Source organism: Bubalus kerabau, chromosome 17 (assembly GCF_029407905.1).
Source record: "Bubalus kerabau isolate K-KA32 ecotype Philippines breed swamp buffalo chromosome 17, PCC_UOA_SB_1v2, whole genome shotgun sequence".
NCBI lineage: Eukaryota > Metazoa > Chordata > Mammalia > Artiodactyla > Bovidae > Bubalus > Bubalus kerabau.
In genome coordinates, this window is record NC_073640.1 from 13970858 (window position 1) to 14086873 (window position 116016).

General features: G+C 47.3%; 2 protein-coding genes and 1 long non-coding RNA gene across 8 annotated transcripts; 2 read left to right on the forward strand and 1 right to left on the reverse strand.

The window, feature by feature from the left end:
• The first annotated feature begins 4563 nt into the window (after positions 1–4563).
• On the forward strand, positions 4564–20766 carry KLHL36 (kelch like family member 36). Of its 3 annotated transcripts, XR_008703883.1 has the most exons (6): positions 4564–4717; positions 7150–7228; positions 11881–12954; positions 14460–14617; positions 15501–16451; positions 16971–20766. XR_008703883.1 is itself a non-coding variant. In XM_055551868.1 (5 exons), exons 2-5 carry the CDS (start codon positions 7166–7168, stop codon positions 16054–16056), a joined length of 1851 nt encoding a protein of 616 aa, XP_055407843.1. In that variant the 5' UTR covers positions 4564–4717; positions 7150–7165; the 3' UTR covers positions 16057–20766. The 3 variants fall into 3 exon arrangements, 2 of the variants coding, with proteins under 2 accessions (XP_055407843.1, XP_055407844.1); XM_055551868.1 differs by having other exon boundaries at positions 15501–20766; XM_055551869.1 differs by lacking the exon at positions 4564–4717 and having other exon boundaries at positions 7176–7266; positions 15501–20766.
• A 6253-nt stretch (positions 20767–27019) lies between these two features.
• Positions 27020–30773, reverse strand: LOC129632075 (uncharacterized). Of its 4 annotated transcripts, XR_008704297.1 has the most exons (4): positions 29117–29174; positions 28606–28711; positions 27674–27829; positions 27020–27424 (listed from the first exon to the last, which is right to left on the reverse strand). It is a non-coding gene; the product is annotated as an uncharacterized LOC129632075 (long non-coding RNA). The 4 variants fall into 4 exon arrangements; XR_008704295.1 differs by lacking the exon at positions 29117–29174 and adding an exon at positions 30625–30773 and having other exon boundaries at positions 27020–27829; XR_008704296.1 differs by lacking the exon at positions 29117–29174 and adding an exon at positions 30625–30773 and having other exon boundaries at positions 27020–27829; positions 28606–28731.
• Positions 30774–37797: 7024 nt separating this feature from the next.
• Positions 37798–101323, forward strand: USP10 (ubiquitin specific peptidase 10). Its single transcript, XM_055553578.1, has 14 exons — positions 37798–38072; positions 67765–67833; positions 72466–72526; positions 76658–77704; positions 87424–87515; positions 88012–88121; positions 88620–88675; positions 88909–89012; positions 91367–91466; positions 92242–92419; positions 94712–94877; positions 96238–96382; positions 97608–97673; positions 100315–101323. The coding sequence occupies exons 1-14, from the start codon at positions 37881–37883 to the stop codon at positions 100500–100502; spliced, it is 2574 nt and encodes an 857-aa protein (XP_055409553.1). The 5' UTR covers positions 37798–37880; the 3' UTR covers positions 100503–101323.
• The last annotated feature ends 14693 nt before the right edge of the window (positions 101324–116016 follow it).

Here is a 116016-nt window from a genome sequence, read left to right on the forward strand (position 1 = left end):
CCCTTCCCTGGGGACCTAGTGTTCCTCCTCCCCTGGGTCCTGATGGCTGGGGGCCAGCCTCCACCCGCCCCTTATCTCACTATATTACAACTGCGAGTTCATGTGTCTCTCTCCCACTTTGGATGTTGGGTCCGGTTTCACTCAAACTTTTCTGGCCAGGACTGTTTGTCCACCTAGGGACAATCCACTTTTCTTGAATAAAGGAGACAAACGATATTCAAGACTGCAGAAGCCCTGGTGAGAACACGGCCAGACCCCACTCCAAGAAGCAGTGGAGCAAGGAGCCAGTTGCTGGCAGGAGGTCAAAGCAGGACCAGCTGCTTGGCTGACAAGGTATCAACCAGGCACTTGCTCTTTTCCCTAAGAAGAGTCAGGCTTGGGCCTGAAGTCTGAGCTTGAACTCTATAGACAGGAATTAAGGGGGCCTGCAGCTCATGGGGGAGCTTGGAAGAGATGTTGAAAAGGATGTGTCTGAGAGTGCTGCTCCGTGCTGTTCCTAGAATCCCATCAGTACCTCTGGGCTCAGTGGGAAAGTGCTGTGATCAATTGGCAATATCTGCCATGCGTACTCTACCACCAGACGTAGAGGTATGCATGCTCTCTGTTTACCATCAGGTGGCAGGGCTGTGGGAGAAGGGGCTGGGCAGATTAGTAGTCATAACAGAATGAACGTTTCTCAAGAACTTGGAATGTGCCCTGTTAAATGCTTTGCCTGTTCTATTTTATTTAATCCTCAAGATAACTCTCAGAGATAAGGGACTCTGGCCCCACCCCTATGGCAGCTCTATAAGAGTCACAATTTTACCTACTTGTATATTTTTTCATATTTATTTATTTATTTGGCCTCGCTAGGTCTTAGTTGTAGCACATGGGATCTTTAGTTGGGGCATACACACGCTTAGTTGTGGCATGTAGGATCTAGTTCCCTGACCAGGGATTGAACCCAGGCCTCCTGCATTGGGAGCGTGGAGTCTTGGTCACTGGACGACCAGGGAAGTCCCACCATTTTATTTATCTGTGTTTAGCGCTATATCCGCAGCACCTAAAAGAGTACCTGGCATATGGCTGGCACTCAATAAATATTTGCTATTGAGTAGATGAACTCCCATTTTGAATATGAGGAAACTGAGGCCCAGAGAGACAAGTAACTTACTCAAAGTCATACAGTTAATAAGAGGTCCTCTAGGGCAGCATCTCTGGAATGTTCTGAGAAGTGGCATTGTTCTATAATCTGTGCTATGCACTAGCTACAGGTGACTAGTCAGGACTCAACAGGGAGGTAAGGCAACTGAGAAAGTGCATTTTAAATTTCATGTAATTCTAACTAATTGAAATAGAAATGGCCCAGCACAGCTCTAGAGCTTGAGAGCTCAACCACCCTAGACCGATACCAAACACCAGGTCCAGGTTTTCCAAGTCAAATGAAAACACTGAGAGTTTTTTCAGTTATAATTCCATCAGGAAGGGCAGGAGGGTGTAGCAGTGAATGAATCACAAGTAATTGTATTACTTATGTGGCTCTCCTGGCCACACAGTGTTGCGAAGGCTTTTATCCACACGCTGGGTTTCACACGAGAGGCTTGAAGACTCCATGGGAGACGTGGCTAGTCAGGGTTACCTGCTGACCTTGGACCACAGCCAGCTGTGCAACCCTGAAATGCCAAGCATTTCATTTTCACAGCTGGCAAACAGGGAACCATGGCAAACAGAGTCAAGCTGTGGGCCAGGCCAGCTTCCTTAGAAACCTCAGCAGTAAGTGACCAGCAGTTCTGACCTGACAGGTCCCAAGACAGCATCAGCTCCAGGAGAAGCCGTGACATGCAGGAAGCTTCGTGTACATTTAGCGCCTCATATCTGCCTCCCCTCCCCTCTTCTCTCTACCCCTCTTAGGGGCTGGCCTCTTCCTTTCCCTCTAGTCATGAAACAACATTATCTTGAGAAAGCGCCTGAAGCTGATGAATGAATGCTAAGGTGTCAATGACTCATAGAATCCATTTTCAAATGATTTCTATTTTAACAGGAAACAAAGTCTCCAGCTAAGGAAGAGTTTTCTAACTGGTAGACAGGCATCATCAACAAAAGTTCAAATTTATGGAGCTTTGTTCATGGGGTTTTATGCTTCCCTGGTGGCTCAGATGGTAAAGAATCTGCCTGCAATGCAGAAGACCCGTGTTTGATCCCTGGGTTGGGAAAATCCCCTGGAGGAGGAAATGGCAATCCACTCCAGTATTCTTGCCTGGAAAATCCTGTGGACAGATGAGCCTGACCGGTTACAGTCCATGGGTCACAAAGAGTCAGACACAACTGAGTGACTAACATGCACGGGGCACTGATGGAAGTAGTCAGCATGTATTAATTCATTTATTATTCATTCATTCATCATATATTAATTTGTCAACACCACGAAAGGAACAAAGGCTACCCCATTTGGAGGTGGGAAACGGAGGCACATGGTGCAGCTGGTCCAGTTGGCACCAAGCCAGGGCCCAAATCCAGGCACAGCTGGGGAGGCAAGTTCTGCAGAGAAGGAAGCAGGAAGCAGAAATGCCAACTGGGGGGAAGAAAGTCTTTTCTCTTTTAATCTGAGATTAGGGACGACCAAGGCCTGGGCCAGCAAACCTCTGTGGCTTCACCCATTTACTGGTCTGTTGCTTCTTACCCTCCAATCTAAACAGTTACAAATTTACTGGAGGGACTGAGCCAAGAATTCCACTTGCAGACGTGATCCAGGGTGGCCCCCAGGCTGGCTCACTTATGCTGGGCTGCAATTTTTCTAGATTACTCAGCCTTTGGGAGGAAAGCTGGGCCAAGGACAAACCTCTGGTGAGAACAGAGTGTTTAGAGAGCCGCCTGCCTCCTCCTTCCCTCCTCCTCCAAGAGACTCAGGGACCTGGAGGCTCCCTGGGGAGCTAGGGCTGCAGCTGCAAGGAACAGTTTTCCTAGGCCTCACCCCATCCCCAACACTACCCCCCTCCCTATCCCTCCCACCCGCCCCCCACCCCAGGCCCAGCTGTTCCTGGGACAGGGCTGGCAGTTCACTGACACCTCTCCAAAGGGCCTGTACCACACAGCATCACGTGCATGCATCCGTGAACACAGGCATGCAAAAAACTCAGGGCTGCTCTACACTTAGGTACTGACAGCTGTTCTCCTCGGGTGGGTAATGTTTTCCCTTTTGTGCTTGTCCCTTTTGATACCGAGTACTTCCTTAGTTTTTATTTATTTTTTAAATTTTGTTTGTGTTCTGCGGCTTGTGGAATCTTAGCTCCCCAACCAAGAATCGAACCTGCTCCATGGCAATGAAAGTGCCATGTCCTAACCACTGGACCGCTGGGGAAATCCCAAATCCACCCTTTTTAACTGTACAATTCAGTGGGTTTTCATCTATTCAGAGTTGTGCAATCATCATTATGACCGAATTTCAGAACATTTTTATCACACTCCTGCCCCAAAACATCCCTTAACAGCCACACTATTTCCCTCAACATCCCAGCCCTGAGTAACCACTAATTTCCTTTCTGTCTCTATGGATTGGCCTGTTCTGGACATTTCATATAAATGGACTCATACAATTCCCGTTCTTCTGTGTCTTTCACTTAGAATAATGTTTCCAAGGTTCATTCAGGCTGTAGTGTAAGTTTGACAATGATAGATCTGTGGTGGTTAAAGCTCATTTATTCCTCAAACACGTAGTTAAGAGGCTACCAGGTGCCAGCCTTGGGGCTGGCAGCAAACCCTGCCCCGACGGGTTTCCAGTCAGGGAGAGAGAAGAGTAAGTCGAATGAACAAGGAATGATTGAGAAAAATTAGACGGAGGTAAGCACAGAGCTCGGAGAAGGCAATGGCAACCCACTCCAGTACTCTTGCCTGGCAAATCCCATGGACAGAGGAGCCTGGAAGGCTGTATGCAGTCCATGGGGTCGCTAGGAGTCGGACACAACTGTGCGACTTCACTTTCACTTTTCACTTTCATGCACTGGAGAAGGAAATGGCAACCCACTCCAGTGTTCTTGCCTGGAGAATCTCAGGGACGGGGAAGCCTGGTGGGCTGTCTATGGGGTCGCACAGAGTCGGACATGACTGAAGCGACTTAGCAGCAGCAAGCACAGAGCTGTTTGGTAGTGAAGAGAGGAATGGTGACTTTAACACAGGGGGCCAGCGAAGGCCTCGCTGTAAGTGAACGCAATGCGGCCGGCCGAACTAAGGCTGGAAGAGGGTGAAGGTGCGAAGGTGCCCCCGCGATGCCCCCTCCCAGCACTCAGGTCCCCCAGGCCCGGGACCTCGCCTGTCTGGTCCACGCCGTGTCCCTGCGCCTGGGACGGCGGTCGACACCCAGGAGGCGGTCGCGATGCTTGACTCTTGAGTGGCCCGCCGGGGCCGCGAGCGAGGCCCCCGGGTCGAGGGTGTGTGCAGGTCGAGGGGTGGGCGAGGACCCCACGCAGGCCCGGAACCCGCACAGGCCCGGACCCCGCACAAGCCCCGCCCCCGGAGCAGGCCCCGCCCCGCGAAGGCCCCGCCCCCGCGCCGCCTGCGCCCACCCGCTCCCGGCCGCCGCCATTGGCCGCGCGCGCCTCCGCCCTCGGCCTCGCACTTCCTGGCGGAGCCATGGCCGCGCTCCCGGCCGGCCCGCGGGCTCCGGCGCTCCGGCCCCGCCGCCCCGCCCGCTCGGCCCCGCCGCCGGGGGTCCCTGCGCCGCGCCAGTAGCGTGCCCTCCCAGGTGGGCCTCCGCGCGCGCCCCGCTCCTGCGCTGGCCGGGGCGGGAACCGCGCGCCGTCCGGGGGCCGGGGCGGGGGGCGGGCCTGCTTCGGGAGGGTCGCCGGCGCCGCGGTTCCGCCCGCGGGAGCCCTTTGTGCTCGGCGGAGCGCCGGTGAGGACCGCAGGGCTAGGGGCGGGCCCCGAGGCTCGGGGCTGGGGAGGGGGCCGCCGCCCCCGCAGGTGGGACAGGTACGGCCTGCGCGGCGGCGCGCGGCCCAGGTGGGCGAGCGTCCCCGCATCCCGCCGCCGGCGCCCTCCCCGCTCCGCGCCCTCCCCAGCCTCGCGGCCGGCGCGAGGCCGCCCGGGCGGCTGTTGTGCCGGCGGTTCCGCCTAGCGGTGCCGGGTCCGAGGAAGCCACGGCGGTATCCGCCGAGAGCCGGGACCGGTGAGTGCGTGCGGGCGTCCGGGTCCACCTCCACCTCCACGACGCGGTTTCCCCCACCTCCCGAGCGCCGCGGTCCGGCAGGTTTCAGGCCCGAAACGCGGGTCCCTGGGGACCCTGCCGGCCGCCCGGACGTGGCCTCTGTTCGTGTTTAGTAAAAAGACCTCTCAGCGCCTCACTGGGTATCGCCACAGTCCCTGCGGATGGCCTTGACCCCTCACCTGCTTGCAGAAAGCACAGAAGGCAGCTGACACCCACACTCCTGGAGCAGCTGGGCCCCCGAACCGCTTGCCCGCAGACAAAAGGGAGCCTCCTCACGGGGAAAACTCGCTCTAAAAACGTTGGCCTAGAAAACAAAGCTTTTAGCACTGAAGGCAGACCTGAGACCTGGCTGGCTGCCTCGGGTGGTGGAGACGGTCTGCTGCGGGTGACCTTGGGCGGGCCCCACGGCCACCTGAGCCTGGGCATCAGGAGCGGCGGTGACACCTGTTTCGGAGGGTGAAGGTGAAACAAGGAAGTCAGGGATGAAGAGTAGGATGGCTGCTGGTGTCCTTCCCTTCCGTCGCTGAGCCCCCAGCATCCTAGGGGCAGTCAGAAAGGATTGGGGGGAGGGCTACAGCTGGTCTTTGTCACAAAGTTGCTAATTTGCCGAGAGAAATCTACTTATCCCTTCCTTCCCCCCAGAAAACTGGCAGGGTCGACTGTACCGGGATCGCTTCCCCAACCCATTCCCCCACATCATTGGAGCCCCCTCTTGTTTTCCGTGATTATCTTAACAGAGCGCTGGACTCCTTACCGCACTGTTACTTATTAGCAAAAGCTGACTCTTCTCAACTCGGATAGCAGGGGATAGATCCCTCTGTAAACCCTCTGTCCCAGTATATGACTTGTGCCCATGTTGCTGGCTTAATCCTTCCTCCCTGTGTGCCCATCCTCCGAGGTCTCCCAGAGCCGGCTCTGTGCTCTTAGTGAGTTGCTTGACATTTCAAAAACTGGAAGAGGCCTGTCATGGTGTGGGTACACCAGCCCTTGCCATAGACTCCACCATGAAGTGTGTAGAAAGGTTAAATTGCTTGTTCAAGTTTATCGTGGATGTTCCAGGCAGGACATACCCCCATCCCCTCTCCCATTCTCTCACAGAGGTTTCCTGCCTGTGGGTGTTTGTTTAATGGCCAGGTGGAGTAGCCTAGGGCTTGAGAGCATGCAAGCCTCCTTACCTTGGAATCCTGACTCTGCTGCTCCTTCCTGAGTGTGAAGCTGAGCAAGTTCCTTCCCCTCGCTGCGACAGCTTCCTCCTCTGTAAACTGAGGGTAATAATAGTGCTGGCGTCCTGGTGATGTTGTGGGGCTTAAATCAGTGAGACAAAGAAAACAAGACTGCCTGTGTCCAGAGCATATTTTATACGTGGTAGTCGTCCCTGAACCGTATCCTGAACGTCACAGAATTTTACAAGGATCAGACTCAAAGCCTAGGCCCCATTCAAGTGCCCATGTCTGTCCAGTTTTGAAGCTGAACAGATTCAGGTTTGATTCCCAGCCATTCACTAGCTTTGTGTGACCTTGAGCTCAACATCTTCATCTGTGAAATGGGTTAAGTGACATCAGCTTGGTCAAGCCGGGTGGAAGTTTAATGTGATAGCAGGTGTCAGTCCCTTAACTTGGTCCCAGGGTCATAGTCTGGGTTCTGAAATGACAAGTGTTGATACTGTGGTCTTGATCTATTGCAAAGACGTCCTTCTGATCAAACATCCAAAGGTAGGTGTTTGTAGGCGAGCTTAGAGACAAGACGTGGTGGGACTTTAGGTGAGAAGGGAACGCTTACTACGTGTTCTGTCTGATTTTAACACCCGAATGTTTTCAGCCCTCAGCATGACAGAGTGCTTGGAAGTACAGTGTTCTCTCTCTCTCCCCTCCCTTCGCTCTTGCTGTCACTGACACCTGCCAGCAGAGCCTGCGATTTGTGAATGACCTCGAGTTATTACTACATGCTCAGAAACCCTGTTCTTGTCGTAGGGCTGCGATCTCGTTTATGATGGAGGGAAGCCGGCAGACGCGAGTGTCTCGGCCGTACAAGATCAGCGAGTCCTCAAAGGTCTGTGAACAGGTCACTGTGCCGGTTGCCCAAGAAGGGTGAGGGTTTTCTAACAAGCTCATTCTCATTGTACAGGCTGATTTTCTATTCTTGGCATTGGTGTTAATCTCCTTAACGATGACTAGAGGCGGCACAGGCAAGGAGTGGAAAAATCATAAAATCAGAGCGGGGGTTGAAGGGAGTAGTGGATGTTAGAAACACAACTGGACTCCTTTATCCTGCACCTCGACCCTGAGAGGTGTACAGGACAAGGTGGATGTCATGGGATTCCTGTTTCCACCTGAGGCTCCAAAGATGTCTGTCAAGAAGCCAGCCCCCAGCCTTATAGTGGGGGAGCACCTGGCATACCTGATGTGAAGGGCCAGAGCCTTTCCTGGTCGTGACCTTCTGGGAGCCTAGGAGTGAGTGAGGGTGGGCCCCCAGGGCGCTGCTACCTATCTGTGTCACACTGACTGCATCAGACTCGTCTTGGGAAGGGGGAGGGGGCAGGTGTCTCACTAGAAGTACATGTACCCAGCCCCACCCCAGACCTGCTAAATTAAAGTCTGGGAGCAGGATCTGGTAATCTGTAACCTTTAGTAGACTCCTCAGGTGACTTGGAGCGGCCCTTGTCCCCACAGCCGCTGTAGATAAGGTTCAGGGGACCAATTTGTGGGACAGTCCCCATTTATACCTGTCTCTTTATAAATATCAATAGCGTCCTTTTCTTTAAAAGTCTCCTTTTTTGACGATTAAATGTCATGGTTGGACTATATCATGCATTCTCCATGGGGCTGACATTGCTCACAAGGAACTGCAATGTGTTCTTGGGGATGTGGAAAGAATTTTACTCTTTCAAAGTACATATAATACATGCCCAGATATATAGACTGTATATTGTGTGTTTAAATGACACAGCAAGCTATTAGGGAAAAAATATCTTAAAAGCAGACAAATGAAGAAAGATGAAATACCATTTTAGATAAAGGGAGCTGCGAGCAACTTACAGATGAGGACAAAAAGAGGAGTGAGGTTCAACAGCTGTGTGAAAAAGAAAAATGGGGTGTAATTTTCAGGGGAGGCTGATCCCCCGAGAACTCTCCTATTTCCATTTGAGCCGACTGAGAAGGCTCTTGCCAAGCCCGGCTTTATCTGCTGTGAAAACCCAGAAAGGTCTCACTGCTGCCTCAAAGGGGCTTTGTTTCGGAGCTTGGCTGCCGAGACAGCGTAGCTTTCTAAGTTCGACAGCGCTAGAAACCTTTGTCCCTTCAAGCCAGATTCTGAGCCTGTTTCTCTTTGAATTGAAGCTTTCAGGAATAGGTTTCTCTATCCCTTGGTTTGTTGTATTTATGTTCCTAACATTTCATACTTAGCAAGTGCCCAAATCATAACGTGCCCTTGAATTTCTAGACATTCATCACACCCGTGTGGCCAAAACCTGGATAAGTTAAAAAGAACATCACCAGACCCCTCCGGGTCCCTGCAGTAGGGAGAGCCACTCTCCCAGCTTTCCGCAGTTTCACCTGCCCTTGAACTTGTATGAATGGAGTCGGGGGGTGGCTGTGTGCTGCTCCTTGCTCTCATTACCCTGCGTCGGAGGGTCACCCCGGTCACTGCTTGTGGTGGTACACCTTGCCTGTCTCGGATCAGTGGAGCCTTCCATGCTGTGGCTGCCGCTGCTCATTTATCCACTCTAAAATATGTCTATCCAATTTGATGCTGAATTCCTTATTCTTTAATGTTTATTTATTTTGGCTGTGCCATGTGGCTTGTAGGACCTTAGTCCCCCGACCAGAGATTGAACCCACACCCCATGCAGTGGAAGCGAGGAGTCCTAACCACTGGACCACCAGGGAAGTCCCTGAATTCATTTTTAGTATAAGGTGCCCCGTACCTCAGGTTCCCTGGTGGCTCAGCGGTAGAGAGTCCACCTGCCAATTCAGGAGACACAGGTTTGATCCCTGGGTTGGGAAGATCCCCTGGAGGAGGAAATGGCAACCTATTCTAGTATTCTTGCCTGGAAAATCCCATGGACAGAGGAGCCTGGCGGGCTACAGTCTATGGGGTTGCAGAGTCGGACACGACCTCACAACTAAACAACAACATCCCCATACATGCCCCTTTCTGCCCAGCATTAGACCCTGAGTACACGTGTTTCTTCCCCTTGCCTAGCCTTTGGTGAAGGTGCTAAAATAAGAAATGAAGGGATGAACAGGGTTGATGTCATGGGAGAAAGTCGAAGGTCAGAGTTTCTAAGTTATGTGAAGTGCTACAACTCAGTTACTGATGACCCTTTAAAGTCGGGAAGTCACGGTTGTCTGTTTTTAGTTGTTGTCTCTGCTGCTGCACTAAACATCTGGAAACAGGCTGTGGTGGAGACCCAGGTGCAGAACTAAACGAGCCCACCTAGCCTGGAGGCCCAGCTGTAGAAGTAGTGAAGCCGTCTCTGCCCTGCCTGCCTGCTGCAGATGGCCCCATGGAAACTCTCCTCCAGGGCTCTCCCTATCCTTGCCCCTCCTCAGGGTTATTTCCTTTTCACGCCGCAGCTAGGGGCCTGTGTACCCCTATTTAACTGTGATAGTTCCAGTGCCCCCGCCGGCTTGGAAGCAACCAGGAGACCAGGGTGGGCTCAGAGCCCACCTGAGGCCCCTCACTTGCTTCTCAAGGACACTAGCCTTCACTGTCACTCGGTAGCCCACTCCTGTGGTGCCTTTTTATTTCCTTCAGTCTGCACCCAAGAGGGGCCTCAGGCCAGCTTGTGCTGGAGCCCAGACCTTTCCTGCTCAATTATAGGCCAAAACCAGGCCAGCCCAGTGCTCTCTGGATAACCAGAATAGGCAGAAATATCCATGTGTGAACCTCCAAGAAGCCACCCTGTAATGTCAGGCAGGAGAGCCTGGCTCTGTGGACTTGAAAGAGAAGGGAGCTGTAGGGATTGGCTGCATGGTGTCCTCAGAATGTGAGGATGTTGCCTGAAACTCGTGTGGATGGAGCCATGGATGTTGGAACTGGCTGGATGGGAAGGACCACAGGGAAATAAAGTGGCCCGTTACTGGTGCATTGGAGGTGGTAGAGAACAGATTTGGAAGGGAAGAAAAAACCAAGGCCCAGCCACAGAACACACGTTGAGAAGTAACCTCTAGGGACCTGTGTGCAAGTCAGCCAGCTGCTTGCACCTGCCCAGCCTCACCACCCCCACCACGCACCAGACTTAATGCCCAGCCCTTTCTCCCAATCACCCTTGAATCGCCCTGCTGATGTTTCTGAATGGTCTGTTTTCTCATATGTTGAATCATCTTGTTGTTTTTATAGGGAGTAAATAGAGCAGTGTGAAATATCCTGATTATTCCGTCCAGGATTTAGAAACTGTTATCTAAAGTCTGAGTTTTCTTTGTATCTTTAAAAGCCCAGGGCAGGCAGACAACAGTCAGTCAATGTCCACCAACCTGAATGTATTGAATTAACTCCTATTAATTACTCCCATCAATTGATTTGTTAATTCCTGTGTAGCGTGGTGATTAAAGGTTTGGGCTCTGGAATCAGATCTAGTTTCAAATCCCAGCCCTGCCTCTCAGTCACTGTGGGATTTTGGACAGATTTTGCAGTCTTTCTGAGCCTGACTTTTCCTCATCTGGAAATATAATTGACACTCCCTTGGAGGGTTCCCATGATGCTCGAACAAGAGCATGCAGTCACGTGTACAGGGCGATGTGTAGCACAGTGTTCCTGCAATTTACATACATTTCTTTTAACCCTGGCCATGACTGCTGAAGCCGTGTTTCTGAAAGTAAGTTCCCCAGGCACATTAGTCTCTGGGTCCCGTGACCTTGTTGGATGGTCTCTGTAGCCTAAGTGTCGGCACTGTGCCTTCGTGGGGACTGAGGGGCCCAGCAGGTGACTCTGCTGCCGCTCCCCTGGGGCCAGCTCTGTGCCAGGGTCTGTCTCATGACCCCCACAAACCTGGGTGATAAACAGACTCAGCCTCACTTGTGAGACCAGGAACGGAAGCTCAGAGGCTGTTCGAGACTCAGAGGCTGCAGAGCTGGGGCTCCACCAACTCCCGTCCCACCAGAGAGGCTCCGCCCCACATAACTTCACCCTCCCCATGGGACAGTGTTTGCAAACCTCTGCCATGACACACGCTTGCTGAGAAGGAAACAGAGATGGGAAAGGAGGGAACGAAGAACACTTTGGGGAATTCTGTTTATAAAGGAGGAAGAGGGGGGAAAATGAAAGGAAAAAAGAAAGGTTGAGTAAATTTTATTTGTAAAGAAATGGAACTGAAAGTTGCTCAGTCATGTCTGACTCTTTGCGACCCCATGGACTGTAGCCCACCAGGTTCCTCTGCCCATGGGATTCTCCAGGCAAGAATACTGGAGTGGGTTGCCATGCCCTCCTCCAGGGGATCTTCCTGACCCAGAGATCAAACCCGGGTCTCATGCATTACAGGCAGATTGATTACCATCTCAGCCACCAGGGAAGCCCAATACAAGTACATAGCCACACACACACACACACACACACACACAGTGAAACACCCTTACTTTCTGCGAGGTATTCTGGCACTCTATTTCCCGTTCTCTCTCATTCTGCTGTATGCTAAATGCTGGTCGGGTGGCGCTAGGTGGGTCCGAGGCCCCCTCCCCTCCTGACAGGCGCTCTCGCCGCTGCAGGTGTACCGCTGGGCCGAGCACTCGGGCACAGTGCTGCAGCGGCTGAATGAGCAGCGCCTGCGCGGCCTCTTCTGCGACGTGGTCCTGGTGGCCGATGAGCAGCGCCTGCCGGCCCACCGCAACCTGCTGGCCGTGTGCAGCGACTACTTCAACTCCATGTTCACCCTGGGCATGCGCGAGGCCTTCCAGAAGGAGGTGGAGCTGATCGGCGCCTCCTACATCGGGCTCAAGGCCGTGGTGGACTTCCTGTACGGCGGAGAGCTGGTGCTGGACGGCGGCAACATCGACTACGTGCTGGAGACGGCCCACCTGCTGCAGATCTGGACTGCGGTGGACTTCTGCTGCGAGTACCTGGAGCAGGAGGTGAGCGAGGACAACTACCTGTACCTGCAGGAGCTGGCCTCCATCTACAGCCTCAAGCGGCTGGACGCCTTCATCGATGGCTTCATCCTCAGCCGCTTTGGCACGCTGTCCTTCACGCCCGCCTTCCTGCAGAACATCTCCATGCAGAAGCTGTGCGCCTACCTGGGCAGCAGCGAGGTGCAGCGGGAGTGCGAGCACGACCTGCTGCAGGCCGCCCTGCAGTGGCTGACGCAGCAGCCTGAGCGCGAAGCCCATGCCTATCAGGTGCTGGAGAACATCCACTTCCCGCTCATCCCCAAGAACGACCTGCTGCACCGCGTCAAGCCCGCCGTGTGTTCGCTGCTGCCGCGCGAGGCCAACTGCGAAGGCTTCATCGAGGAGGCCGTGCGCTACCACAACAGCCTGGCGGCCCAGCCCGTCATGCAGACCAAGCGCACGGCCCTCCGCACCACCCAGGAGTGCCTGCTCTTTGTGGGCGGCGAGGTCTCCGAGCGGTGTCTGGAGCTCAGCGACGACACCTGCTACCTGGACGCCCAGAGTGAGCAGTGGGTCAAGGAGACGCCCCTGCCAGCCCGGCGGAGCCACCACTGCGTCGCCGTGCTGGGGGGGTTCATCTTCATCGCCGGCGGCAGCTTCTCACGGGACAACGGAGGGGATGCGGCCTCCAATCTCCTTTATAGGTATGACCCCCGCTGTAAACAGTGGATCAAGGTGAGATTAAAGCCAGATTATTTCTTTACTCTTGAGGACTTTCGATCTTCTTAACCTTAGTCTTGACTGCCCCCTCACCCCCTTCTCTCAGGCCTGGACAGCCGTCCTGCTTCTGACCTAGGTGTGATGATAAGATGATGAGCCCCGTCACAGCCCCCTGCCTGGTTGGGGGCACTGAGGGCTGACTGGCCACCTTCTGCAGGGATGGGCCACGCCCAGGGCACCGCTGCCCCGTAGAACTCTGCACCCACAGAACAGTTCTGTGTCTGTGCCATCCAGCAGTAGCCACCGGCCACATGTGGCAGTTGAGGGCTTGAAGTGTGGCCCATGGGACCAAAGAACTGAGTTTTCAGTTTTATTTCATTGTCACGTGTTTAAACGTGAGTGTGAATGGCCGTGCGAGGCTAGTGGCTACCATCCTGGATGGCACTGGTCTGGAGACTTGACCCATACTTCTGAGAGCCTCCCCACATCTCGGAGTCTGCCAAGCTCCTCTTTGGGACAGGTTTGGAGGTGCTTCAGGGAGGCTGCGAAGGCTCATGCCTCATAGGAGCCATGGCCCCTTAGAAGGTGTGGTGGCTAATGCTGGGAAGGGCCTGGGTCTTGGTGTCAGACCCAGGTTCACGGCCCAGCTTGGCAAATTGTAGCTGAGAGTTTCAGGCTGGCTCCATGCCCGCTCTAAATCTCAGCTTCTCCCTCTGGAAGCGGGTGGGGGGATGTTGAACTCCCAGGGTTGTGGTTGTAGCTCACGTTGTTGGAGGTTGGGGTTGTGCTCCTTTCCTCCCCAGAACCACAGCGCCACCCACGAGAGTCTGTCCCAGTCTTTATACTCACCTCAGTCTCCTGACCTAACTTGGTGGTTTCCTGAGCTCAAGGTTCAGAAGGGACTCAGATGACTTTTCTATTTTATTCTCAAAAATCTAAAACCAACCACTGTGTAAGTCTTGCCACAAGAAGGAGGCTCCCAGCCTAGAAGGTTGGCCTCCATACCGTCATACCAGCGGCAGCCTAACCACGTAGTCTGCTGTGGGACCATGTTCATTCGAATGTCCTGCTTGTCTTTAAAAAGGAAAAAAGAAGCTTGGGTCTCCTGTTGCTAATTTCCTGCTGAGTGCTACTTTCTGCCCGCCAACACAGATGGCAATCAGTACTAATTTTTAAAATATCTGATTGTGGGGGGCAAGGGGAAAGGTGAATTTACATTTCAGGAAACCAATCCATCAGTGGCTGGGACCCATGTGTCCTGCAGAATTCTAGTCCACGTGTGGCCAGACAGGTTTGGGGAAGTGAATTCTCCATGCCCCTCGTAGGGATTCATGAGGTCTTGAGGGTCCCACCCAAAGAGCCCCCCTTTCTTCTTCCAGTTTGGCTCCCTTCCCCAGACTCAGGTGGCCACTGCCTCACCTGGGCTGTGTCTTCCATGGAGCATGCTGGGGACACAGTGCTGGGTGTTGATGCTGACCCAGGTTTGGGAATGGGGGAGTACAGGCGTGTCGCCTCCACAGGTGGCCTCCATGAACCAGCGCCGTGTGGATTTCTACCTGGCCTCCATCGAGGACATGCTGGTGGCCGTCGGCGGCCGAAATGAGAACGGAGCGCTCTCCTCGGTAGAGACCTACAGCCCAAAGACTGACTCCTGGTCCTACGTAGCCGGCCTGCCAAGGTGATTGGGGTTTGGGGGCAGACCTACAGACACCCAGGCTCTGGGGTGGCAGTTGAGCCCACCTGCCTTTCTGGGTATCTTGGCCTCCAATTCCAGGCAGAGTCTCCTGGCTTGTGAACAACAGCATGAGGAGCAGAGGGCTTAGTGGTGGCGTGTCAGGGCGCCTGTTGTGGGCTGCCCAAGTGCTCCGTTTGCAAGTCTCCTCACTGCCTGAGTTTCAGGGAGTGGGTACTGGGTTCAGGGGGTGAGAGATTCACTGAAAACCTCTCAGCTTTGGGCAGGAGGAGCTCAGGGGGTGGGGGTTGTCTGTGCTCCATCTGACTTGAGCAGGGGTCCCCACCCCGTGCTGTCTCTGCTGCTTCGTCTGTGAAGGGGGCGTGATGACTGTCCCACCCTTTTCAGATGTCCGTTTGCTGCGTTTATCGTCACGGGCTTAGCAGAGGGGACTTGTTTATCTGACCAGCCCCCTGCGATCGAACCTGCAAGTGCACCTTCTGAAGCAGGCTTGCTGTGGACACGTCTGAGTGTCTAGGGGACTTTGTCCCTGGAAGTTAGAAGAGGGTGTGGGGTGAGCGTCTGGGTGTGGATCCCAGCTCCTCCACTGAGCCACCAGGGAAGCCCTGCCTGGACACCTGTGAATAAGATGAGTAGACAGTCATGATAGTAGCTACAGATGACCGTGTGCCAGCCTGGGCCTCGTGCTTCACGTGATGAGTTGAGTCCCTTGATCCCAAAAATAACTAGCAGGGTGGATTGTAACCCATGTAGTTTATCACCCAGAACCAGATGACCGTAGATGAGGAAGCCGACCGATGAAATCTTGACCTTGTCCTAAGCCAGCCCTGGGCTTCCTCTCTCCCTCTGTCCGTCCGCCCATCCACAGGTTCACCTATGGCCACGCAGGCACCATCTACAAGGACTTTGTGTACATCTCGGGGGGCCACGACTACCAGATCGGCCCCTACCGCAAGAACCTGCTGTGCTACGACCACCGGACGGATGTGTGGGAGGAGCGGCGGCCCATGAGCACGGCGCGCGGCTGGCACAGCATGTGCAGCCTGGGGGACAGCATCTACTCCATTGGCGGCAGCGACGATAGCCTGGAGTCCATGGAGCGCTTCGATGTGCTGGGCGTGGAGGCCTACAGCCCACAGTGCAACCAGTGGACGCGCGTGGCGCCCCTGCTGCACGCCAACAGCGAGTCGGGCGTGGCCGTGTGGGAGGGCCGCATCTACATCCTGGGCGGCTACAGCTGGGAGAACACGGCCTTCTCCAAGACCGTGCAGGTCTACGACCGCGACAAGGACAAGTGGAGTGAGGGCACCGAGCTGCCCAAGGCCATCGCCGGCGTGTCAGCCTGCGTGTGCGCCCTGAAGCCGCGGCTGGAGGACAAGAAGAAGAAAGGCAAGGGCAAGAGGCCCCAGGACCGCGGCCAGTGACCCCCGGCGTGCCAACAGACCAGCAGCCACCGGGAGAACCCGGGCACCATTATGTACGACCTAGCAGCTTTTTTTTTTTTTATTTTTACTTTTATGATTCTTGGTATTTCTATGGTATCACAGTAACCGATTAAATATTCTATGTGACTTGACATACCATCTTGCTTGAGTAATTAACCCAGGGCCCAGGCAAGAGTGGTCCCTGCATCTGTGCGGGGCTACTTCCCAAGTCACCAACCCCTGTGGGTGCCCCCCACCCCCCGACCATCCCGCTGAGAGCAGCCAGGGCAAGAGTGACGCAGAAGTTTCTGTAGTGGAATGAAGGGCTCTGGTGCGACAGTGCAGGCCCCGTAGTCCATGCCTCCCCAAACCTGGCTGAGCTTTTCAAACACCAGGTTCCTGGGCCCCACCTCAGAATTAGCGATTCTGAAGGGGGCCGAGGGGGGCTGAAAACTACTGTCCTCGGAATGACTGAGCGCCAGCCACGCTTGGGAATCACTGGCGAGGTGGTTTTTTACAGGCAGGGCACAGAGGCTCCTGGAGAGTGACCGAGGGTCACCAGCAGCCCAGACAGTCAGGTGAGGAGTGGGACTTCTCACCAGGGAGGTTTCCCCACTGGGCTTTCTTCCTCAGGTGGCCATTTCTCCCGGTTAGTCATCGTCCCGAATTCCAAAAGGGAACGGGAGAAAGAAAAACAGGCACTAGGCTCTTGATAAGCGTTATTCTGTAATTTGTGCTTTGGTCTTTTTACTGTCTCTTCTGGAAGCCACTGTTTCTTAGATTACTGATGTACTGAGCCCCACCAATCTCCATTTATCACTCAGGAAAGAAGGGAGCAGGTGGAACGTGCCATTGTGTTCTATGACCCCTGCTCTGAGATGCCCCAGGAGGCTCCCACACGAGGGAGGGCCCAGGGACCCCGACCAGAGGAGGCTGTCGGAGCATCTCCCCAGCTCTGGCACCAGATCCTGTCCCGCCCGACTGTCGCCAGGTAGCCTGTGCTGGGGGCACACTCTTCAACAAGTCTTGAGCTGCTTCCCACCTCCTAAAGGACAGGTGAGATCCTGGCCAGGCCTCCTCCCAGGGGTTGAGGTCTCCCAGTCTGCATGAGCTGTGATGGTGGGTTCCGCACCTCCTCCTGAGATGCGTGACCACCCCCGCTGGTCCCACAGTTACCAGAACTGACAGCAGTAGCATGTGCCCTTTAAGGAGCGTTCGAGACTCCTGCCCAAGCCACCTGTCACACCAGGACAATGGGCGTGGAGCGGGTTTTAATCACCAGCCAACAGAGGCATTAGTGATCCGTGCCGTGGCAGAGATCTTACTGCAGAGATGAGAAGGCCTCATGATTATCGTTAATGTCGGCATTAGAATAAGAAGCTCAGTGAACTTCTTTCTCCTTTTCCTTTTTTCTGTCTCTTAATGGCACTTCCTTCCCCTTCTCTTGAAGGTTCACTGTGGTTTTGGTTGGCCTGTTTCCATAGTGACCAAGAGAGCTGAGAGCCAGCTGGGAGTTGAAAACTTGGTACTGAAAAGAATGCTGCCTCTCACGAGATGGGTGACCTGTCTGCATGTTTAGCCTATGGAAGTTGCTAAAGGCTTATAGACCCTTGAGAGGTTCTGCAAAGCATACAAATAATCAAACCAAAAAACTGCCCACCTTCTTGGAGCTCCTTAATACAACATTTCAGTGTATTAAAGGCTCTGAGAAGTCCTGTGTCACCTGTTAACTCTCCATCAACCCTGCACCTCCAAACTGCATTGAAGCGGCAATCCTTCTTTCATCTCAAACTTAATCCAGCCATCCCCGGAATCCATGTTACGGCACTCCTGCCAACTGTGGGAGAGCTTGCCTTCCTCCTGTTTCAAGGCAGGTTTCATTGTTCCCTGAGAGTCACAGAACCTGTGGTCTGTTCTCCCCAGCTCAGCCCAGGTCATGAGCAAAGAGGCGGTCATTCAACCAGAATCCAGGGCAGATTGGGCTGAGCACATAGAAAGACCGTGCTTGCTGTGAAGAGCAGGAAGGCTTTGACCTCGGGAGGAGGACTGCTGTGAATTTTTAGCCTAAGCTGGCTGTTGTGCTTTTGACAATAAGGTTGTGCTGCCGGCTTCTATTCAGATTTTCTCGTGCCTTGATGTCTGTCTTGCCGCTATGCTATGAAGGATGTTTATGATCTATGCACCTTAGAATCTGGTATGATTGAGGCGTGAGTGTTCTTTAAAAGGTAGGGTCGATGAGGACAATTTCTTCTTGTAGACCCACTTCAAATAGCTAGTGCTGGCTCCATTGTTCTAAGAAAGGATTTTCCAAGCTCTTTGGGGTCCATGGAGAGGGGCTTTGTGACCCGGGGACAGTGCCTGCATGGGTGCGGGAGAGCGCAGCGGTGGGACCATGGCGGGTTCCTGCTGTCTGCGCTTTTAAGGTGGAAGTCGGTGTGCTGTGCAATCCAACTAAGACTAGAGGGAAACTGTCTGTAACCCAGGTGGGCAGAACTTTGGGGCACCCTTAGCAGGCGGCCCTTTGAACTGCAGAATCACAATAATACGATTTCCAGCCGCAGTGAAAAAGGCTTGGGGTCTCCTGGCCACCACGTTGAGACAGAAACGGCAACTTTCCCCATCGTGTTGTCAGCGCTCCCAGCTGTTCGCTTTGAACTTTGACAACACCTTGATTGTCTTATTTTGATCTTTCAGAATGATGGGCTTTTATTCAGGTTCTGGTTTGTTTTTTTTTTTCTTTTTAAAGAACTAGAGTTTTAACTTCATATGAGTGGTAGGCTTTGAATTTGATCCTCGCCCAAGTTGGAACCCTGTTTGCTTAAGACATTAGTGTAATGACAGAAGGAAAGCAGAGTAGTAAAGCTGAAGAATCCTTGTTACTTACAGTGGTCTGTCTGCTGTTTAAAATATACAGATTATCTTAGCACCTTGCTTGTGTGTATGGCTCAATCTGTATTTCTAACGTTCTGCCGCTTTTAGAAATCTAGACTGCCAGGTGGTAGGTCTACGTCTTTCTAGGTCTTAATCTGAGCAGAAAACCTCATGTGTGTATTTCTATTCTAAATGCCCTTCCCTTTGCCCCTTAAATCATAAGTTGGCCTCATGGTGACTTAGTGGGAACTGGAGAAGTCAACCCTAAAGGGGGTTCAGTGTTGGATGGCAACCCAGATGCCCAAGGGAAGTGGTGTCCCTCGCAGGTCTAGGGTCCCACTCTTGAGTTCAGGTGAATTAAGGGCCTGGCCCCTAAGCCAGCAGGGACCTCTGGGTGACAGGCACCCATGTAGGAAGTGAAGGGCTCCCCGCACCCCTTGTAGACCTAGCAGCTTCCTCCTCCTCTTACCCTTTCCTCCATGGCATGCGCCTCGGCCAGCATCTCACTGAGCTTCTGGCTCTCAGGTCTTCTGGTTAGAATCTGAGACCCCTGTTCCCAAACCTGGACGGGCAGTTCCAGCCGTGTGGCATGGACATCCTTGCTGTCTCCATAGATTCTGAGCATCTTCAGAGGGGAAGGGGCCATGTCCCTGACCTCCAGGATAAACCTCTGAAATGTAGGGCCGCTCTCCAAGTGCTTGGAGAGTCCATCCCCTGTGTCCGCCGAGCCTGGCAGTTTTTAAAGTTTTTTGAAATGTTTTGATACTTTTTGATACCATTTGCTAATAACCATTTTGTAGTTGCCTGCCGGGGTTTTCATTTTCCATCTCCCCACCACCACCCCTCCCGAGGTCAGCTCCAGGGTCTTGTCATAGCGACCTCCCATGGCCATGACGCTCTGCCATGGCTGCGATCTGATCCATGCTTTTGAGTTGAGATGTCACACATGGCCCAGGAGTGTGACTGTCTTGGGCCTCCAGATGAGCAAAAGGGCAGTGGTGTGTGATGAGGACGCGCCAACGCCCTGAGACGTTGAACATTTCTTCCAAAGCTCCTACCGTAGCAGAGTGTGCAGAGTTGAAAAGATCCCTGAGGGCCGATCCATCTGTCACCTTTCCAGTATGGGTCATTTTTCAACCCAGGGCCTGGCTGGGTCTCGTCACTCTGGTTCGTCCACCCTTTCTTTTATAAAGATACATTAACTTGAAATCCAACAAAAGCTGTAACCTAAACCATCCTGTACTTTACAGAGTTTTGGAGATCGCTCATCTTTTTTTTTTTTTTTTTTTTCCTTTTTACACGGGTAGAATTTGTGGCTTTGCAGGGTGTTCGGTTTGGTGGTCTCAAGAAATTGTATTTTGGTTGCCTTAGAAGAATTAATGAATGTACAAATTTGGGGGAGGGGGGCCGGAGGAGAAACCTTCCTGTGTCAGTTTTCTTTGAGAAAAGGAACTCTACTTTTCCAAGTTACTTGGGCCGTCTTGACAGGTTTGCTTGTGATAGAAGAAAAAAGTCCTTTGGATCAACTGAAATCCATCATTACCTCCAGCTCCCTTGCAGAATTAGATCTTTGATGATTAAGTGTTGATAATTCACTGGGTATGTTCTGGCTGCTAATGTTACTGAAGCTGGTTATCACGTGTGTGCTATTTTTTTCATTTGTTGCTTTTGTATTGTAACTGTATGACACCCAAAGCTTTTCTGTTTCTTATCTCTTCTTAATTTCCTGCATGTTGAAGTTTTTTTTCCCCTTCTGTTTTTAACTCCATAAAGTATTCAATTCTCGAAACACATTAAAAATGATTTGCCTGCTAGGGTATGGCTTATTTTATAATTAAAGCCCTAGTCTTGTGTGGTTATTGTAGTAATCTTCAGTCCTATTTTCTCTGCCCAAATGAAAAAGAGCCCCTTTGCATGTTGAGCCCAAATATAATTTGGAAATTAACCAGACTGCCTTTCAGTGTCGTGGGAGGCAAGGGCATTCCCAGTCAGCTCTCACTATGCTCCTAATTACTGTATTTTACCAGAAGTTTGATTCAGTTTCTTGATGACAGCCCTAAGTCTTCTGACCTGAAATGAAACTATTTGCTTAAATTTGTGTCCGTTGGGATACTCTGATTAGAAAAGAAAAACAAAAAAAAAAAAAAAAAAAGAAAAGAAAAACAAGCAATGGGTTATCTTTATCAGAAAGATACAATAGCATTTCTGTAAGAACAGAGTCCCTTTACCACCCTTAGGGCCCAAGAAGAGGCAGATAGATAGCTCTGATGCCCTGCAGGGGTTTCAGAGCCTCCACCAGCAAGCAGACAAGCCCAGACACCGTGGTTGGGCGTCACTTCCCTGAGCCTTTGGTACTTCAGCTTTGGGAGAATGGTGGGAAGAACCTGCCTCAGATTTGCCTCTGAGCCACTGAGCTGCCCCAGATGGGATACCAACTAACAGATGGTAAATTCTCCTTGATTCTTTTACTTCCAGAAGAATCTTAGGTTAGAAACGAGACGCCTCCCATTTTCCAGATGAAGCACCCAAATCTCGGGCTAATTATATTACCCACATTGAACTACCTCACCTCCCCAGAAGGTCCACGTCCGTTTGGGTCCTCTTGAACAGAGAGAGAACCTTAGACAAGGACTTGGAGGCAGGTGGCTGACCTGGGGAGCTGGTCTCATGGCCCAGGAAGCCGAGCGAGACCAGGAAGGAGGAAAAGCTGCTCACAGGGAGCTTTATCTATGACTGAGTATTGAGTCACCCCAAGCTGTGGCTTAAAGCCATAGCAGTTATTTTTGGTGACGAATCTGAGGGTTGACTGGGCTGATGGAAATAGCACTCTCCTGGGTCTCACAGTCACAGCCAGATAGGAGCTCCCCAAGACTCACTACATGTCAGGGCCTGAGACAGCTGGGGCCCCTCCCCCCTCATTTTTTTCCCTCTGCTCTGCTTCCCCCATCCCACTGGTCTCTCTCCCCCAAAGTAGTCGGGTTAGTCGCTCTTCACAACTCCGTGGATTGTAGCCCACCAGGCTCCTCTGTCCATGGAATTTATCAGGCAAGAATCCTGGAATGGGTTGCCATTTCCTTCTCCACGGGATCTTCCCAACCCAGGGATCGAACCCATATCTCCTGCGTTGCAGGCAGATTCTTTACTATCTGAGCCACCAAGAATCTGCCTTCTCTGTCTCCAGGTCTTTCTTTACCAAGTTTCTTATCTGGAAGCCAAAGTCTCCCAGGGCGAGTGTCCCAGGCGTGACTAGCAACAGCCACGTGGCTGCCGTATCCTGCTCCTTGAGAGCATCACAAGCGACCACCACGGGCTTCCCTGGTAGTCCCATGGTTAAGACTCTGAACTCCCAGTTCTGGGGGCAAGGGTTTGATCCCTGGTCGGGGAATTAAGATCCTACATGGGGGCAAAAGCAAAGATGCCCTAGGTTGGAGGTTGAGGTGTGACAGAGATGCACCTTTTTCAAGGGGCATCAATGAACTGGAAAGCCACGCAGCAGCCCATGTGTCCTCACACATCTGCCCAAGGAAGGAGGGTAGGCGCTCCCAGAGGCCCTGGTGACGTCCATCCAGGGCTGCCCTGCTCACAGAGCCGGCTGTTCAGAGAGCTCCCTCCTTCCTTCCCTGGGGCAGAAAGAAGCCCCACGTGTGACGCAGGGGCATCCTGTCAGCGTGTGGCCAGCCTTGGAGCAGAATCAGAGGAGGGCAGAGGGTCCGTGTTGGACCCCAGAGGCACCTGCTTCTCCTGGAGCTGGATTTTAACCTAAGTTGGCCAGCTCACACCCAGCTCTTTTAATGGCTTGAAAATGGCCACCATGTACATTCCCTGCATGGAGTGTTACGCCCCCAGAAGGCACTGCTGGGGTGCAAATACCAGAGAATGGAATATCACTCAACGAACAGGAATGAAGCATGACACAGGTGACATGGATGAAGCCTCGAAAATACTATGCTGAGCTGAAGAAGCAGGCACAAAGGACACCATATTGTGCGATTCCATTTACAGGCAGTGGTCAGAACAGGCAAATTCAGAGACAGAAAGTGGGTTAGTGTTTGCTTAGGGCTAGGGGAGGGGTGTGATGAGAGAAGATAGGGGTGGAGGAGTTAAAGGATATGGGTTTCTTCTGTGGTGATGAAGATACCCTAAAATTGACAGGGTTTGTGGCTGCACATGTCTGTGACTGTATGAAAAGTCATTGAATTGAATGATGTATGAATTATATCTCAATACATTTGTTTAAAATATCAAAGCAATACTTTACCCCAGAGACTTTGCTGGCAATCCCGTGGCTAAGACTCTGAGCTCCTAATGCAGGTTCGATCCCTGGTCAGGGAACTACATCCCACAAGCTGCAACTAAGAGTTGACATGCTGCAACAAAGACCCAGTATGGCCAAATAAATAAATATTTTAATTAAAAAATGAAAATAGTAAGTAGTTCACCCCATTCTCTGAGTTTTGTGTATTGGTCTCCCAGATAACTACAGGTTGAGATTCAGCCTAGAAACCCCCCTCCTTGGGTTCTAAAATTGGGGTTCTAAAAAAGTGAGAATAGGACTTCCTTGGTCATCCAGTGGTTAAGTCTCCGAGCTCCCAGTGCAGGAGACACAGGTTCTGTCTCTGATCTGGGAGGATTCCACATGCCACAGGGCCACTAAGCCCGTGAGCCACAACTACTGAGCCTGGAAACCTTAGAGCCTGAGTTCTACTATGAGGAGCTGGAACACCACATCTGAGACTAGCTCCATGAACTAGAGAAAGCTTGTGCCGCAGCGAAGACCCAGTGCAGCGAGAAATAAATAAATAATATATTTTTTAAAGGGTAAGCATTCTTTTAAAAAGAATTTTTTTAAAAAAGGGTAGCATTTAAAAAAAAGTAGCCTTGATTTCAGGCCTGCCAAGGGAGCAATTCTGTGTGCAGACCTCGGGGTATCCTTTAGAGGGCGCTCTAGAGCAGCAGTCCTCAAACAGCCGTTCTTGGATCAGCAGCATCTGCATCCCAGGAAACTTGGGAACGCAGATTCTCAGGTCCCACCCCAGATCCACTGACTCAGCCACTCCTGGGGTGGAGCCCAGCAATGTGTGTTTTCATGAACCATCCTAGGAAGTCTAAGGGGCTTCCTTGTAGCTCAGTCAGTAAAGAATCTGCCTGTAGTGCAGGAGACCCGGGTTCGATCCCTGGATTGGGAAGATCCCCTGGGAGAAGGAAATGGCAACCCACTCCAGTATCCTTGCCTGGAAAATCTCATGGACAGAGGAGCCTGGTGGGCTGCAGTCCATGGGGTTGCAGAGTCAGGCACGACTGAGCAACTAACACTTACTTAGGGAGTCTAAGGCAAGCTCGACTGAGGATCACTGCTCTCTAGATGGTTCTGTCTCCTTTCTGCCCCCGCAGGCTTTCCTGAGCTATGAGTCTTGCCAGATCCCCAACAGCTGTGCCCGGTTTGCACTGACCAAACCTGAACTATGGGGCGTCCCTCTGGTTAAAGTCCAACTCAGCCTGGAGGTAGCCAAAGACTTGGGCTTGAGAAGGCTGGCGAGGTCTCCGAGCAAACCTCTGCAGGGCCACACACCTGCTGCATCCCAGGGAAAGTGAACCTACCTCCTCCGTGCACTTCCTGTTGATGGGAGGCAGGAAGTCCTAGGGTGTGGCCCGACCCTTTGAATCGTCTCCAGCATCCGCTGGTGCTGGGAGTTCATGCTTGGCTTAAGTGGAATCTTTTGACCAGGCGTGCCATAGCAGTGATTCATCTTCCCAGGGGTCACCTAAAGGCACTAAAAATATCACTCTTGTCTGCAGTTCTGAGTGCCTCAATGCTGCGGGCTTTCTTTTTTTGTTCCAGACTGAAATTCAAGAGACCAAGATTCCAGTCTGATCTTCCTAACTAATTAGCCTCAACCAAGGCTGTGCTTGGTGTCTCCTGCTTTTAGAACAGGGACTAGATCTCACCTCAGCCACATGGTTGGAGCGCAGGGCTGTGCTTCAGGAATGTGGTTTTTTGCTTTCACTCTGAAACACGCCACCTGGACAAGAGATTTTCTTTCTTAAGTCTCAGTTCCTTACACTGTGGATGAGATGTCCCTCAGAGTGTGACCTGCCTCACCCTTGTCTCCTATGCGGCTGCCCCAGAGGAGCTCTGGTCAGGAAATGTTTAGGGAACTCTGAAGTGAGAGCTTCCTCTTGGAGACTCACAGCAGGCTACACATTTGTATATTACAGCCTCTGAAAGTCCCATTAAAGACACCTACCTAACTTTAGTTAGGACCCTTCCCTGGTGGCTCAGATGGTAAAGAGTCTGCCTGCAATACAGGAGACCCAGGTTCCATCCCTGAGTCAGGAAGATCCCCTGGAGAAGAGCATGGTAACCCATTCCAGTATCCTTGCCTGGAGAATCCCATGGACAGAGGAGCCTGGCAGGCTATAGTCCATGGGGTTGCAAACGGTTAGACAGAACTGAGTAACTAACACAGCTTTGGTTAACCCAAGGTTTCTCAAGTTTGTTTCTGCCTGGGGCCCCCTCCTTGCTAATAACTATAGAGGGCTTCCCTGGTGACTCGGGGGTAACGAATCCACCTGCCAATGTAGAAGACATGGGTTCAATCCCTAATCTGGGAAGATCCCAGATGCCTTGGGGCAACAAAGCCCAAGTATCGTAACTATTGAGCCTGTGCTCTATAGCCCGGGAGCTCCAAGTACTGAACTCCACATACCCTAGAGCCTGTGCAACAAGAGAAGCCATCACAAATGAGAAGCCCATGCACCCCAAAGAAGAATAGCCCCTACTCACCACAACTAGAGAAAAGCCCATGTAGCAAAAAGACCCAGAACAGCCAAAATAAATAAAAATTTTAAAAAGTAAACAAAAGTAACTGTAGAGATTTTATGTCATCATAACACGTTTTAGGAAACAGGAAGCTAAAAGATTTCTGTGTCTCATCAACTCTGACAAAGATTTGGTGATATTCCCATCACCCGTTTGGAAAGATGTCACAGAGATGTCAAAGAATCCTCCATAGGATTCCTCATGGAGCACAGTGGCATGATATGGTTACTATGTTTTAAGGTCTGGCTCTCAGTTTTGTGTATCTAGAATCTTGGTGTGGTTAATGCATATGTGATGGTTAATTATATGTGTCAACTTGGCTGGGTAACAGTGCCCAGATATTTAGTCAAACATTACTCTGAGTGTTTCTGTGAAAGTGTTATGTGGATGACATGAACACTTAAATCGGTGAACTTTGGGTATAGCAGGAGGCTCTTCATCATGTGGGTGGGCCTTGAATGAGGTGAAGGCCTGTCTAGCACAGAGACCAACCTCCCCAGAGCAAGAGGGAATTTTGCCAGCAGGCAGTCTTCAGACCTGAACTGCATCACTGGCTCTTCTCAGGGTGTCCAGCCTGCCAGCCAATCCTGCGGATTTGGGGCTTGCCAGCCTCTGTAATTGTGTGAGCCAATTTCTTAAGATAAATGTCTCTCTCTATCTATATCCATATCGATATCTATATCTATATATATACACACACTTTCTATTCGCTCCATTCTCTACAGAAGGCTAACATAACAGCCCCAAGAAAACAGACTCAGGGAACTGACTACATAAGCCAAATTCTGAAAGAGTTCAGCCTAGGGTCCTGTGTGCACTGTCTATCCTTTCCCCTTTTAAAAAATCTTAATAGAAAATATTCAAGCCTACAGGTGGCCAGGGCTCTGCATGCAGAGCTTTCTTTACTCTTCAAACTTGCTTTGCTATCACCAGTAAAACGGCAGCGGTTTTGGAAAAGCAGCATTTTGTTTTCTTTTCTTTTTTGTCTGCGTGGCATAGCATATGGGAGGTCTTAGTTCCTCGACCAGGGATTGAACCCTTACCCCTGCAGTGGAAGTTCGGAGTCCCAGTCCCTGGACCTCCTGCAGTGGAGGCAATGTGTGGTCAGGTGCCCCTCTTCTTTCCTGGGAGGCTGCCCGCCCCAGAACCTGCACATGCTGTTAAATTAAAAATTATTGTATAACTAATACATCAATACTGCTAATAGCGGCAACACTAACTTATATGCAAAACACTTTTATTTAATCATAGAGCAAGCACAGCATAGTAATTACCTACCCAATGGTAATTACCCTTTTATTATTTTTTAAACTTCTGTGAAAAGAAAGCATCTTAAATTGGAAAGAAACAATCCATGTCACAAGCCAGTTAGTCAAAAAAATGTTTGTCTGTTTGGAGAACCCAGAATGATCATGGTAATTTCCACCCCTTATAAAGCACTTATCATGGACCAGGCATCATGCAGAGCCCTTGGGCTTTGTTGTGTCTTCACGGCCTTGATGGAGATGCATCTCATAAATCATAATTCAAGATGAAGAAACAGAGACAGAAAAATTCAATCTCTTGTTGAGGGCAGGTGCAGAACTGAAATTTAAGCCTTGGAGCATTTAACTCAGAAGTAGAGCAATGTAAGCCAGCATGTGGCCTAGTCAGTATGGGTGTGTTCTTCACAAAGCCCTGTTGATGGAAATGAAGAAAAAGATAAGGCACTGTGCCTCTGAATGAGGACTGTCACTCCCTTGGTTTGTGTTTTTCTCTCTCACCAGACTGAGCAACCAGAGAGGTTCTATTACCCAAGGCAAGTTCGTGCACCTGACACAGTGAGGTCAAACAAACCAAAATGTCAGAGTTTGAAGCAGAGAAAGATTAATTGTAGGGCCAAGCAAGGAGAATAAGTGGCTCATGCTCAGAGAAACCCAAACTCACTGATGGTTGTTAGGAGAATTCTCACAGGCAAAATTTAGGTGAGGGCTGCAGGAGGTGTGACTTTCTTCTGATTGGTTGGTGGTGAGGTAACAGGGTGATGCTCCAGGAATCTTGTGTTCAGCCTGAAGTTATCCACCTGGGTGGGGGCCTTTGTTTCTGCAGAAGAACCCAAAGATATTGTTTGAGGCGGAACCAGGACCCTACCCCAAGTCTACACTATTGTTTCTTGGCTGCTCCTTGCTTGTTTCTGCATCCCCTGGGCTTCCCTGGTGGCTCAGATCGTAAAGAATCTGCCTACAATGCAGGAGACCCAGGTTCAATCCCTGGGTCAGGAAGATCTCCTGGAGAAGGGAATGGCTACCCATTCCAGCATTCTTGCCTGGAGGATTCCATGAACAGAGGAGGCTGGCAACATACTTTCTTTCCCTTCCCTGATAGGCAACTATCTAAATCTGCCCTTTGGAACTCAGGGAAGGTTAAGAGGGCTGAATGAAGCCTATTTCTTACAAATAAGAAATGATACACACAGAAAGGATGTGTACCATGGAGGGCACCACTGGGTCCTAATCCAGTTCTAATTTTAGTTAAACACCTCATCTTAGACCGTTTTCTCTACCCATTAAAACAAATCAGAAATCTATATGGCATTAGGATAACATTGCCTCTCTTACCTTTGACATCAGCTAACAGGTTCCATCACATCAATGTCTTTCCATTATTTCCCCTGTTCACTAGCTCCTCTGTAGCATCCTGTTCAGGATGGCTTAATTGGGAAGGCTATGAACTTTTCCTAGCTTCAGGCATGGCTGTATCCAGGAGCTCACAAAGTGTCTCTGGCCTGGGATTCAGTTGAAGGCTCTTAACTAGTACCAAGCCCTCCTGTCTCTTTGTGCGCCTCCGACTTCACCACCTTCCCATCTCCAACAACTTACCTGCCAATACCTGAGATGTCTTTCTAAAGTGAAAACGTGGGGACTTCTTTGGTGGTTCACTGGTTGGGACTCTGCATTTCCACCGCAGGGGGCATGTGTTCAATCCCTGGTCAGAGAACCAAGATCCTGCATGTCACACGGAGCAGTCAAAAAAAAAAAAAAAGTTCCAGCATTCTTTCTTTCAATATCTATACAGACTCTTATCTTGCATGCTTCCTTGAATCCATCCCCCCACTCTGCTGCCTTCCTTATTAATAAGCTTAGTGAACCTCTGACATGGGTTCACTATTATATTTGAATGTCATGTTTTAACTTTATGAAAATGACACTTACATGCCAACAATATTAATGTATTTATGGCACTCGTTTGGTGGTAAGTAACAAAATTCCAGTCCAAGGTGGCAAAGGTTTGAAGGGGTTGGGGGACTCAGTTCATGTGGAAACCTGAGTTGTCTGCAGTTTCAAGCTGCTGTATCCAGGGGCTCAAGAAACATTGTCAGCTGTCTCTTACCTCTGTCTTTGTCTCTGTCTCTCCATCTCTCCATCTTTTATCTCTGCTGAAATCTGCTTTTTTTTTCATTGACGTGTAGTTGATTTACAATATTGTGTTAGTTTCAGGTGTACAACAACGCAATTCAGTTATACATATGTACACATTCTTTTTTATATTCCTTTGTATTATGGTTTATTGTAGGATGGGCTTCCCGGGTGGCTCAGTGGTAAAGAATCCACCTGCCAGTGCAGGAGATGCAGGAGACGAGAGTTCAATCTCTGGGTTGGGAAGATCCCCTGGAGGAGGAAATGGCAACCCACTCCAGTATTCTTGCCTGAAATAATCTCGTGGACAGAGGAGCCTGGCAGATTACAGTCCATGGGGCTGCAAAGAGTCAGACATGACTGAGCGACGGAGCACACGCTCTGTTATAGGATGTTGGTTATAGTCCCTGTTTGGCTTCTTCTAAAGCAAGGATTCTCATATGACCACAAGCTGCCCACCCATTAGAACCTTGGTGTGCCGTGTGTGGCTGCATTACAAGGCTGTCTTTCTCACTGGGCTGTGATCTATGTTGGTGTTACAGAGTCTAAGCTCATACTGCTTACCACACGACAGGTCAGTAATGAAGAGATGAGTTTTGGGGGCAAAGAATAGCAACTTTACTTGGAAAGATGGCAAACCAAGAAGAAGGTGGGCCCACCTGTGCACCAAAGAACCATTTTGCCTGAGTTAGAATTCAGACTTCTTTTACACTAAAAGGGGAGGGAATAAAGTCAGACACTTCCTGGTTCTGGGCTGCCTCTGGAGGGGTGTGTTAATTTCTTTCTTCCTGCAATCATTCACAGGTGGGCCTGATCAGGATGTTTCCTATGGGCTAAACAAAGGTTATTAAAAATATATATTTATGACATGCCTAATCTTTAGACTTGGCATGCAAATTTTTAGTTGAGGCATGTGGGATCTAAGTTTCCTGACCAGAGAGCGAACCCAGGCCCCCTGCATTGGAAGTGCAGAGTCTTAGCCACTGGACTACCAGGCAAGTCCCCCCAAAACTCTTGCATTACAGTAATCAATCTTCACTTGAGAGTAGAAAGGATACTTATTTTTCTAGGCTAAAGAAGACTGAAAGAAAGCTATCCTATCTCTCCTCCAACACCAGCTGTCTGTTTCGCAGAAAAAAAAATGTTAGGTGAATATCAATGAAAAATAAGAATTTCTTGGATGAACGGGAAAGGTTGGTAGGAGTGACTGGATCAAGAAACATGAAAGGGCATAAAATAGTGATGTCACCACTTTAACTCAGTGGTAACATGAACGCATGGCAGCTAATGGATTAGTCTATGTGATATAAGCTTCATTTCATCATGCCAGTCCACTTCAGTATCTATCCTGTGAGGCTGGCAGGAGACACTGGACTTTCCTCCTATATGAGAACTGAGTTATAGAAAATCAATGATTGCTTCAGAGATTCAGAGTGACTTGAGGCCAGAATCAATGCAATCCAGACCCTTGGTACTTCTTACCTTGGCTTACTCCTCTTCTTGAGCACTTTCCCCCTGGCCAAGGTCCTTTAAGATAGTGGCACCTGTTCTGTGGTCTGGAGACAGTGCCCAACCCTGGGTAGGGCAGAGATGAGGAAATAAGTACGACAGAGGAGAGAGGAAATACACTGTGTGGGTGTTCTGCTCCAGAAGAGACCTCAACTACATGAGTTCTACCACTCAGAATAAAAGGCCAAAAGGAGAAGAAGTAAATGCATGAACACGCCCTTGGGGAGCTGATATGAGAGGCAGCAACCTGCATTTCCTGGCCCATCTGCTCCCTTCCTTCCTAGGGCAGGTTGCTGGGCTGAATTGGATGTTGATGTTTAAAAATTAAACATACTTGAGATAACATGCCCTGCAGAGCAAGCCATGATTAGGGGTGCTCCGGGGGGACAACCTGAGGCTCCATTCTGCTCTGGGATGAAAAACCCCCAAAGGTGATTTTATTAAATGACACAGAGGGAAGAAGGCCACGTGACAACGCAGGCAGAGACTGGAGTGCTGAAGCGCTAGGCCAAGGATCACCGGCAGCACCAGAAGCTGCAGAGAGGCCTGAAATAGATGCTCCCTCAGAACATCTGCTGTCGCAGCAGCCTTAGGAAACTCATACCGCTACTAGGCAGGTTCTTTCCTTGCCTAGAACAGGAGAATGAGATTACTTGGATGCACAAATTTGGCTCAAGGGCTTTTACCCAGCCCTTCCCCACCCCCACTCCTGCCCAGGGGACAGCCCTGCCAGGCAACTGTCCAACTCTCTCCCCGCTGCCCCCAGCCCCTTCCCACTTTCCCGCTTGCTTCTCAGAGGACCTAACCAGATACTCTCACATCTTAGATTCAACGGTTCTCAAGATTTCATCTTGTTTGCTTCACTTACTCCTTTTTCCTCCCTGTTTTTTTTTTTTTTTTTTTTTTGCCTTAAATATTTTTCAAGCAAACCCCATACATCCTGTCATTTCACCTGGATATATTTCAGCACATGTTAGTCGCTCAGGTGTGTCCAAGTCTTTGTGACCACGTGGACTGTAGCCTGCCAGGCTCCTCTGTCCATGGAATTCTCCAGGCAAGAGTGCTGGAATGGGTAGCTATTCCTTTCTCCAGTGTATTTTCCTGACTCACGGATCAAACTCAGGTCTCCTGGAGTGCAGGCAGATTCTTTACCATCTGAGCCACCAGGGAAGCCCATATCTCAGCAACATCCCTTGAAACAGGAAGTGGGGTTTTCTAGAACAGCCCCAATTTCACTAGCACACCCAATACTTTTGTTGGTAATTAATTCCCTGGTCTCCAGGCCTTACCCACACTACTAGATTGTCTCAAAAATGTCTTTTTGTATGAAATAATGCCATTTTCAGCAACATGGATGGACCTACAGATGATCACACTAAGGGAAGTTAGAAAGGGAAACAAACATTATATAATATCGCTTTTATGTGGAATCTAAAATATGACACAAATCACCTTATCTATGAAACAGAAACAGACCCTCAGACACAGAGAACAGACTTGCGGTTGCCAAGGGGGTGGGGCAGGGAGGGGCAACTGGAGGCTTGGGGTAGGAGACACAAGCTGGTGTATAGAGGATCGATAAATAACGAGGCCCCACTATAGAGCACGGGGAGCTATATCCAGCATCCCGAATCAACCACAATGGGAAAGAATATGAAAAAAGAGTCAGCTATATGTATAGCGGAATCCCTTTGCTGTACAGCAGAAATTAACACAACATTTTAAATCAATTATACTTCAATACAATAAAATTTTTAAAAAGAGAGAGAGGGAAAAAAAGGATTTCCCTGGTGGTCTAGTGGTCAACTTTCCATACTACTGCTGCAAGGGGCACAGATTCAATCCCTGGTCAGGGAAGTTCTGTGTGCCACATAGTGGGACCAAAAAAAAAGAAAAAATGCAAGAGTGTCTTTTTATGGTTTGACTCAATTTCCAAATCAGTAGAAGTGGTGATTTGAAAAAAAAAAAGAAGTGGTGGTTTGGGCTTCCCTGGTGGTCCAGTGGTTAAGAATCTGCCTGCAAATGAAGAGACAAGGGTTTGATCCCTGGTCCAGAAAGATCTCATATGCCACGGAGCAACTAAGCCCATGTGACAACTACTGAGCCCGAAGGCTGTAGAGCCCTTTCACTGAAACGCAGAACAGCCCCCCTTGGCACAACTAGAGAACGTCTGCCCATAGCAAGGAAGACCCAGTGCAGCTATAAATATATCAATCTTAAAAAACAAAACTATAGTTCTATCTCATGAAAGTGGTGGCTTGACTTCTTTCAGCTTTCAATACTGGACTGAGTGGCCTATCCCTTCTCCAGTGGATCTTCCTGACCCAGGAATCAAACTGGGGTCTCATGCATTGCAGACGGATTCTTTACAACTGAGCTATCAGGGAAGCCCCTCTTTCAGCTTCCTCAGCCCCCAAATGGAGAAACCAATAATCTTCACCTCACTGGGCTTTGTGAGAATTAAAAATGGTCACTTGTTCATTCATTCATTCAAAAACTATCTATTGAAAGGCTGCCAAATATCTGGAAGGGTTACAGGTGTGTAAAAATATCAGGGAATAAAGGTAAGCTTCCTGGAGCTTAGAGTCTAGTGGAGGAGATGGATAATCCACACCTCAAATAAATATTCTGCACACTGTCGTTTAGTGAGAAGTGCTGTGGAGGGGAAAAACAAAAACAGCACAGGAGAGACCGTGGTTGGGCAGAGAAGAGGTCCTTTCAGAAAAGCCCTTTCGGAGCTGGTGGCCATCAGAACCAGAGATCTGAGGGAGTAAGGGGAAAGGAAGTTCCAGGCAGGCAGAGGGGCCCGTGAAAAGTGAAGTGGGGGACCTGCCTGGTGCCGAGTTGTCCTTCTCAAAACTCTTAGTTGGTTTTTTTTTGCTGCATTGGTTCTTCTCTGTTTTTCGAGGGCTTTCTCTCGTTGTAGTGAGCAGGGGCTACTCTTTGTCGAGGTGTGAAGCCTTCTTATTGTGGTGACTTCTCTTGTAGAGCACAGGCTCTAGGTAACTGGGCTTCAGTAGTTGCAGCACATGGGCTCAGTATCTGTGGCTCATGGGCTCTAGAGCAGAGGCTGGATACTGTGATGCCTGGGCTTAGTTTGCTCTGGATCATGTAGAATCTTCCTGAACCCAGGATTGAATCTGTGTTCCCCTGAATTGGCAGGCAGATTCTTATCCCCTGTGCCATTAGGGAAGTCCTCAGATTTCTCTTCATTTTACAAAATTATTGCTGATCCCCAAAACTTTTGTTTTTGTGAATTCTATCTTATTGCCATTTACCAGTTAGGAATGAAAACCGAAATATTTATAAAAATGTATGACAATTTATTTCTCATAAATTCATTGTGTATCAGTGTAAAAATAAAATATTTTTAAAGAAATATAACTTTTCAAAACAACAACAACAAAATGGTGTTGAGAAGAGTAACATTGTTTTGTATTTTGCAGCTGCATTCTCATACCTGCTTGTGACTTTACTTGGTTGTGATATGTTGCTTTGAATTGAAGTGTGAAGAAAATCCAGCCTCACACAGGGCATGCAGCTGGGAAGGCAGAGAGGAGTATTTTCCTAAAAAGTATAGTTCACAAAAAGGAATGGCCTTTTTTTTTTTTTAAGAAAAAAATTAGGAAGGGCCTTTTTCAGTAATTGTGTATATGTTTATTTGTTGCTTGTGAAAAGCAAATTTCTTAAAGGAAAACTGCAAAGTGGAATGTGAAATCATCTCAATAAACTTCTCAAACTCTGTTAGATTAAAATCCACTGATCTAGCTTAGTACTTTGAATGGATCTTTTATTCATGCGTGACTTTATAACATCCTACATGGGTCATTTGGAAAATACTGATTCAGTGAGTTATGCACACCTTCCAAATGTTGAAATGTTCCATTAGTATTAAAAAAAAAAAAAGCGACAACCCTCATTTGTTATTATCACCATTAATCTCGTCAGAAAAGTCTTTAAATGTTGGGAAGCTGCTCAGCTCACAATGGTGGATATGTCTCCCCAAATTCCAATTTTTCTTAGAAAGCTTGAATTTTATTATCGGCAATAACATCCTGTCAAATGCACTGAGCCCTTGCTAACATTATCTTCCTTTCAAAAAAGTCTGGATAATGATAATTTCCATCATTTATTGAGTTCTTGCTCTATGCTGAACATCTTATTAAGCAATTTACATATGTTTTCTTGTTATTGTATTCATTTCCACTACATTCCTGAAAGGTATCATCCCTCCTGTTTTACAGAGGAGGAAACAGAGGGTCCGGAGAGGTAGGTACTTGCCCCAGGTCACACAGCTACGGGTACTCTTCTATACTATCACAGCTCCAGAAAATAATTTTCCAGGTAGGATAGGTCTAACTGAAATAGTCTAACCCCTGGGACCCAAGAATTAACTCCTGCTTGTCAGACCATGTAGCCATTGGTTTAGATGGGAAAATATGGGGCCCCTCTCAAGATGTAGTTACCAAAGCTTAGCTCAAATGTTACCTCCTTGGAGAAAACTTATACCTTCCCTGGGATTTAATAAAAAGTCCCTTATCACTAATTGATTGGTAGTTAAAAAGTGCTAGGCACCATATTCCATGAGCTAAATACAGCAGTTTCCTCCTGGCAACATGCTTGCAAAGTAGATTGTATTATTCCTCTGTGTTAATTTCCTGTTGCTGCTGTAACAAGTGGCCACAAATTTACTGGTTTACAAATTATTTTGCAGTTCTGTAGGTCAGAAGATTCACTGGGCTGAAGACAAGTTGTAGGCAAGGCTGTCTTCTTTCTGGAGGCTTTAGGAGAAAATCTGTGTCTTTTCTAGCTTTTAGAACTGTATCCCTCCATCTTCAAAGCCAGCAGCCTAGCATCTTGAAATCTCTCTCACTCTCTCTGTCTTCCCTCCTCAGTTGTTAACTTCTCTGATTGTCTGACTCTCTGGCTTCCTCCCTCTTTCTTTTTTTAAGGATCTTCGTGTTTACATGGGTCCCACCCATTTAATCTCTTTATCTCAAAGTCTTCAATTTAACCCCATCTGCAAAGTCCCTTTTGGAGAAGGCAATGGCAACCCACTCCAGTACTCTTGCCTGGAAAATCCCATGGGTGGAGGAGCCTGGTAGGCTGAAGTCCATGGGGTTGCTAAGAGTTGGGCACGACTGGGTGACTTTACTTTCACTTTTCACTTTCATGCATTGGAGAAGGAAATGGCAACCCACTCCAGTACTCTTGCCTGGAGAATCCCAGGGACAGAGGAGCCTAGTGGGCTGCCGTCTCTGGGGTCGCACAGTGTCGGACACGACTGAAGCAATTTAGCAGCAGCAGCAGCAGCAGCAAAGTCCCTTTAGCAATGTAAAGTCACATCTGTACGGGTTCTGGGGATTGGAAAGTGGACATTTTGGGGATGGGATGACTCTGCTTACCACACCTCCTTTTACAAAAAATTCACAGAAAGTTTAAGAAAGTTTACCTGCTGAAATTCACGCAGCCCAGAGAGTGCGGGTGTTGGGATTTTATTTCAGGCTTTCTTTGGGGGGGCTGTGCTAGGACTTTGTTCCAGTGTGCCGGCTCCCTAGTTGTGGGATGAAGGCCCACAGCATGTGGGATCTTAGTTTCCCAACCAGGGATTGAACCTGTGTCCCTGCATTGGAAGGTGGCTTCTTAACCACTGGGCCACCAGGGAAGTCCCTTTCAGGTCTTTCTTGACTGTGCTTTCCTCCCCTGGCTCTCATTGCAAGTATAGTAGTGAAGGTAGTGAAGTCGCTCAGTCGTGTCTGACTCTTTGTGACCCCATGGACTGTAGCCTACCAGGCTCCTCAGTCCATGGAACTTTTCAGGCAAGAGTACTGGAGTGGGTTGCCATTTCCTTCTCCAGGGGATCTTCCCAACCCAGGGATTGAACCCAGATCTCCCGCACTGCAAAGAGTCGGACACGACTGAGCGACTGAACTGAACTCCCGCACTGCAGGCAGACACTTTACTGTCTGTGCCACCAGGGAAGGGCCTGCTAAGGACTGCAGGGCCTACAATGTGTTAGTCGCTCAGTCCTGTCTGACTCTGCAATCCCATGGACTGTAGCCCGCGAGGCTCCTTTGTCCATGGAGTTCTCCAGGCAAGAATACTGGAGTGAGTTGCCATTTCCTACTCCAGGGGATCTTCCCAACCCAGGGGTCGAACCTGGGTCTCTTGCATTGCAGGCAGATGCTTTACCATCTGAGCTACCAGGGAAGCCCAGGGCCCACAATGCTTGCTCATATTTCCCTTTTCACATGTGTCTCCTTGTATTGAAATCAAGTGGTGCCACCATTAAAACAAACAAAACATGCTGTTACAAACTAGATGTAAACCACTGTAAGTCATCAATGGGTTTTCATATCCCTCCTTGTCTTTATATATAGGTAGATTTTTTTCCCTGTGGTTTTAATATCAGCATGGGTACAATAGTATTGTTTCCCTAGCTTTTTAAAGTTTTTTTTAATTTTTTTGCCAGTGTGTTCACACTCATTTAATTTGCTCCTCACATAAATCTTATGAGTTAAGAAATTTAATTAACCTCATTCACGGGTGACGAACCCAAAGACTCAGCTGGAGGGGCCGAAGCAGGTGGTACCCTGCATGGTCAGGTGGGGCTCACTGTTTCTGGAACCAATGACCCGAAAACTGGTCTGTCTGCACACATGCATGTAGGTGTGTGATAGGTAACACTGGATGCTTATCATTTGCCAGGCCCCAATCCTAAACGCTTTACGGGTGCGTTTTTTTTTTTTTTTTTTAAATATTCTCCGATGCCTAGTTAAAGGCGTGGCACAGTGCAGGCGCTCAGTGTGTTTGTGGAATGAATGAAAAGTGAACAAATATGAATAGGTGGATGCGACCTCCATAAACGCGACTGCTCTGAGATCTTCAGCTCGCACTTCGGAGACCCCGGCCCAAGGGTTCGGCGGAGCGGGCCGACCTCAGGCCGCAGCTCCCGGCCCGGACTTCCCGAGTCCAGCGGGCCGACCTCAGGCCGCAGCTCCCGGCCCGGACTTCCCGAGTCCCGCCAAGCACCGCCCAGGTGGCCTCCGGGGTGGTGAGAAGCTCGGGCAGACGAGGCGCTCCGGCGTTATCACCTCCGTCCCCCGCGCTTTCCCTCGGGGCCCGGCAGCTCGGGTCTGCAGCGGGCGGGGCCGTATCCGCCTAGGGGCGCGGGCTCAGGGTCCACCCCGGGCCGGCTCCCGCCGCGCACGCCCACCTGTCGGCTGCGCATGCGCAGCGCAGGCCCGGCGCGCCCGGCCTCCCCACGCCCCGCGGCGCGCGGCCAGTGCGCAGGCGCGGCGGCCGATGCGAGTGTGTATGTGCGGGCGAGAAGATGGCGGCGGCGGGGGAAGCAGCGTGAGGAGCCGGACGATCCCCGAGGCTCATTGAAACGGGCCGCCATGGCCCTCCGCAGCCCGCAGGTAGCCGCCAGCCGGCGCCCTCGGCGGGAAGGGATCCCGGGCCGCGGGCGGGCGGGCGCCGGGGCGGACGGGCGGGCGGGCGCACCCCGGCTCTGAGCGAGCGTGTGGGAGTGGGGGAGGGCGCCGGGACACGCTGCCCGGGACTAGGCCCCGAGCCTCCCGCTGCCTCCGCGTCTCGGCCGCCCTCAGCCCGGTCAGGCCCGTGCCCGAGCCCGCCGGGCCCCACCTCGTGGGGGCGGCGGAGAGGGGGAGCTCGGGCCGGCCTGGAGAGGGTATGGGGGGGGGTGCGAAGGGGTTAACCTCAGGGCTGGACCGCGGGGCGAGCCGGCGGTAAGGATGGGGCCCTGGCCGTCCCGGGAGGCGGCCGAGGGGCTTCGGGAGGCCCGGGAGCGGCAGAGCCTTCCACGCCCTCCGGTTGCCTCTCTGCCCGCAGCGAACCACCAAGATTTGGGGGTGCACCGTTTTCTCCGTGGCACTAAAGGTTGCTTTCGCAGTTTGATTGACCCCGTTGCGGGGGTTGGGGTGGGGTGGGGTGGGGGTGGGTGAGATTGCTGGTTTTCTGGCTTTTAGATTCAAGTGACTGAGGAGCAGCTTAAGGTTACTGTTGCAAAGGGGACTCGAAATAACTCGCCAGGACTATACTTTTATTAATACCTGCCTTTGAGTGACATGCTTTGCATGAATCCGTTTCAGCCCGTCTGACACTATACTAACGCACGCTGTCAGAGCGGTCTCTCAGGCTTAGGGGCCACTTAAGATAATCCCTTAGTGGAAAGAAAGAGGAACGAGCACGCTTTTAGGGAGATAGTTTAGAGTTGAACTCAGTGCTCCCTACTCTCCCAAATACAGTTGCTCTGTTTGAAAATCAGCATGTGGTCTTATTTGTCGAGCTTGCTGTGTAGACCACTGATGTGTTGACTTCCAGTCCCCAGAAGTTGTTGCACTTTTTTGTATCAACTCCGTGTGCTGTAGTATTAACTTTGTATTAAATATAGGGAAATGGAACAAAGTAGCTATTGGAAAACTGGTGGCCGGTAAATCATAACTCTCTCTAGGCAGTAGGTTTTTGTTGCCCTTTTGGGAATGGAGTAGGTTTTAATAACTTGTAATTAACGCGTGTCGCGGAATTTAAGACGCGATAATTTAAAAAAAAATGAGATCTTACAGGAAGCTGCAATTTTGTTAAATTTTTGGCGCTTCAGTTTGCTCTACAATTTTCCGCCTTTAACTTTTTGTTCACTAGTACGTCTGTTTTTAAAAGTAACTCAGTAAAGTTCTATGGACAAAAGCTTAGTGGTTGAATAAGTTTTACAAGTGTGTAAGTCAAAGATTTCTTTTCTTAAGAAATTTAGTATTTGCCTTCTTCTCAACTTAAATTTTAAGATAAATAGCTACAAAATAGGTACAAGGTTCATTGTGAACGAATGGGTCATAGTCTTAGTGATTTTGAAATGAAAGAAGCATGTTTAGGCAAAATTCACTTCATTATCATAAGCACCCGTCGCAGGGCAAAATTGAAATGTTAATGAGCAGTGATAATATGTAAACGTGATTGTAATTTCGTTTGCTTTCCTTGTCCTAGTGTTTGTTTTATACAGCATTATTGCCTGCATGTTGTACATCTTTGGAAAATTAAGGTGGCAACAGTTAGCTGAACATAAATGTTAGCAACACTTTGGGCTTATTCTTTTAAAGTATGATTGAAATGCTTTTAAGTTCTAACATAGAGAAGGTAGGAAAGGAAATGGTATGATTTCTCATACTTTTCGTAATTTTCTTTTTAGAAGAGTAGTAATGAAAACAGGTAATGAAATCATGTATGTGACAGGATTTAATGGTTGGATCCTGCTTAAGTCAGGCCGAGCGTTTTAATAATTTGGTTTTATTCAGTTACCTCCTGTCCTAAGGGTACTGCCTTGGTCATTGCCATTCATGCAAATACTGATGGAGCGGTCACCCTGTGCTAAGCACGATGATGCATGTTACGTGTTTACTGTGGGGGTTAACAGCCACAGATTAGCAGTAGGGGCTCTATTTTATTTTATTTTTTTCTTAGGTTTTTTTAAGGGTCCTATTTTAAAATTGGATTTTTAAGGTTACAGTTTAAAAACATTTATAGACTATATCCTATTTCCATAGTATTGATTGAACCCTTTTCCCTGGATTGACCTGAAACTGAAAAACTTGGAAACGTTTCTAATGCGGATAGCTTTCGACACATTTTAACAAACCCAAATAATGAACTTTGACAATTGAGGTGAAAGTACATCTCTAATTAATATTTGTTGTCACGAGGGAACTGATAAAATGATTTGGGATAATTAATTTGAACTGACCAGTGCTGTCTTAAACCAGAAGCGTTTGTGATCGTTGCAGCTGTTCTTAGTGAAATCTCTACAGTAACGCTTCTTACATCCTATTTGAATATCATGTGGCTGCTCCTGTCCTGGTCCTCTGCAGCGGGCTCACCTCAATCTTTTCCTTACCTAGGATAAAATAATGTGGCCCCTTATTTTACACTGTGGGATTTCTTGGATCCAACTTACAGCATATGGTAGAGTGTTACTGAAGCATTTAATTTCTTTGTAACTGACAGCTGTGTTAGTAGTTCTCCAAAGAGAAGCATTTTTATTGGCGTTTCATAGTGAGCAGCTGAAGTAAATAAAATTATTTGAAGTATAGGGTATTTGGAGATACCAGTGTTCGTTTGTAGAGTGACAGCAAAATCTTGAAACAGGTCCTTGCACTAGATACGCTATTTAAAGTTTGAGTTGATGATCTCCTCCGTGGTTCCTGCAGACCAGCAATGGAGGTGAGAGCGCCATCCAGGGCCTCCCCTCACGCTCTGGAGCCCATCTTGTGGGGACCAAGTGATGAAGTGATGGCAAGTAATAAGTGGACCCGCCTCACTCTAAATTCCTCTCCAGAGCAAAAGTTAGGACGTTTATTTCAGATTTTTTTGAATGTAGAACTAACATGACTTGAATAGTGGGTCACATAGGAAAACTTAAGGAAGAAAAAGAATTCCGAAGCTTAATGATTATTTAATGTCAGGCCTAGTGGCACGTTTACTTTGTGCTGTGCTCAGACTATGATATTCAAGTAATTGAGAAAAGTTGTATCATTTCAACCTGAAGTAGTTACATCAAGATTGTTTGTTTGTTTGTTTGTGCTTTTATAAATGTCAGACACGCAAGTGCTTGCTGTTAAGAGGTCTGGCTTTTCAAGTGGCACATTGAAGGTGGTTGCTGAGGACACTTCTTACTGACAATACACTAAGTATGAAAACCAGTGGGAAGCGCTTGCTTTTGAATTTGTAATTACGCTGTCACAGTTCTCTTTACTGCCACACAGGCAAGAATCACTGTGGCACAAAACAGATAAATCTGTTTGCAGTGGAATTTCCTGGCCTTGGGCCATGGGATTACTGTCATTTGTCACTTTAGTGCTACTTCAGCAGTGTAGATGTTAAATTCCAAAGACTTGCATGTGCTTGGACTGCAGTTTTCCTGTTTTTTGACGTGATCTCCCAATAGGTCTTTCTGTGATCTTTTCTGTCAGTGCAGGCTGGACGAAGAACTGAGTGTAGGCAAAATAAAGATAGCCCTTGGGGTAGGTTTATAGTACTGTTTGTTTCAAGGATCAGGCATTGTAGGATCTGTCATAAGCCTCAAGGTGGAGTCTTCAGAGCGCAGACTTTTCATGAGGGGGCCACTTTCTGACTATTTGAAAGCTCCTCAGTCGTGACCCCATTTTCAGCAGAGGACCCGAGAAACCAATAGCTCCATGCTGCTCCCTGTCCGGAAAGACCCTGTGCTCCGGTTGCCGTCTCCCGGAATAGGCTTGCTGAGGTGTAGAGGTGGAAGTGTGGTTTGGGGTGGGCAGGACACAGCCAGTCTTCCTGGACATGCCCTCTCTGGCTGCCTTGAGAGCTAAGAGATGACGAGGTGCCCGGACCACGTGCTAGCCCAGGGCTGCTCCTCTGCCCTCCCTCTTCAGGCCTCTCCCTCCTGGGCTTTGTCTGCAGCTTTTTTTGGTTGTCATTCTTCAGGTCAGTTCTCACTTTATTTTTCTGATTATCATCTCAAGGACCATCTCACCATCTCATAAGCCTACACTCTCTGATTTAAGAGTCTCACAAGTAGTGCATTGAAAATAAAAATACCTCCTAGTAGAAAGACTGGTGCCCCACTCTTGTGCCTTTGGTATCCCAAGTGTTACACCTAGCTGCCTGCCTTTCTCTCTCTCTCTGATGGTAGTACAGTTTTGTTTCCCCACTTGTACTTGTTTTATGGAGAAATGCCGCTTTTTATCTGTGTGTATTACATGCACACAGTTGGCATACCAGTGCTCTTTTCTAGCAAAGTAGTCTTTAAAGTGTCAAAAGATCAGCATGATAGCTGCAAACTTATATTGTCATTGGAGCTACTGTGGAAAAAAAAAATTAAATGTAACTTGAATAATATTAGAGATTTCAAGCATGCCTTGCTGTAAGACACTGAATGTAGGAAAAAAACCTTGCATTTAAGACTGAACAAAATAGAGGGTTTCATGTTACAGACCTGTTATTGTGGACGAGCTGGCCGGGGAGGGAAGGGAGGAGTCCCATGAATAGCCCCCTCACCCCCCTATCCTCACCCCTCTCCTGAGCTGTAGTTCCATGAGAGCCATCGGATGCACTGGAAGTGGTAGGGATGGTTTTTTGGACCATTTTCTTAATTTACTTTCCTCACTGTTGAGGAAAATAGACGTTTATCATTATTGTGAGTACAAGTCAAAAGTATTCTGTGTTTTAAAATATGTTGACTAAAACTAGATCTCTGTATAAATTGTCTGCTGCAAGCCATGGGCCTTGTGAACTACATCCAGAACCGCCCAAGAACATTTAATACATGGCTGTGTGTGGAGAGTTTTGATTCGGCTTCTGGAGAAGGAAATGGCAGCCTACTCCAGAGTTCTTGCCTGGAGAATCCCAGGGACGGTGGAGCCTGGTAGGCTGCCGTCTATGGGGTCGCACAGAGTCGGACACGACTGAAGCGACTTAGCAGCAGCAGCAGCTGGGCTATGAGTTAGTCTGCATTGTTTAATTATTCTCACATAAAGATAGTATGCTTTTCTCTGGATATAAGTGATGCATTTTAAATTTTATTACACTCATTTAAATTTAGTTAGGGCCAACTTGTGAATTTATTTGGTATTCTGGTAACCGTCAAGAGCATTTCTAGTTTTCCTCCTCTTATGTGTGTCTCCTATTTTAGACAGTTTATAACTCCAGAGGAGTGAAGCAATGCCTCTTGAGAGACTTTCATCATTAAAGTATGTACTCTCTATTTTTTTCTGAAAATATCAGTCTTTTTACTTTAATAGGAGGATATAAAAGAGAATTTGAAAATGACGTTTAATTCTTGAGTTTTTGGAGATTCCTGCCTGATGTTGTAGAAAACTTCTGTCTCTTAATATTTAAGTGGTAATTCTCCTTGGATGGTTACCAAGATGTGTGTGTTTATTTGAGACCTGGAGAGTAGGCCTTCGGGGTAGATCTGCTGATTGGACAAAGAGGAGCATATTTATTATGAAATGAAACATTACAGTGATCAGCATGTGGAGTGGTTGTATAGTTTATAAGCTGCATGGTTTGTGAAGTGCTGTGGCTGGCATGATCCTTAAGCAACCCTGTAATGTATTCCTATTATCACCATTTTACAGATGGGTAAAGTGAGACTCAGAAGGTTGTGATTGAAGTCACGTGGCCGTGAAAGGCGCTATCAGGGACTTAAGAGCAGGTTTTGGACTTCTAGCCTCTGTCGTTTATACTTGGCCAGACTGATAAAGGCCTGCTGTTTCACAGTGCAATTTCCTCATGATAGTTCTCAGAGAAGGTTTATGGAATGACCGATTGAATGAAATAAAGGTTTACGTGTTTAAGTAATTATTTAGAGCTGGAAAAGGAAATGGCAACCCACTCCAGAATTCTTGCTTGGAAAACCCCGTGGACAGAAGAGCCTGGCAACCTACAGTCCACGGGGTCGCAAAGAGTTGGGCACAACTTAGCAACTAAACAGCAACAACCAGTCTGTTACTAATTATTAATTGCTAGATTCTGTGTAGAGTGCATTTTGGTAAATCTTGTTCATTGATTTTAAAATACAAAATAAAGACTTGAATTTCTTTTTTTTTTTTTTTTAAGACTTGAATTTCTGAAACAGACATGTTTAAAGTAAAAAGTCACTGCCCCCCTCCCTGATCTTGGTCCCATTGGTCTGCCTGGTGTGCCTTTCCTATTCAGACACTGTTTTTGTTCCCTTGTCTCATAATGCAGTCTTCTAACCAGATGGTCGGGCTTCCCTTGTGGCTCAGCTGGTAAAGAATCCACCTGCACTGTGGGAGACCTCGGTTTGATCCCTAGGTTGGGAAGGTCCCCTGGAGAAGGAACAGCTGCCCACTCCAGGATTCTGGCCTGGAGAAGTCCATGGACTGGATATGGGTAGCCCATGAGGTCTCAAAGAGTCGGATCCTGAGCGACACTGAGCGACTTTTGCAGGCACGCAACCAGATAGTCAGTGGGCTGGACTTTTTGGAGCACCTCTTGTTTCTAAAATTATTGAAGCTGTGTATTCAGGTAGAATAGACTTTTTCTTATTTTTATTGTCTTTTGCCAGGGGATGGAGCAGATGTTCTGGAGGTTAAAGTGGTTCTCTGTGACCCAGTATACTGAGAACTGTGGAAGTGCTGTAGAAATCTGTGACTATTAAAATGCCTGAACAAATTTTTTTTTTTTTTTTAAGAAATGGTATTTTGAACACATTCAACCCCATAATTATAGCAGTCATGGTGTCCAGTTTCTATATTGTAAAAAAAAAAAAGGTCTGATTCAGATTCACATTCTTATCTGTTGGTCAACTCTGCATTAAAGAAGACCCCTGAGAGGACAGACCTTTGGTTAGTTTGAGAGGTTAGTAGGTCATCAACCTTGGTGACTAGTGGGGAATTGGGTAATGAACCTGGGCTTTCTCCTGTCTTATCCAAAATCAGACTTTCCTCACTTGCCCACTTTGTTTCTTTCTTTCTTTCTTTCTTTTTCGCCACACTGCAATCTTAGTTCCCTGACCAGGGAGTAAACCTGTGCCCCCTGCAGTGACCTGTGGAGTCCTAACCAGTGGACCACCAGGAAATTCTCTAAAAGATGAAAATCTTTAATTCATTAGTTATTTGGAGGCAGAGTGGGAGATACATTTTGCTTAGTAACATTAAGAAAATAATTAGTGGTAAATTAAAACATGAAGTATTTTTATGTTAAAAAACTTAAAACTACATATTAATTTGATCAAAAAATAAGTTAGACTGTGAAATATGTGAAAAAGATTGAGAAAGATTTTTTTCATAAAATATCTGTCAATAAGGTGATTCATGTTTGGTCTCCCCTCTTTGTATTTATTGAAATACTGCAGTGGCAAGAAAAGAAAAACAAATCCTAAAGAACTGGCCCACTCCTCATGTCTGCTTCCTCTCCCCAGAAATCATATTCCACCACTTCTAATAAAATGCAAAGTCAGGTCTTCCAAGGGTAGTATTCTGTGTCTTTGGAATTAATTTGTAGTATACCAGGCACTTTTATTCAGAACTGCATATAAAGGACTTTATATCTTTTGTGATTGCTCAAACAAAGAATTTTGGTGGCCAGGCGTTAGCAGGATAGAGCTGAAAAGAGATCTGTGCTTTGGGAGTTGACAGCGTAGTAGGAGAGGGAAACAGGCTAATTGGTGAATCCCCTTTTTAGGGTGGTAATTCCTGTAACAGAATTGTGAACAATATAGTCAGAAACTTTGATTCATTCGTTCAGCAAGTAGTGATTGAGTGGCTGCTGTGTACCATGCACTGAGGATGGAGTGATAAGCAGAGATGGGCATTGTCCCTCTTACCAGGGAGCTTACTGTGGAGAGAGACACACACACTAGTCAGATAGTCGCAGGAATGCAGAGGGCCATTCCACACTGAAGACCGTGTCTGGAGGAAGGGCAGGGGAGGCAGGAGACTGGCTCCCAGAAGCAGGGCCTGGGCTGATACCCAGTCTGAGATGGCTCTGCGGCTGCAGGGCCTGGGGAGCCCCTGAGAACTCAGAACTGGGTGCCAAGGCGGTGGCGGTGGGGAGGCGGCCAGTCTTACCCCGGCGAGAGCGTGGAAGAGGGTGACGCATTCATGCTGCCTGCCCTGCAGAACCATCCTGCAGGCTCATGGCGGTCACAAGCTTGAGCTTGGGGAGGGTGTGGTGGAGGTGGGGGGAGTGGCAGTGCCATGTGGGTTGGAAAGTGGAGTGTCAGGGGAAGCTGAGAAGAAGCGTCAGGAGAAACTAGTCGACTCTCCTAGAAAGGCGACATTTGAGCAGAGAAGCTCAGGGATGGGGTTTTGTGGGGAGCACATGCAGAAGAGCAGAGTCTTTAGGCCTGCAGCCTGTTTGGGCACCTCTGCTTGGTGGGTGACTGCCTGGTGTATAGGGTGGGACGCTGGGACGGTGTGGGGGGATTGGGGGACGAAGGACTTTGGTACTTCAGCCTTGGTGGTGGTGTCTGTCTGAAAGCACAGGCTCTGTGAGGGTTGCTGACGGAGGTGGTTGTTCTAGGCCCGGTTGGGGTCCTCCCCAGGGTGGCAAAGGTGCCCTCTGCTGGCTCTCCTCTAGATCTCAGAATGTTCTCTCTGCTCACTTCAGCACCCTAAACCCTAAAACTTTGAGCAGGGAAAATGTAGGATGTTTGTTTGGGGATATCTGAGGCAGATTAGTGCAAGGCAAATAGCCCTTGAGTGTCCTCAGTGATAATTGGATAGAGTTGTTAGGGAAGTCATATGGGGACATGAGTTAGTTCAGTTCAGTTGCTCAGTCGTGTCCGACTCTTTGCGACCCCAAGGACTGCAGCACCCCAGGCTTTCCTGTTCATCACCAACTCCCAGAGCTTGCTCAGACTCATGTCCATCAAGTCGGTGATGCCATCCAACCATCTCATTCTCTGTCATCCCCTTTTCCTCCTGCCTTCAATCTTGCCCAGCATCAGAGTCTTTTCCAGTGAGTCCGTTCTTTGCATCAGGTGACCAAAGTATTGGGGTTTCAGCTTCAGCATCAGCCCTCCCAATGAATTTTCAGGACTGATTTCCTTTAGAATGGACTGGTTGGATCTCCTTGCAGTCCAAGGGACTCTCAAGTCTTCTCCAACACCACAGTTCAAAAGCATCAATTCTTCGGCCCTCAGCTTTCTTTATAGTGCAACTCTCACATCCGTACATGACTACTGGAAAAACCAAAGCTTTGACTAGACGGACCTTTGTTGGCAAAATAATGTCTCTGCTTTTTAATATGCTATCTAGGTTGGTCATAGCTTTTCTTCCAAGGAGCAAGCGTCTTTTAATTTCATGGCTGCATTCACCATCTGCAGTGATTTTTGGAACCCAGGAAAATAATGTCTCTCACTGTTTCCATTGTTTCTCCATCTGTTTGCCATGGAGTGATGGGACTGGATGCCATGGTCTTAGTTTTTTGAATGTTGAGTTTTAAGCCAACTTTTTCACTCTTTTCTTTCACCTTCATCAAGAGGCTCTTTAGTTTCTCTTCACTTTCTGCCCATATTCTCTTTAATTTTTTTGGGAGGGGGGCAACTTTAAAAACCAGCATTTATTCCTTGATTGTAAAGAAAATATATCACCCATATATCATGACTCTGAGATGACTTCTGTTAATATTTTTAAATGCTTCCCTTTAAATTTTAGACATTTGGGCTCATTTTACATAATGTGCTGTGCTGTGCTTTGCTTAGTCACTCAGTTGTGTCTGACTCTTTGCGACCCCATGGACTATACAGTCCATGGAATTCTCCAGGCCAGGATTCTTTACCAGCTGAGCCACAAGGGAAGCCCAAGAATGCTGGAGTGGGTAGCCTATCCCTTCTCCAGAGGATCTTCCCGACCCAGGAATTGAACCAGGGTCTCCTGCATTGCATGCGGATCTTTACCAGCGGAGCTATCAGGGAAGCCCCATTTTATATAGTAGTATTTCTAGTAGTATTTCTTAAGTCACGATCCTTGGTCGTGGTCTTCTCAGTCGAACCACCTGGCATCCTGGTGGCCATCCAGACCCACTGACCAGGGACCCCTGATTAGGCCCCCACTGTGTCTCAGCCCCCAGGGCCTCAGCCTGACACAGGTGTCAGAGCCTCTGCATGCTTTTGTTTGCCGCCTTTCCCCTTAAGCTGCCGAGGCCTTTCCCATGAATAGAATTAACTGAGTAATATTTTGGACATTTAAAAACATTTTCAGTCTAGGTTAGGTATGAACAACAACAAAAGACGCCAGTTTGTGGCCCTCTGCGAGGTAATGTTAGTAATTTTAGTCCTGAATCGAGTGACTTGTGGAAACAGAACCGACTGAGGAGCCTGACACGTTGCCACTTTAAAGACCTGCCACCCTGGGTCTTGAGCATGAGAGTTCAGTTTTGTTGGAAGTTCAGCAGCTAAACTGATGGACAAATTCCTCTCCACAAACATTTATCCAACTCTTGCTCTAAATTGTATTATATTCCCCAAAGCCATGAGAAACTGCTGGGTGCCATGTGGTGAGATAGGACTCTCGGTGTGGGGGCAGCTTGGGCTTCACCCCAACTCCGTTTAACTGTGACTGTCTGCCGTCTTTGAGGATTGGGGCTTAGCATTAAGCCAATTTGCCATTGGAAATTCTTGCAGCCTTTTTTTGTTGCTGTTGTTGCTGGTCATGGATTTGTCAGCTTAGAAGTTCTTGTTTCCAGTTTTTCACAAATTGGTGCTAAAGTAACACTCTTGGTTCCATCTTGGTTCTTACTGAATTCTTGGCTTTTCCATGCCACACTACACAGTGTGAGTTAAGTGCCAGGAGCACAAACTTTCTTTTTCATGTGTGACTGGAGTTCTATTCCATGAAAATGAGATAAAAGATTGCTTTGAAAAAAAAAATCTTGAGCAGTCTCTTTAGTTTTGGCTGGAAGCTTCTCTGGCTGTAACTTGAACTTCACTCACAATGACTCTGTAGCAATATCCTAGCCGTGACTGGTCTTGGACACAGAGTTGCCACAGCTCAGTTTGGAAAGACTTGGCCTCTCACCCCCTGACACATGTTGAACAAATGAGTTTCTTTTCTTTTTAAAATGGACAGAAAGTAAAATATGTTGCCATTTTGTTTCTTTGCCATTGATTTCTTTTTGGTTGAAAGCGTAGATCTGAGTTAGCTTCCTCCCTTCCCTGTGAAGAAGGGAAGGACTCCCAAGCCTGTCCTGCAAGGGAGCCTGGAGGGCCCTGTGGACTTTGGTGCTGGGGATGCCCTGTCCTTCTTCCCAGTCAGTCAGCTCTTCCTGGAGGCCTGCAGGCTGCCGGCCCTGGATGGGCCGAGTGCCCGAGTGGTGGAAGGAAGGCATGGCCCTGCCTGGCGGAGGAGGGCACAGCACACAGATGTCGTCTGGCAGAACATACTTCCAGTCCTGGGAGTGAAGGTCAGGACCACAGGGTGCAGGAACCACAAGGCACAGATTTGCCCTCCCTAGGCAATGGCACCCCACTCCAGTACTTTTGCCTGGAAAATCCCATGGATGGAGGGGCCTGGTAGGCTGCAGTCCATGGGGTCGCCAAGAGTTGGACACGACTGAGCGACTTCACTTTCACTTTTCACTTTCATGCTTTGGAGAAGGAAATGGCAACCCACTCCAGTGTTCTTGCCTGGAGAAACCCAGCGATGGGGGAGCCTGGTGGGCAGCCATCTGTGGGGTCGCACAGAGTCGGACACGACTGAAGTGACTTAGCAGCAGCAGCAGCAGTAGCAGCAGACATACCTTTATAGTAACGAGAGTTGCTGCAAAAGAGGTGGGCTGCTCCTGAGGTTTTCAGATGGATTTTAGTTCTTGCGTTAAGAATGCAGGTGACCTCTAGGCTTTCTTGAAGGGTTTCGTGACTCTCCGTATTCCTGTTGTATAGTTTCTTGAATCCAGGCGACTCATCTGTATATCAGCTAATCTGTTTTGTTTCATTCTTTGGGCTGTTTCTCAACAGGTTTAGCTGAGATCAGAGGACCGTTACTGATGCAATAAATAGCTTCATGGTAGCCATCCCCATAGTGGTCCAGAGCATTGATCCTTTGTTGAGCTGGTCTGAGCAAATGCCGTTATCTCCAAATTCCAGAGCCACAGAGCTGTCTACCTTTCCAGGTGGAGAGCCTGACTATGTCATTGGTGAATGTGGAAAGAGAGCTTTTCCATTGGCTTACTGCCTCAGTTATGTTTTGTGTTTCCTACCTTTGTCATCTTAGATATCTCAGCCAGTGTCATCGTTCGTCCACTGGTTATTTTTTTAACTCAGCTGTGTGCCAACAAAAATGAGCACAGATAAGTTGTCTCTACTGCAGCACGCTACCCCCTCTGTCCACGCGCTTGCTCCCTGGCCCTGGGCCACTTGGAGTGGGTGAGTCTTCTCAGGCAGGCCTGCCTCCGTGCCCTCTTTATTTATTTTAGTTTTTCAAAGTGGACAGCTTGGTTTATTTTGCATTTTTCCTAGGACCAGACCTTATAGATGGCATTGTTGTTGTTTACTTGCTAAGTTGTGTCTGACTCTTTTGTGAACCCTGGACTGATGGGGTACAAATGGTAATATTTTCAAGTTATTGTCTCTTTTGTATTGTGTATTATTTTTCAGTTGGCAGGATCATAATTGAAACTGAGAGTATGCTCTAAAATACCATACTTGGAAGTAATCTTAAAGTTGTTGTTCATTCACTAAATCATGTTCGACTTTTTTCCGGCCCATGGACTGCAGCACACCAGGCTCCCCCTGTCCTTCACTGTCTCCAGGAGTTGGCTAGAATTCATGTCCACTGAGTCAGTGAAGTTAAATTGTTTTATGTCTGACAATAGCAGATGACGTTCCACCATTTACTTCTGTTTATGTTCAGGGAAAAAGACTTTCTGACCTAATTGGAGATTTCCAGCTCTAATGCCTCCGTGAGTTAAGCTTCAGCTAATATAGTGAAAGAATAAAATGTTAGCTTCATTTTTGAATTTCTTTTCTTCCCTTTTTAAAATCGCAGCCTGCTGCACCCCCACCACCTTCTTACCTTGCTTTCTCTTCAGAGCACTTAACACCTTCTGATCCCCTTCATCTGATATCCTAGCAGCTATTTGGTTCATTTTCTCTCTCCCTTTATTAGAGTGGAAGATGAGTGAGGGGAAGGTGTTCTCTTGTTCACTGTTACATTCCCTGAGCCTGGAATGTAATAAGTGCGCAAAATATATTTATTGATGAATAATTTATGAAAGACATAACACAGTCTATACATTTAGGAAATCCCTGGTTGACTGTGGGAATGAGGCTGATCACCTGTTAAAATCCAGAGTAACTCAGGTTTGTTAGGAAAGTAATTTGCAAAGAGGAGACTCGAACTGAGTTCTGCAGTGTGAGAAGTCAGCTGGGCCAGCTGTGTTAGCTGCTGCTTGTAGCTGTGCAGGAAGGTACCTGAAGTGTTCTCACCCTGTGTAGGAGCAGGCGACTCAGCAGGTGACTAGGCATAGGAAACAGTTGGGGCAGGTTCTGAAATGTGCAGTGTGTTGAACTCTGCGGTGCACATGGCAGGTTCTGCAGGGGGAATTTAGGAGTGAGGGAGGTGGGTAACGAGTGGCCTTGAGAATGAATGGGATTTGGGCACATAGAGAGAAAGGAGGAGGGCATTTGATGTGGGCCGGTGCCTCCAGCTTGGGTGGTAAACGGTCACCCAGCCTGAGAGAGGAGTTGGGAGCCCTGCAGTAGTGTCCAGGATACAAGGCTCAGCTTGCCGTAAGGAGGACCCTGGGATGCTGTGCTGCATCCCCTGTTTCTCAGGCTGACGCTACGTTAAAAGTCAGTGGGGGATCCTGTTAATGGCATGTTTGGCTTCTGTAGGTCTGGGCTGGGGTCTGAGAGCAGCATAAACTCCCAGGTGTGTCTCTGCTGCTGGGCTGGGACCCACACTGTGAGTAGCAGGGTTGTATAGGACATGGGGAGCGTGAGAGCGTCTGCAAGTCCTGGAATCGTGTGCCAAAATGTGTGCGTATGCATCCTTGAGGTGGTGGGCCTCGTTTGCTTACATCACCTCCTCACAACCGCAAAAAAGGCTAAGGGAATCACTGTCTCATAGAAGTAATGTGCCGATTAAACAGGGTCCTAGCTCCCTGACCGGCATCACTTAATTGGGATGCTTCTTTTAATTCATGCAGTTGCTGCTGTTTTTACCAAATGAAATCTTTTGAGCATTTTGATGTTTTGATGAGATTGTCCCAGGAACTGGGGTATATATATATAATTCAAGATAATCTTCCAAGTTTCTCATCCAAGAGTTTGGAAAAACAATGAAGTTTGCTATTGGCATAAGTGCAAAACCTGGTTTTGAGGAAATAGTGGGCCTTTTGATTTTAAGGTTAAGTCAGTAAATAACAGTGAATGAATCTAGGGGTTGGCAGCTTGAAATATGGAATGGAGTATAACCGAGCAGTCCAAGTTGAAAGTGTGAGTTCAGAATTCATCTGCCTAGTTGAAGCTGTGAGAGTAGGTGGAAGAATTGAGTGGGAAGAATGCTTAGTGGGAGAATGAACATCCAGGTGTCAGCCCAGAGGAGAGAGAATGGTTAAGAGCCAGAACCAAGTCCTGAAGAAGGTACAGAGTGCCCTCCAGTAAAGATTATTATGAAAAGAGTGTGTGAGAGAGGTCTTATTATTAATCAAGTGCTTGATAGGTTGATGAGCTTAAGGATGTAAACTGATTTGGTTTGAATTGGGTTATTTTTGGAAAACCAGAATGTTGGAGGCGAAAGATTTCATTGAGTCAAAAGAGCAAATGGAAAATGAGTTCCGTTATAAAGCAGTGTCTCTGTGAAAAAGACATTTCTGAAAAGTTGCATTGGAGTGGAATGTTTCTATCAAATTATTTCTAGTTTAGTTGTGTTATAGTTTTTCTTCTGATTGTTGGGCTTTAACTTGTTAATGACCAATAAACCCTTTAAAAGCACTAAAAGAGTTCCCATTTTACAAACATCTGCTTTGTAGAAAGAAAAAAGCGCCTTCCCTGGGTGTGCATCGAGCAGTGGGTGCTCTGAGGCTGTGAACAGTCGTCTCAGATTGTCTCGTGGTTTCTCATGTCTGGTTTAGAGCCCTCACTGAGTATGGGAGCAATTGTGCTGCCCCCGCCCCAGTTGTCTGCCTAGTTTCTTCCACTCCTGCATCGCTGGGTCCTGGCAGTCCCCCTGTGTTCAGTGATTCTGAACCCTGACTGCACATCAGATTCACACAGGAAGCATTTGAAATGCCAAGTGAAGCCTTGCCTCCCACCATGGAACCCAGAGTTGTGGCCTGAGGATGCTCAGTTGGTCCTCAGGTGTTGGTCAGGGCTGAGAAGCACCTCCTGATGCCTTTGTCCTGTGCAGCTGACCCTGTTCCCCGGCTTGGTGACCTTCACCTTTGTAGGAAAACAGTATTGTGAGCTGACTGGGGTAAAATTTCTTTTCCAGATTTCTGAGTTCCATACGTTTACCATACAAGAGACTTTCTGAAGTCCTGAGTTTCATTTTTCTAATAAAATACTTTTAATCATAACAGAATTTACATATGTAATTCAAGAATGGAGTTCAATCTATTGTTTTGGCTGGTCAGGTGATACCTCCATAATTAGAATCTTAGAAGGCTGTTTTTCAGCAGGTCGTTAGGTGAAGGTTAAATTGAGAAGGTAAACAGTGGACCAACTCTTCTAACTTTGGTCTTCATTAACAACCAAAGCAATTCATGAAAGGGAACATTCTATATTCTTTCTCCTTAAAACTGGAAGGAGAGGGGTGTGTGTACCAGCTAAGATGAGTCCTGTTCCTTACGCGCCTCTCTGTTTTTCAAGGTGTTTGACGAGACCATTGGCAGTGACCAACAGAGGAAAATATGTAGTCACACCTCTTTTGTTCCAAAATGTCCTTTAACATGGAGCTCTGATTCAGTGATGCACTTTCCTTTCTGGCAGGTGGCCTTCAGTAGTCAAGCTTTCGTTGGTTTGGTTCCAGCATATTTCATTAAGTGAAAAATCCTGTAGAACAGATGGATTTACAAGTTTCTGCTCATGTAGCATTTTGTTTAATGCAGCCCTAGTTTTGATTCAGCATTGTTGGCACTAATTGTCTCTGTGTAGTGTGGGGTTTGGGTATGTCAAGGGATCTAGGCAGTTGTAAAGGCCAAGCCAGGCATGAACAGTCTGAGGTTGGAGGCTTAGAGAGGCTGGTCACAGTGATAACAGGCAGCGGAATACAGATGCGTGCACTGTAGTTTAGGTCGTGTTGTGTACCACTAGTTAGGGTCTCTGAGCTACGGAACATGAAATCTTAAAGAGCCCTTGTGTGTGAGCAGAATTCACAAGAATTCTGCTTGTGTAAATGAAAAATCAGTATCATGGTCCTTGATCTTAAAGAGCTGTTTTTATAAAACAACTGCCTCATCGATTTATTGATAGATGTGTGTCTAGTTAAAAATGTCAACCATATTGAGGTATAATTTAGTACAATAAATGTGCCAATTTTAAGCTAGCGCTTTGAGTTTCGACAAATGTATATAGGAGGGTAACTGCCCCCACAATCAGGATAGAGAACATTTTCATTGCCTGTAAGTTTCCCTTATGAGCCTTCACCACGAATCCTCATCCCTCTCGCAGGCAATGACTGAGCTGCTTTTTCTGTCACTACTATGGGCTGAGTTCCCGTTTGCTGGAATTTCGTTACGTGGAGTTTTACAGAGAGCTCTGTGTGTTGCCTCCTCTCTCTTACATAGCATTTTTGGCATTTGCCCGTGTGGTGTCGGAATCCTTCCTTTTCAGTGCTGGGTAATAGTCCATTGTAGGGATGGGCTGCAGGTTCTCTCTTCACCTCTTGATGGGCATTTGTTGTTCCAGCATTTGGCTGTTATGAATGAAGCTGTTGACCACATTCACGTGCAGGTCTTTGTGTTTGTGTGAACATACATTTTCATTTCTCATGGATAAAATACCTAGAAGTAGAATTTTTCTGTGTCATATGGTGGATGTAGGTTTGATTTTGTGAGAGGCTGCTAAGTTTTTAGAAAGCGGCGGTCACCTTTCACCTCTGCAGCAGCAGTGCCTCGTCCCCCTTCCGTGTCCTCACCCACACTTGACAGCGTTCCCAGGAACACGAGCCACATCTGTGACAGAAAAGTGAATCTGCCTGCAAGCAGGGAGTTCTTAAGGAAATAGGCTTTAGTAAAGAAGTTTAAGTAGAAGAGAGTGGGGGCAAGAAAAACTGGGCAAATGCCTCCAACATGCTAGACACAGGGGACTTATATGGTGGTCAGTGATGTTGGGGGGGGGGGGATGTACTTTTACAAGGTTGATCTGACCTGATGCACATCCATGGTTTGTTTTGCCAGTGCCTCCCATTTTTCCCCTTTAAGGTGTAACATTTTGGAAGTTGATTTTTCTCTAGTTTGGGAGACCATGTGATTATTGTGAATGATTTTCCTTTAGGTCAGAATAGGTATTCTCTTATTAAAGTTTTCAATAAAGCTTTAATTCACTTTTCTTGATTATGGTTAAATGTTATACTTAAAAATTGCATGTTATATCTTGACTATGTTAAAAGTTTATATTTAGAAATGAAAATTGTGCCCCTGCTCGCCCACCTCTGCCGATAGTAAAAACGGGAGCATAAGAAACAATGAGAGCAGTTGAGTTTGAGTTCTTCAGCTGCCGACTCTGGAGTTGGAACTGTTGCTGTAGAGAGGGCGTCGGTCCTCAGCCCTGGAACTTGTATAGGTTGTGGGCTTTGCTTTTCTTCCTCCTCTTCCTGAACTCATTTGTTGAGCAGAGCTCTTGAGCACCTGCTGTATGCCAAGTACTGATCCAGGCAGTGGAAAAGATGAGTTGACTTGGTGTCTGTTCCTTTTCAAAGAACAACTTTATGGAGGTATGATATACATGCAGTTAATTTAATTCATTTAATGTATATAGTCTGATGAATTTTGACAGAAATGGTTCTTTTTCATTGGTGTTCCACTTTCCCCTTCCCATCCCTTCCCTTTCCTTCCTAGATTAGCACCAAGGTGATCGAAATGAAAACAGGTGGAATTTTGAACTTTTTTCTACTAGGGGTATCCCAGATAACAAGTACCAAATTAACTCCCTAATTTATCAGCTCTTTTCCATGTGATAAGTCTATATAGCAAGTTATTATAATGAGGGCTGTTTAGTAACAGTTTAGAGCAAAGCAAGTTAAAATTTAACTGACATTGTGTAATGTACAATAGGCCTGGAAAGTTGGTAAAAGTGGATTTCCGTTAACTGAATCATGTTTTCTGATTTGGAGAGTGCAGTCTGTGGAAACAAGTTTCAGCTTAGACTCCCCATGAAAGCACTTAAGTAAATCCATCTATTAAAAATCTTTGAAAAGTGAAAGGATAACTTTTTAAAAATTACTATTTTTTTACCATGCCATGTGGGATCTTAGTTTTTGGCCACACTGTGCAACACTTGAGATCTAGTTCCCTGATTCGGGATCAACCCCATGCCTCCTGCATTGGGAGTGAGGAGTCCTGAACACTGGACTACCAGGGAAATTGTTGAGAGGATAGCTTTTGATAGGACTTTAATAGTCAGAATAAAATACACAAACCACATGAAACCAACACTTGACATTTGAATCTTAAGGAGGGCGTGGCTTTGTCACACTTTTTGGTCCATTTTTTCCCTTCTCGGGCTCCTCAGCCACAAGAAAGCGAGGAGCATCCTGCTGCAGCCCTGGATAGTCAGTCGAGGCATAAGCCTTCCTCTGCCCCCCCTTCCTCTGTCTGCCTCTGCCGTTTGTAGTACTGTAAGCAATGCGCAGTTCACGCACACGGTGACAAAATTATAAATATCGTGGTGTCCCAAACTTTGTCTTGTTCAGAATTTGTTCTCATAATCAAGCACAGTTCAGCGTGGATAGTTGATGCTCAATACATGCTGTTAAATCAATGCAATTCCTGCTGTGCATTGAACATTGTCGCCTCCAGGTGTCCCCTAGGCCACCCACACCAATTGCCAAAGTTAAGACTGAGCAGTAACTGTTCAGTAGATGTCACCATCCATCGGGTACTGGGTCCTGATGAAAAAAAAAGTAAAGAAATTTGAATGGTTCTTTTTATGCAAGTACTGATCTGATTTTTTTTTAAACTTTATTTGTTAATAGTTCCCATTTAAATAGCTGTACATTTTGGTGGTTTTTAGTATATTCACAGAGTTGTGCAGCTTACCCCCACAGTCCATTTTAGAACACCTCATCATTCCAGAAAGAGGCTCCATACCCATAATGGTGACTCCCTGATCCCTCCCCACCCAGCCTCTGGCAGCCACCCTCTCTCCTTTCTGTCTCTGGGGATTTGCCTCTTCTGGATATCACCCAGTGCATGTGGATGGACTCTTGCGATGCGTGGCCCTTGAGTCTGGCCTCTTTCACTCAGTGCGATGTGTTCAGGTGCCAGCCACCTGGTAGCCATGTCAGTCTGAGAACATTCCCAAAGCTGTGTTTCTCCGGGTTAGATCCAGGAGATCCTTTTGGAGCTGGGAAGAACTGTGGAGATGGATTTAGTCCGGCATACTCTGATTTTAGAGATGAAGTTAAAGCGTTTATCACTCAGAGCAGTGTTCTTTAGTCATTAAGTCTTGCCAGACTCTTTCAGCCCCACGGACTGTGGCCCACCAGGCTCCTCTGTCCATGGGATTCTCCAGGCAAGAATACTGGAGTGGGTAGCCATTCCTTTCTCCAGAGGATCTTCTTGACCCAGGGATCGAACCTGCATCTCCTGTGTTGCAGGAGGATTCTTTACTGCTGAGCCACCAGTGTATTGGTCCTTAACGTTTCCTCCTACCTCCCAAATTCACTTTTGTGTTGGGAAAGAGGGAGGCGGGAGGAGAAGACTCTACTTCCTGTGCTTGGTTCTGGCATTTGACCCTGCAGGCTGGGCTTTGAGTGTTCTTGGGACGCTGTACCTGGGTCTGGCTCACAGATGCCTGACTGCCGCAGAATCTGTGAAGTACAATGCACACGCAGCAGTGTTTGTTGATCACGCCTTTGTAGCCTAAGTTTTTACCTCAGAGGCTGACCTCCCATTTCCCTGAGTCCTTTTGAAGGCAGAGGACATGGATTTGGTGGCAGCCTGCACAATGACTTGTGTTTCTGGATCTCAAACCTTGGAAGCTGTGTTCCAGCGCCCCCTAGTGCCTGCTCTGGGTGTCGTCCTCCGGGTCCCTGCTTCCTGCAGGAGGTGCTGTTTTCCATGGCTGCATCGGATCCCTGGAGAGCCAGCAGTGGGCCACGCAGGCGACTGGCAAATGCCTTTCCTTCTCCTCACCTCTCCTGGGCTGAGGCTGTGTCTTTGCTTTTCCTTTAGCAGGAACACTGGTATTTCCAGTTTGGCCTGTGCCTTTCGCAGGCTGTACAGCCCTAGGCCCTAGAGGGCCTTCTGGAGTCTGCTCTGGCAACTCAGAGTGCCACACCCTGGCGCTGGGCTGCAGTGAAGTGTCTTGCATCCACCCTAGCTGTGGTGAGCGCTTGCCCCTTTTCCTGATGTGTTTCTTGTGCATATATTTTTCATGTCCTCTCTAGAAAGGATCAGAAAATAATCAGACGGGAACAGTAGGAGTTCTGAAGGCCTGAGCTGGGGTCAGTGGAAGGGAGGTGAAGTGGAGCTTTATTCTGGTTGAGAGGACCCCTCCACCCCCAAGCCCCTTCCCAGAGAGGGGACGGGGCAGCCCAGCACCCTGTGCTGTGTCCCGACCCCCGTGGCCTTCCTGCGCCGCCACCCCCACAGCTGGGAGCAGAGCGTCTGTGGTTGCTCTCTTGTTCCTCCTCTTGACTCCAGTATTCATTCAACTCTGGTGGGCCTGGCTTAAACCTCAGGGATCTGCCTCACTTGATGATGATGCCAACATTTCTGTAGTGCTCTGTGGTCCACGGAGGGCTCGCAGTGCCTGTTGCCTGGGTGCCTAGGCGTGCCGGCCCCTGCAGGCTTGGCAGGGACGGGGAAAGTGGGGTTGCACTTCCTCCCTTGCCAGCCTTACAGTCATGAGTTTCAGCTCTCGCTGCTCCCACAAGACAAACAAATGCATGTGGCCAGTGCCATTTTCTTCCCCACTAGATTGTAAATCCTGTGAAATCAGGCACTGACTCATTCTTGTTTTTTTTTAAACCAAAACTTACCGTATTTTTCTTTAAAAACAGACTTTAAAATATATTTATTAATTCTTCAGAGGATGGAAAATGTTTCACACATGTATAAGAAGAGGGTAGGTAAAATTTTTCCTCACAGCTGAGTGTTTTCAGTTTTAGTTTAAAAACAACCCCAGCAAGCTCTTTATTTGGGAATAATTTTAAATTTATAAAAATTGCAGAAGTACAAAGAGCCCCCATTTGATTTTTTATTCATATTGACTGGTTAGGGTTGAGCCTCACTTAATCATTGGGGTGTGTTTAAGTTCTCTCCCTCTTTATACAGATACCTGTACAAACTCACAAACACACGAAAATACAGACACATTTTCTCTTACCCTTTGAGGTTTGAGGGTGAGTTACATGGACTGGGACCCTTTAGCCTTCTTGTCTGCTTGAATGTATATTTCCCATGAATATTCTCTTAAAGTAACCGCAGTTGGACAGCTATCACTTCCATATGTTGACATGGACGCAGTATCTTTTTCTAATCCACTGTTCGTATTCTGGACTTGTCAGCTGACCCTATGCTCTCCTTTTATAGCATTTCCTCTCCAGGGGAGGATCCAGGATAGGGTCAGATGTTGCATTTAGTTGTACTGTCTCTTTAGCTTCCTGTCATCTGGAACTTTTCCACAGCCTTTTGTGACATTGAGTTTTTGGAAGAGCACAATCCTGCCCCTGCTTTTTGGTAACATTCTTCATTTTGCCAGACATCTAAAACAGTTTGTGATTGAAAATTAGGAAGACTTTTGGGGATGGTGAGACTGGAACATTTTAATGGAAGCTGGCTGCCCTGAATTTCTGGGATAAACTCTTTGATGTCACAAGACTTGTGATGCTTCAGTCAGATATATAAAACTTTAGTCAGATATAGTTTTAGTTAAACAATTGTCACTAAAATTCAGGGCAGTGTAATTTATGCAGTCACTGGGGTTTGCAATTGAATAAATACTTGGGTTTTTCTATGCTTTTGTAGTTTTAACTTCATAATTTAACTTTTCTTCCTAATTTATTTAAGCTAAATTCTGCTTTACAACAATACTTCTATTTGCCTTTTTGGAACAGTGTGGATAAAAAACACTTCTTCATAGTGATGCTTCCTGTGATTATTCGTAACTGATGTAGATGATTTTGAAAAGCACTCAAATGATACCTTCCAAATTTATGTGGGGTATTATATTTTATTATATCACTTCCCTTCAGTGTTTTTGAGTGGTTACAAAAGAGACATTAGTTTCTCTGCCCATGAAAGAAATACTGTTTTTTCACATGTATTGTGATGGCAGGAAATTGTCTTTTATTCTGATGTCTCCCTTACTTGAGACTTGAGTGACTTTGTGCAACTCAGATTGGGACTCGGGGCTAGCCTCTTAGCAGCCCCTTCTGTAAGCTCAGTCGCAAAACTGTTCTTTAGATTGTTGCCAGTGTTAACTACTTACTTTCAAAAACTCATCCATTTTAAGGATTGAAAATAGATCCGATTAGGGCAGAGAATGTGATTCATGTGTATTTTTATGGAGTTGTTTATTGATATTTGTGAGCTGGTGTTAAGGGGATTATGTTAAAGTTCAGAGCAGCTCTGGCTAGCCATTTGTCAGGTGTTAAATGATACTTGAGCATTGCATAGTTGATAGTTAGCAGTTGCTTATGGTGTCATTTTTGGATTAAATGTTTTCATCAAGTCCTAATCTGTTTTCAAGGAGATCATGAAACATAGGTGCAAACACAGCTTCTGGAAAATGGGTATATGAATAGTTGTACAGTGATTTGATAACACTGACTTTACAGTTAATCTTTTGAATAAAGTATTTTTGCATGGTTCAGAACTAAGAACTCTGAAAAGATATATCCTCCTCTGTTCCACGACCTCCACTGACTTTCCCTCCTTCCAATATCTGTTGCTTTTTAAAAATCAGTTTTTGGCTGTACTGGGTCTTTGTTGCTGTGTGTGGACTTTTCTCTAGTTGCAGTGAGCAGGCTCTAGAGTGCTGGCTCAGTAGTTGTGATGTCTGAGCTTTGTTGCTTCTCGGCATGTGGAATCTTCCTGGGCCAGGGATTGAATTTGTGTCACCTGCATTGGTGGGTGGACTTCTCACCACCAAGCTACCAGGTTAGTCCTGGTATTGATCTGTCTTTGGTTGGTGGTTTAGTCGTGAAGTCATATCTGACTCTTTGCGACCCCATGGACTGTAGCCTGCCAGGCTCCTCTGTCCATGGAATTTTCCTGACAAGAACATTTACTTCTCCAAGGGATCTTCCTGAACCAGGGATTGAACCTGAGTCTCCTGCATTCTGACGAATTCTTTACCACCGAGCCACCAGGGAAGCCCCTGTCTTTATGCAAATACAAATCAGTATTTCTATTTTCCTGCCTCCCACCCCCCCTTTTTTTTAACCCAAAGAATGTTTGCTTGTAACAGTGTTGGAGATTCCTCGCTGTACACGGTCCTTCCATCTGGAAGGCTGCACCAGCAGCTCTTAGTCCCCAGTGGAGGGGCAGAGTTCTAACCCAGGACCGCCGGGGAATCTTTCTGCCCTTCCTGTTGCCCTCACCAGTGAGTTTTGTAATCAGGTTAAAGGTGTGGATCTGTGGAGAAATTATTGACATGAAGTTGTAATGAGAAAGCACACTTAAAATCTGTAGCAGATTTTTCCAAATAATACTTTAAAAACAAAGATTTGAGTAAAATTGAAAACAATAGGAGAAAAAGTCTTTCCCTGGAGTCTAAGCACTTACTCGTCTTCTGCGATAGCCCACACTCTGTCTGTGGAGTGTGCTTCTCTCTGGATATGAATAAATCCACTTCTTACCTATCACTTGGTCTCTCACTGAATTCTTTCTGTGATGAGATGTCAAGAACGTGAGCTTCATTAGATCCTGAAACCAGCTAAACCATCCCCAGCTTGTCATCAACACTGTTGCAGACGTCTTCGTGCTGTTTCTTTGAGACAACTTTTGGGCATTAACAACTGGTTGGGAAACTCCCTTGGGAGGGATAGCATCTAAAATCAAGGACATGTGCTCATCTTCTCCTACGAGAACTCCAAAATTACAACTTGCTGCTGAACAACCATCAACAGGAGAATATTGGATCCCACCAAAAAAAGATACCCCATGTCCAAGGGCAAAGGAGAATCCCTGGCAAGACGATAGGAGGGGCGAAATTGTGTTTAGAATCAAACTCCATACCTGCCAGAGACGCTCGGAGGGCTCGAACAAAACCTTGTGCACTCCAGAAGACCCCACAGAGACTGAGCCAGACCGGCCTTGAGTGTTTGAGTGTCTCTTGTGGAGGTATGGGTCATCAGTGGCCTGCCGCAGGGGCAGGGGCTCTGGGTGCAGCAGTCCTGGGTGTGGCATACCTACAAGAGGTTGCCGTTAACCCTACCTTAGAGCTGTTGAGCAGACGACCCACAAACTGCAGAACAATTATACCAAATACATTCTCGTACTGTTAAGAAGTTCTGGGACCCACAACAGATTTCCTAACCTGGGGATTTGGCAAAGGGATTGAGAATCCCCAGGGAATTTCACTTTGGAGGCCAGTGGGATTTGACTACATAACTTAAACAGGACTGGGGAAACAGACTGTTGGAGGGCACAGACAAAACCTTGTGTGCAACAGGACCCAGGAGAAAGGAGCAGTGACCCCATAAGTGACTGACCCAGACTTGCCTGTGAGTATCCAGCAGTCTCCAGAGGTGAGGTGTTGGTTGGGGGCAAACAACAGGGAGGGAACACAGCCCCACCCATCAACAGAAAATTGGATTAAAGATTTACTGAGCATGGCCCTGCTCGGAACAAGACCTAATTTCCCCCACAGTCAGTCTCTCCCATCAGGAAGTTTCCATAAGCCTCTTATCCTTATCCCTCAGAGGGCAGACAGAATGAAAGCCACAATCACAGAAAACTAACCAAACTGATCACATGGACCACAGCCTTGTCTAACTCTACGAAACTATGAGCCGAGCTGTGTAGGGCCACCCAAGATGGATGGATCATGGTGGAGAGTTCTGATAAAACGTGGTCCACTGGAGAAGGGAATGGCAAACCACTTCAGTATTCTTGCCTTGAGAACCCCATGAACAGTATGAAAAGGCAAAAAGATACAACACTGAAAGATGTCTCCAGATCAGTAGATGCCCAGTATGCTACTAGAGGAGAGTGGAGAAATAACACCAGAAAGAATGAAGAGACAGAGCCAAAATGAAAACAGCGCCGTATTGTGGATGTGACTGGTGATGGAAGTGAAGTCCGATAGTGTAAAGAACAGTGTTGCATAGGAACCTGGAATGTTAGGTCCATGAATCAAGGTAAATTGGAAGTGGTCAAACAGGAGATGGCAAGAGTGAACATTAACATTTTAGGAATCAGAAAACTAAAATGGACTGGAATGGGCGAATTTAACTCAGATGACCATAATCTACTACTGTGCGCAGGAATCCCTTAGAAGAAATGGAGTAGCCATTATAGTCAACAAGAGGCTCTGAAATGCAGTCAGTACTTGGGTACAATCTCAAAAATTGCAGAATGATCTCTGTTTCCAAGGCGAACCATTCAATATCACAGTAATCCAGGTAATCCCCACTAATGCTGAAGAAGCTGAAGTTGAATGGTTCTATGAAGACCTACAAGACGTTCTAGAACTAACACCCCAAAAAGATGTCCTTTTCATTATAGGGAACTGGAATGCCAAAGTAGGAAGTGAAGAGATACCTGGAGTAAGAGGCAAATTTGACCTTGGAGTACAAAATGAAGCCGGGCAAAGTTTTGCCAAGAGAATGCACTGGTCATAGCAAACACCTTTTTCTGACAACACAAGAGAAGACTACACCCGGACATCACCAGATGGTCAACACTGAAATCAGATTGATTATGTTCTTTGCAGCCAGAGATGTAGACACTATACAGTCAGCAAAAACAAAACCAGGAGCTGACTGTGGCTCAGATCATGAACTCCTTATTGCCAAATTCAGACTTAAATTGAAGAAAGTAGGGAAAACCACTAGACCATTCAGGTATGACCTAAGTCAAATCCCTTAGCATTATACAGGAAGTGACAAATAGATTCAAGGGATTAGATCTGATAGACAGAGTGCCTGAAGAACTATGGACAGTTTGTGACACTGTACAGGAGGCAGTGATCAAGACCATCCCCAAGAAAAAGAAATGCAAAAAGGCAAAATGGTTGAGGAGGCCTTACAAATAGCTGAGAAAAGAGACGCGAAAGGCAAAGGAGAAAAGTAAAGATATACCCATTTGAATGCCGAGTTCTTCAAGAATAGCAAGGACAGATAAGAAACCCTTACTCAGTGATCAGTGCAAATAATAGAGGAAAACAATAGAATGGGAAAGATTAGAGATCTCTTTAAGAAAATTAGAGATACCAAGGGAACATTTCATGCAAAGATGGGCACAATAAAGGACAGAAATGGTATGGACCTAACAGAAGCAGAAGGTGTTAAGAGGAGGTGGCAAGAACACACAGAACTACTATACAGAAAAGATCTTCATGACCCAGATAATCATGATGGTGTGATCACTCACCTAGAGCCAGACATCTGGAATGTGATGTCAAGTGGGCCTTAGGAAGCATCACTACAAACAAAGCTCGTGGAGATTGTAATGGGAACTCCAGTTGAGCTATTTCAAATCCTAAAAGATTATGCTGTGAAAGTGCTGCACTCAATATGCCAACAAATTTGGAAAACTCATCAATGGCTACAGGACTGGAAAAGGTCAGTTTTCATTCCAATCCCAAAGAAAGGCAATCCCAAAGAATGCTCAAACTACCGCACAGTTGCACTCATCTCACACGCTAGCAAAGTAATGCTCAAAATTCTCCAAGCCAGGCTTCAACAGTATGTAAACCATGAACTTCCACATGTTCAAGCTGGTTTTAGAAAAGGCAGAGGAACCAGAGATCAAATTGCCACCATCTGCTGGATTGTCGAAAAAGCAAGAGAGTTCCAGAAAAACATCTACCTCTGCTTTATTGACTATGCCAAAGCCTTTGACTGTGTGGTTCACAGCAAACTGTGGAAAATTCTTAAAGAAATGGGAATACCAGACCACCTTAACTGCCTCCTAAGAAATCTGTATGCAGGTCAAGAAGCAACAGTTAGAATTGGACATGGAACAACAGACTGGTTCCAAATAGGAAAAGGAGTATGTCAAGGTTGTATATTGTTACCCTGCTTATTTAACTGACATGTAGAGTACATCATGAAATGCCAGGCTGGATGAAGTACAAGCTGGAATCAAGATTGCCAGGAGAAATATTAGTAACCTCAGATATGCAGATGACACCACCCTTATGGCAGAAAGCGAAGAAAAACTAAAGAGCCTCTTGAGAGTGAAAAAGTTGGCTTAAAGCTCAACATTCAGAAAACTAAGATCATGGCATCTGGTCCCATCACTTCATGGCAAATAGATGGGAAAACTGTGGAAACAGTGAGAGACGTTATTTTCTTGGGCTCCAAAATCACTGCAGATGGTGATTGCAGCCATGAAATTAAAAGATGCTTGCTCCTAGGAAGAAAAGTTATGATCAACCTAGATAGCATATTCGGAGAAGGCAATGGCACCCCACTCCAGTACTCTTGCCTGGAAAATCCCATGGACGGAGGAGCCTGGTAGGCTGCTGTCCATGGGGTTGCTAAGAGTCAGACACAACTGAGCAACTGAACTGGAGCGTTCTCATGATTGACCATGAGGTTTGTTCCAGCAGACTGGTAGAAGGCTTGCTGGGTCACGGTTCCTTCCCTTCCTCTTCACTGACAAGATATTGTTGAATCATTTGAAATTTTAGTTCTCTTACTGGATTGACCAATTTCTGTTTTTTTTTAAATACTTGTAGAAAGTGTACATAGAAGTGTGATTTCAAAGAGTATTTCATTTATTTTTATCTTTCCAAGAGAAATCCAGCCTGAAGAGAAAAACTTAGCAATCCTATAAGAACATTCACTTCTTATCCTAATGTGTCTTCCCCACATTGTGAATTAAAGTAGCTGCTTAGAAGGTAGAGTGGTTCTCTTCTACGTGGACAACATTCCTGTTGTTGGTATTAAATAAAGCAACATGAATCTTCATGTTTGCGTTGGGCTTCACGTCTACAGTATCTATCATCTTTTGGATCCTACTTGTTTGTTACTGCTGTTGTATCCCTTGAATGCATTTTCTGGAATTCTTAAGCAGCCCACCTCTACCCATCCCAAGTGTGTATGAGAGTCAAGAATTATTTTGCCTTTTGCACTTGAGTAGTAAACTATAGAATAGAATTCTATGAAAACAAAAAGAGACGCTTTTTTTCTTGGAACTTTCAAAGCATTGCTGTCTTGCTGTATTGATTTTGGTTCTTTAAGATCTTCTGTTGAGTTTGTAAATTTAGTAATTTAAATGTAATAATCCTTTGATTTCTTTGAATACTTCCTTGTTCTCTCCTTTATTTTCTTGACATTCTGCTTATTTTACCTGCTAGAATTTCTTTCAGGATACAGATTAGAATTTTAACTTCTTTTCTGTATCCTGTGTTTTGTTTACACAGATTCATTTTCCCCTGTTTTAATAGTAACCCTCTTTATTGCTGTTTATTTTTTGCCTCTCATGTCCTTTGATTTTTTTTGTTGTCCATTCATATTCAAGAACTGAAACCATTAATATTTTGCTGGATGTGTTTCCTAGGCACATCGGAAGTTTACTGTTTCTCTAACAGGCTTTCCCTGTGAGGCACCCCCGCCCCTGCCCCCGCAAGGTTCCCTTGTGCTTTTTTGTAATGATTGCTTCCCCCGACCTTGAAGCCATGGATCTGTTTTCTGTCCTTATAGCTTGTGGCCTTGTAAGTCTGATGCTTCACTTAGGGTGATGCTTTAGAGAGTCACTGATTAGTAGATCATCATGTTCATGTATCATGTCCACCTGTTGATACACATTTGGATTCTTTTCAGTTTCTGGTGGTTATGAATGAGTACAGATGTTGTAAACTTCAGCATACAGGTTTTTTTTTGTTGTTGTTTTTGTGGACATTGTTCTTCATTTCTCTTTGGTAAGTGCTTAGGAGTAGGCTTGCTGGGTTGTGTGGTAAGTAAACTTTATAAGGAAGTGCTGAACTCTTTTTTTTTTTCCTGAGTTGCTGTGCCTTTCTGCATCTCTAGTTGCTTCACATCCTTGCTGGCAGTTGGTATTGTCTGGAACGTTTTCTCCCATCATAAGGCCCATCATTTTGATTTTCTTCCATAAAACCCTGAGGTTTTATCTAGACTTAAAGACCTCTCTGCAGTGGGGCTGTGAAGGAGCTCCAGACAGCACTGTCTGTTTCCTGAAGAGGGTCTTGGGGGGTCCTGGCGGATTCTTTATAGGGTCCATGTAACACTGTTTACTAAAACTGTGTGATTTGTGTATTTTATGTGATCTGTGATTCTTTTTTTTTTTCCCCAGTATATTTTTGGAGATTTTAGCCCTGATGAATTCAATCAGTTCTTTGTGACTCCTCGTGCTTCAGTTGAGGTAAGACAATTTTGTTTTATTGAGTGCATGCATAAATTTAATTGATGGTTATGTTTTAGATCGGGTTTTTTTTTTTTTATGCCTTTTAATTAGGAATTCCAATGTACAGAAAAGTGAGGAGCCTAACATGAAAAAATGACTGGACCCACCCATTGGATTTGACTACTGTTAACATTTTGCTATACTTGTAAATAGCAAAACATTACAGAGACAGTTGAAGCTTCCGTTGTATCCTCGCATTCACCCTATTCCCCAGAAATACTGAAACTCTGCCAAAAATGCACAGTACGTTTTGTTTCCTGGCTGTGATTTTCACCTCTTACTGTGCATGTATATATTGTTTATTGTTTTGTGTGGTTAAAAATGTCTCATCAGGGGCTTCCCCAGGGGCTCAGTAGTAAAGAATCTACCTGCAATGCAGGAGATGTGGGTTTGATCCTTGGGGTCAGGAAGATTCCCCTGGAGAAGGGCATGACAACCCACTCTAGTATTCTTGCCTGAGAAATCCCATGGACAGAGGAGCCTGGTGGGCTACGGTCCATGGGGTCGCAGAAGAGACCTGCCTTGTGACTAAACAACAAAAACAAAGTCGTTTCATGCTGTATTCATCATTTTGCAGTTTGTTTATTTTAAACTAAATATTCTTTAGATTTATTTGGACATTTTGTTCTTGTTTTTTGATTTTAATTGTTAAATCTTATTTTTTTGGCTGTGTCCTGTGGATCTTAGTTCCCTGGGCAGGGAATTCCCTGCCAGGAAATTCCCCGTTCATTGTGAAATATTGGACTTAGCTGTTTCCATGCTGAGGGGGCTGTCTAGGTCTTCAGCTCTTCCATTAGTACAGAAGTGTGGCAGTGATCATATTTTGTCATGTCTCCTCATGCTCCTCTGTGGATTTCTCCAAGAAGTATTCCTAGGAATGGAATTTTGGAGCCCTGCAAGGAATAAGCATCTTTAGTACATCTGCTTTCTAAGTAGTTTTAACAGTCTGCATTCCTATCACTAGTGCGTGAGAGTTTTTGTTGTTGTTGTTCAGTCACGTCATACTGTTTGCGACCCCATGGACTGCAGCACACCAGGCTTCCCTGTCCCTTACCATCTCCTGAAGTTTGCCCAAGTTCATGTCCATTGCATTGGTGATGCCATCCAGCCACTCACCTTCTGATGCCCTCTTCTCCTTCTGCCCTTGATCTTTCCCAGCATCAGGGACTTTTCTACTTTTCTATTGAATCAGCTCTTTTCATCAGATGACCAAAATACTGGAGCTTCAACTTCAGCATCAGTCCTTCCAACCAGTATTCAGGGTTGATTTTCCTTAAGATTGAGCGGTTTGATCTTGCTGTCCAAGGGACTTTCAGGATCTTCTCTTCTCCAGCACCACAGTTTGAAGGCATCAGTTCTTTGGTGTTCTGCCTGCTTTATGGTCCAGCTCTCACAACTCTACATGACTGCTGGGAAGACCATAGCCATAACTATATGGATCTTTTAGATCCCATTAAAAAGAAAATTTTTTGATAATTCCCAGTATGCTGTGCTCAGATGTTCCAATTGTGTCCAGCTTTTTTTGACCCCATGGACTGTAGCCTACTAGGCTCCTCTGTCTATGAGATCTCCCAGGCAAGAATACTGGAGCGGGCTGCCATTTCCTTCTCCAGGGAATCTTCTCAACCCAGGGATCAAACCTGCGTCTCTTGTATTGACACTTGGATTCTTTACCACTAGTGTCTCCTGGAAAGCCCCATTCTCAGTATGCTGCTAAGTCGCTTCAGTCGTGTCCGACTCTGTGTGACCCCATAGAAGGCAGCCCACCAGGCTCCCCCATCCCTGGGATTCTCCAGGCAAGAATACTGGAGTGGGGTGCCATTTCCTTCTCCAATGCATGAAAGTAAAAAGTGTCCGACTCTTAGCGACCCCAGGACTGCAGCCTACTAGGCTCCTCCATCCATGGGATTTTCCAGGCAAGAGTACTGGAGTGGGGTGCCATTGTCTTCTCTGGTTCTTCTTCTTCTCAGTATAGACATACTTAAAATTTTTGCTAATCTAATGGAGTAAGTGGGTTTTTGTCGTTTTAATTTACATCTCCCAGATTACAAACATTTGAGCACCATTACATTACTTTCATATGTCCATTGGGAGTGTAGATTTCCGTTTCTGTTAATTACCTGTTCTATATCTTTTGTCCATATTTTTACCAAATGGCTTGTCTTTTTCTTATTGATTTATAGGGTTAATAATCTCTGGGAGTACATTTTAAAGTTTTAGTGTTTTGTATTTTTTTTCCTCGTAGTTTGTGGATTTTTAAAATATTTTTTAAGAAATTTTTTCCTTCCCTGAGGTCATAAAGACATGTAAAAAGTTTTTAAAGTTTTTGTTTTCACTTTGGTATGTAATAAAACTTGAGATTGTGGTGTTGAGTGTGTGTGTGTATAGGTGGGGATCTAACCCCTTACCCCATAGCAGTAGCAAAAAAGATTTAAAAATATTACCTTCTTATTATTGAAGGTCCTGAGTATTGACCTCACAATATGGTAGCACTGTTTCCAGAGTAATTTGCTTTGATTTTTGTATCTAATACAAATAAATTTCAGCTTTTTCTGTTGCTCAGTTTCCTTTTGTGTGTGAGATTATATATTTTTGCTTAAAAAATTCTTTGTTCTTATAAGTAACTATATAGTTAAAGAGAGAACTTTGAACAATTCTTGCAGTTTTATTGTGCTGCATTTTTATTTTACCCAGTTACCACAAAGGGGTTTCTTAGAGGTGGTGGAGGTTTGCTGCGTAATAGGTGCCATATGCAGTGTATAGAGTGAAAAAAAGATACACACGTTTTCTGTGCCTGAACTCATTCTGGCATTCTAGTAATTCCCAGTTATGCTCTTACCAGGTTAGTAAACCAAAGTAAGTGTTTTAAACACACTTAACAGAAAACAGCAGTATTGCCCTGGGGCATGCCAGGGGCTCTGTTTTCAGATCCTGGCTCTCCTACTCCCTAGATTCTAAGTACAGTGTGATTTCAAAAAACAAGACTTTGAGTGCCTTACAAGTTAGATTTTATCACCAGGGGCACCCGAGTGTCATCAGTGGAATAAAGGCTGTGTCAGGGAGTTTGCTGTCTTCTGTGACTGCAGAGGGACGTCATCCTGATTTGTGGCTTCCCCAGACACACTGTTTTACTCCGTGTGTCCACACCAGTGATAAAGGCTGGGGCACCGGATGGGAGCGTTGGAGTCATATGTGGAATGGTCTTGCACTTCAGGCCCAAGTGCAGCCCATCTGGGCACACAGTGCTCTGCCGTGATGAATGCTGGAGTGCCCCTGTGTGGTGTAAGTATGCACTGCTAAGTCCAGAAAGTGGTCAGTTCCTTTTATTTTCTTGGTCTTCTCCAGTGGCTCAGACCGTGAAGAATCTGCTGGCAGTGCGGGAGACCATGGTTCAATCCCTTGGTCGGGAAGATCCTCTGGAGAAGGAAATGGCTACCCACTCCAGTATTCTTGCCTGGAGAATCCCCATGGACAGAGGAGCCTAGCAGGCTACCGTCGATGGGGTCACTAAGAGTGGGACACGACTGAGCGACTAACAGTTTTGTTTTCTTAGCTGCTTCTTTGTCATTAATTCTCTCAGGCGAGTACTTGGAGTGATAAGCTTTTATCTCTGAGACTGTTGCATTGACTCACTAAGAGCTAATAGGAAATCAGCTGAAGTAGTAGTTCCGAGACAGTTGTGGGCGTGAGAGTCTCCTGGGTGCCTCTGAACATGCCAAGCCCGGGACCCGTCCAGGCACCCCAGGCTGTTGTACTGTTTCTGCTGTAGTGTGCAGGCTTTGAGAAGTGCTGTGGTAGAAGCCATGTTAGGCTGGAATCCTTTTGTTCTTTGCTTCCTGCTTCAGATAGCAATTATCTGTCCACTTACCTTACCCCTTTCCATTCTAATCTTTCTCATTTCAAACACAGCCATTTGAAACATTCCAGCTCGTAAGTATTATGGAATAGCTAGGAGGGAAAAAAATTGGCATATTCATGATACCTTCCTGCATTTTGCACAGAGCCCAGGCACTGACCATTTTGCTGTCTCTCTTCCAAACAAGGAATGTGGTTGCCAGCTGTTAATCCAGTTGTTTAAGGCACCCTGTTAAAAGAGAGCTGTGATTCTCAGGCTTTTCTTTCCCAGCTGCTTTGTTCACTGTCCCCAGGCTTGCTTCCTGCCTGTGGCTGAGTGGACTTGTAGTGATGGTGAGCAACGTGTGCAGATGGTCACGAAGACTCTGTACTGGTCAGTGGACAAAGACAAGCGTTTATAGTATTTGATGTGCACTCTGCAACTCCTGTGAAACAGAGGGTGTGTCGTGAGCCTTTTGTAGCTGATTGACATGTCCATTGGAGCCCATTTTTTATTTTTTACCTCATTTTTGCATCTATTTAATAGCAATCAGTATTGGAAAGCTTTCTGATGGTGTTTTAAAATGAAGATGTTTAATCTTACTCTTTCCCCATCTGTGTTATTTTGTTAAAAATAGTGTTATGAAAAGTTGCATGGATAAACAGCCTTTTAATGAGGGTTGCTTTAATGAAATAGCATGTGTTGAACTTTAACAGTTTGTTGAGTTAAACCCTGTCTTCTACTTCCCTGGGCAGCTTCCTCCATACGGCGGGACAGTTCTGTGTGGCGCACAGGCTGCTGGTGACCTCCCCGACGGTAAGCACGCGCCGTGGGTGCAGTCTTCCTTCCTTTCCCTTTCTGCTTGATGTTTTTGCTGTAAACTCCAGTAGCTTTAATCACCAAACCACTTTGGCTAATGAATTAAAGTTTATTCTGTGCTTCAGAGTGTCAGACCTCCAAGGTGAGTTTTGGAAATAATTGCTCATTTCTGTTTGTTTCGTAAGGATCCTCTGGCACAGGTGTACCCTTCACAGCCAAGGCTCTCTGTGTGGGTTCTGAAGTGGGCTGTCTGTTGAGTGCACCGGCTGTTGGGCCCAGAACTGGCACGTGTCTGAGTACCTGCTTTCCACCCGGCTCAGTGGCAGCTCGTTTCTCTTGTCCTGAGTTTGCGGTTATGTCCACGCCTGTTATCAGGGCTCTTGGGAATTCAGGTGATCTCTTCACCTCCTGTCCTGACTGAGTAGCTGACTGTCTGTGTCCCAGACACTGAGCTGATCACTGGAGGTGATGCTTACTGAGTTGCAGCCCTCTCATATATGTTACAGTGTCACTAAGAGTAGGGTCCTCTCATCTTGCTGGCTGCCATTGCATGTGTCAAACCTGTCTAGACTGCTTTTCAGTGTGCATCATGCTCAAGGTCCTCATTGGCCTTGGAGAAGCTGGAAGCTGAACCTTTTCTTTGAGAGCAGTGATTTGGTTCCCTGTTTCTATAGCATTGTCAGAAAGGGTTTTATTATAATTTAGATTTAAATATAAACCTTGCAGAGACCATGTAAACTTTTCATCTGCAGACAAATGAGAAAATGATTTTATCTAAAATTATTAGCAGCTTTGTAAGAAACATAAAGTAGAGAACTTATGATGACTTAGGATGAGGATAAAATAAGAGATGCCAGAGGGACCCAGATACCCTTGCCAGGCCTCCCAGCCTCTGGAGCCCCCTTGTCGTCTGTGGGTTGAGGTGCTCCCTGACTTCCAGTACTTGGCACATAGCTGCTGTGCCGCCAGTGTTTGTTCGGGCTCCAGATGTCTCGCTGTCTTCCCTGTTGTCAGAGCCCTGGTCCAAGTCGTGCCTTCCCATCCTCCCAGGGGCTTCGGCTGCAGATGAAGGCTCCGCTTCCCTCTCACACCCCCAGTGTCGCAGCGCCTCTCCCCTCTCCACTCCCTCCTCGCTCTCACCATGTCCCCCACCCCCTCCAGGCTGGCGTCCCTGCTCAGTTATGCGTCTTGGCTCTTTTTCTCCGTTCTTCCCCCTCTCCTCTTAAGTCCGTCATTTAATCTGCCAAAAACACAGCTGCTCACACTGAGAGAAGGCCAGCTCAAAGGTTCCTGTTCCCCAAGGCCTCTTGTGTCCTGCTCTGTTGTGTTTATTTCTCCTACAGTGCCAGCCCAGTGTCCGGTAGTCAGTGAATCTGCCTCCCTGTTGAGGCTGAGCTCAGCTGTGGGCGCTCACCAGTTTCTGTGTGCAGCAGCTGCACAGTCCAGTGTCTGCAGTGTCGTAAACCCGCAGGATGGTTTTGGATGAGCGCTTTAGAGGGATTTGTTCCGGCACTTCCCACCACAGCCGGCTCCTCACACTCTAGGTGGGGGCTCCTAACGTGGCCTTTTTAAGTTAGTCCCCAAAGCTGGAAGTAGCCTTGCCCCTCCTTCACTCCCATCCCCTCCCCCATCCGGTTATCCTGCCAGCTCCTCTGACCTCTCTGTAGTTTCTGATCCAGATAGATCTCTTTTTGTGTGTGTTGAGGAGCATTCTATTTTTAAATTTTATTCATTTTTATTTGAAGGATAATTACAATATTGTGTTGGTTTCTGCCATATATCAACACGAACCTCCCTCACACCTCATCCCATCCCACCCCTCTAGGTTGTCACAGGGCCCCGGTTTGAGCTCCCTGAGTCATACAACAAATTCTTGGAAATTTGTAGAGGCTTTATCTCACCCAGCCTCTGCTTCCATCATTCCCATCTTTGATGTCTGTCTTCCTATAGATGTAATCCCCTGAGGCAGGGACCTTGCCTTCCTAATCTCTGTACCCCTCCCCCTTGATGATAAACACTTTGCACATGGCTGAGAGCTCCATGATTATTTACTTGACTCACTATGAACTGATTGGAGGAGTCAGCTGAGGAAGCCCCTTAAGCAGTGGTTCTCAGATGGACGTGGCCATGAGCATCTCGGACCTCAGGACCCCATCCGGGCACCCCAGGCTACTGTCCTGTGAGTGCTGCAGTGCACAGGCTTTGAGAGTGCCGCGTTAGGGTGTGATTGTCGGTTTGAGTGAATTTTCCTTCCCCTAACAAATCCCCTGCCTGACGATCCAAGTGCTCATGAGCTTGCAGGCCTTCCACCACTTTTCCAGCCCGACAGGTTGGGCCTTGTCCTGACTTCTCTGCCCTGGAGTGCAGTGCATGGTGTGTCCACAACCCGTGTTCCTGCATAAGAAAAGGAACCGAACTGTTGTGGGTAGGACTCAGCCTTCCAGGGATGTGGTCAGACTGTCCACAGTCTGGTAAATGTTTTGGTAAGAACTGTAGCATATCAGAATGGTTCCATTAATGTCACATCACATTCTGGAGTGTTGTATGTTACGATAAGATTAATGATTAAGATGTGGAACGCACTGTGTTTGTTGGGAATAACCAAACTCTGCACAGGCTGCATGGTACAGCACATACTAACTTCACTATCACTCCCGATGCACGTCCCAGTCTCTGAACGGCAGCCTCCCTGCTTCACCTACATCCGTCTTGGTCCACAGAGCAGCTCTGCATCCTTGCAGCCTCACTGGATGGAGCTCCCTGGAAGCAAACTGGACAGTTCACTTTTAGGGATAATGGAGAAATATATTTCCTTTGGTGATTGTTTTCAAAATAAGGAAACCATGAAGCAGTGCTCAGGGGCCAGAGGATTGAAATTGTTCTCTCGGTATCTCTGTAGATGGTTAGCTGTAACCATCATCATGTTCTTTTTTCAGGAATGTTTTGCTGTTGGGCTGGTGTATTCTCCCCACTCCCAGGGTGTGTGATATCAAACCAAATGGAGAATTAGAAAACTATTCAGGGCCCTGGCCCCTCTGTGGGCTGTTTTTTCTCCTCTAAAAATACTTCGAAAGTAAAATATATTCAGTTTTCTGAGTAGAATATGATTATTTTGGTACTGTGATTTTTTTTTTTTTTTTGAAATAAACACCTTGAGAAAAAGTGGGCCTCTTGTACTAGACTTGAGAAATCTTCAGTAATGCATGAAAAATAAATAAAAAAATACATATCCTTTCCTAACTTCAAAATGTGTAACTATTTCGTCAATATAAGATGACATTGGTGTTTAGTTTCTATTGAGAAACTCAGTTGATTCTGAAACTCAGCCTAATTTTTGAGATGTGATCTGTGAAAAAAATGTCTATCTTAAATGGATAGAATATGTGGATTGTTGTCAGTGGGGAAGAAGTATTAAAGGATTTCAAGGAGATTTTTAAAGGTTTGCAGTCCTAACTGTATCTTGAGCACCTTCCTTACCCATGGGGTTAATCCAATATGAATTAATTTAGGAGAAGTCACAGGCACTCATGCAAGGCCATTTTGGGGCTTCAGTTCAGGTTGTCAATAGAAGAGTCTGGGAAATGGATAATTTGAAAGAGTGCTTTTGTATAATTCATACTTTTTGAATTATTAAATTGGACAAATTAGAGAAACCATATATACATAATATATATGTATAGAGAGAGCACGAGCAAGCAGTGGTTTTCAAGTCCCCAACTTGGTCATGTTGATTTTTAAAAATTAAGTTTTCCAAAATACATATACCCTAGTCTTAGGTATAAAATAAACTAATAAAATCAGATTGCATTGAGGGACATGTTCAGACAGGCAGAATAGCATTTGTTTCCTATTCAAAGTTTCATTTTAATTTCTACCTTAACTACCGTGAGTGGAAAATGGTTACCAGCTTCTGTGTTTCATATCTCCAAATTAAATATAATTTTGTGGTTATTATTTATTTCAGCAAATTACTTATTTAACACAGAAATTAAATGTTTTAGCTTTGTTAATTACTGGAAGACTTGAAGGTTTTAGTTTCAAAAAGAAATAATTACTGAGACTTTTATAAGTTGTATAGCTGTGTTCTTAACTAGTGGGATATTTACTGATCGTTTTCTTTCTAAACAGGACACGACTATCAGAGAATTGAATTTGGTGTTAATGAAGTAATTGAACCCAGTGACACTTTGCCGAGAACTCCCAACTACAGTATTTCAAGCACATTGAATCCTCAGGCCCCTGAATTTATCCTTAGCTGCACAACTTCCAAAAAGCTCCCCGATGACATTGATAAAGAAGTGAACTACAGCTCCGCCAACTGCCAGTACCCGGGCCCTGCCCTTGCCCTGGATGGCGGCTCTCCTGCCGAGGCGGAAGCTTTAGAGAATGATGGTGTTTCGGGTGGTCTTGGACAAAGGGAGCGTAAAAAGAAGAAAAAACGTCCCCCTGGATATTACAGTTACTTGAAAGACGGTGGCGAGGGTGGACCTTCGGCGGAAGCCCTGGTCAATGGCCACGCCGGCCCAGCAGTCCCCAACAGCGTAGGCACCGAGGACACGGACATGATGGGGGATGTACCCACGGCAGGGACCCCCCGGACTTGGGGCAGCCCTCAGGACGCCACGGACTTTGTCAGCGACGCCGGGCCTGCTGAGGCTTTCCCTGGAGCCCTGGACGGCGAGGCCAGGACTGCAGGGCAGCCTGAGGGCTGCCCCGGGGCTGACTCGGAGGCCTCCTGCCTCCCTGCCGAGGGCGGCAGGGACACCTTGTTGAGGACAGCTGTGGCTCAGCCCTCCGTGGGGACTGATACTACTGAGAACCTTGGAGTCACTAACGGACAAATACTTGAATCCTTGGGTGAGGGCACAGCTGCCAACGGGGTGGAGTTGCACACCGTGGAGAGCTCGGACTCGGACCCCGCCAAGGCCGAGAGCGCCCCACCTCCTGCGGATGCCCCGGCCTCCGCAGCGGGCACTGTGCCTGCCAGTCAGCCCGCCAAGTCGTGGGCTAGTCTTTTTCATGATTCTAAGCCTTCTTCCTCTTCCTTGCCTGTGGTTTCTGTGGAAACTAAGTATTCCCCTCCCGCCACGTCTCCCCTGGTCTCTGAAAAGCAGGCGGAAGTCAAGGAAGGGCTGGTTCCAGTTTCAGAGGATCCTGTAGCCATAAAGATTGCAGGTATAGTTCAAAAGATACAGGTCTGAGGCCAAGATGGGAGCAGACAGTCTGCACTGTTATCCAGAGCGATAGCGGATTACCTATGTGTTCAGACGAATTTCTGAACAATACCTGTGCCTTATGTGTCACTAAGAGTAAAATGACATATGAGCAGAATCGGGTGGGGAGGGATATCTATCTTTTACATTAAGTAGAAAACCCATTTCCGTTACCAGTCATTTGACAGATTACATTTCCACGTCTTGCCTTCTGACTAATTGTGCTCCCTTGTGTGACTAATGGGTAGTCCTGTCTGTGTTCCAGTTATTACGACCTCAGGGTTGTAATCCCTGAGGATTCCACTCACTTAGGAGTTATTTCTTAGGGTATAAGAAAGTACTTTTTTTTTTTTTTAATGCCTATTTTGGATTGAGTAAATGGATTTTGTTCAGTTTTAGCACACCAAGGCCAACTCTTGACTGGAAAAGAAAAACTGCAACAGTTTGGCCTGAAGTTAATATTTCATTTGATATGCTAAGGCTCAAAAAGTAGGGCCAGCTCACAATAAAACTGTAAAGCCTCATGGCTTGTGTTTCTAAAGTTAAGGTGGGAAGTCAGAAGCAGGAACGTGTGTGTTTTTACAATGCCTAAGAAACTGGGGCTGTTCTTCAGGATTCATTATCCAAGGAGTTTACCAGTAGCCAGTACTTCAGGTTCTTACCCCATTGGCCCAGTTAAAATGAACTGTCTTTTTTTTAAGTTTATTGGCCGCACCAGGTGTTAGTCGCTGCCTGAGACTTTTCTAGTTGCGGCGAGCAGGGCTGCTACCTAACTGTGGCGACTGTGCTGCTTATTCCGGTGGCTTCTCGTGGAGCACAGGCTCTACAGTGAGGGCCTGCTGGCTCAGACGGTGAGGCATGTGCCTGCAGTGAGGGAGAGCCAGGCTCGATCCCCGGTTTGGGGCGATCCCCGGTTTGGGGCGATCCCCTGGAGAAGGAAACGGCAACCTGCTCCAGTACTCTTGCCTGGAAAATTCCATGGATGAGGAGCCTGGTAGGCTACAGTCCCTGGGGTCACACAGTTGGACACGACAGAGCAACTTCACTTTCTTCCTTCCTTCCTTTCTTTTAGTTGTGATGTATGAACTTAATTGCCTCGAGGCACGTGGAACCTTCCTGGATCGGGTATCAAACCCGTGTCCCCTGCATTGGCAGGCAGATTCTTAACCACTGGATCACCAGGGAAGTTCTGAATTGTCTTTGTTTAGGCTTTAATGTTTGCTGGTTTAACATTTTGGCATACCTGACAGCATTTGGCACCAAACGATGAGAGTGAAAGCAGTAACGAGATGCAAAGTGTGTACTCTCTTACGAATGGCCAGGATTGCAGCAAAGATAAAGCACATCCTTCTGCTGAGAGTAAGATGACAGCAAGCAATACTAGAACAAGTTTTTAAATAAGCATTTTATAACTTATACAAAATATAATATTTTGAGTAATCTAGGTGTTGGATTTCTCTTTAAATGAGAAGTTAATTGATAGATGCACCAGCATTTTGGACTTTTAAAACGAATAACTTTTAGGTTATTTGGGTGAATTTTTTATTGTAACTTTTTAAAACGTGTTCATTGCAAGGGAAAGCTGTAAGAGTCAGGGGAGAACAGTTACAGCCTTTGTGTAGATCATTAAACGTCATTCTTAACTTGTAGTGGGAGATGCATGGTCTGATGCTTTTAAAAGCGGACATGCTAAGTTTAAAGTCAGAGTGAAAGTGAAAGTCGCTCAGTCGTGTCCGACTCTTTGTGACCCCATGGACTATATAGTCCATGGAATTCTCCAGGCCAGAATACTGGAGTGGGTAGTCGTTCCCTTCTCCAGGGGATCTTCCCAACCCATGGATTGAACCCAGGTCTCCCACATTGCAGGCGGATTCTTTACCAGCTGAGCCACCAGGGAAGCGCTTAAAGTCAGAAGGCACTGTCATGTTTGTATTCCTAAAATTGCTTCACAAAGGGTGGTGGTGGTTTAGTTACTAAGTTGTGTCTGACTCTTTTGTGACCCCATGGACTGTAGCCGGCTAGGCTCTTCTGTCCATGGGATTTCCCAGACAAGAATACTGAAGTTGATTGCTATTTCCTTCTCCATCGGACCTTCCCAACCCAGGGATCAAACGAGGGAGTCCTGCATTGTAGGTGGTCTCCTGCATTGCAGGCAGATGCTTTATTTTTCAGCCACGGGAAGCCCACTTCACAAGGAAAACCTCCATTCCTGGGAAATTTCCTCAATCTATTTAAAAGAAGAAAGAAAATATTCATTTTAAATGTTTTAAAGCATTGTAGTCAAATAACTTTAAATGTGGTTTGATACATAGTTTGCTGTGTATGTTAAAATCTAGTTGACTTGCTAAAATCTGACGATAAACTGCTCTCTAGAACGCTGTGAGGAAATTCCCTGGTGGTCTGGTGGCTAGCACTTTCACTGGGCCAGGACCTAGTTTCAAGTCCTGGTTGGAAAACTTAAGATCCTACAAGTGATTCGGCTCCTCCAAAAGAGAAATGAAATAGAGCGACACTGGGGGCTCTTAGTTATTTGTATTCGTGCAGAGTATTGCTACAGTCTAATCACTTTTGAATTGATGGTCCCCCATTACCTCCCTCCAAGATTTATTTTTTTAACCGTTTTTGATTAAGTCAGTTATAAAAATGTTTTCATTATCTGAGCAAAAGTGTGGTTCCTTTCAAAACGTTTCATTCTTTTGAGCCTGATTATTGAACCTTAGAGGGCTTCCCTGGTGGCTCAGATGGTAAAGCGACTGCCTGCAATGCAGGAGACCCAGGTTCAATCCCTGGGTCGGGAAGATCCTCTGGAGAAGGAAATGGCAATCCACTCCAGTATTCTTGCCTGGAAAATCCCATGGGTGGAGCCTGGTAGGCTACAGTCCATGGGGTCGCAAAGAGTCGAATACGACTGAGGGACTTCACTTCTTCATTGAACCTTAGGAATACAGAATGTAGTTGCTGAAAGTTTTCAGTATTTCTTGAAAAATAATGCAGCGATAGTCGCACTGAGTAACTGTTGGAATCACACTGAGCTTAGGTAAAGTAGATTGTTTAGAATTTTTTTCCCCCTTTGTCATATTCCCCTCCTGAGAGGTTTACCTGATAAAAATGAAAAGGTATATTGAAGTGGTCGTAGGTCAGATCACTGCCACAGACGTAGCTTTAATGGTAGGCCCGCTTACTCTAAGAAGCATTTAACTGTGTGAAATTCTAGCTCCATTGAAAGATCTGTTGATGTTGGCTGCCATAGAATTTGACTTGCATTAACGTCTGAGTGGTTCTGCTGAGAGAGTAATTTTTATGTGTATCATTTTATTTATTAAATTTGGAAAAGAAACAGGAGGGAACGGCAGTTTGAATAAGTTTATTCTCTTTTGAGTTCTTAGAAGGATATCAGTATCCACAGGCCAGTTTTTGACCCCAGGGTCATTTATTTTGGGTGTCCGCATTTCTGGATCATCTGTCTGCCCTGTCATTATGTCTGTGCTTAATGAATGCCAGGTAGTTTTGTATAACCACAAATGAAATGGAACTCAGATCAACTGTAAACAGAAAGTAATAGTCATACACAGCATTTTGGAGTGAAATATAGCCAGATTTCAGTTACTCACAGTCTGTTTATCCATTACTGCATTGCATTCTGCTTTTACGTTCTTTGGTGGCAAGGCCGTCTTCATGGTGTCATTTGTCAACATTTTGTTCCTTTCTCCATTTTTCTTAAGTGTAAACTCTGATTTAAGCAGGAAACGGAAGGGAAAAGCAGTTCCCCAGCCTGGTGGGAAGCATGGACCTGCACAGGAGGCCTGCAGAGGCTTGGGGAGGCTTCCATGTTTCAGGAAGTGGTTTATGTCAGTCTGAGAGGGAGTATATGCCATCTTTCAGTAGGAATAACTGAGTCAGGAGATGAACAGAAGGAACCTGAAAATCTTAATTCTTATAGCTTGTATTGAAACTAAGTGCAAAACCTGAGGCACACACCCATGTTGAGAGTAAGTGTGACAGAAAAAAGCAGAGGGGACAGCCTCAGCTGGTGCTCCCTCCAGAGCCTGGAATGGAACATACCCTGCTGAGTGATGAACATTAAAATCTTCCTGGGCTTTTACTGGGGATCACTTGTACTCTCCCAAACCTGAATTGTATCAAATGCTTTCAGGTCACACACACAGTTATTTTGTTCTTTATGTTTTGCTTTCAAAACTGTGCACCAGTGTATTCTGTTTTAAAGGTGTGTAAATAATGGTGGCAAGGAGCGAGACCAGGCCAAATGCCCAAATAGGAGCAAGAATTCTAGTCTCAGAGAACTATGTAAACTGAGGTCTTAGACCGCTGAAAAACATTCTCTTCTGCGGGGTATTGAGGCTCTAGTCATGCCATTTATTATGAATTTTAGTAAAACACACTTAATAGATGATTTTACACTGTTTTGGACCTAAAAAACTGTCGCTGGAGAGAGCAATAAAATCACTACAAATTGGATCTGCTCAGAAAAATGAATTCCTGGATCTGTATTTATTTTAAGCAATATACCCCAATTGAGCTTTGCTTTGGTGGTTTATAAATCATATCTATATTTCTCCTGTCCTTGGGAAATACTTTCTCCCATGTTTTTCATTCTCTTCACATTCTCCCAAGTAGTCCAGGCAGTGACCATGCAGCAGGCTCTGAGTGGAGGAGGTCCACCACCTGTGTGCAGACTCACGTGGGTTGAGAGTTCAGTTCACATCTGACTTGACAGGTGTATGTCCTTGCAGGTATTTCTGTTCTGTATCCTTTATAGACCTCCCTAAATGGGACTCCCTTTCCCACCATGAGAAAATGTAAGTTGATTTGTCGCCAGTGGGTAATGGCACATTCTGATCACTTCACTGTCCTCCACCTGATTAGATAACCAGGATAGTGTGTGTTCTTCCACAGTGATGTAATGAGGAAGAAAACACTTGGAGGATGTTTTAAACAGTTAGGAAGATGACAGAAAGGCAGGTCAACAGCAGCAGAATGTCAACGACAAGCCAACTGTTGAGCCTTCAGAATCAGTGAAAGTTCTGTGCCTTGCATTTTCATGGATTTTAAATGGTAATATGACCTCTAGGTGCTGACTTTAGGAAAACAAAATTTGATGCATAAAATATGTAAGAATAATCATGGCTTGTGAACTTATACGTTTGACAGTGTTAGTATTACCATTTGAGTTTATAAATCATTTCACTTGAGTGATTTGTGGTAAGGTATGTGGTTTACTATATACGTCTTGAATTGTAAGAAAGGCTCTTAACCACTCAATGTTTTTGCCTATCAGCAGATTTCATAAGGTTGAACTTTAATTCAGCCATTTACTGTTTGAGCTGTTACAGCGGTGGAAATAACGGTTTCCGTTTTGTATCTTCTGTGTGGTATGGAGTCAGTGCTGGCATTTTATGCCATTCCTGTAACACCATTCCTCCGCAGACCTGCCAACTCCTGTGGAAAAGATGGCTTGAAGAGAGCACCCTCCTCAAGTTACTGTCTAAACAGATCCAAGTAGTAAATTATACCAACAACGATGGATTGAAGAGAAGGCTTTTCAGGGGGGAACTTGTTACTATAGTCAACTTCTGATAATTTGCCCTGAAAGAAGGTAAAATAGATAACCAACAGTGATGACTTGGGACCATAAGTCAGATTTAAAGTTTCAACCCCAGGAAATACCCTGCTCTCTCTCTCTGGCTGCCCTTCCTTGTTTTGATTTTTTTTGACCTCCATAATTACAGTGCTTATTGGACTTGAGCAAAATAGTAAACGGAAACGGTGATGTTGTTATAAAAGGAACTTAATTAAATAGTGGTTATACCAAAAAATTGAAAGCGATATTCATACCGGCTTGTCTGTAAATCGTGAATATTGGCTTCTGGATTAGAGCAGTGACACGCATTCATTTTAGGAGGATTCACTAAACAGGACAGTGACTGTTAGGGTTAGCCTTGTCTTGGCGCCTGTGCTGTTCGGGCCGAGGAGAGGAGCAGCACACGGCGGGCTCTGTCGGGTGTTAGCCTCTGGATCAGTGTGTGGCCGTTGAAGTTGTTCCGAGGGAGAAACGCTCAGTGCACAGTGTGTTATAAAACTGAACATTAAGAGGAAAATCTTAGACAGTAAGATATTTAATCTTAATTTTTTCTACAACCTTTCTTTCCTTTCAAAATGTGACTTTGTTAATGCACACACTCACAAAATAGTCAAAACTTAACTTTAAGGAATCGAAGCAAACATTTCCATTTGAAGAACTGAAAAGTGTTGGTCCTCCCAGACTTCATCCTTTAGTCCCCTTCCTTCTCTCTCACTTGTTTGAGCTCTTTATTTTCTGAGCAGGATTAGGACCCTCTATGAGGAGCTGACCGAGTGAGACATCATCCAGACCCTCACCATTTCCCTGCAGGGGCCGCGCTGTCTGCCCCAGGTTACAGAGTAAATGAAGTGGTGGAATTGGGGGGCAGACCCTTGTTTCCTGCTTGTCTTCCTGGATTCTTGCCCTTAGTCCACTTCTCTGTTGGAATTCCCACTCCTGCAGGGTTTCAAGGCTTCCCAGGTGGCTCAATGGTAAAGAATCTACCTGCAGTTGCAGGAGCCACAGGAGACATGGGTTTGATCCCTGGATTGGGAAGATTCCCTTGAGGAGGAAATGGCAACCCACTCCACCATTTTTACCTGGAAAACGGTCAGAAGAGTCTGGTGGGCTACAGTCCAGGGGGGTCACAAAGAGTCAGGCGTGACTGAGTGACTAACACTTTTCACTTCAACTCCACAGGTCATTCCACACAAACTTGTATGGAGTCATTTGCCATAATCCATAGCTATTGGTCTCCAGCTTACTTCATCCCATGTGGCTGGGGAACACTGTGTGCTATCCGTGGTCTAGGTCAGCGAGTCACGATCGGCCTTGCCTTGAGGACTCGCCGAGGAACACGATAGGAGAGGAACAGCTGGAGGCTCTTAGCAGAGAGAGAAGCAGGGGGAAGGAGGCGAGGAGACCTGATGGAGCCAATATGTGTCTGCTTGGAAGTTCTGTTCAGTCAAGTAGTTGCGTCTGACTGCAACCCCTTAGTTCTATTAACCTGCAGTTACTGAACAAACCCACTAGGTGATGCTAAGAGACTTAGCATTGGGGAAGAAAGAGTGAACCTTTTTTTTTTCTGTTGTTTTTTTTTTTTTTTTTCTAACCTGCCTGCTCCTTAAAGTAAGCAACCCTGGGATTGGTTCAGGGGAAGGGTTGATGTAGAACTAAAGGTTCTGTCCAATCAGCACATGCCATTGTCTAGACAAATGTTGGAAAGGAATCAGCTAGTAGTCCATTTTAAATTGGCTGTGTTCACAGATTCCATAGGGCTGGGATGTTTCCACCTGCAGGTGTTCAGATTATTCTGTGCATGTAGCTCAGTGAAAAACATGAGAGGAGAGGCGTTTTCCAGCCGAGAGCAGTTAGTTCCTGACACTTTTGCACCTGCTTCCCCTTTGAGAGTGGACTTGGCCTTGTCATAAATGATTATTTTTTAACCCGACAAAATACACATCCAAAGCACTTTTGACCATCTGTAAATGTATTTTTGAGGCCGGTAAAACAGTTGTGTGGAAGAGAAGTTTCAGATAAGGTCTTGCATGCATGTCCCCTGTCATTTGCTTTCTGTTTCCTTCAGTGTCTGTATTGAATGGGAATTGATGCTGTCAAGCCTCTTCCCCTCATAGCCCACCCCCACCTTGGGACACTTTGCTTCCAGCATCATCAGGGAAGTTGATACTGCTATTCATGTCCCCTCCCCACCGCCCCCGTACACCATGATGAGTCTTGCCTTCCCCTCCCTCCTGCCATCCCGGGATCTCCTGGGCCCCTGCTGTGCCTGTGTGTGTTTCCTCTCGGTGGAGGGCACCACACTCCGCTGGAGAGATTTCTTCTGGTGCCATTTGCTGTCACACGCCTCTTGTCTCCCTCCTCAGCCAGGCTTCCTGCCCCCAGTGCCCTCCACTCTCGCTTTCCCCTCCTGAGGCCCTCCAACTTCCGTCTGCCTCCACTGCTGAGTCCAGCTGCCCTGTCTTCCTCGATCACCGTGACGGTTTCTCCTCAGCCTGTCACTTGGGACGGGGGTGGTCCAGGGGCTCCATTCCCTACCCATTGCTCTCAGGATGTACAGCCCTGAGCTGCAGGGTCCCGTGTGTGAGTGAGTGGGGATGTGTCACTGGCTGGTCTGTGAGAGTCAGTGTACTGTTCAATGGTGTCATCCGGGCACCCTTATTCGAGCCTCTGAAACTCTCAAACTGAGCCCCTCATCTCGTCATGGTCCCCCAGAGCCAGCAAAGAACCTGCTTGTCTCTGCGCACGTCTCCTCTGGGTGCAAGGCAGCCCGCTTAGCTAGAGACGTTTTCAAATTTCTGGTGCTGTTTGCTCTCGCACGCCCTGGCCACCCCTGGTTTCTCCAGTCCGTGGATCGGGTGGCACGTCCCCTCCCCTGCCCACCCCCACCCTCACCCCGCCGCAGAGCCCGTACTGTGTCGTCCCTCCCCGCCTGGTCTGCAGGCTCTGACGTGGCAGGGCCACCTCTCCGTTGTCTCTGGGCCTGCAGGTCCTGGTGCCCAGGCAAGGCTTAACCAGCAGCAGCATGGCATTTATCAGAGGTCCTTGTGTTCAGAAGTTGGTTTTGAGTTTTATGACTGTGCCCCATATGGAGAGCAGGGGTGAGGGGAGAGGACCTTGGCAAACTTAGTCTTAACTGAACAGATTTCATGCCCTCTCTTTTGAGTTGGTCATGTTTCACTTTTTAATAAATGGGAAAATTATTCTCTATGCTTTCTCAATTAGAGGACAGAGGGCATTTTATCCTCACAGGAGAGAGGGAGGAAGTGGGTGTGTTTGACATTAGAACCTTGCGAATTAATTTCTTCAATTAATGCTTAAGTCTGGGACCTGCCAGTGCAGCTGTGTGTTTAGAAAAGAAAGGCTTCTTTTGTTCTGAGTGTTGCCTTGGGGTGGGTGCCGATACAAATTCGTGCTCCCTTGTTACTGTTACAAGTCACTGGAGGCAGTGTGGCTGCAGGTTATGAATTTTGGGTACTGACTGCACCTCCTGGCTCCTGTGAGGTCACAGCCAGGCGAGTTAACCTGGAGCCTCGGTTTCCTTTTGTTGAAAGGGGGTGGTAGCGCTACCCTGGGATCTCTGAGTATTAAGCACAGTGAGTTAACACTGTGAGCTGGAATGCACTTACCGAGAATAACTGTGGCTGTCACTGTTAAAGGATTTGTAATGGGACACGGGGGACCTTGTTATAAAGCATTTCTATTAAAAGCATAAAACATTCTTTTATTGCTATTTTAAGACCGGGGAAAAGCGATGTCAAAGATGAATCCGAGGATAACAAAGCTTGCTCCAAGTCTGTTCCCTAATACTGTTAATACTGTTTTTTAAGCCTTTTCTGTTTCTCATTAAAACAGTTCTTGTGCTTCCTAGTTGATAAATGTCAGTGTTCAGGGAGGGGGGGCAGAATACCTTTGAAAATCCTAATCATTCAATAATTACATGATAATGAGCTGAACGAAGCTTTGAAGGAGCCTGCCTTCCCTATGGGTGTGACTGTGCTCTGGAGTAGGCAGTCAGCTCCCAGAGCAGAGCACAATTGCTCCTGAGACGCTGTTAACACCTTCACTGTGCTCCCATCTTTCAGAGTTACTGGAGAATGTCACCCTGATTCATAAACCGGTGTCATTGCAACCCCGCGGGCTGATCAACAAAGGAAACTGGTGCTACATCAATGCTGTATCCTTCTCAGATGCTGTCCCCAAGGCTGGCTTTCTGCAGCATCCTCTTCCCAGGGCACGTTTGACTTAGTTCAGCTTCTGTGGGGCGTCCATCCCATGTTTTGAATCCAAAACTTTGGTTCCTTATTAACTGGGTTATTTCTGACCACCCCCCCCCCCCCAAAAAAAAGATGATGACTGTCAAAATCAAGCAAGTTTAGTTCTCTAAAATGGTCCTGAAAAAAAAAAGGGTGGGGGTTCCTGAATAGTAGGGTAGAGTGACCACTTAAACTGGAAATGTGCTAATTGACTTAATCTGGGTTAAGTCAAGGTCTTCTTTATAAATTCCTTGGATATCACAAGGCAGTTATCTCAGGCATTATTTGCTTTGGTTCCTTGTGTGTTTACATATTTCAGTTGTTCAGTGTTCTTGGCTTATTTAGTTTTATATGCTCTTTCCACACTCTGGAGCATCAGTTTAGTTTCCTTTACGCTTCCTCACTGCTGTTGTGTAGACACTGCAAGCCTTGGTGGCTTGCCCGCCGATGTATCACCTGATGAAGTTCATTCCTCTGTATTCGAAAGTGCAAAGGCCTTGTACGTCCACACCCATGATAGACAGCTTGTAAGTAAGCCGCTGAGAGCGGGTCAAGGAGTGGACTCCCCCCTCTGATAATTAGATTTAGATAGCAAAAGTTTTTGATTTCCTATAAACCAATCCTGTTCTTTTTTTTTTTTTTTTTTAATTTACTGTTCATGATTTTGTATGGAAGTTAACCAGAAATGCAATTGTAACATCGTTTTATCTGTGTTCTTTAGTGTCAGTTGAATAAATTTTAATGTTTAGTAATTTGTATCACTTAAAAAAGATTTAAGAACTCACTAGCCTTTGCAGCATTGGTTACCTAAAGTTTGCTATCTTCATACAAGCTAATACTCTACTTAACCATCAGGTCTCTTTAGTGATAGTATGTCTTTTTTGAAAAATGTGCTGACTAAATTCATTGATGTCTTCTATTTTTGCTTTATATATCTAAACTGTCGTTATTTACACAATATAAATTATGACATTGATGTTGATGTTGAAAAAAAGTATACTAAACATTTTCTCCCCCATGTTTAGTGTTCGGCTAATGAATGAGTTTACTAATATGCCAGTACCTCCAAAACCCAGACAAGGTGAGTGGAAACAAGGGCTTCTTATACCATTACATATGGGGAACTATGAAGTCAGATGACTGAGACTGAGAAATTCAGTCTTGCTGGGAAAACAATGTCTTTTTACACGCAGGTTGGTACACCTATGCTCTTCTTAAGTTTGGGTGGCAGTGGGGGGAATTTTGGTGATCGTGCTTTTTGTCATTTCAAGACTTCATTGGGTTGTGAAAATTTGTGTCCTGTTTCTGTTGCAGCTCTTGGGGATAAAATCGTGAGGGATATCCGCCCCGGAGCTGCCTTCGAACCCACGTATATTTATAGACTCCTGACAGTGATCAAGTCGAGCCTGTCTGAGAAGGTGGGAACTGACGTTCCATAGCGGGCGTGAAGCTCGTGCCACACCCGTTGTGTGTTCGCTGCTTGCCCTCTGCTTTCAAGTGTGCGATGAAGCGGGGTTCCGTGGATCTGGGCTTGCTCTGGAGGCAGTTGCTAGGATGGGTTAGAATATGGAATGACAGTCATGGGGGTCAGACAACTTGTGTATCGTTTACTATGACCACTACTGCTGTGTGTTCGTTCCATAGATTAACTTACTTCCCCCTGTGAAGGTAGGTAGTGTGATAATTGTTTGCTTGTTACATTTGAGGAAAGTAAAGTCACTGTCCAGGGTCCCAGCTAGGAAGTGGTGGAGTCTGGCAACCTAGCCAGCTCCTTGCCCTCTGAGGGACTGCCTTGCCGCTGCGGGGCCGGGGGCCCTGAGCCACGCCAGCATTCGGGAGGGCTGCCATCTTCCTCGTGCTCCTGCTGTAGCAGCTCCTGGGCCTGTGACTCTGACGACCTACAATTTTAATCATACACTGTACTGCTGAAGGCATGGGGCTCAAGGCCCTGGAGGTCTTGTCCAGGGCCCTGACACATGGCCTTGAAAGGAAATCGGAGCACCCATAGCACAGTGAACTGGAGCATTTCTTTCCTCCCTGATAGAGTTTGTGATAAGTCAAGATGAGCAATGAAATGATGGTCAGGGAAATGCTTTAGGAAACAGTGAAGGAAATTCTGTTAAGACTGAGTGAAGTAATATTGTTTGAAACCCTGTGGTTTCTAAGAAGAGTAGATACTCTGGGCAGTCCAGCAGGACACCACCAGGGGCTCTTCGGTGCTCTCAGCGGAGCCTTGAATGTTAGGTTCGGAATTTAGGGATGTTTCTGTGTTGGAAACGTACACATGGAGTCAGTGTGCCCTCTGCTCTCAAGGAGCTCATCTTCCGGTAAGGGAGTTAGATCGATAATTTAAGAAAACAGGCAAGACAAGCTCTAAGGTAGATGCGTGTCCAGATGCTTTAGAAGCCATAGGATGCCAGGGAGCAGAGGTAAAGCCGGGGGCTTCCCGTCGCTGAGCAGCGCTGCGATCCTGTGGCTGTTACATCACTGTTGGCTTGTTGGGGTCCCTGTGACCCCTCTCAGGGTTGGTGCTTAGCTGGAAGATCTCACAGGACTCTGGAGCTGGTCCTTCAGTGGGTTCAGCAGAGCCTGAGGACTCGGGCAGTGTCTGCAGGAACTCTTGAGACTCCCGTTTGGGTGTAGCCACACAGTCCTCACTTAGGTCCTCCCACGCCACACTGGGACAGCGTGTGGGATGTGGTCCACCCTGGACGCCCCTTGGAGTCTCAGTGTTCAGGGATTGTGTTAGAGGCCAGTCACATAGGCACTGGCTGCCTTGCACAGACCGAAATTCCAGACTCCCAGAAGGAAAGCCAGCACTCAGGAGAAACCACGCTGTGCACGATTTGGGCACGTTCCCTTCCTAGTTCCTGGAATGGTGGGAGCCCTCCCGAAACCCAAGTTCCCAGATGCCAGCTGAGGCCCAGCCCAGCTAGCAGCCCTTTCCCAGCATTGTTAGCTCTTCTCTGTGTCTTGGGCTGTGCCAGCCTCTGCCGTTTCCCACAGACACACACCAGAAGCCCCCGTCCACAGCTCCAGTTACATGAGAGTAAGCAGATCTGCTCAGAGACCGCAAGCAGAAGAGCTTGCAGATCCCTGAAACACACACATGGTTATGCTCCAAAGAGTGAAGTGTGAAGCGATCATGATAAATTACATAATCAGATGAAACCATGTGAGATGATGATACCTCATCTCACGTCTCTGTATGACGGTCTTGTGTGATTCATCTACCAGTGAAATACTGATGTGTGAAACAGGCAGCTGAGTCTTTAAATGAGTAGTTTTTCACATAAAACATCTCTTCTACCTTGGTTGCCCATTGTCAAAAATGGAAGGAGACATACAGGGGCTGTTAATTTTACAGCTTACAGTTAGAGTGTGCATGGTGACCCCTGGGGTTGTGCAGTGGGGTGGCCTAGACATTGAGTTCATGTTTTTATTTCATTTTAATAAAAAAGAAACTTTTAAAATAACTTATCATGAAGGTAGTATCTATTGTAGGAAATTTCGGAAGTACAGAAAAGCAAAAATGAAAAAAACAAAACACCCTTTTTATTGCTTAGAGATAAATGTTTAATCTCCCTCCCTCTCCTCTTCTTCACCATCTTGATTGTCAAGAAAAAATCCATATGGTTTTGGGGAAACTCTTTATGTTAAATCTTATTGAACATTCAGGAGAAGGCTAGTTTGTATATGCAGATAATATACTCTGTGCAGGCCTTGGAGAGTAATCTGTTAAAATTAACATGATCCTATTTGACCTTCTCAGGGTCGACAAGAAGATGCCGAAGAGTACTTAGGCTTCATTCTAAATGGACTCCATGAGGAAATGCTGAACCTAAAGAAACTTCTCTCGCCAAATAATGATAGTAGGTTTCAGTGTGTTTACTACAGAAGTGTGTAGAACATTTTTTTAAGAATCTTTCTTAAACAGATGCTATATATAATCTTCATATAATAAGTTGCCTTCCCCACAACAGTCATTCACTCTTCAAGAATCACTTGTTTACTCATTAAGGTAACTAATTACTTTTACATTGCTTATTATGTACCACTGAGAATGTTATATTTTGTATATTCAAGAATTTGTCCAGAACCTTTGCTTTTTCCCCTACAACTTGTAATTGAGAAAATGATGAAGCATGGAGAAAAGCTGAAAGAATAGTTTGGTGATCACCTGTATGACTGGTGGAGTCTGCAGTGGTTACCACACTGTCCTTACTAATCTGTGTCTATCCCCATTGCCCCACCAGAGGAGTTTTTCCCCTGAAAGTGATTCAAAATCAAGTTACAGATGGTGGTTTAGTTCACTTCTGGTAAAGCACGCATCCCCTGAGGTAGGGGTGACTTTCCTGGTACCCTGAGTCCCCTTGCAAGTGAAGGAGCCTGACTGCGATAACGAGGCAGAGTGTGCTTCCCCATCCATGTGCGTGCCCCAGGTGTCCCCTGGTGTCATCCATCCCTGGCCAGACCAGCAGCACACGGAGGCATCATACCATTGCATTTGTCCCCAGTGTCCCACCCTGAGTTCACGCTCACGCTGCAGTTGACAGATCTGTGTAGGTGGCTCATGTAGAACCTTATTTTATTTTTGTTCTTTGTGTAAATGTGTATAGTAGCCTAAGCAGATGGTCTGCTTTTCAGAACTTACTATTTCCAATGGACCCAAAAGCCACTCAGTGAATGAAGATGAGCAGGAAGAACCAGGAGAAGGAAGTGAGGACGAATGGGAGCAAGTGGGTCCCCGAAACAAGACCTCAGTCACTCGCCAGGCGGACTTTGTTCAGACCCCCATCACTGGCATTTTTGGTGGACACATCAGGTTTTACGCTTTTCTTTTTCAAAAGTACTTGTTTATTTGGCTGAGCTGGGTCTTATTTGTGGCATGTAGGAACTTCCATCTTTAGTAGCAGCATGTGGGATCTAGTCCCTGACCAACGACCAAACCCAGGCTCCCCGCATTGGGAGTGTGGAGTTTTAGCCACTGGACCGCTGCGGAAATCCCGGTTTTATGCTTTTTCTGGAATAATTTAGCGTTTGCATTTTTTTAGGGTTTTGCCATTTTGCTGGAGGGGGTGCTGTAAGATTTGTCCTAAGAAACTTTGGACGGGATGCTTTGCCTCTGCACTGTGTGCCTGCTCTGGTCTTGGGCCTCCTGACACCTTGCTGGCCCCACAGGACCCATGGTGGCACTCCTGCAGAAGGCACCACCCCACCGGTCTGCCAGTGGCTCCTAGCCCCCGGCCCCCTCAACCCTGAACACACTTGACATTCCCTCCATTAGCTGCTCACAGCCTGGAAGGAAGAGAAAGACAAGTTAATGGAAATACATGTTTTGTTAAGACATTCGTGTATCTGATTGGAGGGGTTTTAGGCCCTGGAGCCAGCTGAGCTGGGAAGTTGAGGGAGAAGCTTTTTATGTTGAGGAAGACGGGTGGCACCTCCTTGCCACAGCGCCCTCAGGCCAACTGCCCTTTGCTCATTCACGAAGTCCTAGAAGGAAAGTTTTTGCTTATTCAGTTACGTTGGAGCTGTTCAGTACCATGTGATGTGGAGTTCAGTAGAACTTGCGCTGACTCCAAGGATCTCCTTGCTCCTCCAGAGTCCTCAGGGACCCCATTCCAGTTCAGTCGTCTTCTGAAGGCCCTAGCTTCGCCTTCAGGAGTATGTTTTTTTTTTTTTAAAGTGAGGCTCTTAGCTTTCTGTTGTCCTAAATCAAGGAGTAATGCCCTTTTCAAGGCACTGGGGAAGTTCGGTCCGTCTGCTAAAACAGCTTAGGTCAAGTGCCTTTTAGCAGGCTGATGAGAACCTCATCAGCTGACGATCAGGCCTCCCGGGCTGGTCTCTCGACCTTGAACATGTGGTTCCTGTGCCCTCACTGTGGACTGGACTCTGCAGGCCCCTTCCTGTTTTGGAGTCTGTTGTGTCAGTCTCCAAATGAAAGGTTTTCTCCTAAAATCCACCCCCTTCTGGGAGCTTTTCAGTTTCCCAAGGAGACCAGCACCTTTCTCCACCTTTCCCAGCCTCTTGATAGAGTCCAGGCCTGTATCGCTTTGGGACCAAGGGAACAGCCGCTGCTCTCCGGGCTGCCTCCTCACGGGGGCCTAAAGGTGCTGCCGTGCTGTGTGTCGGGGAAGCAGCGAGAGAGAAGAAAACCGTGGCAGGAAGCTGCTGACTTGCCCTTCACAGCAGTTCCTCATGAAGTCTAACCACCGTCCACCCCTTAATTTCTGTGTAAACTAGGGAACTTGTGCTGCAGAGTCAGAGTTCCGTGTTGAGCTCCTTGCTGAGGCTCGATGAGACATGGTCTCAGCACACACTTTTACTCAAAAAAACTTAGACAAAGGAAAATGAAATGGAAAACCAGCTAAGGAAGCAAGGCTGAGCTGCGGCTGCCTCCCTGTCACACACACCCTGCTCTCCTTCCTTTGTGGAGTCGTTTTCAGGGGCGAATGCTACCCAAGACATTCTGTGTACCTTGGAGTTCACTCATTAAAACAGCCTGTGGGGACTTCTTGCCTGCTGGTGCAGTGGATAAGAATCCGCCTGCCAATGCAGGGATATCAGTTCAGTCCATAATCTGGGAAGATTCCACATGTCACAGAGCAACTAAGCCCGAGTGCCATGCCTCTGAGCCTACGCTCTAGAGCCCGTGCTCAGTAAAGAAGAGTAGCCCCTGCTTGCTACAACTAGAGAAAGCCCGCACAGAGCAGCAAAGACCCAGCACAGCCAAAAATAATAGAAATTTAAAAATCAATCAATAAAACAGCCTGCGAGACTTTGAGAGGATACAAAGAGAGCCAGCGTTTTGACTGTGGAAAGATCGTCACCTTTGCTAACTGGTGCATTAAATAAAGTGGAGAAGGCCTTTGGAAGCCTTCCAAATTTCCACCTGGTGGATTGAGTTGCTAGAAATTCTTTCGAGGTGGTATTGAGCAGAGTTATATTAAAATTCAGCATAGTTTTGGCATTTCTGTCCTCTCCTGTCACGTGACAGAGATGCTGGAAAATCTTGCTTTTGGCGCCATAATCTCGTTTGTTTTTCCTGTCCTGCTGCATAATCCTGGGGAGCGGGAAGGTGGGCTCTTAGGTGCGCTGTGCTCTCCACCCCCAGGTCTGTGGTTTACCAGCAGAGTTCAAAAGAGTCTGCCACCCTGCAGCCGTTCTTCACCCTGCAGCTGGACATCCAGTCCGACAAGATACGCACCGTGCAGGACGCGCTGGAGAGCCTGGTGGCCAGAGAGTCTGTCCAGGGTTACACCACCAAAACCAAACAAGAGGTATGATCGCTGTCTGGGACGTTTGTCCTGGGGCTGTCCGTGGGGCGATGGGGGGAGCGCGGATCTGGAATGAGGAAAAGCGGGTTTCACCTCTGCTCCTCAGATCAGCTGTTTAACATGTTTTGGACTGAAAGCTTCTACATGTGAGAATGAAATGGCTGAAACATCATGGTCTCTGGTGCTGGCTGTGGAACTGTAGTCAGGTTTTTATTCGTTCACCATTCGTGTAGTGTGTGAGACACTCGACTCTAGATGCTCCATGGGAATGTAGAGATGGCGGGGCCATTTCCACCCTTGGGATCTCTGTCTGAATGGAAGGACAGGAGAGAAGGCATCTGGAAACCAAAAAAAGCTGGGGCGGTGGCCACTAGGCTTGCTTCCCCAAAGCCTGACCCCCGTCACACACCTTCAGCCAGACAGGTGGGCACTTCTCCGGAGGTTTGCTGGGTGTTTTTTCTGTGCTGCTATCTTTTGGATTGTGACTTGAACAAGTAATTTCTACCGAAACTATTCTCCATAGAAACATAGGAAGCATCAACACGTTTGAAATTACAGAGAACAGTACATAAAGAGGTTAAATTTGCTTCTGAAGATCCATTTTAATAAGAAGCAGCATTCAGTAGACTTTTAAGAGTGCTTAAGGGGTATTTCCGGAGAAGGCAATGGCAACCCACTCCAGTACTCTTGCCTGGAGAATCCCATGGATGGAGGAGCCTGGTAGGCTGCAGTCCATGGGGTCACTAGGAGTCGGACATGACTGAGTGACTTCACTTTTACTTTTCACTTTCATGCATTGGAGAAGGAAATGGCAACCCACTCCAGTGTTCTTGCCTGGAGAATCCCGGGGACGGGGGAGCCTGGTGGGCTGCCGTCTATGGGGTCGCAGAGTCGGACATGACTGAAGCGACTTGGCAACAGCAAGGGGCATTTCAAATGGATAAAACTGGAACTGTTATAAAACCAGTGGTTAGACCAAACAGCTTTAAGGTCATTTAAAGCATCTAATGCAAGAAACACATTGGCCTCAGCTTTCTCTGTATTGTGAGAATTACTAAAAAATGAGTCAATACGTATGTAATTTAAGGTATTACTAAGTTAGCCTTTGGATTTTTATGCCAGTTTAATGCCCTAGGACAAAAGTTCTTAACTTGGCCTAGGGCCCCGAGCTGCATCTGTAGGGTTGTCAGCATGTACTGAAGGAGGTCGGTGGCGCTCAGAAAGAGCCCACTGGATTCTCTAAAGATGTGTGCCTCAGGAAGGTGTGAGACACGCCGCCCTGGAACACGGAGTCCTGGTGTGGGTGGTGGCCCCACGTCTGCCTCTCGAAGTGAGACGGCGTGTCCGCTGTGCTCTGTCCCAGGTGGAGATCAGCCGGAGAGTGACTCTGGAAAAGCTCCCTCCTGTGCTCGTGCTGCACCTCAAACGGTTTGTCTATGAGAAGACCGGTGGCTGTCAGAAGCTCATCAAAAATATCGAATATCCTGTGGACTTGGAAATTAGTAAAGGTAACAGCTGTGTAAGGCAAAAGTGTTCACGGCGACGCTCTGGTGATGCTGGAAACTAGCCAGCTTCTTGAAGCTTAAGCTTTTCCATCCCCTGTCAGGATTCAGAAGGGCTCGCTCCTGATTTTTTTCATTTTACATTTCTTGACTCCTTAATAGAGTTTTAGGTTAAAATTCTCACGAAAATGGCTTTTTAAAGACAAAGTAAAAAAATGAATAAACCATATGAACATATTACTAGGTGAGAAAAATACTAAAATATATAAAAACTTTATGGATCAGTGATAATAAATACTTCTCCTTACACCGAATATTAGTAACTGTGGGAGCAGCCTGCTTAATTGGGCTTTCTAGAGGATGGGGAACGTTGCCCTCTGGCACCAGTGGCCCTGCTCAGAGCTGCGGCCCAGCCCCAGGTCTCCGCCAGGTCACGGCTCCAGCTTGGACACTTCATGGTCCAAGCACCCCGTTGTCCTGCTAAGAGTGAGCTTGAAGGAAAACTTCCCTGGAAAACTTCAGAATTTAAGAGAGATGTTATGTGTGAAACTGCAGTTCCCTCAGGAGCATAACAAGCTAGAGGTGATGCTCAGAGTGTCCAGGTGCCTGGAGACAGAGGACATGGGTGCAGTCCGTGGGCTCCTGGAGGACCGGGCCTGCCGTTCTCTGCCCCTGCCTCCCCACACCACCTGGCCCTGTGACCTGCCGGGCAGCAGGACCTGCGGGCAGCGGGTCTCGTGCTCCCTCTCCCTCCAGTGGGCTCTGCTGTCAGCCCTGTTCTCAGGAGTGGCCGTCTTCTGCCTGTAGGTGTGCTCCCAGTGCCAGTTCACGGGCTGCTTGAGGACCAGAGAGGGGAAGAAATGCCAACCGAAAATCATCTTACTGTTTGTTTGAGTTTTGTGAACTGGCGCACGTGGATAATGTTTCCCATCTTAGGCTTTCCAGGGCTGCTTTGTTTTTATCTTGCTTTTCCACTTTTTAGAACCTCTGCTTGTAAGGAGTTTCTAGCATGAGCTTGAGGCTCACTGCCCATCCCCTGATGGGTGGGTTCTGGTGACATGGTTACTGCCTCTCTGCTCAGTTGTCTGCAGACGAAGGGCTGGAGTGCTGGCGGGTCTCCCTGGTCCACAGGGTGGTGACTTGAATGGAGGCCGCCATCTGCCCCCTTTTTCTGAGACCCTGGTATGTCAGCCCTTTTATAGATTGAAATTGTTGATATTTTGTTTTTCAGAACTGCTCTCTCCAGGGGTTAAAAATAAGAACTTTAAATGCCACAGAACCTATAGGCTGTTTGCAGGTAAGTAAACTTTGTACGACATGATACTTCCCTATTAAAGCGATGTTAAAAGGTTTTATACACAGGCACAATTTTATATTGTTATAATACCGTTTAATGTAGAGAAAAATTGTAGGTATCCCTGTGGGCTTTATTAGTCTGTAAATCATTTGAAAATGTGTGTTTTACCTAAAATTTGGTGTGTTTGCAATTTGACAGAATGTCTTCCTGGATCGCTGTAAAGCTCAATCCAGTGTACGGCCTCATTTCACATGATGTTTCTGTCTTGGAGCCAGAGGAGTGAGGTTGTCAGGCTGGGAACCCTCCCTACTGGGGATGGGGTGCCCATAGCCGATTGTGTTTGGTTTTTTGGCCATTTTTATTAGACTTTTCTAGCTTCTCTCCCACCCTCCTTTTGTGTTGCCTTCTGTGAGCCTGTTTGTAATGACTGCTATTTATTGGCCCTCACCAGTTCATTGACCTTTCCACCAGATACTTCTTATAGAACCCCATTTAGTCCTTAACAGTTTCCTGAGAGGAACGCAGTGCTGTCCCCATTTTGTAGAAGAACACACTGAAGCTGTGGAGGAGCACTCACCGCTCCGTGCCCTTTCGTGGCAGAGTAGAGCTTCTCACTCTTGCCCTGGGTCCGCCCCCAGTGCTTGGAATGTGGGTGTGGGCCCTGGTCGGTGGGTGGTTCAGGGGCCCTGTGAGAACATGTTGGGCCCAGTCAGCCTTTTCTTCCCAGTGGGTCCTGCTCCCTCTGACTTTTTCTTCTCCCCAAGATGGCTCATCACAGCCTGGCCCCAGCCTGCTGGGAGCTGGTGGGCACTGCCTTCCCCCAGCCTGCTGTGGGCTGGACGCTTGGCCTCTCTGAGGCCTGCCTGTGAGACCAGAGGCCCCCAGGGTGCACCCTGGCCTCTGAGGTTTGTCACTGAGGTCCCAGGGCATGAACATGTTTCTCTAAGTCCCCTGCAGCTCTCCCTTGGGGTCCTTGCAGAGTGGGTGATGTCACAGGCAGGATTAGGAGGTCTCGTCTCTTGGTCAAGGGGACCATGGTGAGAGCGTGGACTCCACCTGCCTGCACCCCTGAGTCCCCATCGTGAGCCTTCTGACCTCAGAAGTAAGGTCACTGGATGGGTTGCAATTCTCTTTACAATGTGAGTAAAGAGGTACTTATTTAAAAATGGTTTTGACTGTGGGACAAAGAAAACGAGTTAGTACAATGCATAAGCTTTTGAAAATCTCTGGTTCTCGGCTCTGCTTCTATGACAGTGAGCTTGCTGGGTATCCATGATACGTTACCACGTTAACTATGGGGTTACTGTTTAAGAAGTCCAAATACAGGTAGAGGTTTCTCTTCTGAATATTTAGAATGAAGTGTCTCAAAGGAAATGCAAATCAGTTAAATTCACAGGTCCTTTCAGTCCCAGTGACCTGATCACTAAAAAAAAAAAAAGCCCAAAACTCTTTCCCAAGTCAGGTAGGCCTTAGAGGTAAAGTGCGGCAACCTCTCCGTTGGGAGCCTGCAGGACAAGATGAAGCCGCCTCCTGGTGTTGGTCCCTTGACTGGTTTCCCACGTGATGGCCCTACAGTCTTGCTCTCCTCGTGTGACCAGTCACGTTCGTCACTGGTGGGCCAGTGCCCCGTGCCCTCTGAGCCCCAGCAGAGCCCAGCTCTGACCAGCCCAGGTCCCTGGCTCAGGGTGGGTTCGGGTCTCCTTATGAGGGGAGAGTGCACTGGCATTCAGGTGTATTTATTGCTGAATTTCATGCCAGATTGTGCCTCTCTGCCTGAGAGACTGTCCTTCATGCCACTCACGGTAGCACATAGCTCCCCCTGGCCGCACTGCCGTCCCCTTCTCCGAATGTCACCAGAGGCTGCTTCCTTTACGCAGGCTCAGTCTGCTGCTGGGCAGGCCATTCCTGGGCCCTCCTCTTCATGGAAGGGGGCAGTTCCTTTCCGAAGAACAACAGCAGTGGCCAGTGTGCTGTGTCTGCCGGGTGGCTCCACAGGCGCCCACTCAGCCCAGCTAACTGCCCAGGCGACCCTCCTGGGGCAGTGCTGTCCTTGTCACGGGTGACAGTCCTCAGCAAATCTCAGAGTCTTGGTTTTTTTCACGTAGTGTAAGCCTATTTCTAAACCACCAAACAGTCCTAATCTGTCCTATGAAAAAATTCATCTTGTTGTAATGTTCTTGGCATTCCTCCTAGTGGGTTAGGCTTTTCCATGTTTCCACGCTGTCCAGGATTCAGACAGTCTGCTGAGAACAGTCTGGAGGTGGGGTTGGCTGGATCAGGGCCTGGGGTTTGGGTCTCAGTGTGTGGTCCCCCAGGGCACCGGGCTGGCGGCTCTGCAGGCCGTGTCTCCTGTTTCCCAGGGGACCGTCCCCAGCCCCAAGTCTTCACAGGGCTCACAGATGGGATGACCCCATTATAAATTGGCATTTCTTTCATGGTTTGGGAGGTTTGAACATGTTACTACAGTATAGATGTGTGACTCTGTGTTGTAACTTGCTGAGGGTTTGAGTTTAGACGGCCTCGCTGTGTGTGTCATGTCTCTCTGTCCCACCTGGCTTGGTGTGGGGTTTCGTGAGACTGGGGGGTGCCGTAGGCACTGCTGTGTGAAGCCGCTCTCACGGCGCCCGGCCCTCTTTTGCAGTGGTCTACCACCACGGCAGCAGCGCCACGGGCGGCCACTACACCACGGACGTCTTCCAGATCGGGCTCAACGGCTGGCTGCGCATCGACGACCAGACGGTCAAGGTGGTCAGCCAGCAGCAGGTGGTGAGGCCCGCTGCCGAGCGCACAGCCTACCTCCTGTACTACCGCCGCGTGGACCTGCTGTAGCCGCGCCCGCGCTGCGCGCAGACTCAGCACTCACCGCCTCCCCTCTTCTCTTTAGTGGCTCTTTAGAGAGAAGCTCTTTCTCCCTGTCGCAAAAATGGGCTAGAGTGAAAGGAGACGCCTTGGGTTTTGTGCACAACATAGCTTCTGTTGACTTCTGACTTCCAAATCAAAATCATCTGGTGAAAAGACTGTCTCTTGATTCAAGAAAATACATGAGAAACACATTTCTGAAATAATGCTGATTCCTGAGTAAGAAGGGGAACTTGCGTTTGATTCCCGGTCTAATTGCATAGTAGAGTAAGTCCTGCACCAGCAACAACACTTGTAAATTTGTGAAAATGAATTTTATCTTTCCTTAAAAAGGATAAATTTTTTAATCCATCACACTTTCGCCCCTCACCCTTTAGTTTTTGATAAAGGATAAAAACGAGCCAGTTACCAGAGAAGAAATAGTTCTTCAAAAGATAAACACACACAAAAAAAGTTGCTGGTTCCTAACAGGAAAAATACATTTTAATAATTGTGCGATGAGAAGCCGCTTACGTACACATTGCAGATCAAATATCTGGAGTTACGATGCCAGTCACATAGAAGGGTGATTGTAACTTTATTGCCATTAAAAGATTTCAGAACGCATTCATGCTTCTGTGTACACATAATGAAAAAGGAGCAAAATAGCGAAGATTGGTATTTCCCTCCGTCTGCTGTCTAATTCTGCTGTCTGCTCTTCTACGATGCCGCGTCTCTAATTGTACACAGTTAGTGATAGCTAGGAGTATACAGTTGTCGCCCATCAATAAAAATCACAAAGTTGGTTTAAAGCTGCATGTGTGGTGTTTCTTTGACAGCGAGTGCCTTTTCCAGTAACTGGAGTTCAAGCAGGCAGGACTGCGCTGCCAGAATTAGAGTAAGCCCTTGGTGCAGCCTGCCGTGTTTGCGAACGCCGACCCAGCCCTCAGATGGTCGTTGTTCACTGTTCCCAGAGTTGCTAATGCTAGTGATTTGGATAGGTGGATTTTTTTAAGATCTTCAAATAGCAGAAATGGGGGGGTGGTGAGTGCTCTCCACATTGTGTTGTCCCCTGCGTTGCTCAGTTCACAGAGGTGGGGAGTGTGGGTCTTGCCCAAGCATCCCTGTCGTTGCCCGCCACCAAGCCTCCTGACTGCGCCATGGACACCACCTCTGGATGTGGAGAGGAAGCCTTTCGAGATGGAAGAGATGGAGAGACGTCATGCATGTCAGGCATTTCCTGGCCCTCGGCGCCATGGTTCTGGAAGGCCCTGCACAGGCCCCTCACAGCAGTGAGCTGGGGTCCCCAGAGATGCGGATTTACGTGGTCCAAGCTCTTCCTTTTAGCACCCGCTGCTCATAGCCATGTGTCACTGTGAGCTTACTTTAGAACTACAGTGCTGTTAGAGCACGGGGAGCCGTAGCCAGTATTGTGTACAGGACAAGAGTGTGTACATGTATGTAACTGAGTCACCATGCTGTACACTGGAAATGCAACATTGTAAATCAGCTGTACTTCAATAAAATATATGCACATTAAAAAACTGTAGCACTAACGTTGTCCCCTGGGCCTGCTTGCTGTGTCGTTGCTCTGCTCTGATTTGCTTAGCTTCTTAATGAGTCGTAATCAGCCTCTCATTAAAATTGTGTACGATTGTTAGGGAACACATGGAGTCCAGAGTAACTTTGGGGAAAGCAGCCTGCACAGCAGTAGCCCCACCACACGGTAGGAGCCTCTTCCAGAGCCTGGCGCTGTTTGTTCTACGCTGTGATCTGCGAACTGGGGCAGGGCATCCTGTGCGAGCGGCTTGCCTGTCCTGAGGTTTAGCCTCTATAACTGGTGTTGGTTACAGTGTCCCCGTGAGTCAGCAAGCGTCCTGTCCAGAACAGGGCCTCCCAGTTGGGAGGTGCCATTCCCAGGAATCTGAAACGGGCCAGGACAGAACGCTGCTGTTGTTGGTATACTGCCTGCTTCCAGATCTTGGCACCCACCCTGTGTATTTCAGTATTTTCTCTCGGATGTCATTCAGGGATCTCTTCATGGTCTTTAAATTGCTAAGTCACCTATTTTGTCAAGCCCAAAGTATGTTGGAAATGACTGAAATATTAGGAAGCTTCCTTCAAAAGATCTTGTCTGTCTCAGAAGTGGTTGGAGATGGATTCAGTCCAGCGGGCCTTTGGGCGTCTCGGTCACCCTGTCCCGTGTGGCGGTGCTGCGTTCACTCTTGAGCGCTGCTGTCCCTTCTGGCACGTCAGACTCGTAGATTCAGTGTCTGGCAGCCAGCAAAGGGCTCCTCCGTTACCCTGTATACGAGTGTGTTGTCTGAAAGACCACTCATGGCCCCCTACTCCCTGACAGCTCTGGTCGTGTTTATGACAGATACACAACTTTCCAGTTTTCTTGTGCTTACACAGGATCAGCGTGCCCGGCTGCAGACGAGCAAAGCTCAGGAAGGGGCCGACTGTATAGTGAGGAGATGCCAGCCTGGAATTCACAACTCTCTGCCTTTGGTTCCCTGGAGGGACTGATTGGCTCTTGGGAGATTGAGATCATTCTAGCAAGTACAGTGCTTTCTAGGGTCCCACGTGAACTGTGGGCCTCTCCATGTCCTTGAGATTTTGGACTCAATGTTCAATATTCTGTGCTGCAGATTTTAGTATATTTTAGAAGTCTCATAGGCTTGTTTCCTTGGCTTTAAGGCATTTACACTCAGACCTTGGCCCATGAACCTTATTGTTGGGGTTGCAAATTGAGTGATTTTGACGTGTGTTTGTCACTGGCTTTTAAAGCACTGTGAATGCTAGGCTGACATTAGAAGCGTTTCACTGGGGGTTTTTTCCTTACTGTTTAAATAAGGTGAACAAGACCCGGAAGTCTTCCAGGAAGAATAAAACTGGGTGTATCTGGTTGGTGTGTTGTGTGCCCAAAGCCAGGAAAGTGCACGTGCCGCTTATCCTGGTGGAAAATGTGTTCCATTCCGCATGGAACAATGGTAGTCCTTCCTTTCTCCTGTTTGTGCAGCCGCGTTCAGCTGCCTGGCCCCGCGGCTCAGAGCAGCCGTCTCTCAGGTTCTCAGGTAGTCAGTCAGCAGTCATGGTCTACTGTGTGTAGTGAGGTAGTCACAAGCAGTAGATTTGTAGTCAGCAGATGCATCATTGTCTGTCTTTCCCTTTGTGGAAATTTCTGGAGATGGCTGTCATAGGCTGCTTGTACTCGACTGGGCCAACTAGTGAGAAAGCCAAGATCACAGTCAGAGTCCGTTGCTTTGAGTTAACCAAGTAAGCCAGTGACCTTGGTGCTGCCCAGCTCTCAGCTCACCTGCAGGAGTCGGTGCCTTGCCAGTGTGGCTGCTTCAGTCTCATGGTTTGTGACGCTTCCCTTGGGAAGCGCTTCCTGCATCAGGAGAGACCGAAGACTTTTCTGTACTTCTCTGTCTCAGGAAGGAAAGATACCTTGTTGAGTGGCCCCAGTGAAGGCAATACCTTCAAAGGTAATAACCACAATTTCCTGAGGGTCATCGGCTTCAAAAACATTTTGAGAAAAGTCTTAGTTTTCATAAAAAATCATCCACATCTAGTAAGGCCATGTGTGAACAGCCTTTCTGTACACACGACACTGTGTTGTTTCTTTCAGTCATAGCAGATTGCCAAGCAGGCATGCTTTTTCCTCATTAAACTTTTGCTCTTGCTTCCTAGCATTTTTTAAAAATCTGTTTTTATTCATCTTTTGAACTGACCGTTGCCATCTTATTTATATACCTTTTGGAGATGAATGTATTTCAAGATGAATGCTTGAAAAATGAGATTTACTTCATAGCTTGACTTCACCCTGTGGTGATGTTATTCAGGGATAAGCAGATGAACCATTGAACAATTGCTTGGTCCCCGAACCACTTTGCTGTACACCTGAGACTGATACAACATTGTAAATCAGCTATACTGCAATATAAAATAAAAATTAAAAAAAAAATCTGAGTTTTGGTTTCTTTCTCCTTAAAGGGAACGTACCTAGCTGCTGTGTGATTCAGGAAGTGTTTTGACTCTCGGACTTCACGTGCATCAAGTGATATTGTTCAAGATGTTTTCATCTTTCATGAACTCCGTTTCCTCCTGGATTCCATTTCTGTGTCTGCTTTAATCTGACATATGTTGAATGTATTTACTGTTGGTTTCCTAGCAAGTCAGTACGAGGGTAGCTTTGTTTATTCTGTGGCATCAAAGCACTCAGACCTGAGTGTGTTTGAAGCACTCCTGGGGCCCTTCCCGAGAAACCCCGTGGCCGTGTCAGCACACTTGGAAATTAAGTGGACCTCGGCCCCGAGGTGTGTCTTGTCCAGTTTTGAAATCGTAGCTGGCTTCTGTTTCTTTAGACACCTTAACGAATGCAGAGTGTTTCTGGTTTCAGCTGTCAGGCCCTCCTTGAGGCTTCGCTGAGCTCAGGGCGGCTCTGGGACTCTGGGGTGGGGTCAGGTGAGCCTGACCTTGAGCTCTCACCTATCCTCCAAAGAAAGTCAACCTCCTCACGGATTTGCTGAGCATTGGAGATTCTGTATGTGACTGAAGAAAACATTTTGCAGGTCTTTTATATGAGCATGGATTTCCTGACCAATCTGAGAACAGACTCACTCCCTGTGGCCAGCAGCGGCCCCGGCTCTGGGCTCTGATACCTGGCGGGTGGATTGCTTTCTGGTCATCTTATCACCCGGAGAAGGCAATGGCACCCCACTCCAGTACTCTTGCCTTGAAAATCCCATGGATGGAGGAGCCTGGTGGGCTGCAGTCCATGGGATCACTAAGAGTCAGACACGACTGAGCGACTTCTCTTTCACTTTTCGCTTTCATGCATTGGAGAAGGAAATGGCAACCCACTCCAGTGTTCTTGCCTGGAGAATCCCAGGGACGGGGGAGCCTGGTGGGCTGCCGTCTCTGGGGTCGCACATAGTTGGACACGACTGAAGCGACTTAGCAGCAGCAGCATCTTATTACCCGCAGCTGAAAGCAGTGTCCTCCTGTGCTGGGCGGAGAGTTCAGTCGGTCAGCTCTGCTTTGTGGCTTCACCCTCCTGACTTTGCAGCTAACATCCATCCTTCACATCCCAGGCGAGCGAGGGGGTCCTCCTGGGGCACATGCGGTGACATGAAATCTGTTCTGTTTTTATCAAGGTGTGAATTAACTTTGCAGTAGTTAACACTCCCTTTCTAGGGTGCTCTCTTCTGTTTCTTAGGGCTTCAGACCCTCCAGGTGCACTGAGACCACGCCTCCCAGTGTCAAACGGCCAACTCCGTGGAGCTGTCCCTTGGGGCTCATGACCTGGAGCAGGTCCGGGGTGTTGGGACCTGTGGTCGCTCCTGGGGTGCTCCTGTTTGCCGCCCCCCTCCCCCCCTTTCCCCTCTCTGGGCAGCCTTTCTCCTTTGGCACCTTTTCTTGGGATGCTCACAATAGCCGAGAGGACATGGGGTTTCCTAGGGGCCAGGCCCAGCCATGGGGGCTTCCGGGCACTTGGCCCTCTGAGGTCTGGCAGGATTTCGTGCCTGTGCTGTGCGGCTGGGGAGTCGGCACCAGCCTGAGTCTGCTTGGACCCCTGTGCTGTGCCGTGTGCCGGCGCCCACCCCTCCATCCCCAAGGCTTGCCCAGCTCAGTCCTGTCACTCGGGAGTGAACTGGAGTGGCCACCGGAGCCTGGTGATACAGCAGAGAAGCAGAAGGGCAATCTGGAGGAATGCTCCATGCTTATGGTACTAAAAGGAATGAAGGGATTAGAAATAGGGGTGCAGAAGCACCCAGCCTGTGCCCCGAAATCCCCCTGCACTAACCAGCTATGACCTTGGGGAGGTGGCCTGGTGTCTGAAGTGCCCGGGGGGGCACTGCCACATGGGGCCAGGGCCAGGGTTAGGCCAGGTAACAGGTGACATCTGTAAGCAGAGCCTCAGAGCTCAGCAAGCCTTGGTCACCTGAGTCCCTCCTGGTGTCATCACGGGGTCAGGTCTCGTTCTTCATAACTCGCCTTTCAGACTTTGTGCTTTCTCCCTGCCTCGACCTTTGATACTGCTTGCCTGTCCCCTCAATTGAATTCTGCTGTCCTGTCAGTTCGGGATGCTTCTCTTGAAGCCAGGCTTCAATTTTTTGTTCAATTCACCACCACACAGAAAAAGGAAACCAAAAACCGGTCCCATGTAAGATTTGCATCTAACCTAAGTATTTTGTTCCTGTTAGTCCTAATGGTGACAGTATGTAATATGATTCAAAAGTCAGAAAATTAAAATTGAAGTTCACTGCAAAAAACAGTACGCAAACGGCGGCAGCCCCAGCAGGATGGGCTCGCAGGGTCCGGCCGAGGTCCACCCTGCAGCCCCTCCTTGCCGTGGGCGGGACCTGTGACCTCACGGCTCATCCCAGCCCTGGGATCTGACCCCTTGGCCCACTGAGCAGCTGACTCACTGGGTCTTTGCAGGCCCCCGGTGCTAACACCCCAGGCAGGTTTGTGGCTTATGGAGCAGGAAGGGCTGGGCCAAATCCTGCCCCCTTTTCACGGAAATGACAATAAAACCTGGAGCCGGGGTGGGGATGAGGGGGTGGTGGGGAGGGAGACGTTTGTTCTCTGCTGGCGTCAGTGGTGGTGGTTTGGAAAATCTTGTGAAAGGGAACCAAGTGGCTACCATGAGTCTGCATTTTCATATGGTTTGTGTTTGACTTGGAACGCCTGCAACCAAACCCTTTAATTTCACTCGAGTAAAAGTGATGCATTGACTAAACCATCCTGTCCTACTGAAGCTGGTGCTAAGGGGAGGGTGGTGGTGTCACATGGGGGTGGCAGGGCTGGGTTGGAGGTGTGACTTGCACACAGCTTAGGGCACATAGCATATTCACACTCCTGTGCAAATGTGTTGAGCGTTACCAGCACCTGGGACCTCCACCAGTGGAGGTCTCACCACTGGTCTCACCTGTCTCACCAGTGCCCGATGTCTGTCATACATCACTTCTCACCCTCGGCGCCGTGGCTGTCTGTGTGTGGGTGGCTGCCCTGTGCATGGTGGGGTGTTAGCAGCCTCCTGGCCTCACAGTGGGTGCCAGCTACACCCCTCCTCCAGTTGTGACAACCAGAAACCTCACCATACATGGCGGAATGTCCCCTGGGGCCCACATCACCCGGGGTGGGAACCACTGCCGTAGGGAGTTTGTTTAGGATTTCATAGAAACAACATCACACAGCCTGTACCCTGTGCCTGCTTTTACCCAAGGTTATCTGCAGTTGTAATCACCCCAGTGTGGCAGGGTCAGCACAGTCTTGGTGTTGAAATCTCCAGGGGGGTGGGAGGAGGGCTTAAGTTCACAGAAACCTTGTATGCTGCAGAACGTGCCAGTTTTAGTAACAGGGTGACCACTGATAAATGATTCTCAAAATGATAAACTCTTCATAGTCCAGATAGAAAACCCTTTTCGTCCCAGTTACCACTGATTGAATGCTCACCTGATGGCAGATGCCAGGCTAACCAGGTGCCATGGATTCTTTGCACAATATCTTCCTTATTTTCACCAAAATCTCAAGAAGGGAGCCAGACCAGTCTGTTGATAAACGAGGGAGCAAGTTTAACTGGTTGCTGGTTTGCAGAGTCCCCTCGTTTCGTCCACCATGGATGTCCCCTCCCACTTAGCCTCGGAGATGGGCAGAAACTGGCGTCCCTGTTTTTTTGGAGGAAGTTTGTGTGAGTGACAGATGCGGCCAGTGTCTGGTTCCTGCTTCCCGGTCTCAGGCAAGCTCCCCCTGCTGCCCACAGGAGGACAACCAGGGCCTATGGCTGGTTAATCACACAGTTCTGCCCCTTTCATCTCAGCCTTGAAAGCCAACTCCCACAGCCCAGTGCCATATCAAAACAGAACAACTCCCCCACAAAAAGACTGAAAGCAAATACCCTCATCCAGACATCCCCAGTGCTTGTCTCTGTATGTTCTCCCCCACCACAGCAGTGTAGTTGTGTATTCCAGTTTCTCTACAGTGGGTATTTTTTCCTTTGTAAGTTTTAGAAATATTTTTTCCTCTGTGTCCCCAAGCCAGCCCAGGTAGCTGCTGGAGGTGCCTCTCCCATCCCCCACCTCTCTAAGGGTTCTAAGGTCTGAAGTTTGGCCATGTTGCAACCCCAGAGGCTTATCTTGATGCAAGCCATTGGGGAAGCATGTGTGTCCAGTCCATACCCTCTTGGAATTCAAGCACTGGTTTGAGAATTCACGTGAAGCTCAATTGTGTGCTCTGGAATGCAAGCATCTAACTCCACGTTTAAATAAATACAGAGAGCACAGGCCATCTGGGCACCGCGGACCGTTCCACTGGGATGAGCTCAGTACAAACACCCTCAACCTAAGGGTTAAACTCTTACTTAAATATTTAAGGGTTTCCAACTTCTGGGGAAATATGCCTGGGAAGAATGTCTTTGGGGTTTCATCAAACACTTGGGAAATAATCTGAAAACATTTTTCCAAACCCTAGATGGTTCAAGCCCTAATTGATGCTTAATAACTATGTCTACACAGGCTTCCTCCATTCTCGTCTGCATTCTTAACACTGTAAATGCCAAGGAGACCTCTGTGCTGAGTGTGGGACTGGTGCCAGTAGGCTCTGCAGATCATGGTGCTCTGGCCGGTCTCTCCACCATCACAAAGGAGCCTTGCCCACCCCAGAAACAGCCAAGTATGCTGTGAACTTATGAAAATCAGAGCTTGGGGCAATTTCAAGTGAATTTAATTCACCCATCAGACCTTTACTGGGTACTGACTTGATCCGACGTTTTTCTTGTAGATGCAGGGAGATAAAAAATGAAAGGAGGTGGAAAGTTTGACAGCTCCCATCTTGACGGGCTCACAGTTGGAGGGAGAAAGTAGGACCCAGGCTCTGGGGAGGATGAAGTGATTAGTGTTAGTCACAGAAAAGGAGTCGGGCCTGGGAGAGCCCAGATGAGGGGCTGTCTGGGCAGGTTGAATTCAATTCTCAGTTCAGTTCAGTCTCTCAGTCGTGTCCGACTCTTTGTGACCCCATGAATAGCAGCATGCCAGGCCTCCCTATCCATCACCAACTCCCGGAGTTCACTCAAACTCATATCCATCGAGTCAGTGATGCCATCCAGCCATCTCATCGTCTATCTTGCCTTCTCCTCCTGCCCCCAATCCCTCCCAGCATCAGGGTCTTTTCCAGTGAGTCAGTTCTTCGCATGAGGTGGCCAAAGTATTGGAGTTTCCGCTTCAGCATCAGTCCCTCCAATGAACACCCAGGACTGATCTCCTTCAGAATGGACTGGTTGGATCTCCTTGCAGTCCAAGGGACTCTCAAGAGTCTTCTCCAACACCACAGTTCAAAAGCATCAATTCTTCGGCGCTCAGCTTTCCTCACAGTCCAACTCTCACATCCGTACATGACCACTGGAAAAACCATAGCCTTGACTAGACGGACCTTTGTTGGCAAAGTAATGTCTCTGCTTTTCAATATGCTATCTAGGTTGGTCATAACTTTCCTTCCAAGGAGCAGGCATCTTTTAATTTCATGGCTGCAATCACCATCTGCAGTGATTTTGGAGCCCCTAAAAATAAAGTCTAACACTGTTTCCACGGTTTCCCCATCTATTTCCCATGAAGTGATGGGACCAGCTGCCATGATCTTAGTTTTCTGAATGTTGAGCTTTAGGCCAACTTTTTCACTCTCCTCTTTCACTTTCATCAAGAGGCTCTTTAGTTCCTCTTCACTTTCTGCCATAAGGGTGGTGTCATCTGCATATCTGAGGTTATTGATATTTCTCCCGGCAATCTTGATCCCAGCTTGTGCTTCCTCCAGCCCAGCATTTCTCATGATGTATTCTGTGTATAAGTTAAATAAGCAGGGTGACAATATACAGCCTTGACGTACTCCTTTTCCTATTTGGAACCAGTCTGTTCCATGTCCAGTTCTAACTGTTGCTTCCTGACCTGCCTACCAGTTTCTCAAGAGGCAGGTCAGGTGGTCTGGTATGCCCATTTCTTTCAGAATTTTCCACAGTTTATTGTGATCTTCACAGTCAAAGGCTTTAGCATAGTCAATAAAGCAGACATAGATGCTTTTCTGGAACTCGCTTGCTTTTTCAATGATCCAGCGGATGTTGGCAATTTGATCTCTGGTTCCCCTGCCTTTTCTAAAACCAGCTTGAACATGTGGAAGTTCATGGTTCACATAATGTTGAAGCCTGGCTTGAAGAATTTTGAGCATTACTTTACTAGTGTGTGAGATGAGTGCAATTGCGCGTTAGTTTGAGCATTCTTTGACATTGCCTTTCTTTGGGATTGGAATGAAACCTGACCTTTTCCAGTCCTGTGGCCACTGCTGAGTTTTCCAAATTTGCTGGCATATTGAGTGCAGCACTTTCACAGCATCATCTTTCAGGATTTGAAATAGCTCAACTGGAATTCCATCACCTCCACTAGTTTTGTTCGTAGTGATGCTTTCTAAGGCCCACTTGACTTCACATTCCAGGATGTCTGGCTCTAGGTGAGTGATCACACCATCGTGATTATTTGTGTCGTGAAGCTCTTTTTTGTACAGTTCTTCTGTGTATTCTTGCCACCTCTTAATATCTTCTGCTTCTGTTAGGTCCATACCATTTCTGTCCTTTATTGTGCCTGTATCTGCATGAAATGTCCCCTTGGTATCTCTGATTTTCTTGAAGAGATCTCTAGTCTTTCCCATGCAGGGGCCTGGTTTTCCAGTTGGTATGTCGTTTCCATAGACACTAGGCATAGAGCTCAAAGTCCACCGTCCGGCCCAAGGTGGAGTCCTGCTTTCAAGATGGAGCCTGTTCTGTCTGTTTCCTCCTTCATTCCCCACTCTTGATGCTCTTAACTCATAGTATGAGCATCATTCATAGGGATATATTGCACCCTGACTCTCCGACCTCTAATTTGGGAGAACGATATCAACCTTTGGGTTACAAAGTTCATAATACATTGTAAAATAAAGGGTCCACAAAGCAGAACTATCAAGGCAGCTATAACAATGGTAAATACAGTTTTCCACCAATCACCCTTCATCCAAGATAGGACCGAAGTCCAAAAAGGAAGATTATCATCAGACATAAATTTTACCTGACCTTTCGTGACAGCTAGGGTGGCTGATATATAGCCAGATAAATCAGGACTAGAGACACAACATTCAACTTTAATCATAGCACAGGTCCCTCTTTGTACTGAAACTCTGGTTAGTCTCAAGATGATACCAGCAAGTCCTTGTAGCAGCAGTTGATTGCAGAGCTTCCCCTCTGTTTCTTCTTTAAGATGATCTTGGTTTCACGGGGCTCAGTGGGGGCCTGTTGTGTAGTCCGCTCGGCATCCTCCAGGTCTGCGTGGTATGCTCTCCTCACCCTCATGTGGTGGACCCACACCTGCAACTTTAACTGCAGTCGGGCTGGTCAGAACAACAGTATATGGACCGTTCCAATGTGGGGCCAAGGAGTCGTGTTTCCAGGCTTTGACCACACCTGATCCCCGGTCACAAATTTGTGAATCTTCCCCAAGGGGGGATGGCACCCTTTCTTGTACAAACTTAGTTACCTGATTTATCACCTGGTAAGGTGTTCCTTACCCAGTTGTTCCATCTGCTGTGAAATCTCATCTCCCCTTACCTGAGGCAAATTTGTTGGCACCTGTTTTATGATGGGAGGGGGCCTCCCATACACAATTTTGTATGGAGAAGAGCCTTGGGACTGTGGGGTCATCCTGAGTCTGAGCAGAGCCATTGGAAACAAGTCCACCCAGGAACAGTCAGTCTCTTAAGATCTACTTGAAGACTGTCTCTTTAAGTGTCTGGCTGGTTCCTTCCACCATCCCAGGACTCTGGGACCTATGTGTTGTGTGTAATTTCCACTTGATGTTTAAAGTGCTGCTTACTTGCTATACTAAATCAGTTACGAAAGCTGGGCCATTGTCCAATCCTATGCTGGTAGGAAATCCAAATCTGGGAACTATCTCCGTAAGCAGGCACCAGGCTACTTTTGATGCTCTTTCAGTCTGGGTTGGAAAAGCTGCTACCCATCCCGAGAACGTACATATTATGACCAGCAGGTAATGGTAGTGTCGGTGAGGTTTCATTTCAGTGAAGTCCACTTCCAGGTGTTCAAAGGGCAGCGTGCCTTTTACCTGAGTCCCTGGAGGTTTCTGTCTGTGCCGAGAGGCAGCACTGACCTGTGAGCAGGCAGTGTAGTTCTGAGGTTTTGTCTTGCATGGGGAAGAGAGACGGGGAACCAAGAAATATTTTCAAATTAGCTCTTCCAGTTTATTGTGGCCTAGATGGGTCACTTGGTATGTTTGGCTTACCATAGTGGGTGCCAGCTCCTCCGGTACCAATAATTTGCCACTTGGCAATTCCCGCCATCTCTTTCCAGTCTTGATGGCCATTTCTGCCTTGGCTAGTTGGTTTTGGGCTTCACTGTATTGTGGAGAGTCTAGCGTTAGCTCAGGTAGCTCCACCAATATGAGAGCTTTAATCGGGGCTTCACTTGTCACCCTCAAGCCCTCGGCTGCTTGTTTAGCGGTCTTATCTGTCAGTCTGTTCCCTGAGCCCCGGGGATATCCTCTTTTTGATGTCCTCAGCAGTGTATGACTGCAACCCTTTCTGGTTCCCAGGCAGTATCTAATAGGGTCTTAATTTCTTTCTTATTTTTAATATCTTTTTTACTAGCTGTCAAAGGCCTCTCTCCTTATACAGAGCCGTGTAGTGTGGCAGAAGCATACCTGGAGTCTGTGTAAATGTTTGTCTTCTTACCTTTTGACAGCTGGAGGGCCTGGATTAGAGCATATAGTTCCGCCCATTGAGCGGACCAGTGTGATGGCAGAGAGCTAGCCTCAACCATGGTATCTTCCATGACAACCGAATATCCCAACAGTCATTGTCCTTGTTTCACCACGCTGGTGCCCTTGGTGTACAGGACACAATCTGTGTGCGGGATTGGCTGGTCTCTCAAGTCAGGGCTGCTGGCGTATTTCATTGCAATCATGTGAGGGCCCACCTTCTCCCACAAGAGAGAAAGTGGCCAGATTCAGGGCCTGACAAGGCTCAGTAGTAACATGGGGGTTTTCACATAACAGTCCCTGATATTGAGTAATCGGGATGTTGACAGCCATTTATGGGGGTCCCCTCGTAGGAGAGTGTTGACCTTATGCAGGACTTTTACGAACAAATCTTGGCCCAAAGTCAGCTTGGTTGCCTCCCAGACCAGTAAGGCAGTTGCAGCAACTGCCCGTAAGCATCCCAGCCACCCAGTGGCAACACTGTCCAGCTGATTAGAGATAAGTCACTGGTCTGTCCCATGTCCCCATAGTCTGGGACAACACTCCCATAGCCGCCTTGTCCTTTTCAGTCACGTGACGAGTAAACGGCTTAGCGAGGTCTGGCAGCCCCAAGGCGGGTGCTGATGTCGTTGTACAGGTTTGAGTTCTATTACCAGTGGGACTTGTTTTGCAACCCTGGGCTGGGTTGTCTTCCACCCAGACCTCAGGGAATTGTTGAGTTAACTCTCTCTCTCGGCTGTTTAGCCTGTCCAGTTTCCCTTCCGGGAGATCGTGCAACCTCCATTCATCTTGAGAGGTTACTGAGAGGAAAAGTAGGTGGTTGAGCCCACTTGAACAGTGGGTCTTTCGTGGGGGGAAAGGTCACTTGTGTCCCCAGTTTAGACAGCAAGTCTCTTCCTAACAAAGGTACTGGGCATTCAGGGATGTATAAAAATTCATGGGTCACTTGGTGTCCTGCATCTGACATTTTCAGGGTAGGCTAGAGACACAAAGGCTACATTTATCACCATCTGAGACCCAGCAGCCTCTGGCTGGGTCTATTGGCGTCTAAAGTCTATAGGCCTCGGACAGCCTTTCACAGAACTCAGAGGGTGATTCGCTTTCCCTTTGAATCACTTCGGAGGGTTTTGCGATATTCATAGCTTTTCGGGCCCCCCTCTTGAGACCTTGTAAAATAGTCACCCGATATCTCTCCAGGTTGCCCCTCCCATCCTCTATGTTACAGTCCCAGTTGGGCCTCTCATCGGGGTGGCTAGTTCTGCCCACCGCTGTGGGTTTGCAGTACCCTCAGGTGCCATTTCTCTTAACCATTTTTTGGCCTCAGTTAGGATCCTGTGTCTTTCCTCAGTGCTGAAAAGGGAGACTAGTAGCTGGATTATGTCATCCTATGCAGGGCAGTGGGTTTGAAAAATAGTCTCCATTAGCCTAATCGTGGCTTGTGGCTCCCCCGAGTACGGTGGAGCATGTCTCTGCCAGTTTAATATATCCGTAGAGGGAAATGGCTGGTAATAACAGGCTACAGGGGGCTGATGGTAGTGCCCCAAGCGTCCTGAACTGGAGACTGTTGTGGCTCTCTGAGGGGCATCTGTAGTGGGGTTCTTTCCCCCTGTTCCTTGGCGGAGCGCAGCCTCTGTCTAATTGCTGCGTTTTCTACCCCCTTCCCATCGGTACTCACTAGGAGAGGTGGATACAATTTAGCAGGTCCAGCTGAGGTGGAATTCTGGGGACACTGACCAGAGGTCTCCGTTGCTGGGATTGGAGCCTGCCGAAACGGCGGCTCTATGATCTCTGGGAGAGCTGGTAGAGGAGCAGTGGCTGCTGCAGGAACTTCACCTGGCCCTGGATTGGGCAGTCAGGCGGCCTCCGGTCCTGGTGGAGCACTGGGAGGCAGGCGCGTCATTAGCCAGTATGGGAGAGGGGTCAGGTCAGCTCAATTCAGTCGCTCAGTCGTGTCCAACTCTTTGCAACTCCATGAACTGCAGCACGCCAGGCCTCCCTGTCCATCACCAACTCCCTAAGTTTACTCAAACTCATGTCCATCGAGTCGGTGATGCCATGCAGCCATCTCATCCTCTGTTGTTCCCTTCTCCTGCCCCCAATCCCTCCCAGCATAGAGTCTTTTCCAGTGAGTCAACTCTTCCCATGAGGTGACCAAAATATTGGAGTTTCAGCTTTAGCATCATTCCTTCCAAAGAAACCCCAGGGCTGATCTCCTTTAGAATGGACCGGTTGGATCTCCTTGCAGTCCAAGGGACTCTCAAGAGTCTTCTCCAACACCACAGTTCAAAAGCATCAATTCTTTGGCCCTCAGCTTTCTTCACAGTCCAATTCTCACATCCATACATGACCACTGGAAAAACCATAGCCTTGACTAGATGGACCTTTGTTGTCAAAGTAATGTCTCTGCTTTTCAGTATGCTATCTAGGTTGGTCATAACTTGCCTTCCAAGGAGGATGCGTCTTTTAATTTCATGGCTGCATTCACCATCTGCAGTGATTTTGGAGCCCCTAAAAATAAAGTCTAACACTGTTTCCACGGTTTCCCCATCTATTTCCCATGAAGTGATGGGACCAGCTGCCATGATCTTAGTTTTCTGAATGTTGAGCTTTAGGCCAACTTTTTCACTCTCCTCTTTTCACTTTCATCAAGAGGCTCTTTAGTTCCTCTTCACTTTCTGCCATAAGGGTGGTGTCATCTGCATATCTGA

What these genes read in the sequence shown, in the direction of transcription:
- KLHL36 (XM_055551868.1), top strand. Translation starts at nt 7,166, where the DNA reads ATGATGGAGGGAAGCCGGCAGACGCGAGTGTCTCGGCCGTACAAGATC. An exon ending in GCTGTAAACAGTGGATCAAG is followed by an intron (nt 12,955 to 14,459) that starts GTGAGATTAAAG and finishes TCGCCTCCACAG; the next exon opens with GTGGCCTCCATGAACCAGCG. An exon ending in TACGTAGCCGGCCTGCCAAG is followed by an intron (nt 14,618 to 15,500) that starts GTGATTGGGGTT and finishes GCCCATCCACAG; the next exon opens with GTTCACCTATGGCCACGCAG.
- USP10 (XM_055553578.1), top strand. Translation starts at nt 37,881, where the DNA reads ATGCGCAGCGCAGGCCCGGCGCGCCCGGCCTCCCCACGCCCCGCGGCG. An exon ending in ACTGGTGCTACATCAATGCT is followed by an intron (nt 87,516 to 88,011) that starts GTATCCTTCTCA and finishes GCTGTTGTGTAG; the next exon opens with ACACTGCAAGCCTTGGTGGC. An exon ending in GGACTTGGAAATTAGTAAAG is followed by an intron (nt 96,383 to 97,607) that starts GTAACAGCTGTG and finishes TTTGTTTTTCAG; the next exon opens with AACTGCTCTCTCCAGGGGTT.